The 144,179-nt window shown below is 44.3% G+C and overlaps 1 long non-coding RNA gene across 2 annotated transcripts; it reads right to left on the bottom strand.

Annotated features, from left to right (window-relative positions):
- Window positions 1-67,537: 67,537 nt before the first annotated feature.
- On the bottom strand, window positions 67,538-106,065 carry LOC142741697 (uncharacterized). Of its 2 annotated transcripts, none has more exons than XR_012881244.1 (3): window positions 105,974-106,065; window positions 91,112-91,228; window positions 67,538-67,643 (listed from the first exon to the last, which is right to left on the bottom strand). It is a non-coding gene; the product is annotated as an uncharacterized LOC142741697 (long non-coding RNA). The 2 variants fall into 2 exon arrangements; XR_012881245.1 differs by lacking the exon at window positions 67,538-67,643 and adding an exon at window positions 71,369-71,454.
- Between the last annotated feature and the right edge of the window lie 38,114 nt (window positions 106,066-144,179).

Here is a 144,179-nt window from a genome sequence, read left to right as displayed (position 1 = left end):
GGAAAAAATTTCGAGATTCATTTTTACGGACGAATTCCACTAAATTCAGCAAAAAAACCTGTGGGGTTAAAATGCTCATTATACCCCTTGATAAATACCTTGAGGGGGTGTAGTATGCCAAATGGTGTATTTTTGGGGGTGTTTCCACTATTTTGGCCCCACAAGACCTCATCAAATCTGACATGGTGGCTAAAATATATTCTAATAAAAAGGAGGCCCCAAAATCCTCTAGGTGCTCCTTTGCTTCTGAGGTCGGTGTTTTAGTCCATTAGCACACTAGAGCCACATGTGGGAAATTTCTAAAAACTGCAGAATCTGGGTAATAAATATTCAGTTGTGCTTCTCTGGTAAAACCTTTTGTGTTACAGAAAAAAATGGATTAAAATGGATTTTCTGACAAAAAAAAAAAGAAATTTGTAAATTTCCCCTCTACTTTGCTTTAATTCCTGTGTAACACCTAAAGGGTTAAGAAACTTTCTAAAAGCTGTCTTGAAAACTTTGAGGTGTGCAGTTTTTAAAATTGTGTGACTTAAGGGGGTTTCTAATATATAAGGACCTCAAAGCCACTTCAGAAGTGAACTGGTACCTATAAAAATAGGTTTTGGAAATTTTCTTGAAAATGTGCTAAATTGCTGCTAAGGCTGGGTTCACACGACCTATTTTCAGACGTAAACGAGGCGTATTATGCCTCGTTTTACGTCTGAAAATAAGGCTACAATACGTCGGCAAACACCTGCCCATTCATTTGAATGGGTTTGCCGACGTACTGTGCAGACAAACTGTCATTTACGCGTCGTCGTTTGACAGTGGTTAAACGACGACGCGTAAAAATACAGCCTCGTCAAAAGAAGTGCAGGACACTTCTTTCAGACGTAATTTGAGCCGTTCTTCATTGAACTCAATGAAGCACAGCTCAAAATTTACGGCTGTCAGAGAAGCCTCGCAAAATTCGAGGAGGAGCATTTACGTCTGAAACGAGGCAGCTGTTTTCTCCTGAAAACAGTCTGTCTTTTCAGATGTAAAAGCCTGCTACCGTGTGCACATACCCTTAAGATATAAGCCTTGTAACGTCCTAGAAAAAGGATGTTCAAAAAACAATGCCAACATAAAGTAGACATATGGGAAATGTTAATTAGTAACTATTTTGTGTGGTATTGCTATTTGTTTTACAAGCAGATAAATATAAATTTAGAAAATTGCTAATTTTTGCACATTTTCTCTAAAGTTTGGTGTTTTTTACAAACAAATACTGAATTTATTGATCACATTTTTTCACTAACATAAAGTACAATAGGTCACGAGAAAACAGCCTCAGAATCGCTGGGATAGGTAAAAGCATTCCCAAGTTATTACCATATAAAATGACATGTCAGATTTGAAAAAATAGGCTGCGTCCACAAGGCCAAAACAGGCTCAGTCCTGAAGGGGTTAAGGTAGGTTCTTAACTGGCAGCGGCCACATTCGAATGAAACCACAGCCACATGTGGTGGCCAATTTTGCAGGTAATACTACAGTTTTACTGGAAAAATCTTGCGGCCGTTGGCCAACACATGTAGGCGTGAATTTTGCCGCCGCTGCGTGAGACCGCATACTTAGCTCATGCACACTTACCCTATACAGTGGCACAGGGAGTGCCTATGTTGGCTCATTATATGTCTACTTAGACTCCTATATTTGAGCAATATAGATGTTGCCACGCGCTGCCCCCAGTAGATGTTGCCACGCACTGCCCCAGTAGATGTTGCCACGCACTGCCCCAGTAGATGTTGCCACACGCTGTCCCCAGTAGATGTTGCCACGCGCTGCCCCAGTAGATGTTGCCACGTGCTGCCCCCAGTAGATGTTGCCACGCGCTGCCCCCAGTAGATGTTGCCAAGCGCTCCCCCAGTAGATGTTGCCACACGCTTCCCCCCGTAGATGTTGCCACACACTGCCCCCCGTAGATGTTGCCACACGCTGCCCCCCGTAGATGTTGCCACACGCTGCCCCCCGTATCTGATGCCACACAGACCCCCCGTAGATGATGCCGCACAGACCCCCCCTGTAAATGATGCAACAGGCTTACATATACCCTGATGTACTCTGCCCAGCTTACATATACCCTGATGTTCCCTGCCCAGCTTACATATACCCTGATGTACTCTGCACAGCTTACATATACCCTGATGTACTCTGTCCAGCTTACATATACCCTGATGTACTCTGCACAGCTTACATATACCCTGATGTACTCTGCACAGTTTACATATACCCTAATGTATACCCAAATATTTGGATAAGCTTAAAGAGGCTCTGTCACCACATTATAAGTGCCCTATCTCCTACATAAGGAGATGGGCGCTATAATGTAGGTGACAGCAGTGCTTTTTATTTAGAAAAACTATCTATTTTTACTACGTTAGGAGCGATATTAGCTTTATGCTAATTAGTTTCTTAATGCCCAAGTGAGCGTGTTTTTACTTTAGAGCAAGTGGGCGTTGTACAGAGGAGTGTATGACGCTGACCAATCAGCGTCATGCACTTCTCTCCATTCATTTAGTCAGCGCATAGTGACACTGCGTTGTTCACTATGTGCTGTCTTAGGCCGGATTCACACGAGCGTGTGCGTTTTCAGCATGCAAAAAACGCACTTAACAGCTCCGTGTGTCAGCCCCGTATGATGCGCGCCATCATTATGACACTCCGTTTGGATGTTTGTAAACAGAAAAGCACGTGGTGCTTTTCTGTTTTCATTCATATTTTTACAGCTGTTGCGCGAATCACGCTCGTCCCACGGAAGTGCTTCCGTGTGGTGCACGTGATTTTCACGCACCCATTGACTTCATGGGGTGCATGATGCACGAAATACGCACAAAGAACGGACATGTCGGGAGTTTTTCTCAGTGGACTCACGCTGCGTAAAAATTACGCAACTGTCTGCACGGCCCCATAGACTAATATAGGTCCGTGCGACGCGCGTGAAAATCACGCCCGTTGCACAGACGTTTATCCCGTTTGTCTGAATAAGCCCTTATACTGACATATTAATGTTACTCGCTGTCATTTACAGCGAGATCTCGCGAGATTACGCTTGCTCTGCTGTAAGTACCAAACAAACGTTAACGAAGTGCAGGGATTGTGAATAGATATCCCGTCCTGGCTGGAAGGAATGACTATTCACTGTCTAAACAATTCAGTAACGTTAATATGTCAGTATAAGACAGAACATCGTGAACAACGCAGTGTCACTATTCGCTGACTAAATGAATGTAGAGAAGTGCATGACGCTGATTGGTCAGCGTCATACACTCCTCTGTACAACGCCCACTTGGTCTAAAGTAAAAACACGCCCGCTGATTAACCCCTTAAAAGCTGCGTTCAATAGCGATCACAGCTTTTTACGGGTTAAACCACTATCGACGGCCCGCTACACGATAGCGGTCGGCGAAGGTGGCTATGGCAACTGGACGCATAACAATGGCGTCCGGCTATGCCAGCGACGGAAGCCTAGTGGGTCCTGACAAAGTCAGGACCCACTATGCTTGCTGTCAGTGAGTAGCTGACAGCTCTAATACACTTCACTACGCATGTAGTGCAGTGTATTAAAATAGCGATCAGGGCCTCCTGCCCTCAAGTCCCCTAGTGGGACAAAGTAAAAAAGTAAAAAAAAAGTAAGAAAAAGTTGTGTAAAAATAAGAAAATAAAAGTTTTAAAAGTAATAAAAGTAAAAATCCCCCTATTTCCCTTATTATTCCTTTATTATTAATAACAATACATAAATAAACAAATAAACTATACATGATTGGTATCGCCACGTCCGTAACGGCCTGAACTACAAAATTATTTTATTATATATCCCGCGCAGTGAAGGCCATAAAAGAAAATAACAATAAACCATATTTACAATTTTTTTGGCACTTCACCTCCCAAAAAATAGAATAAAAAGAGATTAAAAAGTCGCATGTACCGAAAAATGGTACTGATCAAAACGAAAGTTCGTTATGCAAAAAACAAGACCTCGCACGGCTTTTTTGATGGAAAAATAAAAAAGTTCTGCCTCTTAGAATATGGCAATACAAAAAGAAAATGATTTTTTACAAAAAGTATTTTATTGTGCAAACGCCATAAGACATAAAAAAAAACTACAAACATATGGTATCGCCGTAATCGTATCTCCCCGCAGAATAAAGTGAATATGTCATTTATAGCGCACGGTGAACGCTGTAAAAAAAATACAATAAAAAACAATAGTAGAATTGCTGTTTTTTAGTCACCACGCCACTTAAAAATAGAATAAAAACTGATCAAAAGTTGCATGCAATCCGTGAAAACTGCAATGAATTCCTCAAGGGGTCTAGTTTCCAAAATAGGGTCCCTTTTGGGGGGTTTCCACTGTTTTGGCACCACAGGACCTCTTCAAACTGGACATGGTGCCTAATAAAAAGGAGGCCTTCAGTCCATTACCACACTAGGGCCACATGTGGGATATTTCTCAAAACTGAAGAAGCTGGGCAATAAATATTGAGTTGCGTTTCTCTGGTAAAACCTCCTGTTTTACAGGAAAAAATGGAATAAAAAGGATTTTCTGACAAAAAAAGAAATATGTCAATTTCACCTTTACTTTGCTCTAAATTCCTGTGAAACACCTAAAGGGTTAATAAACTTTCTAAATGCTGTTGTGAATACTTTGAGGGGTCTAGCTTATAAAATGGGGTGTTTGATGGGGGTGTCTAATATATAGGCCCCTCAAAGCAACTTCAGAACTGAAATGGAACCTAAAAAAAATAAATGAGGCAATACTTTGCTTCTTACATTATACTGATAATGAGCCGTGCCCACCCCGAGATTACCCCAGTTTTGACCGTTTGTATAAACGGAGACCCCTATTAGACCGTTTCAGTGCCCGGTTTTCACAAGCATACACCCCTGAGAAGTGTATTTCTATTGATAAGTCCATGGTAGATTTTAAAGGGAGGCTTCAATTCGACCAGTACCTGCTGAGTAAGAGGGCAAGGTATGGCGTGAAGATGTATAAGCTGTGCGAGAGTGCATCAGGGTATACCTACAAATTTAGGATATATGAAGGGAAGGACACCAGTTTTCAGCCCCCAGAATGCCCCCCATTACTGGGAGTTAATGCAAAAATTGTGTGGGATTTGGTGCACCCACTGCTGGACCAGGGTTACCAACTCTACCTGGATAATTTTTATACCAGCGTCTCTTCAAGTGCCTCGCTTCCAGAAGAAAATCGGCATGTGACACTGATAGAAGAAATCTGAGAGGCCTACCTAAGACACTACTTGGGCAAACACTCAGAAGGGGTGAGAGCAGGGCACATTCTAGCAGCAACATATTGTGTGTCACGTACAAGACAAGAGAGATGTCCTTGTATTGACAACAATACATGACCACACCAGTACACATGTACCTGTATGAGGTACCAGTACAGAGACACCCAAACCAGACTGCATCCTGGACTACAATAGGTACATGGGAGGGGTGGACTTGTCAGATCAAGTCCTGAAGCCCTACAGCGCCATGCGGTGTGGTATAAGAAGCTGGCCGTGCACATTGTTATTAAGAAACTAATCTTAGGGACCAAGAAGGGGGGCACCCAGTTCTTCTGGAAGCGAGGTCACCGCATCGTACCAGGGCAACACTTTCCAGAAAAAGTTGTCCAAACTGGCAAGAAGGGGAAAGTCAAAAGAGGTGCAAAGTCTGCTATAAGAGGGGGATAAGGGAGGACACAATATCAATATCAATGTGACACGTGTCCCGAAAAACCAGGGCTCTGTATGAAAGTGTTTTAAAATTTATCATACATCCCTTCGATTTTTAATCTACCCTGACGCACTCCGCACAGCTTATCCCCCTCATCTTTCCCTTCTGAGCCCTGCTGTGTGCCCAGGCAGCTGATAACAGCCACATGTAGGGTATTGACGTACCCAGAAGAACCCACATTACAGTTTATGGGGTGTATATCTCCGGTGGCGCATGCTGGGCACAATATATGGGACACTGAAATGGCATTAATATATAGAAAATTGCAAATCTCACACTGCACCATCTGCTGCGCATAACCGTTTACACAATACCTGTGGCGTCAAAATGCTCACTACACCTCTAGATGAATGTCTTAAGGGGTGTAGTTTTTAAAATGGGGTCACTTTTTGGGGGTTTCAACTGTACTGGTACCTCAGGGGCTTCTGCATACATGACTTAGCACCAGAAAAGCTCCAGTAGGCCAAATGGTGGTCCTTTCCTTCTGAGCCCTCCCATGGGCCCAAACGGCAGTTTATCACCACAAATGGGGTATTGCAGCACTCAGGACAAATTTGGCAACAAAATGGGGTATTTTATTTCTTGTGAGAATAAGAAATTTTGAGCCCAAACTACATATTATTGTAAAGAATTTAAAATGTTTTAATTCCCAGCCCAATTCAAATAAGTTCTGTGAAAAAACTGTGGCGTTTAAATGGTCACAACACCTATAAGTGAATTCCTTGAGGGGTGTCGTTTCCAAAATGGGGTCACTTCTTGTGGGTTTCCATTACTTTGATACCCCTGGGGCTTTGCAAATGCGACTGGGCACCCGAAAACTAATCCAGCAAAATCTGGACTTCAAAGAACACATATCGCTCCTTTCATTTGGAGCCCTCCCATGGGCCCAAACGGCAGTTTATAACCACAAATGGGGTATTGCCGCACTCAGGACAAATTTGGCAACAAAATGTGGTATTTTATTTCTTGTGAAAATAAGAAATGTTATCAAAAATGACATCTTATTGGAAAAAATTTCACAGCCCAATTCAAATACGTGCTGTGGAAAAACTGTGTGGTCAAAATGGTAACAACAACCATACATGAATTCCTTGAGGGGTGTAGTTTCCAAAATGGGGTCACTTTTTGGGGATCCCTACTGTTTTGGCACTTCAACACCTCTTCAAACCTGGCATGCTACCTAAAATATATTGTAATAAAAAAAGAGGCCCAAAAATGCACTAGGTGCTTCTTTGCGTCTGGGGCTTGTGTTTTAGTCCACGAGCACACTAGAGCCACATGTGGGACATTTCTAAAAATTGCAGAATCTGGACAATACATATTTAGTAGTGTTTCTCTGGTAAAACCTTCTGTGTTACAGAAAAAAATGGAATAAAATTGAAATTCAGCAAGAAAAATGAAATTTGCAAATTTCACCTCCACTTTGCTTTAATTCCTGTGAATTGACTAAAGGGTTAAAAAAACGTTCTAAATGCTGTTTTAAATTCTTTGAGGGGTCTAGTTTTTAAAATGGGGTGTTATATGGGGGTTTCTAATAAATAGGCCCCTCAAAGCCACTTCAGAACTGAGCAGGTACCTTAAAAAAAGGCTTTTGAAATTTTCTTAAAAATATGAGAAATTGCTGTTTATGTTCTAATTCTTGTAACGTCCAAGAAAAATAAAAAAATGTTCAAAAAACTATGCCAATCTAAAGTATACATATGGGAAATGTGATCTAGTAACTATTATGGGGGGTATAACCATCTGTTTTACAAGCAGATGCATTTAAATTCAGAAGAATACTATTTTTTCACATTTTCTCTACATTTTTAAATTTTCACAAATATACACTGAATATATCGAACAAATTTTACCACTAACATAAAGCCCAATGTGTCACGAGAAAACAATCTCAGAATCACTTGGATCAGTTTAAGCATTCCGAAGTTATTACCACATAAAGTGAAATATGTCAGATTTAAAAAATGGGCTCTGAGCCTTAAGGCCCAAACTAGGCTGCGTCCTTAAGGGGTTAAAGGCTCTGCAGAGGTTCTTGGGTATTGCAAATTATTACCGAAAATGTATTTATCATTTCTCCTCCATTGCCATACCTTTGACGGATCTTACAAAAGTGGGTTTTAATCTTGTAAATTGGAAACCTACTACGGTCTCCACCTTTGAAACCTTAAAACAATGTTTTATGAAAGCGCCTGTACTTGTTCAACCTGAACTTTCGATTCCCTTTATTGTTGAGGTTGAGAAATAGGTGTGGGGGCTGTGTTGTCTCAAGGGCCTTCTGTATTGACCAACTTACACCCCTGCGCTTTTTTTTCTCGTAAATTTTCTTCCACTGAAAAGAACTTTGATATAGATAATTGTGAGCTTCTTGCTATTAAGTGGGCATTTGAAGAGTGGCGCCACGTTCTAGATGGGGCCAGACATCAAATTACTGTACAGACTGGCCATAAAAACCTGACTTTTTTAGAATCAGCCAAAAGACTCAATCCCAGACAGGCTAGGTGAGCTTTGTTTTTATTTTACCAAATTTGACTTCATTGTAACCTACAGACCCTGGTCTAAAAATGTCAGGGCCGACGCATTATGCCATTGCCTTTGTTCCTCACAGGTCCCCGACTTTCATCCTGAACCTATTTTAGCTAAGGGGATAGTGGTTTCTGAAATATTATCCGCTGTTACAACTGGAATTAACTACTTCACAACTGCCATATGGCTATATACGTTCCAACTGCTGATGCCCCGTGCAGTTGCCACGAGTATAAACGTTGACAGCCTTGAACGGGGTTTAATGAGTGCAGTGCTGCTTCAGTGTGAGCAGCGCTGCACTCTCATGTCTTCCAGAGCTTTTACACCCCCCCCCACTGTAGATAGCGCCCCACACAACCCCCTATAGATAGCGCAAATCCCCTGCAGATAGCGCTACCTAAGCTCCCTCTAGGAGCGGAATTTCCGGCCAGCTCTCTGGTCGGGAATTCCCCTCCTAGAGGGAGCCCCCAACGTCTCTCCATCCCCACTGTAAATAGTGCCCCCCAGATAGATAGCAACTCCCCCCTGTAGATAGCGCCACCTAAACTTCCACTAGGAGTGGAATCCCCGGTGTCAGATAAGGGGTTAAGGACCAGGTCTATTTCGGCCTTAAGAACCAAGCACTCTTTTTCGTGTTTTCCTCCCCGCATTCCAAGAGTCATAACTTTTTTATTCTTATGTCAATATAGCCATATGAGGGCTTGTTTATTGCGGGACAAGTTGTATTTTTCAATTGCACAATTGTATATATTATATTGCTTGTCTTTTATTCGTTTTTTTAGGGGAGGAATTGAAAATAAAACAGCTATTACAGCATTGTTTTTCGCGTTTTAAATTTACACTGTTTACTATGCGGTGTAAATATCATCTTAACTTTATTCTATGGGTCAGTACAAGTACAAGTACAAGTACAATTACTGAGATACCAGTTTTTTTTATGTTTTACTACTTTTGCACAATTAAAACACATTTAACCCCTTAAGGACGCAGCCTAGTTTGCGCCTTAAAGGGAAGGTGTCATGATTTATTTATTTTTTATCGTATTGCTTTTAATATAATATTTTCAAAAATTGTATTTAATTGTGTTCTCATGTTTTACTTTTTAATGTATTCCTACTTTTACTTCTCTATGGGGGTTGCCATTTTTATTTCATCTCTGTATGTGTCGATTAACGACACATACAGAGATGCTATACGGCACATACAACCCCATAGAGAATGCGAACGGGAGCCGTTCCATTCTCAGTTGCGTGCGCCGTCTGTGTGGGAACGGCGCATGCGCCGCTCCCACACAGACCAAAACTAAGCTCGTTCGTAGAGCGAAATCCGGCGCCATTTTCATGTGGACCGGAAGCCGCTGCTGGACAGTAAGATGATGACTTCCGGCCGTGGCTTCCGGCCATATGTTCAACGAAGCGAAGGCGCAAGGAAGAGGAGCGTAGACCAGCGGAGGCGGCGGCAGGAGCAGGTAATTTATGTTCATGTATGATGTGTGTATTATGTTGGTGTATGTTCGTGTGATACTGTCTGCTGAGCCCTGTATCTAATCCTCCCATCACTGTGCAGTCGCTCAGAAAATGGCGGCACACAGCGTAGGAGGTTTGAAGACATTGAAACCCTTCCTTCTCCTGGCACTTGCCAGAAGAAGGGAGGGAGGATTGTGTGAGGACACTAGAGGAGAATGTGTCCACCCCAAATTTGCAGCATAAATCAATGAGGTTATCCAAAAATATACCTGATGTAAAAAATAACACCAAGTAGACAACAAAAATAAATAAAATATGTAAATCTTTATTATCCCATACGGGAAAAATTACCCACAAAAAACATACATTTAAAATACAAAAAACTAAAAACACTCCTGACGAAGGAAGCGAAACGCGCGTCGAGGTGGTCCTTGGATCGGAGTGTGTTCCTTTACCATGTCCACTTCAGGTAAATGACCATCTATTTAGACTTTGATAGACCTTGATGTACTTTTGCATAAATATTGAGTCATATCTTGCCTTTTTAAGTTGATCATTCTAGATATTGGATCTTCTGGCTATTCTACTAGTATGTCTTAGTATGTCTTATGCTGTCATCTTGTTATAACATATGGTAATTTCCACGGGACTTGGTGCACATTCCCATCCGGGGTGTTTTTAGTTTTTTGTATTTTAAATGTATGTGTTTTGTGGGTAATTTCTCCCATATGGGATAATAAAGATTTACATATTTTACTTATTTTTGTTGTCTACTTGGTGTTATTTTTTACATCAGGTATATTTTTGGATTTCTGATAATCATTGTCATACCTGATGGTTTGATATATGCTCTAAATACAATTTCTGTTGATAAATCAATGAGGTTGCTTTACCACAATGACCATGCTGCAATTTTGGGAACTGCTCCCTCTAGTGGCTAGCACATGGAAATGTTATAAATTAGAATCTAATTTATAATATTTCCTGGCTTGTGAAAAAAATTAAAAAAATTAAAACAATGTGTAATCACTTAACCCGTTAGTGACCGCCAATACGCCTTTTAACGGCGGCCACTAACGGGCTTTATTCTGATGGATATGCCTTTTTACGGCACTGCATCAGGATAAGTAAACAGAGCAGGGAGCTGTCAAATCCCCCTGCTCTCAGCTGCCAGAGGTAGCTGAGGGCTAGGGGCATCCCTGCTCTGCCGTGTGAGATCGATATTCGTATCGATCTCACCCGTTTAACCCCTCAGATGCGGTGCACAATAGCGTGCACCGCATCTGAGTGGTTTTGGAGAGAGGGAGGGAGCTCCCTCTCATCCCACTGACACCCGGCGATAAGATCGCCGAGTGTCTGTGTCTCCAATGCCAGCCGGGGGCCTAATAAAGGCCCCCAGGTCTGCCGGGAGCGAATGCCTGCTAGATCATGCCGGAGGCATGGCCTAGCAGATGCCTGTCCGTTTTAAACGGACAGGCAGTAATACACTGCAATAAAAAAGTATTGCAGTGTATTATAATAGCGATCGGAGACTAGTGGGACTAGTAAAAAAGTAAAAAAAAAGTTTAATAAAGTTAATTAAAAAAAACATTTGAAAAAAAAATGAAAAACCCACTTTTTCCCCTTACAAAATGCTTTACTATTAAAAAACCAAAATAAAGTAAAAAAGTTACGCATATTTGGTATCACCGCGTCCGTAACGACCCCGACTATAAATCTATTACATTATTTAACCCGCACGGTGAACGCCGTAAAAAATGTAATAAAGAACAATGGAAAAATTGCTGTTTTCTGTGAATCCTGACTTAAAAAAAATGTGATAAAAAGTGATCAAAAAGTCGCATCTACTACAAAATGGTACCAATAAAAAAGACAAGCCTTCCCGCAAAATAAAAAAGTTATGGCTCTTCAAATATGGAGACACAAAAACAAATAATTTTGAAAAAAAAGGGTTTTTACTGTGTAAAAGTAGTAAAACATACAAAAACTATACAAATTTGGTATCGTTGCAATCATAACAGCCCGCTGAATAAAGTTATTGTGTTATTTATATCACACAGTAAACGGCGTAGATTTAAGACGCGAAAAAGTGTGGTGAAATTTCAGGTTTTTGCTATTCCCCCCAAAAAAAAGTTACTAAAAGTTAATCAATAAATAATATGTACCTCAAAATGGTGCTATTAAAAAATACAACTTGTCCCGCAAAAAACAAGACCTTATACAGCTATGTCGACGCAAAAATAAAAAAGTTATAGCTCTTGGAATGCAAGGATGGAAAAACGTATAAAAGGGCTTGGTCATTAAGGTTTAACCCCTTAGTGTCTAAGCCTGTTTTGGCCTTCAGGACCATTGTTTTCTCGTGACATGTTGTACTTTATGATACTGAAAAAATTTTGTCATTAAATTCAATATTTATTTGTAAGAAACGCCAAGATTTAGAGAAAATTAGCAAAAATTAGCATTTTTCTAAATTTTAATGTATTTAAAACAGATAGTAATACCACACAAAATACATACTAGTTTATATTTCCCATATGTCTACTTTATGTTTGCGTCATTTTTTGAACATTCTTTTATTTTTCTAGGACGTTACAAGGCTTAGAACTTTAGCAGCAATTTCTCATATTTTCAAGAAAATTTCAAAAGGCTATTTTTTCAGGGACCAGTTCAGTTCTGAAATGGCTTTGAGGGCCTTATATATTAGAAAGTCACCATAAATCACCCCATTTTGAAAACTGCACCCATCAAAGTATTCAAAACAGCATTCACAAAGTATTTTAGCCCTTTAGGCGTTTCACGGGAATTAAAGCAAAGTAGAGGTGAAATTTACAAATTTCATTTTTTTTCTTCAAAAATTCATTTGTAATACATTTTTTCTGTACCACAGAAGGTTTTACCCAAGAAATGCAACTCAATATTTATTGCCCAGATTCTGCAGTTTTTAGAAATACCCCACATGTGGCCCTAGCGCGGTCATGGACTGAAACACAGGCCTCAGAAGCAAAGGAGCACCTAGTGGATTTTGGGCCTCTATTTTATTAGAATATATTTTAGGTACCATGTCAGGTGTGAGGAGGCCTTGTGCTGCCAAAACAGTGGAAACACCCCAAAAGTGACCCCATTTTGGAAACTATACCCCTCAAGGAATTTATCTATGGGTATAGTTAGCATTTTGAACCCACAGTTTTTTTGCTAAATTTATTTGAATTAGTATGTGAAGGTGAAAATCTACTTTTTTTGTGAAAAAATTAGGAAATTTTAAATTTTTACAAGGAATAAAGTAGAAAAAACACCCCAACATGTGTAAAGCAATGTCTTCCGATTATAGCAATACCCCATATGTGGTAATAAATTGCTGTTTGGACCCACAGCAGGCCTCAGAAGAGAAGGAGCACCATTTGGATTTTGGATTTCTGATTTTGCTGGAATAGTTTTCAGTGCCGTGTCGCGTTTGCATTGCACTGGAGGGAAGAAAACCGTGGAAACCCCCCAATAGTGACCCCATTTTGGAAACTATACCCCTCAAGGAATTTATCTATGGGTATAGTTAGCATTTTGAACCCACAGTTTTTTTGCTAAATTTATTTGAATTAGTATGTGAAGATGAAAATCTACTTTTTTTCTGAAAAAAGGTAGCCATTTTTAATTTTTACAAGGAATAAAGGAGAAAAAGCGCCCCAACATTTGTAAAACAATTTCTCCTGATTACGTAAATACCCCATATGTGGTAATAAACTACTGTTTGGACCCACACCGGGGCTTAGAAGGGAAGGAGCGCTATTTGGCTTTTGGAGCTCAAATTTAGCTGGAATGTTGGGAAACTACACCACTTAAGGAATCTATCTAGGGGTATAGTGAGCATTTAGGCCCCACACGTCTTTTGCAGAATTTATTAGAATTAGGCCGTGAAAATTAATATCACCATTATTTCCACTAAAATGTTGAATTTTTTCAATTTCACAAAGGATAAACGAGAAAATGCACCCCAACGTTTGTAAAGCAATTTCTCCCGAGTACGGCAATACCCCACATGTGGTCATAAATGTTTTTTTCATTAGAAAGTAATTAACCCTTTACGAACTGATTCATGTTTTGCTTTTTAGTTTTTCCTCCCCGCTTTCCAAGAGCCACTACTTTTTTATTTTTCTGTCAATAGAGCGGTGTGGGGGCTTATTTTTTGCGGGACGAGCTGTCGTTTTTATTGGTACCATTTTTTGGTACGATGCCATATCGGTGGACATAAACGGCTGTTTGGGCACGCTGTAGGGCTCAGAAGGGAGGGACGCCATTTGGCTTTTGGAGCGCATATTTTGCTTGGTAGTAGCTCTGGCGTTTTGCTGGTATTTCAGTTTATAATGTTGGGGCACATGTAGGCTGGGCAAGGTACATCAGGGGCATAATAAGAGGGTATAATAATGGTTGTAAATAAATAATAACCCACAGATATGTGGCCAGTGTCGCACTGATAAATGGTGCCCGATCTTATCCACTTTTGGAACGCTCTGCACATTTTGCATCGCCATATTCTGGGAGCCGGAACTTTTTTTATTTTTTCACCACCGGAGCCGTGTGAGGGCTTATTTGTTGCGGGACAATCTGTAATTTTCATTGGTACCATTTTGGGGTACATGCGATTTTGTTGATCACTTTTTATTCAATTTTTCGGCAAGCCAGGTGACCAAAAACCATCAATTCTGACAATGATTTTTATTTATTTTTGACGGCGTTTACCCTGGGCTATAAATGACTATTATACTTTATTCTGCGGGTCGGTACGATTACGGCGATACCATATGTATATAGGGTTTTTTATGTTTTGCAGCGTTTGAGCAATAAAATAACTTATTTAGAAAATAAATGTATTTTCTGTGTCACCATATTCTGAGAGCCATAACTTTTTTATTTTTCAGTCAAAAAAGCTGTGTAATAGCTTGTTTTTTGCGGGACGGGTTGTAGTTTGTATGGGTACTATTTTGGCGTACATGCGACTTTTTGATCACTTTTTATTACATATTTTGTGAGGGGTGGTGACCAAAAAATAGTGATTCTGGCATTGTTTTTCGTTTTTTTTTTTTGCGTGGTTCACTGTGCGGGAAAAATAATATTATAGTTTTATAGTTGGGGTCGTTACGAACGCGGTGATACCAGATATGTGTACTTTTTTTTTACGTGTTCATTTTTTTTCCTATAATGAAAGACTTATTATAGGAAAAAAAGCAGTTCTTGTTTATATCACTTATAACTTTTATTTTTACACTTTTTTTAAAACATTTTTATTCTTTTTTTTACTTTTTTCACTTGTCCCACTAGAGGACACTTAGACTTGCAGCTCTGATCGCTGCTGGAATACATTACACTACACACATAGTGTAATGCATTTCAACTGTCATTGTGACGTGACAGTCACACTGACAGGAAGCCTACGACGACCACCCTCGGGGTGGTCCTCATAGGCTTCTGTACATGGCAACCCGGAAGCCATTGTCTGGCGTCCGGTTGCCATGGGTACCATCGCCAGCCCCCGTGATTTCACATGGGGGCTGCCGATCGGCGCTAAAGACCTTAATTGTGGCGTTCAAAATCGAGCGCCGCAATTAAGGGGTTAACTGCCGATATCAGCGGCGACAGGCCACTGATCGGCAACGGGGAGAGCAGGGCTGACACCCTGCACAGTTAACCGCCGCTGCGGTGTAGCTCCGCGCGGCGGTTAACTGTCAAAGCACTGCCGTAACTGTACGTCAAGGTGCGCGAACTTACTGCTCACCATGACGTACAGTTACGTCATGGTGCGTTAAGGGGTTAAAATAGGCTGGTCATTAAGGCATTAAAGAGGCTCTGTCACCAGATTTTGCAACCCCTATCTGCTATTGCAGCAGATCGGCGCTGCAATGTAGATAAGAGTAACGTTTTTATTTTTAAAAAACGAGCATTTTTGGCCAAGTTAGGACCATTTTTGTATTTATGTAAATGAGGCTTGCTAAAGTCCAACTGGGCATGTTTAAAGTAAAAGTCAAACTGGGCGTGTATTATGTGTGTTACATCTGGGTGTGTTTACTTCTTTTACTAGCTGGGCGTTCTGACGAGAAGTATCATCCACTTCTCTTCAGAACGCCCAGCTTCTGGCAGTGCACAGACACAGCGTGTTCTCGAGAGATCACGCTGTGTCGTCACTCACTTCCTGCCCCAGGTCCTGCATCGTGTCGGACGAGCGAGGACACATCGGCACCAGAGGCTACAGTTGATTCTGCAGCAGCATCGGCGTTTGCAGGTAAGTCGATGTAGCTACTTACCTGCAAACGCTGATGCTGCTGCAGAATCAACTGTAGCCTCTGGTGCCGATGTGGCCGACACGATGCAGGACCTGGGGCAGGAAGTGAGTGACGTCACAGCGTGATCTCTCGAGAACACGCTGTGTGTCTGTGCACTGCCAGAAGCTGGGTGGTAACGAACAGAAGTGGATGATGCTGATTCGTCAGCATCATACACTCCCATTCCTAACGCCCAGCTAGTAAAAGAAGTAAAAACGCCCCGATGTACACACATAATACACGCCCAGTTGTACTTTTACTGTAAACACGCCCAGATGTACTTTTGCAAGCCTCATTTGCATAAATAAAAAAATTGTCATAACTTGGCCAAAAATGCTCGTTTTTTAAAAATAAAAACGTTACTCTAATCTACATTGCAGCGCCTATCTGCTGCAATAGCAGATAGGGGTTGCAAAATCTGGTGACAGAGCCTCTTTAAATACTAATTGTTTAACTGAAATTATTTTTTTATAATTTCTAGCGACACATTCCCTTTAAGGCTCAGAGCCCATTTTTCAAATCTGACATATTTCACTTTATGTGGTAATAATGTCAGAATGCTTAAAGATGCTCTGTCACCACATTATAAGTGCCCTATATTGTACATGATGTGACCGGCGCTGTAATGTAGATTACAGCAGTGTTTTTTATTTAGAAAAAAGATCATTTTTGACGGAGTTATGACCTATATTAGCTTTATGCTAGTTTATGCTAGTTTCTTAATGGACAACTGGGCGTACAATTGGGAAATGGCATATAAGGTGACACATAGGGCTTATGTTTCTCCACATAGGGGCTTTATAATTGGTAATACCACAAATCACTCATGTCCCAAATCAGTGGCGTAACTACCGCGGTAGCAGCCATAGCGGCCGCTACGGGGCCCGCGGCTTGAGGGGGCCTGTGCTGCCAGTTGACACGCCCCCACATATACTCGGTGGCGCTGCTAGCAGCCGTAATGGCTGCTACAGCAGTAGCGCCGCTACTATGGGGCCCGCGCTGCCGAGCATCCAACAAGTATGGGTCGGGCGACACAGGCCATCTCATGCCTGTAGGCGTCGCTAGCACCAGAGGGGGCCCCGGTGCTAGCGACAGCCAAATACATGCATTAGCGCTGAATGCCCAACCATTCAGCGCCTTACAGTGACGCTGATTGGCTAGCGGCACGATGACGTCATTGTGCCGCTTCCATGCTGGAAAGGCGCTGATTGATGGGGGCTCTATCTACAGGGGGGTCGTCTATATGTGGGACACTATATACAGGGGGTCTATATGTGGGGCACTAGCTACAGGGGGGGTCTATATGTGGGGATGTGGGGCACAAGCTACATGGGGGGTTTATATGTGGGGATGTGGGCCACTATATACAGGGGAGTCTATATGTGGGCCACTATCTACAGGGGGGTCTATATGTGGGGCACTATCTACAGGGTGGTCTATATGTGGGGCACTATCTATAGGGGAGCTATTTTTAGGGCACTTTCTATAGGGGTGGGCTATATGTGGGACACTATATACAGGGGTGGGTTACCTGTGGGGCACTAGCAACAGGGTGGCTATATGTAGGGCACTGTCTACAGAGGTGGGCTATACGTGGAGCACTACCTATAGGGGAAGCTATATGTAGGGCAGCACAGTGGCTATTGGGGCACTATCTACAGGGGGCACTGTGTGTGTGTGTGTGTGTGTGTGTGTGTGTGTGTGTGTGTGTGTGTGTGAGACAGTGTATGGTACTACTATAATCAGGGACACCGTGTATGGCGCTACTATAGTTAGAGGTGCAAGAGGTGTTGAGAATTTTAACTTTGTTTATAGGTGCAGAAATGTTTTAAAAGTGAGAAGCTGAAGACATCTGAGCGGAAAACTGCAGAAATGGGTCATGGGCGGTAGAAATCCATCATAGATGTCTGGACCGGAGGGAGAAGAATAGAACTAGAATCTGAGACGTCACCGGTGAGTCAGTTAATGTAAATGTTTATTCTGCCTCTAATCAGCACTGTAGTCACTGTATGATCTGCAGTGAGATGATTGTTCGGGCCATGCTGGGAGCTGTAGTTTTACGCCGTACAAACCTATACGGCAGGGGTTGCACTATATTGAGCTGTATTTGTTCTGGTGTGGTATATATGTATTGATCTTGGTTATGATGCTGTATGTAAGTACTGAGCTTGGTTCTGGTGCTGTATATACGTATGAGATTGGTTTTGGTGCTGTGTATATATGTAATGAGTTTTGTTCTGATGCTGTATATACAGTGAAGGAAATAAGTATTTGATCCCTTGCTGATTTTGTAAGTTTGCCCACTGTCAAAGAAATGAACAGTCTAGAATTTTTAGGCTAGGTTAATTTTACCAGTGAGAGATAGATTATATAAAAAAAAAAAAAAAAATCACATTGTCAAAATTATATATATTTATTTGCATTGTGCACAGAGAAATAAGTATTTGATCCCTTTGGCAAACAATACTTAATACTTGGTGGCAAAACCCTTGTTGGCAAGCACAGCAGTCAGACGTTTTTTTGTAGTTGATGATGAGGTTTGCACACATGTTAGATGGAATTTTGGCCCACTCCTCTTTGCAGATCATCTGTAAATCATTAAGATTTCGAGGCTGTCGCTTGGCAACTTGGATCTTCAGCTCCCTCCATAAGTTTTCGATGGGATTAAGGTCTGGAGACTGGCTAGGCCACTCCATGATCTTAATGTGCTTCTTTTTGAGCCACTCCTTTGTTGCCTTGGCTGTATGTTTCGGGTGATTGTCGTGCTGGAAGACCCAGCCACGAGCCATTTTTAATGTCCTGGTGGAGGGAAGGAGGTTGTCACTCAGGATTTGACGGTACATGGCTCCATCCATTCTCCCATTGATGCGGTGAAGTAGTCCTGTGCCCTTAGCAGAGAAACACCCCCAAAACATAATGTTTCCACCTCCATGCTTGACAGTGGGGACGGTGTTCTTTGGGTCATAGGCAGCATTTCTCTTCCTCCAAACACGGCGAGTATTTTGGTCTCATCTGACCACAGCACCTTCTCCCAATCACTCTCAGAATCATCCAGATGTTCATTTGCAAACTTCAGACGGGCCTGTACATGTGCCTTCTTGAGCAGGGGGACCTTGCGGGCACTGCAGGATTTTAATCCATTACGGCGTAATGTGTTACCAATGGTTTTCTTGGTGACTGTAGTCCCAGCTGCCTTGGGATCATTAACAAGTTCCCCCCGTGTAGTTTTCGGCTGAGCTCTCACCTTCCTCAAGGATACCCCACGAGGTGAGATTTTGCATGGAGCCACAGATCGATGTCGATTGAGAGTCATTTTGTATGTCTTCCATTTTCTTACTATTGCACCAACAGTTGTCTCCTTCTCACCCAGCTTCTTACTTATGGTTTTGTAGCCCATTCCAGCCTTGTGCAGGTCTATGATCTTGTCCCTGACATCCTTAGAAAGCTCTTTGGTCTTGCCCATGTTGTAGAGGTTAGAGTCAAACTGATTAATTGAGTCTGTGGACAGGAGTCTTTTATACAGGTGACCATTTAAGACAGCTGTCTTTAATGCAGGCACCAAGTTGATTTGGAGCGTGTAACTGGTCTGGAGGAGGCTGAACTCTTAATGGTTTGTAGGGGATCAAATACTTATTTCTCTGTGCACAATGCAAATAAATATATATAATTTTGACAATGTGATTTTCTTTTTTTTTTTTTATATAATCTATCTCTCACTGGTAAAATTAACCTAGCCTAAAAATTCTAGACTGTTCATGTCTTTGACAGTGGGCAAACTTACAAAATCAGCAAGGAATCAAATACTTATTTCCTTCACTGTATGTACTGAGCTTGGTTCTAGTGCTGTATTTATGTACTGAGGTTGGTTCTGGTGCTGTATTTATGTACTGAGGTTGGTTCTGGTGCTGTATATATGTATGGGCTTTGTTCTAGTGCTGTATTTATGTACTGAGCTTGGTTCTAGTGCTGTATATATGTACTGAGCTTTGTTCTGGTGCTGTATATTTGTCAGAGCTTGGTTCTAGTGCTGTATTTATGTACTGAGCTTGGTTATGGTGCTGTCTATATGTACTTAGCTTGGTTCTAGTGCTGTATTTATGTACTGATCTTGGTTGTGGTACTGTATTTATGTGCTGAGCTTGGTTGTGTTACTGTATATATGTCAGAGATTGGTTCTGGATCTGCAGTTATATAGGATATATTTATAATAATAAAATTGCAGGGCAGATGGAATTGTTCTCAATTCATTGTATATTTAATGGGAATCTGTCAGGTAGTTTTAACCCCTTGAACCGCCACCATGCGGTAATATATGACCTGACAATATTCCCCTGTATGTTTTTTTCAAATGCAGCTAAATTCTTAAAATCCACTTTTAAAACGACGCACACTATATGCTAATTACTCATTGTAGGGTCATGGGGCGGTGTCGCTATCCTGAAGAGTCACATAGTCCTGCCTCCAAACCCACCTTTCCATTTTTGAGTGACATCTCCCTGGCTGATACAACTTTCTTGGATGCGCCATTGCCTTGTGGTACTATACACAAGGGGGGGCTGTGTGGCACTATACACAAGGGGGAGGGCTGTGGCTCTATCTACAGGGGGCTGAGTGTGGCACTATCTACAGGGGCTGTGCTGCACTTTCTACTAAGGGGGGGCTGTGTGGCACTATATACAAGGGAGGGGGGCTGTGTGGCACTATATACAGTAGGAGATGTATAGCGCTATATACAGTGGGGGCTTTATGGCAATATCTACAGGGGGCTGTATGGCACTATCTACAAAGGGGAGGTGGGGGCACTATCTACAAATAGGGTGTGACACTGTCTAAAGGCGGGGCTATATAGAACTGTCTACAGGGGGGCTGTATGGCAGATTCTACAGGGGGCACTATTTATAATTTGGGCTGCTTGTGGCACCCGAGAGGGGGCCCCGGTCAAGAGTTTGCTATGGGGCCCAGACTTTCCTAGTTACGCCCCTGTCCCAAATGCTTCTCCCCTAATGCTGATTTACGCCACTGTCTCTGGTCGTGTCCCCGTATACAAACCTTTTGGCGCCAAGTACAATCTTTTGTAGTCACGAACTTTCTGGACACATGCCCTTACACAGATACATGGAGATTATTTGGAATACTACCGCCTGATAATAATGTAACACGCTGACATGAGAAAAAGCTCTTAATGTTCATTTCTGCGGCAGCATGTAAGATCATTTTACACTGTTGGATTTCATCATCCCCATCTACTGTTCGACTTTTCCTTGAGAAATTATCATGCCTATTCCGGATGGATTGGATAGAGGCATCTCTGTTAAAAGAGAAGAGAGTAAGGCAGTTCTTCCAAATCTGGAATAAATTCATAACTCTACTTCCTGACAGGATTAAACTTAAACTGAAGAGCTAATTTGGTCTAATGACCTGGTATCTAGAAAAATCTATCTCAGGACTCAGGATACACACCTATAATGATATAATGTTGGTGATGACCTAGTAGCTGGTGAATTGGTTCTCGCGTCCTCACGAGACCCGGATGTCCGAACTCATATTGTTCCCCTCCCTAAATCTTACCATGTACATGTAGACGTAAGAGACCTGTTGTTTGTTCTGCATCTCTACAGGTTAAATATATATATATATATATATATATATATATATATATATATATATATATATATATATATATATATATATATATATATCATTGATGATGTGATGCACAACATTAATCCCTTAGTGACCACCAATACGCCTTTTCACGGTGGTCACTAAGAGGCCTTAGGCTAGGCTGCCGCCTTTTCACGGTGGCCCAGTCTAAGTCCTGCACGGGTGTCCCATGTAGGCTGGAGCCGGGGCTCTGCTGTTTGATGACAGCAAGGCTCCTGCTCCAACACCCGCAATCAAAGTTTACTTCCATAGGACCCCTTCTTTGATATCACCTTCACAATTCCTGCATCCATTGAATTTGTGAGTATTTGGACAGTTTCTGCTTGAATATCTTTGCAGGATGTCAGAATAGCCTCCCAGAGCTTCTGTTTTGATGTGAACTGCCTCCCACCCTCATAGAGATTTTGCTTGAGGATGCTCCAAAGGTTCTCAATAGGGTTGAGGTCAGGGGAACATGGGGGCCACACCATGAGTTTCTCTCCTTTTATGCCCATAGCAGCCAATGACACAGAGGTATTCTTTGCAGCATGAGATGGTGCATTGTCATGCATGAAGATAATTTTGCTACGGAAGGCACGGTTCTTCTTTTTGTACCACGGAAGAACGTGGTCAGTCATAAACTCTACGTACTTTGCAGAGGTCATTTTCACACCGTCAGGGACCCTAAAGGGGCCTACCAGCTCTCTCCCCATGATTCCAGCCCAAAACATGACTCCGCCACCTCCTCGCAGCCTTGTTGGGACATGGTGGCCATCACCAACCATCCACTACTCCATCTATCTGGACCATCCAGGGTTGCACGGCACTCATCAGTAAACAACACAGTTTTAAAATTAGTCTTCATGTATTTCTGAGCCCACTGCAACCGTTTCTGCTTGTGAGCATTGTTTAGGGGTGGCCGAATAATAGCTTTATGCATACTTGCAAACCTCTGGAGGATCCTACACCTTGAGGTTCGCAGGACTCCAGAGGCACCAGCGGCTTTAAATACCTGTTTGCTGCTTTGCAATGGCATTTTAGCAGCTGCTCTCCTAATCCTATTAATTTGTCTGGCAGAAACCTTCCTCATTATGCTTTTATCTGAACGAACCCGTCTCTGCTCTGAATCAGCCACAAATCTTGTCCAAGGTATTGCACTATTTCACGCTTTTCGGCAGCAGAGGGATCCTTTTTCTTTCCCATATTGCTTGAAACCTGTGGCCTGCTTAATAATGTGGAATGTCCTTCTTAAGTAGTTTTCCTTTGATTGGGCACACCTGGCAAACTAATTATCAAAAGTGTCTGAGATTGATTACAATGATCCAAAGAGCCCTAAGACACAATACCATCCATGAGTTTAATTGAAAAACTAATAATTAAATGTTTATGACACTTAAATCCAATGTGCATAATAATTTGGAACACGGTGTACGTCCGTAATGGACGATGCGAAAAACGCGAGTACTTGCAAAAACTAAAATTCAGGCGCTGTTTTCGCCTTAAAGGAACAGTGTCACGGAATTTTATTTTTTACATCAGTTTGATTTTAGTGTTTTATTAAAAACTTTTAGATTTATTTGTGTGTTTGTGTTTTACTTTTTTTTATTTTTTCACTTTTTCTTCCCTATGGGGGCTGCCATTTTTTTTTCCATTTCTGTATGTGTCGATTAACGACACATACAGACATGGAATACGGCACATACAGTCCCATAGTGAATGCAAACGGAGCCCGTTCCATCCACTATGCTGTACGCCGTCTGTGTGGGAACGGCGCATGCGCCGCTCCCACACAGTCCAAGTTGAACTGTGTGCCGTCCGGCGCCATTTTCCTGTAGACCTGAAGTCGCGGCCGGACAGTAAGATTACTACTTCCGGTCGCGGCTTCCGGACTTGTGCACTTGGAGCGGCGGTAGCAGACGGAGCGGACGGACCGGAGGGAGCGGCGTCGGCTGGAGCAGGTAAGTTATTTCTGTGTATGTAAGTGTTTTACTGTGTGTTTACTAGTGTATGTAAACCTACTACACTGTGTGTTCGCTCAAAAAATGGCGACACACAGTGTAGGAGGTTTGACCGTTCAATCCCCTCGTTTCTCCCGGCACTAGCCAGGATAAAGGAGGGGGGATTCTGAGAGCTCACTAGAGCAAGTGAGTTTTCCCAAATTTTGCAGCATAAAGCAATGTGGTTGCTTTACCACATGCAATGCTGCAATTTTGGGAATTGCTCCATCTATTGACCAGCACTGGGAAATATTATAAATTAGAATCTAATTTATAATATTTACTGACTCGTGAAAAAAATAAAAAAAATTAGAACAATGTTTAATCACCTATACACTATTTGTTTAACTAAAAAAAATAAATAAATTTTTTTCTAGCGTCACATTCCCTTTAAAACAGCTCTGTAATTTCAAACGTATTTTGCATTTGCGTGTGAACATGTTTTCAAGGGAAAACAGCTCCTGATTTTCAGACGATTTTTGAGCAACTCGCGTTTTTCGCTGCGTTTTTCACTGCGTTTTTTTACGGACGTTTTTGGAGTTGTTTTCAATAGAGTCTATGAAAAATGCCTCCAAAAACGTCCCAAGAAGTGTCCTGCAGTTTTTTTGACGAGCCGTCATTTTACGCGTCGTCTTTTGACAGCGATGCATAAAATAAAGGCTCGTGGGAACAGAACATCGTAAAACCCATTGAAAGCAATGGCCAGATGTTTGTAGGCGTATTAGGGGCGTTTTTTCAGGCTTAATTCGAGGTGTAAAACGCCCGAATTATGTCTGAAAATAGTCCGTGTGAACATACTCTAAGGGTATGTTCACACGCCTTAACAAAATACGTCTGAAATTACGGAGCTGTTTTCAGGCGAAAACAGCTCCTGAATTTCAGACGTTTTTGCAAGTGCACGCGTTTTTCGCAGTGTCCATTACGGACGTAATTGGAGCTCTTTTTCAATGGAGTCAATGAAAAACGGCTCCAATTACGTTTCAAGAAGTGACATGCACTTCTTTGACGCGGGAGTCTTTTTTTACGCGCCGTCTTTTGAAAGCAACGCGTAAAATTACACCTCGTCTGAACAGAACATCGTAAGACCCATTGCAAGCAATGGGCAGATGTTTTCAGACGTATTGGAGCCGTCTTTTCAGGCATAATTCGAGGCGTAAAACACCCGAATTACATCTGAAAATAGGCTGTGTGAACATACCCTTACAGTTATTAGTAGTGAGAGAAAAAAGTTAAAAGTAAAAAAAAAACCTTTTCCAATTTCTCTTCTAAAGTAATGTAAAAAAATAAACAAAATTGGTATCGCTACGTCCATAAAAGTCCGAACTATTACAATATACCATTATTTAACTCGCACGGTGAACACCGTAAAAAATAATTTAAACCGCCAAAATCGCTGTTTCTTTTGTCACCTTAGCCCTAAAAAAAAAACTATAATACGACTTTTTAATCACTTTTTATGCAACATGGTTCCAATAAAAACTACAAGCTCGTCATGCAAAAGATAAGACCTCCCACCGCTCAATCAACCAAAAAATAAAAAAGTTACGGCTCTCAGAATGTGGTGAAACAAAACAATTTTTATTTTAACAAATAGATTTTTCTTTGTAAAAGTAGTAGAATATTAAAAAAAACTATATAAATTTGGTATCACCGTAATTGTATTGAGTCGCAGAATAAAGTGACGTTTTTGCTTTTACCGCATGGCGAAAGATGTAAAAACGAAACCCTCAAAAAATGGAATCAGATTTTTTTCCAAATTCAGCCCGCAAATAATTTTTTCTCAGTGTCCCAGAACAATGGTGTAAATAGAAAAAACAACTCCTCCCGCAAGAAATAAGCCCTCTCACCACTCTATTGACAGAAAAAGAAATGGCTCTTGGAAGGCGGGGAGTGAAAAACGAAAATAGGAAAGCAAAAATGGATCAGTCCTGAAAGGGTTAATTCATTTCTAATGAAAAATATGTATGTCCACATGTGGGGTATTTCCGTACACGCGAGAAATTGCTTTACAATTGTTGGGGTGTATTTTCTCCTTTATCCCTTGTGAAAATGAGGAAATTCAACAGTTTTAGTGGAAAAAAGTATGATATTTATTTTCGCGCCATAATTCTAATAAATTCTGCAAAAGACCCATGGGGTCTAAATGGTGACTATACCCCTAGAAAAATTCCTTGACAGGTGTTTCCAAAATGGGGTCACTTTTGGGGGGTTTCCACTGTTTTGGTCCCTCCAGGGCGTTGCAAGTGCGACATGGCACCGAAAACCAATCCAGCAAAATCTGTGCTCCAAAATCCAAATAGCGCTCCTTCCATTCTGAGCGCTGCTGTAATGGTGGGGGTAGGGAAACGGACAAGTGAGCCCTAATCTACCCGCCACTCTGTCCCTGCGTACTTGCAACGACCCGCCCTAGGCGACGGAGTACAACTGGGTGGCGGTCCCTACGCTCAGTAAGTGCACGAGACAAACAGACAAGGGTACACAAAGCTAAGGGAAATGGGGCAGTTGCCCACGGCAACACCGTGAGCAACAAGAGTGGTGAACGAGCCGAGTCAAATCAGGAGTGAACGAGGTACCAAACGCAGAGCAGGAGAGTAGTCAGTAAGCCAGGGTCAGTATGGAGCAGGATTAAATAGTTAGAAGCTGTAGCTGGGCCAGGAAACCACACGAGAAGAGTCACAAGCAAAGGAGGAACAGGAAAGGCAGGTATAAATAGACAGAGGGCGGGAGCTAGCTCCGTCTGGCCAGGCTGCGATAGGCTCTCCCACTCCTAAGCCTGCCATCCTGAGTGGTGAAAGATGGAGTCAGTCTCAGAGAAATAGACTCAGGTGCAGACTGATTACCTATGGGCGTATACACAGAAGTTGTGCCTGGCAGATCCTTTACAGTACCCCCCCTTTTATGAGGGGCCACCGGACCCTTTCTAAGTGGACCTGGTTTATTGGGGAAACGAAGGTGGAACTTCCTGACCAATACCCCAGCGTGAACATCCCGAGCTGGTACCCAAGTCCTCTCCTCAGGCCCGTATCCTCTCCAATGGACAAGGTACTGAAGGGAGCCACCTCGAATTCCACCTCGAATCTTGGCCACCTCGAATTCCACCCCCTCAGGGGTGAGAACTGGAACAGGAGGTTTCCTCGAGGGGGCCAAGGACGGGGAGCAGTGGCGTAACTACCGCGGTAGCAGCCGTAGCGGCCGCTACGGGGCCCGCGGCTTGAGGGGGCCTGTGCCGCCAGTTGACACGCCCCCACATATACTCGGTGGCGCTGCTAGCAGCCGTAATGGCTGCTACAGCAGTAGCGCCGCTACTATGGGGCCCGCGCTGCCGAGCATCCAACAAGTATGGGTCGGGCGACACAGGCCATCTCATGCCTGTAGGCGTCGCTAGCACCAGAGGGGGCCCCGGTGCTAGCGACAGCCAAATACATGCATTAGCGCTGAATGCCCAACCATTCAGCGCCTTACAGTGACGCTGATTGGCTAGCGGCACGATGACGTCATTGTGCCGCTTCCATGCTGGAAAGGCGCTGATTGATGGGGGCTCTATCTACAGGGGGGTCGTCTATATGTGGGACACTATATACAGGGGGTCTATATGTGGGGATGTGGGGCACTAGCTACAGGGGGGGTCTATATGTGGGGATGTGGGGCACAAGCTACAGGGGGGGTTTATATGTGGGGATGTGGGCCACTATATACAGGGGAGTCTATATGTGGGCCACTATCTACAGGGGGGTCTATATGTGGGGCACTATCTACAGGGTGGTCTATATGTGGGGCACTATCTATAGGGGAGCTATTTTTTAGGGCACTTTCTATAGGGGTGGGCTATATGTGGGACACTATATACAGGGGTGGGTTACCTGTGGGGCACTAGCAACAGGGTGGCTATATGTAGGGCACTGTCTACAGAGGTGGGCTATACGTGGAGCACTACCTATAGGGGAAGCTATATGTAGGGCAGCACAGTGGCTATTGGGGCACTATCTACAGGGGGCACTGTGTGTGTGTGTGTGTGTGTGTGTGTGTGTGTGTGTGTGTGTGTGAGACAGTGTATGGTACTATTATAATCAGGGACACCGTGTATGGCGCTACTATAGTTAAAGGTGCAAGAGGTGTTGAGAATTTTAACTTTGTTTATAGGTGCAGAAATGTTTTAAAAGTGAGAAGCTGAAGACATCTGAGCGGAAAACTGCAGAAATGGGTCATGGGCGGTAGAAATCCATCATAGATGTCTGGACCGGAGGGAGAAGAATAGAACTAGAATCTGAGGCGTCACCGGTGAGTCAGTTAATGTAAATGTTTATTCTGCCTCTAATCAGCACTGTAGTCACTGTATGATCTGCAGTGAGATGATTGTTCGGGCCATGCTGGGAGCTGTAGTTTTACGCCGTACAAACCTATACGGCAGGGGTTGCACTATATTGAGCTGTATTTGTTCTGGTGTGGTATATATGTATTGATCTTGGTTATGATGCTGTATGTAAGTACTGAGCTTGGTTCTGGTGCTGTATATATGTATGAGATTGGTTTTGGTGCTGTGTATATATGTAATGAGTTTTGTTCTGATGCTGTATATACAGTGAAGGAAATAAGTATTTGATCCCTTGCTGATTTTGTAAGTTTGCCCACTGTCAAAGAAATGAACAGTCTAGAATTTTTAGGCTAGGTTAATTTTACCAGTGAGAGATAGATTATATAAAAAAAAAAAAAAAAAATCACATTGTCAAAATTATATATATTTATTTGCATTGTGCACAGAGAAATAAGTATTTGATCCCTTTGGCAAACAATACTTAATACTTGGTGGCAAAACCCTTGTTGGCAAGCACAGCAGTCAGACGTTTTTTTGTAGTTGATGATGAGGTTTGCACACATGTTAGATGGAATTTTGGCCCACTCCTCTTTGCAGATCATCTGTAAATCATTAAGATTTCGAGGCTGTCGCTTGGCAACTTGGATCTTCAGCTCCCTCCATAAGTTTTCGATGGGATTAAGGTCTGGAGACTGGCTAGGCCACTCCATGATCTTAATGTGCTTCTTTTTGAGCCACTCCTTTGTTGCCTTGGCTGTATGTTTCGGGTGATTGTCGTGCTGGAAGACCCAGCCACGAGCCATTTTTAATGTCCTGGTGGAGGGAAGGAGGTTGTCACTCAGGATTTGACGGTACATGGCTCCATCCATTCTCCCATTGATGCGGTGAAGTAGTCCTGTGCCCTTAGCAGAGAAACACCCCCAAAACATAATGTTTCCACCTCCATGCTTGACAGTGGGGACGGTGTTCTTTGGGTCATAGGCAGCATTTCTCTTCCTCCAAACACGGCGAGTATTTTGGTCTCATCTGACCACAGCACCTTCTCCCAATCACTCTCAGAATCATCCAGATGTTCATTTGCAAACTTCAGACGGGCCTGTACATGTGCCTTCTTGAGCAGGGGGACCTTGCGGGCACTGCAGGATTTTAATCCATTACGGCGTAATGTGTTACCAATGGTTTTCTTGGTGACTGTAGTCCCAGCTGCCTTGGGATCATTAACAAGTTCCCCCCGTGTAGTTTTCGGCTGAGCTCTCACCTTCCTCAAGGATACCCCACGAGGTGAGATTTTGCATGGAGCCACAGATCGATGTCGATTGAGAGTCATTTTGTATGTCTTCCATTTTCTTACTATTGCACCAACAGTTGTCTCCTTCTCACCCAGCTTCTTACTTATGGTTTTGTAGCCCATTCCAGCCTTGTGCAGGTCTATGATCTTGTCCCTGACATCCTTAGAAAGCTCTTTGGTCTTGCCCATGTTGTAGAGGTTAGAGTCAAACTGATTAATTGAGTCTGTGGACAGGAGTCTTTTATACAGGTGACCATTTAAGACAGCTGTCTTTAATGCAGGCACCAAGTTGATTTGGAGCGTGTAACTGGTCTGGAGGAGGCTGAACTCTTAATGGTTTGTAGGGGATCAAATACTTATTTCTCTGTGCACAATGCAAATAAATATATATAATTTTGACAATGTGATTTTCTTTTTTTTTTTTATATAATCTATCTCTCACTGGTAAAATTAACCTAGCCTAAAAATTCTAGACTGTTCATGTCTTTGACAGTGGGCAAACTTACAAAATCAGCAAGGAATCAAATACTTATTTCCTTCACTGTATGTACTGAGCTTGGTTCTAGTGCTGTATTTATGTACTGAGGTTGGTTCTGGTGCTGTATTTATGTACTGAGGTTGGTTCTGGTGCTGTATATATGTATGGGCTTTGTTCTAGTGCTGTATTTATGTACTGAGCTTGGTTCTAGTGCTGTATATATGTACTGAGCTTTGTTCTGGTGCTGTATATTTGTCAGAGCTTGGTTCTAGTGCTGTATTTATGTACTGAGCTTGGTTATGGTGCTGTCTATATGTACTTAGCTTGGTTCTAGTGCTGTATTTATGTACTGATCTTGGTTGTGGTACTGTATTTATGTGCTGAGCTTGGTTGTGTTACTGTATATATGTCAGAGATTGGTTCTGGATCTGCAGTTATATAGGATATATTTATAATAATAAAATTGCAGGGCAGATGGAATTGTTCTCAATTCATTGTATATTTAATGGGAATCTGTCAGGTAGTTTTAACCCCTTGAACCGCCACCATGCGGTAATATATGACCTGACAATATTCCCCTGTATGTTTTTTTCAAATGCAGCTAAATTCTTAAAATCCACTTTTAAAACGACGCACACTATATGCTAATTACTCATTGTAGGGTCATGGGGCGGTGCCGCTATCCTGAAGAGTCACATAGTCCTGCCTCCAAACCCACCTTTCCATTTTTGAGTGACATCTCCCTGGCTGATACAACTTTCTTGGATGCGCCATTGCCTTGTGGTACTATACACAAGGGGGGGCTGTGTGGCACTATACACAAGGGGGAGGGCTGTGGCTCTATCTACAGGGGGCTGAGTGTGGCACTATCTACAGGGGCTGTGCTGCACTTTCTACTAAGGGGGGGCTGTGTGGCACTATATACAAGGGAGGGGGGCTGTGTGGCACTATATACAGTAGGAGATGTATAGCGCTATATACAGTGGGGGCTTTATGGCAATATCTACAGGGGGCTGTATGGCACTATCTACAAAGGGGAGGTGGGGGCACTATCTACAAATAGGGTGTGACACTGTCTAAAGGCGGGGCTATATAGAACTGTCTACAGGGGGGCTGTATGGCAGATTCTACAGGGGGCACTATTTATAATTTGGGCTGCTTGTGGCACCCGAGAGGGGGCCCCGGTCAAGAGTTTGCTATGGGGCCCAGACTTTCCTAGTTACGCCCCTGTCCCAAATGCTTCTCCCCTAATGCTGATTTACGCCACTGTCTCTGGTCGTGTCCCCGTATACAAACCTTTTGGCGCCAAGTACAATCTTTTGTAGTCACGAACTTTCTGGACACATGCCCTTACACAGATACATGGAGATTATTTGTAATACTACCGCCTGATAATAATGTAACACGCTGACATGAGAAAAAGCTCTTAATGTTCATTTCTGCGGCAGCATGTAAGATCATTTTACACTGTTGGATTTCATCATCCCCATCTACTGTTCGACTTTTCCTTGAGAAATTATCATGCCTATTCCGGATGGATTGGATAGAGGCATCTCTGTTAAAAGAGAAGAGAGTAAGGCAGTTCTTCCAAATCTGGAATAAATTCATAACTCTACTTCCTGACAGGATTAAACTTAAACTGAAGAGCTAATTTGGTCTAATGACCTGGTATCTAGAAAAATCTATCTCAGGACTCAGGATACACACCTATAATGATATAATGTTGGTGATGACCTAGTAGCTGGTGAATTGGTTCTCGCGTCCTCACGAGACCCGGATGTCCGAACTCATATTGTTCCCCTCCCTAAATCTTACCATGTACATGTAGACGTAAGAGACCTGTTGTTTGTTCTGCATCTCTACAGGTTAAATATATATATATATATATATATATATATATATATATATATATATATATATATATATATATATATATATATATCATTGATGATGTGATGCACAACATTAATCCCTTAGTGACCACCAATACGCCTTTTCACGGTGGTCACTAAGAGGCCTTAGGCTAGGCTGCCGCCTTTTCACGGTGGCCCAGTCTAAGTCCTGCACGGGTGTCCCATGTAGGCTGGAGCCGGGGCTCTGCTGTTTGATGACAGCAAGGCTCCTGCTCCAACACCCGCAATCAAAGTTTACTTCCATAGGACCCCTTCTTTGATATCACCTTCACAATTCCTGCATCCATTAAATTTGTGAGTATTTGGACAGTTTCTGCTTGAATATCTTTGCAGGATGTCAGAATAGCCTCCCAGAGCTTCTGTTTTGATGTGAACTGCCTCCCACCCTCATAGAGATTTTGCTTGAGGATGCTCCAAAGGTTCTCAATAGGGTTGAGGTCAGGGGAACATGGGGGCCACACCATGAGTTTCTCTCCTTTTATGCCCATAGCAGCCAATGACACAGAGGTATTCTTTGCAGCATGAGATGGTGCATTGTCATGCATGAAGATAATTTTGCTACGGAAGGCACGGTTCTTCTTTTTGTACCACGGAAGAACGTGGTCAGTCATAAACTCTACGTACTTTGCAGAGGTCATTTTCACACCGTCAGGGACCCTAAAGGGGCCTACCAGCTCTCTCCCCATGATTCCAGCCCAAAACATGACTCCGCCACCTCCTCGCAGCCTTGTTGGGACATGGTGGCCATTCACCAACCATCCACTACTCCATCTATCTGGACCATCCAGGGTTGCACGGCACTCATCAGTAAACAACACAGTTTTAAAATTAGTCTTCATGTATTTCTGAGCCCACTGCAACCGTTTCTGCTTGTGAGCATTGTTTAGGGGTGGCCGAATAATAGCTTTATGCATACTTGCAAACCTCTGGAGGATCCTACACCTTGAGGTTCGCAGGACTCCAGAGGCACCAGCGGCTTTAAATACCTGTTTGCTGCTTTGCAATGGCATTTTAGCAGCTGCTCTCCTAATCCTATTAATTTGTCTGGCAGAAACCTTCCTCATTATGCCTTTATCTGAACGAACCCGTCTCTGCTCTGAATCAGCCACAAATCTTGTCCAAGGTATTGCACTATTTCACGCTTTTCGGCAGCAGAGGGATCCTTTTTCTTTCCCATATTGCTTGAAACCTGTGGCCTGCTTAATAATGTGGAATGTCCTTCTTAAGTAGTTTTCCTTTGATTGGGCACACCTGGCAAACTAATTATCAAAAGTGTCTGAGATTGATTACAATGATCCAAAGAGCCCTAAGACACAATACCATCCATGAGTTTAATTGAAAAACTAATAATTAAATGTTTATGACACTTAAATCCAATGTGCATAATAATTTGGAACACGGTGTACGTCCGTAATGGACGACGCGAAAAACGCGAGTACTTGCAAAAACGTCTAAAATTCAGGCGCTGTTTTCGCCTTAAAGGAACAGTGTCACGGAATTTTTTTTTTTACATCAGTTTGATTTTAGTGTTTTATTAAAAACTTTTAGATTTATTTGTGTGTTTGTGTTTTACTTTTTTTTATTTTTTCACTTTTTTTTCCCTATGGGGGCTGCCATTTTTTTTTCCATTTCTGTATGTGTCGATTAACGACACATACAGACATGGAATACGGCACATACAGTCCCATAGTGAATGCAAACGGAGCCCGTTCCATCCACTATGCTGTACGCCGTCTGTGTGGGAACGGCGCATGCGCCGCTCCCACACAGTCCAAGTTGAACTGTGTGCCGTCCGGCGCCATTTTCCTGTAGACCTGAAGTCGCGGCCGGACAGTAAGATTACTACTTCCGGTCGCGGCTTCCGGACTTGTGCACTTGGAGCGGCGGTAGCAGACGGAGCGGACGGACCGGAGGGAGCGGCGTCGGCTGGAGCAGGTAAGTTATTTCTGTGTATGTAAGTGTTTTACTGTGTGTTTACTAGTGTATGTAAACCTACTACACTGTGTGTTCGCTCAAAAAATGGCGACACACAGTGTAGGAGGTTTGACCGTTCAATCCCCTTGTTTCTCCCGGCACTAGCCAGGATAAAGGAGGGGGGATTCTGAGAGCTCACTAGAGCGAGTGAGTTTTCCCAAATTTTGCAGCATAAAGCAATGTGGTTGCTTTACCACATGCAATGCTGCAATTTTGGGAATTGCTCCATCTATTGACCAGCACTGGGAAATATTATAAATTAGAATCTAATTTATAATATTTACTGACTCGTGAAAAAAATAAAAAAAATTAGAACAATGTTTAATCACCTATACACTATTTGTTTAACTAAAAAAAATAAATACATTTTTTTCTAGCGTCACATTCCCTTTAAAACAGCTCTGTAATTTCAGACGTATTTTGCATTTGCGTGTGAACATGTTTTCAAGGGAAAACAGCTCCTGATTTTCAGACGATTTTTGAGCAACTCGCGTTTTTCGCTGCGTTTTTCACTGCGTTTTTTTACGGGCGTTTTTGGAGTTGTTTTCAATAGAGTCTATGAAAAATGGCTCCAAAAACGTCCCAAGAAGTGTCCTGCAGTTTTTTTGACGAGCCGTCATTTTACGCGTCGTCTTTTGACAGCGATGCATAAAATAAAGGCTCGTGGGAACAGAACATCGTAAAACCCATTGAAAGCAATGGCCAGATGTTTGTAGGCGTATTAGGGGCGTTTTTTCAGGCTTAATTCGAGGTGTAAAACGCCCGAATTATGTCTGAAAATAGTCCGTGTGAACATACTCTAAGGGTATGTTCACACGCCTTAACAAAATACGTCTGAAATTACGGAGCTGTTTTCAGGCGAAAACAGCTCCTGAATTTCAGACGTTTTTGCAAGTGCACGCGTTTTTCGCAGTGTCCATTACGGACGTAATTGGAGCTCTTTTTCAATGGAGTCAATGAAAAACGGCTCCAATTACGTTTCAAGAAGTGACATGCACTTCTTTGACACGGGAGTCTTTTTTTACGCGCCGTCTTTTGAAAGCAACGCGTAAAATTACACCTCGTCTGAACAGAACATCGTAAGACCCATTGCAAGCAATGGGCAGATGTTTTCAGACGTATTGGAGCCGTCTTTTCAGGCATAATTCGAGGCGTAAAACACCCGAATTACATCTGAAAATAGGCTGTGTGAACATACCCTTACAGTTATTAGTAGTGAGAGAAAAAAGTTAAAAGTAAAAAAAAAACCTTTTCCAATTTCTCTTCTAAAGTAATGTAAAAAAATAAACAAAATTGGTATCGCTACGTCCATAAAAGTCCGAACTATTACAATATACCATTATTTAACTCGCACGGTGAACACCGTAAAAAATAATTTAAACCGCCAAAATCGCTGTTTCTTTTGTCACCTTAGCCCTAAAAAAAAAACTATAATACGACTTTTTAATCACTTTTTATGCAACATGGTTCCAATAAAAACTACAAGCTCGTCATGCAAAAGATAAGACCTCCCACCGCTCAATCAACCAAAAAATAAAAAAGTTACGGCTCTCAGAATGTGGTGAAACAAAACAATTTTTATTTTAACAAATAGATTTTTCTTTGTAAAAGTAGTAGAATATTAAAAAAAACTATATAAATTTGGTATCACCGTAATTGTATTGAGTCGCAGAATAAAGTGACGTTTTTGCTTTTACCGCATGGCGAAAGATGTAAAAACGAAACCCTCAAAAAATGGAATCAGATTTTTTTCCAAATTCAGCCCGCAAATAATTTTTTCTCAGTGTCCCAGAACAATGGTGTAAATAGAAAAAACAACTCCTCCCGCAAGAAATAAGCCCTCTCACCACTCTATTGACAGAAAAAGAAATGGCTCTTGGAAGGCGGGGAGTGAAAAACGAAAATAGGAAAGCAAAAATGGATCAGTCCTGAAAGGGTTAATTCATTTCTAATGAAAAATATGTATGTCCACATGTGGGGTATTTCCGTACACGCGAGAAATTGCTTTACAATTGTTGGGGTGTATTTTCTCCTTTATCCCTTGTGAAAATGAGGAAATTCAACAGTTTTAGTGGAAAAAAGTATGATATTTATTTTCGCGCCATAATTCTAATAAATTCTGCAAAAGACCCATGGGGTCTAAATGGTGACTATACCCCTAGAAAAATTCCTTGACAGGTGTTTCCAAAATGGGGTCACTTTTGGGGGGTTTCCACTGTTTTGGTCCCTCCAGGGCGTTGCAAGTGCGACATGGCACCGAAAACCAATCCAGCAAAATCTGTGCTCCAAAATCCAAATAGCGCTCCTTCCATTCTGAGCGCTGCTGTAATGGTGGGGGTAGGGAAACGGACAAGTGAGCCCTAATCTACCCGCCACTCTGTCCCTGCGTACTTGCAACGACCCGCCCTAGGCGACGGAGTACAACTGGGTGGCGGTCCCTACGCTCAGTAAGTGCACGAGACAAACAGACAAGGGTACACAAAGCTAAGGGAAATGGGGCAGTTGCCCACGGCAACACCGTGAGCAACAAGAGTGGTGAACGAGCCGAGTCAAATCAGGAGTGAACGAGGTACCAAACGCAGAGCAGGAGAGTAGTCAGTAAGCCAGGGTCAGTATGGAGCAGGATTAAATAGTTAGAAGCTGTAGCTGGGCCAGGAAACCACACGAGAAGAGTCACAAGCAAAGGAGGAACAGGAAAGGCAGGTATAAATAGACAGAGGGCGGGAGCTAGCTCCGTCTGGCCAGGCTGCGATAGGCTCTCCCACTCCTAAGCCTGCCATCCTGAGTGGTGAAAGATGGAGTCAGTCTCAGAGAAATAGACTCAGGTGCAGACTGATTACCTATGGGCGTATACACAGAAGTTGTGCCTGGCAGATCCTTTACAGTACCCCCCCTTTTATGAGGGGCCACCGGACCCTTTCTAAGTGGACCTGGTTTATTGGGGAAACGAAGGTGGAACTTCCTGACCAATACCCCAGCGTGAACATCCCGAGCTGGTACCCAAGTCCTCTCCTCAGGCCCGTATCCTCTCCAATGGACAAGGTACTGAAGGGAGCCTTGGACCATCTTGCTGTCCACAATCTTGGCCACCTCGAATTCCACCCCCTCAGGGGTGAGAACTGGAACAGGAGGTTTCCTCGAGGGGGCCAAGGACGGGGAGCAGCGTTTAAGGAGGGAGGCATGAAACACGTCGTGTATTTGAAAAGATGGGGGCAACTCCAGTCGGAAGGAGACAGGATTGAGGACTTCAATGACCTTATACGGCCCAATAAACCGGGGAGCAAACTTCTTGGACGGGACCTTAAGGCGCAAGTTCCTAGACGATAACCACACCAGATCCCCGACAATAAACAAGGGGTTAGCAGAACTTCTTCTATCAGCCTGAGTTTTTTGTACGCTCTGGGACGCCTCTAGGTTCTTCTGAACCTGGGCCCAGACTGTGCACAGTTTCCGATGAACGACCTCTACCTCGGGATTGTTGGAACTACCAGGTGAAACGGAGGAGAACCGTGGATTAAACCCAAAATTACAGAAAAAGGGGGAGACCCCTGACGAGTTACTGACCCGGTTATTAAGGGAAAATTCGGCGAGGGGAATGAATGAGACCCAATCATATTGACAGTCAGAGACAAAACACCTTAAATATTGTTCTAGAGATTGATTAGTCCTCTCCGTTTGGCCATTAGTTTCAGGATGGAAGGCAGAGGAGGAGGACAGATTAATCTCCAACTTTTTACAGAAGGCTCTCCAAAACAATGAAACAAATTGTACCCCTCTGTCCGAAACAATATTGACAGGGGCCCCATGGAGACGCAGGATGTGTTTGACAAACAAGGTATATAACGTCTTGGCATTGGGAAGTGGCACATCTTACTGAAGCGGTCTACTACAACCCACACCACCGACTTGCCTTGAGATGGAGGCAAATCGGTGATAAAATCCATGGAGATATGGGTCCAAGGTCTCTGGGGAATGGGCAAAGAACATAGTAAGCCCGCTGGTCGGGACCTGGGAGTCTTGGACCTAGCACAAACCTCACAAGCGGCGACGTAGGCCTTAACGTCTTTAGGCAACCCAGGCCACCAATAGTTTCTGGCAATGAGGTGTTTGGTACCCAGGACGCCTGGATGACCAGATAGTGCGGAGTCATGATTCTCCCTAAGTACCCTTAGCCGGAATTGCAGGGGAACAAACAGCTTGTCCTCAGGAAGGTTCCCGGGAGCTGAACCTTGATTGGCCGTAATTTCAGAGACTAAATCAGAATCAATAGAAGAAATGATTATACCAGGAGGCAAAATACAAGCAGGATCTTCCTCCGAAGGAGGGCTGGCCATGAAGCTACGCGACAGTGCATCGGCCTTAATATTTTTAGACCCAGCCCTATAGGTAACCAAAAAGTTGAATCTGGTAAAAAATAGCGCCCATCGAGCTTGTCTCGGGTTTAGCCTCCGGGCAGATTCTAGGAAAACCAGATTCTTGTGGTCGGTAAGGACCGTTACCTGGTGCCTAGCCACCTCCAGGAAGTGGCGCCACTCTTCAAATGCCCATTTAATGGCTAAGAGTTCGCGGTTGCCAATATCATAGTTACTCTCAGTGGGCGAAAACTTCCTGGAGAAGTAGGCACAGGGACGGAGATGAGTGAGGGACCTGGTACCCTGGGACAAGACAGCCCCCACTCCCACCTCGGATGCGTCAACTTCCACGATAAATGGCTCCATTTGGTTGGGCTGAACCAGCACCGGGGCCGAGATAAAGCACTTCTTAAGGACCTCAAAAGCCTGGACTGCCTCAGGAGGCCAGTGGAGGAGATCAGCACCTTTGTGAGTGAGGTCCGTAAGAGGCTTAGCGATGACCGAGAAGTTAGCAATAAATCTCCTGTAATAATTAGTGAACCCCAAGAAACACTGTAACGCCTTCAGGGAGGCAGATTGGACCCATTCCGCCACAGCCTGGACCATGGCGGGGTCCATGCGGAATTCATGAGGAGTGAGGATTTGACACAAAAATGATATCTCCTGTACCCCAAACACACACTTTTCGGTTTTCGCAAACAGTTTGTTTTCCCGAAGGACCTGGAGCACCTTCCTGACATTCTCAATGTGGGAGGACCAGTCCTTGGAAAACACCAGTATGTCACCAAGGTACACTACAAGAAATACCCCCAGGTAATCTCTTAAAATCTCATTTATGAAATTCTGGAAGACCGCAGTAGCATTACACAACCCAAAGGGCATGACGAGGTATTCGAAATGACCTTCGGGCTTGTTAAATGCAGTCTTCCACTCATCCCCCTCTTTGATGCGGATAAGGTTATACGCCCCCCGTAGTTCAAACTTAGAGAATCATTGGGCCCCCTGAACCTGATTAAAGAGATCAGGAATCAAAGGAAGGGGATACTGGTTCCTTACAGTGACCTTATTCAAGTTACGGTAGTCAATGCATGGCCTAAGACCACCATCCTTCTTCCCTACGAAGAAGAAGTCAGCACCTACCGGAGAAGTAGAGAGGCGAATGTAACCCTTGGCCAGGCATTCCTGGATATACTCTCTCATGGCTTCACGTTCGGGACAAGAAAGATTAAATATCCTACCCTTAGGGAGCTTAGCTCCTGGTACCAATTCGATAGCGAAATCGTATTCTCTATGAGGAGGTAACACTTCGGAGGCCTCCTTAGAGAAAACATCAGCGAAGTCCTGAACAAACTCAGGTAGCGTGTTCACCTCCTCAGGGGGAGAAATAGAATTAACAGAAAAACATGACGTCAAGCATTCATTACCCCATTTTGTAAGCTCCCCAGTATTTCAGTCAAAACGTGGGATTATGCAACTGCAACCAGGGAAGGCCTAAAACCAAATCGGACGATAATCCCTGCATCAACAGTACAGAGCACTGCTCCAAATGCATGGAGCCAACAAGGAGTTCAAAAACAGGGGTATGCTGTGTAAAATAACCATTAGCAAGAGGAGTGGAGTCGATACCCACTACAGGGACAGGTTTAGGGAAATCAATCAAAGGCATAGCTAGAGACATAGCAAATTCCACAGACATGATATTAGCAGAAGACCCGGAATCCACGAAGGCACTGCCGGTAGCAGACCTACCACCAAAAGAGACCTGAAAGGGAAGCAAGATTTTATTACGTTTCATATTTATGGGAAATACCTGTGCGCCCAAGTGACCTCCCCGATGATCACTTAGGCGCAGAAGTTTTCCGGCTGCTTATTTTTGCGCCTAGGACAGGTGTTGACTTGATGCTTGTCATCCCCACAATAGAAGCAGAGACCATTCTTCCTGCGGAACTCTCTACGTTGTCGGGGGGGACACGGAGGCCCCGAGTTGCATAGGTACCTCCGAGTCTTCCGCGGAAGAGCGAAGCAACGGGACCTCGGGAGGCATCATGCGGGAGTTAGAGGGGAAAACACAAAAATGTTCAAGTTGTCGTTCCCTGAGACGTCGGTCAAGTCGTACCGCTAAAGCCATAACCTGGTAAAGGGAGTCAGAAGAGGGATAGCTAACTAGCAGGTCTTTCAGGGCGTTCGACAGACCCAACCTAAACTGGCTCCTTAAGGCAGGGTCATTCCACCGGGAAGCTACGCACCACTTCCTAAAGTCAGCACAATACTCCTCAACAGGTCTCTTACCCTGACGTAAGGTCACCAGCTGACTCTCGGCAAAGGCAGTCCTGTCAGTCTCGTCATAAATGAGTCAGAGAGCAGAAAATAAACGATCAACGGAGGAAAGTTCAGGGGCGTCAGGAGCCAAGGAGAAGGCCCACTCTCTGGGCCCTTCCTGGAGCCGGGACATAATTATACCCACCCGCTGGCTCTCAGAACCTGAGGAGTGAGGCTTTAAGCGAAAGTAGAGCCTACAACTCTCCCGAAAGGAGAGAAAAGTCCTCCGGTCCCCTGAGAACCGGTCAGGCAACTTGAGGTGGGGTTCAAGAGATGAGGTGAGGGGCACTACCATGGTAGCATCAGGCTGGTTGACCCTCTGAGCCAGGGCCTTGACCTGTAGGGAGAGACCCTGCATTTGCTGGGCCAGGGTCTCAAGGGGGTCCATAGTAGTGTCAGGGACCAGGGTAGACTAGGTATTGGGCTTGTGACACCGTGAGCAACAAGAGTGGTGAACGAGTCGAGTCAAACCAGGAGTGAACGAGGTACCAAACGCAGAGCAGGAGAGTAGTCAGTAAGCCAGGGTCAGTATGGAGCAGGATCAAATAGTTAGAAGCTGTAGCTGGGCCAGGAAACCACACGAGAAGAGTCACAAGCAAAGGAGGAACAGGAAAGGCAGGTATAAATAGACAGAGGGCGGGAGCTAGCTCCGTCTGGCCAGGCTGCGATAGGCTCTCCCACTCCTAAGCCTGCCATCCTGAGTGGTGGAAGATGGAGTCAGTCTCAGAGAAATAGACTCAGGTGCAGACTGATTACCTATGGGCGTATACACAGAAGTTGTGCCTGGCAGATCCTTTACAGCTGCTATGGGTCCAATCTGTAGCGTCCATGGCCACGGACCGTCGGGTTTACTCACCTCCCGACGCCCGCAGCCATGGAGCCGTGAGCGCTGGTCTCCATCTCCTTCCTAGGAGATGTCAGCGCTCACTTCCACTCCATTCGGCTGTGTTCCATAGGGTGCGAGCGTACGCTCATGCCCGGCCTTAAAGGGCCAGCGCGCACACATCAGGAAATCTTCATCATCAACGGCCCATGATTTCCTCGTCTATAAGAAGGCCCCAGCCCTTCTGATCCTTGCTTGAGCGTTGTTAGTTTATCCCAGTCTGTCTTGCAAATGGTCCCTTAGTGTTTCCCGTTCCAGTTGTTACCGGTGCCCTGTTACCTGTTCCTTTATCCCGTACTGTTCTTGTTCCTGTGCCTACCAGTGTTGGAGTCGTGTCTACTGCACCTGCTGTCGTTTGCCACTTCCCGTGTCTTCTGCCACGTCCAGTGTCTTCTGCCACGTCCAGTGTCTTCTGCCACATCGGATACTGCCTGCCACGTCTGGCGCTGCCTCCTGCACCGGCCTCCATCCATGCTGAAGCCTCAGCCACTGTCTGTACTAGTTCAGGTACCCAAGCGTTACTATCTAATATTTACTTTCATATAGACTGTGACCTGGTCCGCTGCCTCTCCGCTACGGCGGAGCGGCCTAGTGGGTCCACATACCCTGTGACCATGACACAATCAGCATTGTATGACGATATATGGGGTATTGCCGTAATCAGGAGAAAATGCTTTACAAGTGCTGTGGTTCTTTTTTTCCTTTATTCCTTGTAAAAATTAAAAATTTCTATGTTTTTTCAGAAAAAAAGTAGGTTTTCATTTTCACGGCCTAATTCCACTAAATTCTGCAAAAACCCTGTGTGGTCAAAATGTTAACTAAACCCCTAGATAAATTCATTGAGAGGTGTAGTTTCCAAAATGGGGTCACTTTTGGTGTGTTTCCACTGATTTGGTCCCTCCAGGGCGTTGCAGACGCGACATGGCACCAAAAACCATTCCAGCAAAATTTGTGCTCCCAAATCCAAATGGCGCTCCTTCCGTCTTGAGCCCTGCTGTGAGTCCAATCAGCAGTTTATTACCACATATGGGGTATTGTCATAATCGAGAGACCTTGCTTTTCAAATGTTGGGGTGCATTTTCTTCGTTATTCCTTGTAAATATTAAAAATGTCTATGTTTTTTCAGAAAAAAAGTAGATTTTCATTTTTACAGACTAATTCCAATATATTTAGCGAAAAACCAGTGTGGTCAAAATGCTAACTATACCCGTGGAAAAATTCCTAGAGAGGTGTAGTTTCCAAAATGTGGTCACTTTTGGGGGGTTTGATTGTTTAGGCATCACAAGACCTCTTCAAACCTGACAAGGTGCCTAAAATATATTCTAAAAAAAAAGGAGGCCCAAAATCCACTAGGTGCTCCTTTGCTTTTGAGGACTGTGTTTCAGTCCATAAGCACACTAGGACCACATGTGGGATATTTCTAAAAACTGCAGAATCTGGGCAATAAAATATAGATTTGCATTTCTCTGGCAAAACATTATGTGTTACAATTTTTTTTTATTAGATATGAATTTCGGCAAAAAAAAAAAAAAAATGTTTACATTTCACCTCTACTTTTCTTTAATTCCTGTGAAACGCCTAAAGGGTTAAAACACTTTGTGAATGCTGATTCAAATACCTTGAGGGGTGCAGTTTTCAAAATGGGGGGACTTTTGGTGATTTTCTAATATATAAGTACCTCAAAGCAATTTCAGAACTTAACTGGTCCCTGAAAAAATGGTATTTTGAAATTTTCTGTAAAATATAAGAAATTGCTGCTGAAGTTCTAAGGCGGAATTCACACGACAGGGATTCCCGGCCGGGTGCCGGCCGTTCATAAATCGGCCGGCACCTGGCTGCATTAGGAATAATAGACCCCTAATGGGGCTATTCACACGACCGATTTTTTGACGGCCGGGAAAACCGCCCGTCAAAAAATAGGACATGCTCTATTTTCAGCCGGGTGCCCGGGTGCCCGGCCGCCCGGCTCCCATAGAAGTCTATGGGGCCGGGTAATACACGGCCATCACCGGAATGTGTCCCGAGTGATGGCCGAGTCTACCGTCGCTCGCGCACTCTCTCTCCTCCTCCTCACAGTGCAGAGTGCATGTGAGGAGGAGGATCTTTTATTGCTCGCTGTAGGAGTCGGAATCCCCAATCCCCGGCTGGGGATTGGGGATTCCGCTACAGGAGAAGTGCGTGACTGCACTGTCCATATATGGACACAGCGAAGTCACGCACTTCTGCAGCGGAATCCCCGACTCTATGGCCGGGGATGCCGCTACAGGAGAAGTGAGTGACTACACTGTCCATATATGGACACAGCGAAGTCACGCACTTCTGCAGCGGAATCCCCGACTCTATGGCCGGGGATGCCGCTACAGGAGAAGTGCGTGACTACACTGTCCATATATGGACACAGCGATGTCACTCACTTCTGCAGCGGAATCCCAGACTCTATGGCCGGGGATGCCGCTACAGGAGAAGTGAGTGACTACACTGTCCATATATAGACACAGTGACGTCACTCACTTCTGAAGTGGAATTCCCGACCTGTGACAGGGAATTCCTCTTCAGGAGAAGTCAGTGACTACACTGTCCATATATGGACATTGAAGTCAGTGACTTCTCCTGGAAGGGGGGGGGGAGATGGGTGCAACCTACAGGGGACTGTGTGGCATCACCTACAGGGGGCAGGGTGGCATCACCTACAGGGGGCAGGGTGGCATCACCTACAGGGGGCAGGGTGGCATCACCTACAGGGGGCAGGGTGGCATCACCTACAGGGGGCAGTGTGGGTGGCATCACCTACAGGGGGCTGGGTGGGTGGCATCGCCTACAGGGGGCAGGGTGGCATCGCCTACAGGGGGCAGGGTGGCATCGCCTACAGGGGGCTTGGTGGCATTACCTACAGGGGGCTTGGTGGCATTACCTACAGGGGACTTGGTGGCATTACCTACAGGGGACTTGGTGGCATTACCTACAGGGGACTTGATGGCATTACCTACAGGGGGCTGGGTGGCATTACCTGCAGGGGACAGGGTGGCATCGCCTGCAGGGGGCTGTGTGGCCTCATTCACACGACAGGGTCCGAGTGTCGGCCGGGAAAATCGGCCGTTTTTGGCCGATTTTTCCCGGCCGGTTTGCATCCGTTTTGCATCCGTTCCGATTCCGTTCCGGGCCGAGTTGCCGTTTTTACCGGCCGATTTGGACCCGATTTGCATCCGTTTTTTCCCTGTCCGTTTTAAAATCGGATGAATTTAGCCCTTTGTAGATAATGCCACAGCCCCCCTGGTAGGTAATGCCACCCAGCCCCCTGTAGGTGATGCCACACAGCCCCCTGCAGGCGATGCCACACAGCCCCCTGCAGGCGATGCCACACAGCCCCCTGCAGGTGATGCCACCCATCCCCCTGTAGGTAATGCCATCAAGTCCCCTGAAGGTAATGCCACCAAGTCCCCTGTAGGTAATGCCACCAAGTCCCCTGTAGGTAATGCCACCAAGCCTCCTGTAGGCGATGCCACACAGCCCCCTGTAGGCGATGCCACACAGCCCCCTGTAGGCGATGCCACACAGCCCCCTGTAGGCGATGCCACACAGCCCCCTGTAGGCGATGCCACACAGCCCCCTGTAGGCGATGCCACCCACCCAGCCTCCTGTAGGTGATGCCACCCACCCTGCCCCCTGTAGGTGATGCCACCCACCCTGCCACCTGTAGGTGATGCGACCCTGCCCCCTGTAGGTGATGCCACCCTGCCCCCTGTAGGTGATGCCACCCTGCCCCCTGTAGGTGATGCCACCCTGCCCCCTGTAGGTGATGCCACACAGTCCCCTGTAGGTTGCACCCATCCCCCCCCCTTCCAGGAGAAGTCACTGACTTCAATGTCCATATATGGACAGTGTAGTCACTGACTTCTCCTGAAGAGGAATTCCCTGCCACAGGTCGGGAATTCCGCTTCAGAAGTGAGTGACCTCACTGTGTCCATATATGGACAGTGTAGTCACTCACTTCTCCTGTAGCGGCATCCCCGGCCATAGAGTCGGGGATTCCGCTGCAGAAGTGCGTGACTTCGCTGTGTCCATATATGGACAGTGCAGTCACGCACTTCTCCTGTAGCGGCATCCCCGGCCATAGAGTCGGGGATTCCGCTGCAGAAGTGCGTGACTTCGCTGTGTCCATATATGGACAGTGTAGTCACTCACTTCTCCTGTAGCGGCATCCCCGGCCAGAGAGTCGGGGATTCCGCTGCAGAAGTGAGTGACTTCGCTGTGTCCATATATGGACAGTGTAGTCACTCACTTCTCCTGTAGTGGAATCCCCGGCCATAGAGTCGGGGATTCCGCTGCAGAAGTGAGTGACTTCGCTGTGTCCATATATGGACAGTGTAGTCACTCACTTCTCCTGTAGCGGCATCCCAGGCCATAGAGTCGGGGATTCCGCTGCAGAAGTGCGTGACTTCGCTGTGTCCATATATGGACAGTGTAGTCACTCACTTCTCCTGTAGCGGCATCCCCGGCCATAGAGTCGGGGATTCCGCTGCAGAAGTGCGTGACTTCGCTGTGTCCATATATGGACAGTGTAGTCACTCACTTCTCCTGTAGCGGCATCCCCGGCCATAGAGTCGGGGATTCCGCTGCAGAAGTGAGTGACTTCGCTGTGTCCATATATGGACAGTGTAGTCACTCACTTCTCCTGTAGTGGAATCCCCGGCCATAGAGTCGGGGATTCCGCTGCAGAAGTGAGTGACTTCGCTGTGTCCATATATGGACAGTGTAGTCACTCACTTCTCCTGTAGCGGCATCCCCGGCCATAGAGTCGGGGATTCCGCTGCAGAAGTGCGTGACTTCGCTGTGTCCATATATGGACAGTGTAGTCACTCACTTCTCCTGTAGCGGCATCCCCGGCCATAGAGTCGGGGATTCCGCTGCAGAAGTGAGTGACTTCGCTGTGTCCATATATGGACAGTGTAGTCACTCACTTCTCCTGTAGTGGAATCCCCGGCCATAGAGTCGGGGATTCCGCTGCAGAAGTGAGTGACTTCGCTGTGTCCATATATGGACAGTGTAGTCACTCACTTCTCCTGTAGCGGCATCCCAGGCCATAGAGTCGGGGATTCCGCTGCAGAAGTGCGTGACTTCGCTGTGTCCATATATGGACAGTGTAGTCACTCACTTCTCCTGTAGCGGCATCCCCGGCCATAGAGTCGGGGATTCCGCTGCAGAAGTGCGTGACTTCGCTGTGTCCATATATGGACAGTGTAGTCACTCACTTCTCCTGTAGCGGCATCCCCGGCCATAGAGTCGGGGATTCCGCTGCAGAAGTGAGTGACTTCGCTGTGTCCATATATGGACAGTGTAGTCACTCACTTCTCCTGTAGTGGAATCCCCGGCCATAGAGTCGGGGATTTCGCTGCAGAAGTGAGTGACTTCGCTGTGTCCATATATGGACAGTGTAGTCACTCACTTCTCCTGTAGCGGCATCCCCGGCCATAGAGTCGGGGATTCCGCTGCAGAAGTGCGTGACTTCGCTGTGTCCATATATGGACAGTGTAGTCACTCACTTCTCCTGTAGCGGCATCCCCGGCCATAGAGTCGGGGATTCCGCTGCAGAAGTGAGTGACTTCGCTGTGTCCATATATGGACAGTGTAGTCACTCACTTCTCCTGTAGCGGCATCCCCGGCCATAGAGTCAGGGATTCCGCTGCAGAAGTGCGTGACTTCGCTGTGTCCATATATGGACAGTGCAGTCACGCACTTCTCCTGTAGCGGAATCCCCAATCCCCAGCCGGGGATTGGGGATTCCGACTCCTACAGCGAGCAATAAAAGATCCTCCTCCTCACATGCACTCTGCACTGTGAGGAGGAGGAGAGAGAGTGCGCGAGCGACGGTAGACCCGGCCATCACTCGGGACACATTCCGGTGATGGCCGTGTATTACCCGGCCCCATAGACTTCTATGGGAGCCGGGGCGGCCGGGCACCCGGCTGAAAATAGAGCATGTCCTATTTTTTGACGGGCGGTTTTCCCGGCCGTCAAAAAATCGGTCGTGTGAATAGCCCCATTAGGGGTCTATTATTCCTAATGCAGCCGGGTGCCGGCCGATTTATGAACGGCCGGCACCCGGCCGGGAATCCCTGTCGTGTGAATTCCGCCTTAGCCTTCTAACGTCCTAGAAAAATAAAAGGACGTTCAGAAAAGGATTCAAATATAAAGTAGACATATGGGAAATGTTAACTAGTAACTATCTTGTGTGGTATTACTATCTGTTTTATAAGCAGATACGTTTAAATTTAGAAAAATGCTAATTTTTGCAAATGTTTTAAAAATTTTGGTGTTTTTCAGAAATAAATACCAAAATTATAGACCAAATTTTTTCACTAACATAAAGTACGACGTCACGAGAAAACAATCTCAGAATCGCTTGGATAGGTAAAAGCATTCCGATGTTATTACCACATAAAGTAACACATGTCCGATTTGAAAAAATCGTCTGTGCCCTGAAGGCCAAAACAGACTGGGTCCTGAAGGGGTTAACGGCCGCAGTGAAAAGGCGTATTGGCGGTCCTGAAGGGGTTAAAAGATGCTATAATCCATTTACTTCTGATTATTTTTGTCTTACCATCTTTATAGAAACAAGTTCAATGGGCCAGTGCAATTGTTTCTCCCTTGGAAATAACCATATCCATTCCCCTAGTCAGCTTATACCATTTTGAACATGTGCTTGATGACCCATATATCATACCTCAAATTCTTCTCCTAATGTGGGTGGAGGAACCTCGGGACGTCCACTACTCTGATCTGGTAAATGCCGTGACTGCTGCTCATAGCTATAACTGTGATTGGTGAGACTGTTACCCACAGCTCCAACTGTGGTGGAGGGTACTCGTAACCTTCTCACCCAGACTCTCACGGCAGTAATCTATGGCTCTTGGCTGTGAGGGAAGGTCCCACGCTAGGTTTCCCTTCTTTTGATCCTTCCAAATTTTCCAAAAAATCCAAATGATAGATAGCAAACAGAGAACGTCAAAATCATTTGCCTTCTTGTATTATTTGCTTGCAATGTGATTTTTCATATAGAGAGAGACGAGGCTGCTGCAGCTGCAGGACACGTTCTTCAGTGTACAGCGTGTAACACTGACCTTCAATTCTATCATTTCACCATTCAGGGTTTCATTAGTTAAGACAAGACAAACTAAAAAAATAGACACACTTGTGTCTGAGGCTAGGGTCCACTTACTTATCACTTTACTGCCCCTACCATGCACTCTCTATTGGAGGTGTGTCTTGAGGCAGTAAAATCACGTCATAGGGGACCTCTTTTACCCTGATGTGGTGCTTATCACACCAACATCCCCATTCACTCACAAATACATATGAAACGACATTAGTAACAGATAACAACTGTTTCAGCTTCATGGGAACCAAACTCCTGGGCTTAAAAATACGGTTTGGGGACAAGTGGAAGGAGAGTAAATGAGAGGACAATTTTTTTCACCTTATTAATGGGCCCTGTTCGGTCTCCTGTCCCCTGTGCTCATTTTGATTTGGTTCTAGACACTTTTGGTTCCAGGTTTCGGCACCAAATTGTTGTGTATAAGAGAAATGGTGAAACAGTTGTTCCAAAATGAATATTATTTGATTTATTGATCAGCCCATCTAGTAGTCGGCGGGATGGTAATGCAGGTAAAGCAAGACAATTAGTAGTTGTAGGTGATTCTATAATCAGGAATACGGACAGAATAATTTGTCACCAAGACCGCCTCAACCGAATGGTTTGCTGTCTCCCTGGTACCAGGGTTCGGCATGTGGTGGAACGTGTGGATAAATTACTGGGAAGGGTTGCTGATGAGCCAACTGTTGTGGTCCATGTGGGAACCAATGACAGAATACATGGTAGGTAGAGGAGCCTTAAGAATAATTTCAAAGAACTAGGCTACAAGCTGAAGGGAAGGACCTCCAAGGTTGTATTCTCATGAATACTGCCTGTGCCATGCGCATCACAGGAAAGACAGCGGGAGCACAGGGAGTTAAATGCATGGCTTAAGTCTTGGTGTAGAGGAGAATGCTTTGGGTTCCTAGAGCACTGGGCTGATTTTTCATTAGGGTACAAACTGTATTCTGCAGATGATTTGCACCTGAATGGAAGGGTGTCCGCTGTGCTGACGGAGAGAATTCTAGCTGAGGTGGCGGAGTATTTGAGGAGGGAGGTCAATGTATAAAAATAAAGCAGTAGTTTAGGTTAGAGAGGGGTCAGACTATATTGGTGGGGGGAGAAATAGACTGTGGGGAGAGAACTAGGCAACAGGATAAGGAGATCCTTTTGTTACAAAACAACATTGAAAATGAAAATGCCCAAACAATGTCAAATAATCACATTTCCGATACCGAACATGACAATTTGAAATGCAAGTTAAAGTGTATGTTTACAAATGGCAGAAGTCTAGCAAGCAAAATGGGAGAGCTTGAGGCCTTGGTACTGGAGGAACATATTGATATAGTTGGTGTAATGTCCGTGGCTGCGGGCTGTCAGCTCCAATCCCCTCTTGACAGCCGCAGCCACGAGTCGGCAAGCGCTGGCCCCAGCCTCCTCCTCAGGAGACGTCAGCGCTCGCGTTCACTCACCTCAGGCGGATCCCGTAGGGTGCGCGTGCACGCTCGTGCCCGCTCTTAAAGGAGCAGCGCGCGCACCGGACCTTTTGATTAACTTTGACCCATGAGTACCCTGGACTACAAGAGGGGTCCAGCCCCCTGCTTCTATGCCTGAGCGTTGTTGTTGTTTCCTAGTTTGTCTATGTGATGGCCTCCTAGTGTGTTTCCTGTTCCTGTACCTGTTCCAGTTCCTGTTCCTGTACCTGTTCCAGTTTGCATTCCATACCATCCTGGTCTAGCACTGTGCTGTGCCAAAGTCGTGTCGTGTCCGCGTCTGACCTGCTTCACCTCGCCTGACGTCTACCTGCTGCCGAGCCAGCCGAGCCTGCCCTGCTGCTGTCTGAGCTGCCACAGGTACCTATACGAACTATAGACCTTCACCTGCTCCCTGTTGGCCAGCTGCCTTACCGCCAAGGCGGTACGGCCCAGTGGGTCCACAGACCCTTCGTGACAGTTGGTGTTGCTGAAACATGGCTAGACTCTTCTCATAAGTGGGCTGTAAATATACAGGGTTTTACACTGTTTTAAAAAGACAGGGCAAATAGGAAAGGCGGTGGTGTATGTCTCTATGTGAGAAGTGAAATGAAGGCAAGTGTGAAAGAGGCAATAGTGGGTGAAGATTGGGAGGCAAACACTGAAAAAAAATTACTTTTGGTGTAATCTATAGACCCCCCAATATATCTGAGGAGATGGAAGGTCAGCTATATAAACAGATGGAGCGGGCTGCATTGGCGGGTACTGTAGTAATAATGGGAGATTTTAATTACCCAGATATTAATTGGCGTCATGATTCTGCTACAACTGCAAAGGGGAGACATTTCCTCAACCTGTTGCAGGAAAATTTTATGGGCCAGTTTGTGGAAGACCCAACTAGAGGTGACGCATAATTGGATCTGGTCATTTCAAACATTGCAGAGCTTGTTGGGAATATCAATGTTTGTGAAAACCTCGGTAACAGTAATCACAATATAGTTACATTTTACTTACACTGTAAAAAACAAACACAGGCTGGGAGGGCAAAAACACTTCATTTTAAGAAGGCCAATTTCCCCAGGATGAGGGCTGCAATTCAGGACATAGACTGGGAAGGACTAATGTCAAATAATGGTACAAATGATAAATGGGAGATCTTAAAATCCACTTTGTATAATCATACCCCACATGGCTTACACCTTCTGTAAAAAGGGCAATAAATGTAAAAAAAAAAAGGGCATTTGAAAAATACAAATCTGAGGGTACAGCTCTAGCCTTTCTAAATGATAAAGAACGTAATAAAATCTGTAAAAATGCAATAAAATCAGCAAAAATACAAAATGAAAGGCAGGTGGCCAAGGATAGCAAAACAAATCCTAAAAAATTCTTCAAATACAGTATATAAATGCAAAAAAGCCAAGGTCTGAAGATGTAGGACACCTAAATAGTGGTAATGGGGAGTTGGTCACAGGGGATCAAGAGAAGGCAGAGTTACTAAATGAGTTCTTTAGCTCTGTATATACAACAGAAGAAAGATCAGTTGATGTAGCCAGTGCTGTTAACCCCTTCCCGCACATTGGCGTAAATGCACGTTCAGGTGAACAGTAACTTCGCTCACCTGGGCATGCAGTTACGTCCGCGCTTTAACAGTTAACTGCCGTGTGGCACTACACCACAGCGGCGGTTAACTGTGCAGGGTGTCTGACCTGCCCTCCGTGTTGCCGATCAGCGGCCCATCGTCGCTGATTTTGGCAATTAACCCCTTTGATGCGGCGGTCAATGGCGATCGCCGGATTTAAGAGGTTTAGAGCAGATCAGCAGCCCCCACATGCATTTGCGGGGGGCTGGCGATTCGGAGGCCAGACAATGTACAATTGGTCCTCCTAGGCTTCCTGTCAGAGTGACTGTCACGTCACAATGACAGTTGGAACACATTACACTACGTAGATAGTGTAATGTGTTCTAACAGCGATTAGCGCTGCAAGTCTAAATGTCCCCTAGTGAAAATAAAAGTTATAAGTTACATAAATAAAAAATGTTTTTTTTCTTATAATAAGTCTTTTATTATAGGAAAAAAATTAACACGTTAAAAAAAAGTACACATATTTGGTATCACCACATTCGCAACGACACCAACTATAAAACTATAATATTATTTTTCCCACGCGGTGAACACCGCAAAAAAAATAAGTAAACAAACAATGTTATGATCACTATTTTTTGGTCACCACCCCTCCCAAAATAGAGAATAAAAAGTGATCAAAAAGTCGCATTTACCAGAAAATAGTACCGATAAAAACTACAACCAGTCCCGCAAAAAACAAACCCTTACACAGCTTTTTTGACTGAAAAATAAAAAAGTTATGGCTTTCAGAATATGGTGACACAAAAAATTACTTATTTCATAAATAAGTGATTTTATTGCGCAAACGCTGCAAAACATAATAAAACTATATACATATAATATCACCGTAATCGTACCGACCCGCAGAATAAAGTAAAATGATCATTTATAGCCCAGGGTGAATGCCATAAACAAAAAAGAATAAAAACCATTGTCAGAATTGATGGTTTTTGGTCACCTTGCTTGCCAAAAACTGGAACAAAAAGTGATCAAAAAAATCACATGTACCCCAAAATGGTATCAATGAAAACTACAAATTGTCCCACAATAAATAAGGGTATGTTCACACGGCGGGGGTCCGTAACGGCTGAAATTACGGGGATGTTTCAGCCTGAAAACATCCCCGTAATTTCAGCCGTACCGGCATGTGCAGGCGCTTGAACGCCGCGTCAATTACGGCCGTAATTAGCGCTGCTATTCATTGGAGTCAATGAATAGCGGCTCCAATTACGGCCAAAGAAGTGACAGGTCACTTCTTCTACGCGGGCGTCTATTTACGCGCCGTCATTTGACAGCGGCGCGTAAATATACGCCTCGTGTGAACAGACAAACGTCTGCCCATTGCTTTCAATGGGCAGATGTTTGTCAGCGCTATTGAGGCGCTATTTTCGGGCGTAATTCGGGGCAAAAACGCCCGATTTACGTCCGTAAATAGGCCGTGTGAACATACCCTAAGCCCTCACACAGCTCCGGTGAAGAAAAAAGAAAAAAGTTCTGGCTCTCAGAATATGGCGATGCAAAATGTGCAGTGTTCCAAAAGCAGATAAGATTGGGCACCATTTCAAACGGTCGCATGAAGTGAGAGCTCCTGCCTAACCTGTGCTTCAAGCGGCCTTTAGCGGCTCCCAGCGTTCATATCCCGTGATATTTTACCTACTTGGTAGCCCTGGACACAGCGGACACAGTGGATACAGCAGACGCGGTGGTGGTGGTGCACTTACTAGTTCCTGGACGACTCTGGCGGTGTACTCCTTGCATCGGTGAAGTTCCAAGGGGCTTCTGGTGCCTCCACGAGGTGAGGCTCCGATACATATCTGGCTCCTGTCGACTCTTTCCTGGGACTTCTGGTTTCTCTGCAAAAAAGGTTGGTGGCTATACTTAGCCCAGGCTTTTGGGAGAAGCCCTTTCTGTAAAAACCCGTTGATCGGACCACTGGATTAAATCACGTTGCGGTCGGCCTCACTGGCATTTCCGGCATTTGCGCATAATTAGCTGGCCTTGCTCTGCTACACAGGGAGTTCTGTTGGTTCCCCGCTATTATTCAAGCAGGGGCTATGGTGAAGCGGAGGGGAAAAACAGTTGGTCCACGGAAGCTGACAGCTTATTTTACTAATGTGGAGTCTAAAATTGAACCAGCCACAGATCCAATTGAAGGGGAGGCCATACTTGGTGCATCTCTGTCCCCCCCTGCTCTTTCACCTTCGGGGAGACCTTCTATTTCTCGGATGGAGCCTGAGACATGTTTGCCGGATATAGGTCCCTTATCACAGTAATCTCATACATCTGTTGGAGCAGCAGAGTCCCATGGAAGGGGACTGTGTGATACCGCGACTATGGGCTCCCAAACCTTGGAGGGGTTCCCGTCCTCCTCAGCTCCGCTGACTGAAGACTTCCTTAAATCTATGTTGATTATGTTGTAGAATAATATTTCACAGCGTATCTCTGCTCTAGCTACCAATCTCCAAACCAATATCGATGCTCTTGGTGTTAGAACTGACCAAGTTGAGAGAAAGATGGCAGAGTTTTCTGCGGCTCATAACGAGTTAGCGGATGCCCATACCGCATTGGAAGAAGAAGTTCACTAGCTTAAATCTAAGGTTGCAGATGCGGAGGATAGGTCCAGGCGTAATAATATAAAAGTGAGAGAGATTTCTGAAAGTGTACCGCCACCTGATATTCCGGGCTACCTTGCACAAGTGTTTAAAGCTTTGATCCCTACTCTTATGGACATAGATTTGATTCTTGATACAGACACGGCAGAGCGGCGGTGGGGAAGGCGGGCCCAAGTTTGTGAAACAGCCCAGGGCCTATGGTCTACTTAATCCGCCACTGAGCACATTAAATAGCTTTTGAGATAATTGTCCAATTACCTTTGGTCCCTTGAAAAAGAGGCAGCTACATATTAACCCCTTCAGGACCCAGCCTGTTTTGGCCTTCATGACACAGCCGATTTTTTCAAATCTGACATGTGTTACTTTATGTGGTAATAACATTGGAATGCTTTTACCTATCAAAGCCATTCTGAGATTGTTTTCTCGTGACATGTTGTACTTTATGTTAGTGAAAAAATTTTGTCGATAATTTTAGTATTTATTTCTGAAAAAGACCACAATTTAGAAAACATTTGCAAAAATTAGCATTTTTCTCAATTTAAACGTATCGGCTTGTAAAACAGATAGTAATACCACACAAAATAGTTACTAGTTAACATTCCCCATATATCTACTTTATTTGTGCATAATTTTTTGAACGTCCTTTTATTTTCTAGGACGTTACAAGGCTTAGAACTTTAGCAGCAATTTCTCACATTTTGAAGAAAATTTCAAAAGGCTATTTTTACAGGACCAGTTCAGTTCTGAGGAGGCTTTGAGGGCCTTATATATTAGAAAATCCCCAGAAGTCACCCCATTTTGAAAACTGCAACCCTAAAGGTATTCGAATCAGCATTCACAAAGTGTTTTAACCCTTTAGGCTTTTCACAGGAATTAAAGCAAAGTAGAAGGTGAAATTTACAAATATTATTTTTTTGCCAAAATTCATTTCTAATACATTTTTTTTTTGTAACATAGAAGGTTTTACCAGAGAAATGCAACTCAATATTTATTGCCAAGATTCTGCAGTTTTTAGAAATATCCCACATGTGGCTCTAGTGGGATAATGAACTGTAACACAGGCCTCAGAAGCAAAGCAGCACCCAGTGGATTTTGGGCCTCCTTTTTTTTAGAAAATATTTTAGGCACCTAGTCAGGTTTGAAGAGGTCTTGTGGTGCCAAAACAGTGGAAACACCCCAAAAGTTACCCCATTTGGAAATTACACCCCTCAAGGAATTTATCTAGGTGTATAGTTAGCATTTTGACCACACAGGTTTTTCGCTAAATTTATTAGAATTAGTCTGTAAAAATGAAAATCGACTTTTTTTTTCTGAAAAAACATAGACATTTTTAATATTTACAAGAAATAATAAAGAAAATGCACCCCAACATTTGTAAAGCAATGTCTCCTGATTACGGCAATATCCCATATGTGGTAATAAACTGCTGATTGGACCCACAGCAGAGCTCAGAAGGGAAGGAGCGCCATTTGGATTTTGGAGCACGGATTTTGCTGGATTGGTTTTCGGTTCCATGTCGCGTTTGCAACACCCTGGAGGGATCAAAAAAGGGGAAACCCTCCAAAAGTGACCCCATTTTAGAAACTACACCTATCAAGGAATTTATCTAGGGGTATAGTTAGCATTTTGACCACACAGGTTTTTCGCTAAATATATTGTAATTAGTCTGTAAAAATGAAAATCTACTTTTTTTCTGAAAAACATAGAAATTTTAAATTTTTACAAGGAATAAAGACTTAAAAAGAACCATGACATTTGTAAAGCATTTTCTCCTGATTACGGCAATACCCCATATGTGGTAATAAACGGCTAACTGGACCCATGGTAGCGCTCAGAAGGGAAGTAGCGCCATTTGGATTTTGGAGCACGGATTTTGCTGGATTGGTTTTCGGTGCCATGTCCCTCGAGGGACCAAAACAGTGGGAACCCCCCAAGTTACCCCATTTTGGAAACATTCCTCTAGAAATTTTTCTAGGAGTATAGTGAGCATTTAGACGCCTCTGGTCTTTTGAAGAATTTATTAGAATTAGGCCGAAAAAATTAATATCACAATTTTTTTCCACTAAAATGTTAATTTTCTCAATTTCACAAGGGATAAAGGAGAAATAAACAACCAATTTATGTAAAGCAAATTCTCCCGAGTACGGAAATACCCCACATGTGGTCATACATTTTTTTTTTTCATTAGAAATTAATTAACCCTTTCAGGACTGATCCATTTTTTGCTTTCTTATTTTCGTTTTTCACTACCCGCCTTCCAAGAGCCATAACTTTATTATTTTTCCGTCAGTAGAGTGATGTGAGGGCTTATTTCTTGTGGGAGGAATTGTAGTTTCTATTGACACCATTTAAAGTGCCATAAAAAGTATGGGAAAAGGTTGTTTTTTTTAACTTTAAACTTTTTTCTTTCTTACTACTAATAACTTTAATTCTTCTGCACATTTTATTAGTCCCCTTAGGGGACTTGTACTAGCGATCATTGGATCGCTGGTACAATATACTGCAATACTAATGTATTGCAGTGTATTGTTATTTTTACAGGCTTCTGTAACCACACGATCGCTGTTCCTGTCCGTTAGTCCTGGGTGTCAGCTGTAATGCACTGCCGATACCCGCAACGTATGGAGCGGGCTTAGCATGTGAGCCCGCTCCATACATCAACCCCCGCACCATGACGTGCTATTAAGTCATAATGCGCAAAGGGGTTAATGCACAGTGGATGGTGTGAATATTGCAATTTTCCACTGATATGCCATTTTAGTGCATAATATGTTGTGCCCAGTTTGTGCCACTGAAGACAAATACCTCATAAAACATTAAACGGGTTCTCCTCGGTATGGTGATGCCATATATGTGGACGCAAACTGCTGTTTGGGCACGCTGCAGGGCTCAGAAGGGAGGGACGCCATTTTGCTTTTGGAGCGCAGATTTTGCTTGGTAGTTTTTCTGTTTTGGGTTTCGCTGGTATTTCAGTTTATAATGTGGGGGCATATATAATCTGTGCGGAGAACATCAGGGCATAATAAGAGGGTATAATAATGTGGTAAATAAATAATAATTCATAGATGTGTGGCCGGTGTCGCACTGATAAATGGCGCCCGGTCTTATCCGCTTTTGGAACACACTGCACATTTTGCTTCGCCATATTCTGAGAGCCAGAACTTCTTTATTTTTTCACCACCGGAGCTGTGTGAGGGCTTATTTGTTGCGGGACAACCTGTAGTTTTCATTGGTACCATTTTGGGGTACATGCAGTTTTTTTGATCACTTTTTATTACATTTTTTTGCAAGCCGGGTGACCAAAAACAAGCAATTCTGACAATGTTTTTTAGTTTATATTTTGCGGCGTTCACCGTGCACTATAAATGACAATTTTACTTTATTCTGCGGGTCGGTACGATTACGGCGATACCATATGTATATAGGTTTTTTTATGTTTTGCAGCGTTTGCGCAATAAAATCACTTTTTTATAAAATAATTTATTTTCTGTGTCACCATATTCTGAGAGTTGTAACTTTTTTATTTTTCAGTCAAAAAATCTGTGTAAGGGCTTGTTTTTTGCGGGACTGGTTGTAGTTTTTATCGGTACTATTTTCGGGTAAATGCGACTTTTTGATCACTTTATATTCTCTATTTTGGGAGGGGTGGTGACCAAAATATAGCGATTCTGGTGTTGTTTTTTATTGATTTTTTTTGGGGTGTTCATCGAGCGGGAAAAAATAACATTATAGTTTTATAGTTGGGGTCGTTACGAACGCGGTGATACCAGATATGTGTACTTTTTTTAACGTACTAATTTTTTTCCTATAATGAAAGTCTTATTATAGGAAAAAAATGCAGTGTTTGTTTATATAACTTATAACTTTTATTTTTACACTTTTTTAAAACATTTTTATTACTTTTTTTTTAACTTTTTTCACTTGTCCCACTAGGGGACATCGCTGATCGCTGCCGGAATACATTACACTACCTACGTAGTGTAATGCATTCCAACTGTCATTGTGACGTGACAGTCACACTGACAGGAAGCCTCGGAGGATCGGCAGGAAGCTGCTCCTCCGAGGCTTCCGTACATGGCAACCCTGAGGTCATTGTCTGACCTCCGATTGCCACGACAAGCATAGGCAGCCCCCACAATCACTTCGTGGGGGCTGCCGATGTGCTTCAAACCCCTTAAATGTGGCGAACGCAATCTGTCGCCGCATTTATGGGGTTAATTGCCGAAATCAGCGGCGATGGTCCGCTGACCGGCAAGGCTGGAGTGTCAGCTGTCGGGGACAGCTGACCTCCCGGTCCCCGGACACTGTCCGTTAGGACAGTGTGCGCGGGAACTACTCCGCAACTGTACGTGCTGATGCGGGAAGCAACCCCTCTGCAGGACGTACTATTGCGGAGCAGCGCGGGAAGAGGTTAAAGAGCTGTAATTCCTGAACCCTTCCTTAAATTAGGATGTGAATACCCTCAAATTAAAGCTGAGAGTCTGCACTTTAAGCCCATATTGCTTATGTAACTGTATATTCAATATGTTTTGGTAAACCGCTAAAATACCAAAACTTGTCACTCTCCAAATAATTCTGGACCTAACTGTATATGGTATAGCTGCGACCGTAAAGAACCAAACAATAAAGTTAACATGTAATTTAAACCGCAAGGTGTGGAATTGCCACTTTTTCCATTGCCCCCTAAAAAAGTTATAAAAGTTAATCAATAAGTCCCATGTACCCCCAAAAAGTACCAATGAAAACTATGTCTCGTCCTGCAAAAAACAAGCCCACATATAACTAAATTATGTCAGAAAAATAATAAATTATGACAGAAAAATTATGGCTCTTGAAAAGTGACGATGCAAAAAATAAAAATAAAATAAAAATAGTTATAGATCTTTAAATGCGAAGATGGAAAAACGAAAAAAATTGCTTGGTCTTTAAGGTCTAAAATAGGCTGGTCACTAAGGGGTTAAACGAGAAGCGTTCTGTTTGGAGAAAGGAAAACACTGCATTCCAGCATAAAAAACCTCATACCATGTGTGAAACACAGTGGTGGTAGTTCATGGTTTTAGCCTGTTTTGCTGCATCTTGGCCAGGACCAGGGTTGCCAACCTCCACTACAGAAATTTCTGGACAACTAAGCTAAAAATCACGGACAGACCAAAAGTTTTACGGACACATTACAAAATCATTGCCTGTGCAGTGTGCTAGAAGTGACTCACCAATCACAGCCCCACTTGTAGCTTTCCCACGCTTACCTAGCGCTGGATAGCTGCAAGCAGAGCTGTGATTGGTGAGTTGGACTCACTCGCCACTCACTGTACCATCGCTACTGCCAGGGCCTGTTTTAGACAAAGTGTGGCCCTGGGCAAAGTTAATGTGGGGCCCCAAATGCCAAATTATTGTATGAATAATACAGACAATTCAGAAGGGGGTGTGCAGAGAATTGCAACGCTGATTTCTTGCGTGTTCAGGAGTGCTGCAAGTCCCAAAGCATATGCCCCCCTCACACAAAAAAAATTATCTATATACATATACAGTTATTAAATCATACCACTATGCCAGATTAAATATTAATGCATACTGTTACTGAAAACTGTTCCCTATTATAAGACCAATATTACCACAAAATAAGGTCCAAATAAAACCGCCACACCATAACCACATAGTGGCTGAATTATACCCCCATACTGTTACGGAATAATACCGCTACACCATAACCACATAGTGACTGAGTAATACCCCCAATACTGTCACTGAATAATACCGCCACACCATAACCACATACTGACTGAAAAATACCCCCATACTGTTAGTGAATAAAAATCACTATACAAAACCAAATATTACCAGCATATAGTGGTAGATGGCAGTTATACACAGGAGCTCTGCAGACCATATAAGTGATTACAGCACATTTATATCCAGTGACTCACAGGTGATATTTTCTCTGATTAGAGTCGTTTACTTTCCCTTTTTTTCTCCATCCGGCCCAGACCACTGTGACGACTTATTCCAGCCACGACTCGTCTCTGCAGAATTTGACACGCAGACGACATGTTGGTTTCTCACTTTTCCAGCACCCTCCCCACCCACAGTGCCCCATATGGTAAGAATGATCCCTTAGTGCTCTACACAGTAGAGTGCCACATCAGTACCTGTGCCCCCACACAGTAATAATGCCCCCTGTAGATAGTGCTACAGTGGAAATGTGGATAGTGCTACACACACAGCCCCCTTATACATAGAGCCACACAGCCCCCATATACATAGTGCCACACAGCCCCCCATTTTACATAGTGCCACGCAACCCCCTTGTACATAGTGCCACAGAGCCCCCCTCCTTGTACATAGTGCCACATAGCCCCCCCTTGCAGATAAGGCCACCCAGCCCCCGTTGCAAATAAGTCCACACAGCCCCACTTGCAGATAAGCCAAAACAGCCCCCTTGCAGATAAGGCCACACAGCCCCCTTGTAGATAGTGCCACACAGCCCTCCTGTAGATAGTACCACACAGCGCCCATGTGGATAGTACCACACAGCCCCCATGTAGATAGTACCACACAGCCCCCACTTGTACATAGTGCCACACATCCCCTGCTTGTACAGAGTGCCACACACTTCCTTGTAGATAGTGCCACACACACCCCGTTGTAGCTAGTGCCACATAGCCCCCCTTGAACATAGTGCCACACAGCCCCCCTTGTACATAGCACCACACAGCCGACCATTGTACATAGTGCCACACAGTCCCCAGAGCAGAGAGCATTTATGACCTGACCAGAAGAAGCAGGAGGGCGGGCGGAGCAAACTGATTGAAGCGGCGCTGTCTGAGTGAGGTCGGTGCCGGCCCAGGAGTGGACCAGTCCTGAGTCACCTGACCTCACATCCCTGACGTGAGGTCAGGTGACTGACCTGGTCCACTCCCGGCACCAACCTCACTCAGACTGTTATTCTGTTGGCCGCTGCCTTGCTTTCACTACGCATGTACATTTTGGCATATGCGCAGTGCAATATTTCGGGAGATAGAGAAAAAATACTGGACAGTGGTTTTTTTCTGCCGGACACTACGGACGGCAGAAAAAAAACACCTGTTTTTGCAGACAGTCTATAAATTTGCAGACTGTTGGCAGCCCTGGCCAGGATGGCCTGCCATCATTGATGGAAAAATTAATTCTGAATTATACCAGAAAATTCTAAAGTAAAATGATAGGACATCTGTCCGTCAGCAGAATCTCAAGAGAATGTGGGTCATGCAGCAAGACAATGACCCTAAGCAAACAAGTTGTTGAAGAATGGTTATAGAAGAATAAAGGTAAAGTTTTGGAATGGCCAATTCAAAGTCCTCACCTTAATCCAATAGAAATGTTGTGGAAGGACCTGAAGCGAGCAGTTCATGAGAGGAACCTCATCAACATAGCAGAGTTGAAGCTGTTTTGTAGGGGAATGCGCTAAATTTCCTCCAAGCCGATGTGCAGGACTAATCAACAATTACCGGAAACTGATATCGATACTGAAAGCAGATACTTAGAGCAAAGGTTCACGTGGTTTTTCCACATACACATACAATGCAATCGGAAAGTCTTCAGACCCTTTCAAGTTTTCCCCATCATTCTGCACTCAATACCCCAAAATGACAACGTGAAAACAGAATGTTAGTAATCTTTGCTAATTTATTGGAAATGAAAAACTAAAATATTGCATTTACATAAGTATTCAGACTCTTCATTCAGTAGTACTTAGTTGAAGTCCCTTTGGCAGCGATAACAGCCTCCAGTCATCTTGGGTATGATGCCACAAGGTTTTCACACCTAGATTTGGGGATTTTCTGCCATTGTTCTCTCCAGATCATCTCAACCTCTTTAAGGTTGGATGGGGACCGTCGGTGGATAGCCATTTTCAGGTCTCTCCAGAGATGTTCGAGTGGGGGGTTCAAGTCAGGGCTCTGGTTGGGCCACTCAAGGACATTCACAGTGTTGTCCTTAAGCCATTCCACTGTTGTCTTGGCTGTGTGCTTAGGGCCTGCGGGCTTTCATGTGTCTTTTACGGAGGAGAGGCGTTCTTTAAGCCCTACGCTCAATAAGTGCACGACAGACAAACAGACAAGGAAACACAGAAGCTAAGTGAAATGTGGCAGTTGCCCACGGCAACACAGTGAGCAACAAGAGTAGTGAACGAGCCGAGTCAAACCAGGAGTGCACGAGGTACAAATCGCAGAGCAGGAGCGTAGTCAGTAAAGCCAGGTTCAAAAATGAAGCAAGGTCAATAATCATAGCAGGAGCAGCAAAGCCAGGAAACAGAAAAGAATCACAGGCAAAGGAGGAGCAGGAAATGCAGGTATAAATAGAGAGAGGGCGGGAGCTAGCTCCGTCTGGCCAGGCTGTGATAGGCTCTCCCACTCCTCAGCCTCCCAGCCTGACTGGTAGAAGATCGTGTCACTCTCTCAGACTTAGGAGCAGGTGCAGACTGATTACCCACGTGTGTCGACACAGAAGCTGTGTCTGGCAGATCCTTTACAGTACCCCCCCTTTTAAGAGGGGCCACTGGACCCTTTCTAGGTGGACCTGGCTTATTGGGGAAGCGAAGATGGAACCTCCTGAGCAATAGCCCAGCGTGAACATCCCGGGCGGGTACCCAAGTCCTCTCCTCAGGCCCGTATCCTCTCCAATGGACCAGGTACTGGAGGGAGCCTTGGACCATCCTGCTGTCCACAATTTTGGCCACCTCGAATTCTACCCCTTCAGGGGTGAGAACAGGGACCGGAGGTTTCCTCGAGGGAGCCAAGGACGGGGAGCAGCGTTTAAGGAGGGAGGCATAAAAACACGTTGTGTACTCGAAAAGACGGGCGTAACTCCAGTCGGAAGGAGACAGGGTTAAGGACTTCAATGACCTCGTACGGCCCTATATATCAGGGAGCAAATTTTTTGAATGGGACTTTAAGGCGCAAATTTTTAGAAGATAGCCACACCAGATCCCCGACCACAAACAAGGGGTTAGCAGAACGTCTTCTATCTGCCTGAGTCTTTTGTATGCTCTGGGACGCCTCTAGGTTCTTCTGAACCTGGGCGCAGACTGTGCACAGTTCCTGATGAACGCCATCTACCTCGGGATTGTTGGAACTATCAGGTGAAACGGAGGAGAACCGTGGATTAAACCCAACATTACAGAAAAAGGGGGAGACCCCTGACGAGTTACTGACCCGGTTATTAAGGGAAAATTCGGCGAGGGGAATGAAGGAGACCCAATCATATTGACAATCGGAGATAAAACACCTTAAATATTGTTCTAGAGACTGATTAGTCCTCTCAGTTTGGCCATTAGTTTCAGGATGAAAGGCCGAGGAGGACAGATCAATCTCCAACTTTTTACAGAAGGCTCTCCAAAACAATGAAACTAATTGTACCCCTCTGTCAGAAACAATATTGACAGGAACCCCATGGAGACGCAGGATGTGTTTGACAAACAAGGTAGCTAACGTCTTAGCATTGGGTAGTTTCTTGAGGGGCACAAAGTGGCACATCTTACTGAAACAGTCTACTACAACCCACACCACCGACTTGCCTTGAGATGGAGGCAAATCGGTGATAAAATCCATGGAGATATGGGTCCAAGGTCTCTGGGGAATGGGCAAAGAACATAGTAAGCCCGCTGGTCGGGACCTGGGAGTCTTGGACCTAGCACAAATTTCACAAGCGGTGACGTAGGCCTTAACGTCTTTAAGCAACCCAGGCCACCAATAGTTTCTGGCAATGAGATGCTTGGTACCCAGGATGCCTGGATGGCCAGATAGTGCAGAGTCATGATTTTCCCTGAGTACCCTTAGCCGGAATTGCAGGGGAAGAAACAGCTTGTTCTCAGGAAGGTTCCCTGGAGCTGAACCTTGATCAGCCGCAATTTCGGAGACTAAGTCAGAATCAACAGTGGAAATGATTATACCTGGACGCAAAACACATGCAGGATCTTCCTCCGAAGGAGGACTGGCCATGAAGCTACGCGACAGTGTATCAGCCTTAATATTTTTAGACCCGGCCCTATAGGTGACCAAAAAGTTGAATCTAGTAAAAAATAACGCCCATCGAGCTTGTCTTGGGTTTAGCCTCCGGGCAGATTCTAAGAAAACCAGATTCTTTTGGTTGGTAAGGACCGTTACCTGGTGCCTAGCCCCCTCCAGGAAGTGGCGCCACTCTTCAAATGCCCATTTAATGGCTAAGAGTTTGCGGTTGCCAATATCATAGTTACTCTCAGTGGGCGAGAACTTCCTGGAGAAGTAGGCACAGGGACAGAGATGGGTGAGGGACCTGGTACCCTGGGACAAGACAGCACCCACTTCCACCTCGGAGGCGTCAACCTCCACGATGAATGGCTCCATTTGGTTGGGCTGAATCATCACAGGGGCCGAGATAAAGCACTTCTTAAGGACCTCAAAAGCCTGGACCGCCTCTGGAGACCTGTGGAGGAGGTCAGCACCTTTGCGAGTAAGATCCGTAAGAGGCTTAGCGATGACCGAGAAGTTAGCAATAAATCTCCTGTAATAATTAGCAAACCCCAGGAAGCACTGTAACGCCTTCAGGGAGGCAGGTTGGACCCATTCAGCCACAGCCTGAACCTTGGCAGGGTCCATGCGGAATTCATGAGGAGTGAGGATTTGACCCAAAAATGGTATCTCCTGCACCCCAAACACACATTCTTCGGTTTTAGCAAACAGTTTGTTTTCCCGAAGGGCCTGGAGCACCTTCCTGACATGCTCAATGTGCGAGGACCAGTCCTTGGAAAACACAAGTATGTCATCAAGGTACACTACAAGAAATACCCCCAGGTAGTCTCTTAAAATCTTATTTATGAAATTCTGGAAGACCGCGGGAGCATTACACAACCCAAAGGGCATGACGAGGTATTCGAAATGACCTTCGGGCGTGTTAAACGCAGTCTTCCACTCATCCCCCTCTTTGATGCGGATAAGGTTATAAGCCCCCCGTAGATCAAACTTAGAGAACCATTGGGCCCCCTGAACCTGATTGAAGAGATCAGGAATCAAAGGAAGGGGATACCGGTTCCTTACAGTGACCTTATTCAAGTTTCGGTAGTCAATGCACGACTTAAGACCACCATCCTTCTTCCCTACGAAGAAGAAGCCAGCACCTACCGGAAAAGTAGAGGGGCGAATGTAACCCTTGGCCAGGCATTCCTGGATATACTCTCTCATGGCTTCATGTTCGGGACAAGAGAGATTAAATATCCTACCCTTAGGGAGCTTAGCTCCTGGTACCAAATCGATTGCGCAATCGAATTCTCTATGAGGAGGTAACACTTCGGAGGCCTTTTTAGAAAAAACATCAGCGAAGTCCTGAATAAACTCCTCAGGGAGAGAGATAAAATTAACAGAAATACATGACATCATGCATTCATTACCCCATTTGGTAAGATCCCCAGTATTCCAGTTAAATGTGGGATTATGCATCTGCAACCAGGGAAGGCCTAAAACCAAATCGGACGATAATTCCTGCATCACCAGTACAGAGCACTGCTCCAAATGCATGGAGCCAACAAGGAGTTCAAAAACAGGGGTATGCTGTGTAGAATAACCATTAGCAAGAGGAGTGGAGTCGATACCCACTACCGGGACTGGTTTAGGCAAGTCAATCAATGGCATAGCTTCCACAGACATAATATTAGCAGAAGACCCTAAATCCACGAAGGCACTGCCGGTGGCAGACCTACCCTCAAAAGAGACCTGAAAGGGAAGCAAGATCTTATTAGGTTTCATATATACGGGAAATACCTGTGCGCCCAAATGACCTCCCCGATGGTCACTTAGGCGCGGAAGTTCTTCCGGCTGCTTATTCTTACGCCTAGGACAGTTGTTCACTTGATGTTTGTCATCCCCACAGTAGAAGCAGAGACCATTCTTCCTGCGGAACTCTCTACGTTGTTGGGGAGAGACGGAGGCCCCGAGTTGCATAGGTTCATCCGAGTTTTCCGTGGAAGAATGAAGCAACGGAACCTCGGGAGCCATCATGGGGGGGTCAGAGGGGAAGGCACAAAAACGTTCCAGTCGTCGTTCCCTTAGACGTCGGTCAAGACGTACCGCTAAAGCCATAAACTGATCTAGGGAGTCAGAAGAGGGATAGCTCACTAACAGGTCTTTCAGGGCGTTCGACAGACCCAATCTAAACTGGCACCTCAATGCAGGGTCATTCCACCGAGAAGCTACACACCACTTCCTAAAGTCAGAACAGTACTCCTCAACGGGTCTCTTACCCTGACGTAAGGTCACCAGCTGACTCTCGGCAAAGGCAGTCTTGTCAGTCTCGTCATATATGAGCCCGAGAGCGGAAAAAAAAGATCAACAGAGGAAAGTTCAGGGGCGTCAGGAGCCAAGGAGAAGGCCCATTCTTGGGGCCCGTCCTGGAGCCGGGACATAATTATACCCACTCGCTGGCTCTCAGAACCTGAGGAGTGGGGCTTTAAACGGAAATAGAGCCTACAACTCTCCCGAAAGGAGAAAAAAGTCTTCCGGTCCCCTGAGAACCGGTCAGGCAATTTGAAGTGGGGTTCAAGAGGTGAGGTGGGGGGCACTACCAGGGTAGCATCATGCTGGTTGCCCTTCTGAGCCAGGGCTTGGATCTGTAGGGAGAGGCCTTGCATTTGCTGAGCCAGGGTCTCAAAGGGGTCCATAGTTGTGTCAGGGACCAGGGTAGAAAAGGTATATGGGCCTGTGATTATGTAATGATGGGGTAGGGAGACAGACAGGTGAGCCCTAATCTACCCGCCACTCAGTCCCTGCCTACTTGCAACGGCCCGTCCTAGGCATCGGCGTACAACTGGGCGACGGTCCCTACGCTCAATAAGTGCACGACAGACAAACAGACAAGGGTACACAGAAGCTAAGGGAAATGGGGCAGTTGCCCACGGCAACACAGTGAGCAACAAGAGTAGTGAACGAGCCGAGTCAAACCAGGAGTGCACGAGGTACAAATCGCAGAGCAGGAGCGTAGTCAGTAAAGCCAGGTTCAAAAATGAAGCAAGGTCAATAATCATAGCAGTAGCAGCAAAGCCAGGAAACAGAAAAGAATCACAGGCAAAGGAGGAGCAGGAAATGCAGGTATAAATAGAGAGATGGCGGGAGCTAGCTCCGTCTGGCCAGGCTGTGATAGGCTCTCAAACTCCTCAGCCTCCCAGCCTGACTGGTAGAAGATCGTGTCACTCTCTCAGACTTAGGAGCAGGTGCAGACTGATTACCCACGGGCCTCGAAACAGAAGCTGTGTCTGGCAGATCCTTTACACCCAGATTGGTGAAGTGCTGCAGGGATGGTTGACCTTATGGAAGTTTTTCCCACCTGCACAAAGGATCTTTGGAGCTCAGTCAGAGTGACAATTTGTTTCTTAGAAAATGTGAATGGAAAAAAGGAAGAGAAGAGGACAAACGGCGCTCCTCTAAGGTAATACTGTTTTGAAGGTATATAGATAACTGGTTTACTGGTTTACTCACCTAGTTTTGTTGTGCAAGTATAGGCACAAGATTACTGCTTTGCATTGATATCAGTGATGATCTCTCTTTAGTTGCCGGCTGCCACCTGCTGCTATCCCTCGGGTGGAATCCACTGTGCCCGGGGAGAAGGAATCAAATAGATAGGAGAAAAAGTTCAGCATTCGGGACAAGGCACCTGGCAGGTAATTATTCCAAAAGAAGTATATTTTTCTTAGGTATACTTTTCATTGTCACACACTACGCGTTTCAGGACCGGACAGGTCCCTTCCGCAGGCTTATACAATGATACAGAGAATCGTACATCCTTTTATACATACAAAAAGACCGGGAAAATAAGGTTGCATTTTTCCTGGAAAGCAGTTACACTTCATTTTGAAAAAAGAGGGAGGAGTGAGAGAATTATCAATTAACTGACGTCAATTATCAGTGAAGAAACATTAACAATGTGTAGTGGTAGCCTTCTGCATGAATGAAGAAGTTGGATGCGTGTAATCTTGCGAGGCAGCCATTTACCGCTCCAATAAGTGTTCATCTCACTATTGTGCTGATATTATGTGTAGATTTTCATGTTCTTCCTTTATGTATTTCTTATTGGTAGGAATACATTTAGGAAGAACATGAAAATATACACATAATAACAGCCATCATCCCTGTATATACCAGCCATCATTCCTGTATTTAACCCTCATTATCCCTGTATATTTCCCCATCAACCCTGTATACAGGTATTATGGGGGTTATTTACAGGGATGATGGGGGAAATATACAGTAATGATGAAGGTAATATACAGGGATTAAGGGGGGTTATGTACAGGAATGAAGAAGGTAATAAAAAGGAATGATGATGGTAATATATAGGGATGATAGGGGTTATCTACAGGGATCCCCATCATCCCTGTATATACCAAACCTGCCATCATCGCTGTGTATAACCCCCATTATTTCTGTATATAACCCCCATCATCCATGTATATACCACTCAGCCATCATCCCTGTATATAACCCCCATCAATCCTTTATATACCATTGAGGCGGGCACAGTCCTCTCGCCGAGGCGCGTGGGCATTGAGGCTAAACTTGAAATAAATGGGGCAGGTATTGAGGACACCCTGGACTAATAGGATGCCTGAAACACTGGTAAATGGCAGAAGTCCAGCGGAATCTGAAAATATGCGCCAAGTCACACAGACCGGAGGAGCAGAGAAATCTCCTCTACTAGTTGTTGGCTTAGGTGAGTATGTATTTTATTATTTTTATTAGGCACTATTGGGACTGTATGGGGACATTATACTGCGTGGAGGGCAGCTATAGGTACATTATACTGTGTGGGGGCAGCTAGAGGACTATTATACTATATGAGGGGCAGTATTGAGGGTATATTATATAGTAGTATACAGCAGGCTCACGGGATCTATAATAATTCAATAGTGTGGCATGCAAAAAGGTGTGTGGCCTAAAAAACGATTATTAATCGTAATCGAGGTCACATGGTCAATTAATTGTGATTTTGATTTAGATCACAATCGCCCAGCCCTAATATATATATATTATATAATATATAGATGAAATTTGCTTACCGAAATGTTCATTTCCTGGAGTCCGGAGGCAGCACACAAATGAGATTTTATCTCCCTAGATGTAATTAGAAGAGAACAGGTTAACAAGCAATAACCAATTAACTAGTAATGCAAGGACCTCCTATATAAGGCCCAGAGAAACCCCACCTCCTTGTATGGTATGTAGCAGTTAAAATAATTAATCAGGGTGGGAAGCTGTGCTGCCTCGGGACTCCAGGAAATGAAAATTTCGGTAAGCAAATTTCATCTTTCCTGATCGTCCGTCGGCAGCACACAAATTAGATTTGTAAAGCAATGTTTATGGGGTGGGAGATCCAGTCGCTTTCAGGAGATTTCTCCTGATTTATCAGGAACCCATGATCTTTCAGAGCTCTCAGAGTCACTTGAAGATGGAGAATTAGATCTTCTTTGGAGGGGGAGACAATCAGCCAGTCGCCTAGATATGGAAACACTGTTACCCCTTGGAGACGAAGAGCTGCAGTGAGAACTACCACAATTTTGGTGAACACCCGAGGTGTTGAGGTGAAGCCGAACGGGCGACACTTGAATTGGTATTGAAGAGTTTGTGACTTGTTCTGGATGGCTATCCTGAGATATTTCCAGTGGCTTTGTAAGATGGGAACATGTAGATATGCATCTGTTAGATCTATGGATGCCATAAACTGTCTTTTTGAAGAATGGCAAGGACACATCGAATAGTTTCCATCTTGAATTTTTTTTTTTTCAAGAACTTGTTTAGATATGTAATGTGTATCTATAATTAGGCGCCATTTTTTTTTCTGGTTTTGGGACAAGAAAAAAATTCTAGAATATAGTCCTTTCCCTTTTTGTTTGGATGGGATAAATTCCAAGTCTTCTTTCTTTATAAATTCTTGAACCAGATCAATCAATACTGAAGTTGCTTGATTGATGAAAAATTTGTACGGGGGGGGGGGAAGCGTTTGAATTCTAGGGAGTACCCCCTTTGAATTGTGGAGGACACCCACTCGTCTGAGGACTGAGGAGGTCTTTGACCAAATGGACAAAAAAAGATGTAGTCTTCCTCCCACCTGCGCTTTTACAGTTCTGGCGTCATAAATCATTGGGATTTGGGTTCTGCTTCTTTTTGAAGTTACCCGGGTTGTCTTGGCGAGGTCTGGACCGCCACTGCTTATTCTGGAATTCTTTCTGAATTTTGGGGACCTCTTTCTTTTGAAAACGAAAAGGACCTAAAACTAGGATTATGTATTTTCGTTTGAGGAAAGGAGTGACCCTTCCCATTCGCAAGAGCTTTCAACTGTGGACCAAACAGATTACCTGACTGAAAAGGCAAATTACAACAATTTGTCTTGGCAGGAATATCCCCATTCCAGAATTTTAGCCATAGGGCTCTTCTGGCTGAATTAGCATCAGTCATTGCTTTAGATGAATTTTTAATAATATCAAGTGGAGCATCACAAAGAAAGTCAGACGCATTTTTAATGAGAGGTAATGACTCCAAAGTGTCATCTTTAGGCACCCCATCCTCTAAATCTTGGGTTAACTGACTTAACCACACATGTACGGCTCTAGCCACGGAACTGCAGAGAAAGCCACTTTACATGAAGCAGCTGCAGATGAATAGGATTTTTTTTTATTTTTTTTTAAATAACCCATCAGCCTTCCTGTCCATAGGGTCTGGAGCAGGGTAGAATCTGCTGATGGGAATATGGATTCTTTAGAGCGCTTGGCATCAATTTTTGGTACAGAGTCCCACTGATCCACATAATGAGAATACATTTTATAGGTGGATTTAAACCTTGCACTTTGCTCAAATCTCTTTCCAGGCTTGGCCCACCCTCTCTGCAAACACTCAGTGAGGACAGTGGCCAGGAAGACCTTTATCTTTAGTGATAGGAAAGTAAAAGAGCGGGTCTTTATTACACTTATACTTTGGGTCTTTATTACGCTTATCCTTTGGGTCTTTTTTAGACTCCATAGTGGCTTTTACCGCTTTAATGAGAGGGGGCAAAATTCTCTTTCTTGAGAAGAAAAAGGTCCTCAGGATCATCAGAGTCTTCATCAATAGAAATATATTCCCCTTCAGATGATGGGGATACACTAAAGGATGATGGTGAAGTTGCTCTGGCTGGGTTATGCTTACGCTTTTTATGAGAAGATTTAACCCCTTCAAAATGTAGAGGAAAATTGCTCTTTAAACCAAGACAAGAAGGATTGGGCTTCAGCCCTCTCAGGATTCTGTTCCTCTGTGTCACAACATATAGAACATATATTTAATGCTGCGTCTTCAGACAGGGGCTGGCTGCATTTCTCACACATTCTATGTCTAGATTTTCTCTTTCCACTGACATGTCTGGAGGAGGACATCTAACAGAAAACAGAGAGAAAGCCATTAAGATAATGAGGCAACACCTGCAATAAACATGCAACATAGAAGTGGAAATAGAGCCCAGGAAACCAAACTCAGCAAGTCTAGACTAAGAGTTTTGATAACAAAAGAGCAACAGCCACTGTTTATAATGTATAGTACACACAGTAAATACATAAAACTTTTTCCACAGATGACCATCAGACTCCCATAGGGACACTACTCACGTGGCAGGAATCGAGGATTGTGTTGCTTAGGCAATGGTGTAATCAAACACTTAGTGCCAAGGTTTAAATATCCTCCGAAATCCCATGTATGCGCGCGTCCAAGCCCAGACTGCGACTACATCCCGCACACGGAAACAAGCAAGGGATTTACCTTAGATGGCGTAATCTTACGGCAAGCGAGATCGTGCACACGCCATCTTTGCCCGGAGTCAGATGGTCAAACACCGGCACCTTCTTTGCACGATTCCCAGGAAGTGCATAAAGAAGGGAAAACAAAGTACGGCTGCCTAAGCAGGACACTGGTATATTTGTGTGTCCAATATGCCAGTTGGACACACACAGGTGCAGCAGATGCATGCACAGCCATAGACTTTTAAATTAAAACAAAGAAATAAAAAAAAACAAAGGGACATAATGGCTCTTCGGGCCGAGGGACCTGAAACTCTTCTGGTATACAGCCCGACATGATAGATAAAAAAGGAAGGAAGAAAAGAACTAAATAAGGACTCCAAAGAGTCCCACCTGTAATCTTCTAAACATGAAGAGAAATAAAAATACAAGGAGGTGGGGTTTCCCTGGGCCTTATATAGGAGGTCCTTGCATTACTAGTTAATTGGTTATTGCTTGTTAACCTGTTCTCTTCTAATTACATCTAGGGAGATAACATCTCATTTGTGTGCTGCCGACGGACGATCAGGAAATAATATATATACACATACTGTATGTGATAGAGATAGGAGACGAGGATTCTCCTCTTCTCTGTGTGATGTATATAGAAGACATGATAGCAGGTAGGGTTTGTTCACATGGCTTATTTTCAATGTTTTTTCGGGGCCGTAAACCCCCCCCCCCCCGAAAAATGGCTGAAAAAACGGAAGCTGAACGCCTCCAAACATCTGCACAATTGATTTCAACGTTCTGACGGGGCGTTTTTTTACGCGTCCATTTGAAAAAACACAGCGTAAAAAAACGCCCCATAAAAAGAAGTGTCTGTTACTTCTTGAGCCATTTTCGGAGCCGTTTTTCATTGTGTGAATAGAAAAACAGCTCCAAAAATGGGCGCAAAAAAACGCCTCTAAAAACGTTTGTGGTTTAAAAAAACGGCTGAAAATCAGAGGCTGTTTTCCCTTGAAAACAGCTCTGTATTTTACAGCCGTTTTGCGTGTGAACATAATATTAGGCTCCACCCACTAGAAAGCTCAGAATTAGAGAGAATGAGCCTGCAGATGGGAAACCAGCTAAAGAATGCAGTCATATTATGGCTAAAAATACTGCTATTCCTCATGTACACACATTTGAAAGCTTATTCTAAAATGATAGGTATGCCAAAATTCCTAATTGTAGCAGTCAGTGTCAGGCAGCTGCTGCCAAGGCAAATAAAATCATAGGGTGCATAAACAACGGCAAAGATGCACATGACGAGAACATCGTTCTACCAATTTATAAATCTCTAGTGAGACCACATATTGTGGACAGTTTTTGACACCAGTGCACAAGAAAGACATAGTAGAGCTTCAGCGGGTTCAAATGCAGACAATCAAAGTAATACATGGACAGAGATCTCTCTCATGATCTTTTTATACCCAGGACTGTAACTATAAGGGTATGTTCACATGCAAACTCAAAAACGTATGAAAATACGGAGCTGTTTTCAAGGGAAAAGAGTTTGTGATTTTCAGAAGTTTTTTAAGCCACTCGCGATTTTCGTGGCGTTTTTCGCTGCGTTTTTTACGGGCATTTTTGGAGGGTGTCCAAGCCGTAGAAGTGTACTGCAAAAGATAGGACATGTGCTATCTTTTGCTTTTTACAGTCCGTGCTCCAATACTTTGTATGGGAGAATGGGCCGAAAATGTGAGCGGCCGGCCGAGCCCGCAATTGCGGCCCCATGCACACGACCGTATTTTTCATCCATCCGCAAATACTGTCCGTAAATACGGATCCGTAGTCAATTATAGTCGTCCATGAATCATCCGGAAATATACGGGAGGGTGTCCGTAAATACCGTCCGTAGTGCATCTGTAATGCATCCGTATTTACGGATCCACAAATAAACAGGGAGAAATCTAGGGTAATCCCCTGGCATCAAATAGCAATGCTTCCGTAATTACGGACGGCTATGGGTGCACATCCGTAGTAGTCCGTAATTACGGAAGCGCCCATAGACTTCTATGGGTAGTCCATGCTGTAATTACGGAAAAAAAGGAAATTTTCTATTATTTCTACAACACGGACACCCATCCGTAAAAATACGTAAAGGTGTCCATAGCCATAGAAATTTATGGGTCCGTAATTACGGTCCATAATTGCGGTCTGTAATTACGGATGAAAAATATGGTCGTGTGCATGGGGCCTAACATAGAAAGGGGGTTCTTTACTATAAGAGAAGTGAGACTATCAAATGCCCTACCAGAGGAGGTTGTCATGGTGAATTCACTAAAAGAGTTCAAAAAGGGCCGGGATGCCTTGAGTGTAATGATATTACAAATTATGGGTACTAGATTACTGGGAATGAAGCATTGATCCAGAGATTTATACTGATTGACAGATTTTAATTTGGGAAGGAGTTTTTTCCCTAGGATAAGGAAAATTGGCTTTTGCCTCATGGGGGTTTTTGCCTTCCTCTGGATCAACATTCCAGGAGAATAGGCTGAATGTGTTTTTATTTCATCCTTACAAACTATGTTATAATTAAAGGGGTTATCCGGGGACCAAAAATTGTATTAATATTTTTATGTAAAAAGAAGTCACTTATTAATGTACTTTAATTTAAAATTCAGTACTAAATGGTGCAGTTCAAACCCGGTGAATTGTTCTCGGAAGTCCTGTAGCTTTTCTAATATTGATGACGCGCCGACACAGCCCACGTGACTGAGGGCTTGCTTCCTGTGCTGTTCATGTCAGTGTCAGGGAGTTATCAATCGCATTACTGCAAGGGGCTGTCACATTGCCTATTGCTGGAGTCTCCGAGCAGAGCATCAGCTAGGGATTCCAGCACTGCTCCCGACATTTGGTCAGTGTGAAAGTGATTAAAATAATGTTTAAATTAATTCATTTTGTGCAGCGGCCATCTTGCCTCGAGTTTCCATCTTGGTTCTTTTGTAATGAATAAGAAAGTCATTACTCCTGTGAAGGATGGTTTATTTGCTTATATTCTCTGTACGAAATTACATTATGAATTATCAAGCAGGATGCCGAATTACTAAAATATGTATTCTCCATTTTGTACTCAAAGAAATATCTTATCTTCATGTGTTCATCGTGTGGCCTTCATAGCCCATTGTAGCGGGTTGGCTGAACATCCAGACATAAAGTGCAACTATTTCTCATTATTGCAACAAATTCCCTCATGAGAACGAACCACTAACAACTGCCCATTATATGTTTGTCTCCAGGTGTTACCTGATGACAGCATTTTAATGAAGAATTAGAATTATGGATTTTAAATATTCTTATAGCCTGCTATTGGCTAAATAAGAGTTATTGTCACATTGCCTCTGATTGGTTAACCTCAAGTCTACACCCCATTTGAATGATATTATTATAATTGAGTTTGGTAATAAACCCCCAGAGGAGTATTTTGAGCATACCAGCAGCGTCTGTGTGTTATTTCTCCTCTCTCGATATATATCGGTATGAAATATACTGAAATATACTGATTAGGATGCTGGATAAAGTGCCTGGCATGAGTGTCTGTTGGAACACTCATCTAAATTTCAGTCAAATATAATTTGAGCCATTGACTTCCGCGACATTAATGGTGTCGTAAAAAGCCGGGAGATTGCACATCTGATAGCTGCATAAGCCTCGGAATTTACAAGAAAAAAGGAGAAATGATCCAGCACTGTGTCAGGATAAAAAGGATACTTGGATCCCACTTTTATTGGCAATAGAAGATATAAAATATAGAACGAGACGCAGTCCCAGGATGGTTGATGGTGCGGGCGTGTGCTCGGAATTTAGCTGTCATTACGTCACATCTTCTGGACGGGGAACTTTATCCAGCAGTGGTATGAAAGATGGATCCAAATAGGTATGTTGAAACCTTTTGTGTGAGGAAAGATTGCAGGTGCGTACGTGGTCTTGAACTGTTGATATGAAAGACATGAGAGAATTTTTGGCAGCAACTACATTGTTAACAGAAAAAAATTGTGAGAAGTGTAAAACCTCCCCCTTTTGGAATGACGTAGCGCATGGTGGAGAGAAGTTGTAACTCACATGTGAAGTTTTTGAAATGATTGTAGTTTTGAAGGGATTGTAGTTTGGACAGTGAGAAAAAAAAAATCTTGTGCTTGCTGCTTTGTTGTAGTGTGTCATTTGTTATATAGTTGTGTAAAATCGTTGAGGATTAATAGTTATTCTGTTACCCGTTTGCTCTGGGATTATAGTTGGGAGGTACTGAATGTTTGTAGGTGACAGAAAAGTTGGATATTTGTGAGTAATATCCTGTAGTACCACAAGGGCTTCAATGGTTAAGTCCAGATAATGGAGAATCCAGTGCAACAGGGAAAACTTTTAATGTTGTTTTGAATAATCATTGATACACTTTTAGCACACAATGCCATCTTGTAATACTGTGTGTAAGGGTCCTTCTGTATGAACCAAAAGCTATACCCCAGCAGTGAGGTCAGAGGCGTAGCTAGGTTCTCCTGCACCCGGGGCAAAGATTCAGATTGGCGCCCCACCCCCAACTTATTTCCCGACATCTCCTTCCCCCGCGCCATGTTTGCTTTCTCTACCAATCAATGAGGTGTAATAGTTTTTCACAATTTTTTTAATGTAATAAAAGCATTTCTACATTTTACAAGCGATGTAGTTCTATAATGTAATTAACATTAAAAAAAATAAAAATAAAATATTTAAAGAGACAACACAGCCCCCTGTAGATAGCACCACACACAGCCCCTCTCTTGTAGATAGTGCCACACACATCCCCCCTTGTAGATAGTGCCACACACAGCCCGCTGCCCCTTTGTAAATAGCGCCACACTCCCCCCCCCCTTGTACTTAGCGCCACACTGTGAACAGACCGGTGAGCGGTAGCCTACCGCTACCACTCTCCGCTCTGCCTGGTGTGACTTACCGGAGGAGCCGAGGAGGTCATGCGGCGCAGGCAGCGGCAGAGTTCCTTCTGACTAGGGTTGGTGACAGCCAGGGCCAGCCTTAGCTTGGATGGCGCCCTGTGCGAGACTCTCTATTGCCGCCCCCTACACAAACCAAAAATTAACCATATATATAGACACGCTGGAACATATATACTGTACATACATAAAGACACAGATATTAGACATACAGGCAAATATACATACACACATTCTGGAATATATACATACAGGTAAATATATAGACGTACAGACACATATACGCACACACACATGTGTCTTTTTTCAACCGTACAAACTATGTAACACCGGCAGATAAATACACAGACAGGGACATATACAAATACATAAAAGGCACAAAAGGCACAAATATACAAGCACAAAGACACATTCACAAACAGACCCATATATACCCACACAGGCACATATGTACACAGCACAGATAATGTAGTAGATGTTACCTGCAGTCCTATGTAACACCACAGATAACACAGTGATAACTCTCTGAATACAGATGGTAGTGCTACCTACAGTCCTATGTAACACCACAGATAACACAGTGATAACTCTCTGATTACAGATAATGTAGTAATGTTACCTGCAGTCCTATGTAACACCACAGATAACACTGTGATAACTCTCTGATTACAGATAATGTAGTAGATGTTACCTGCAGTCCTATGTAACACCACAGATAACACAGTGATAACTCTCTGAATACAGATATTGTAGTAGTGTTACCTGCAGTCCTATGTAACACCACAGGTAACACAATGATTACTATCTGAGTACAGATAATGTAGTAGTGTTACCTGCAGTCCTATGTAACACCACAGATAACATACTGATAACTCTCTGAGTACAGATAATGTAGTAGATGTAAGAGACAAACACATGCAGAGACACAGACAGATAGAGACACACACACACACACACACACACACACACACACTGTAACATATAAACATACTAAGACAGAGACACACACTGTATACACACTACACACACCTATACACACAGACACTCACCATGTCTCCTTGCTGACAGGTCAGGACGGGCTGTGGGCAGAGCTTCCTCTTCTGCTTGTCGGCTGTAACAGCAGAGCACAGAGTAGAGGCAGATGCTGGGAGGCTGAAGCACGGGAGTGGACCTGTCCCTTGATCTGAGTCATCTGACCTCATGTCACTGACGTGAGGTCAGGTGACAGGTCAGGTGACTGGACTGGACTGGTCCACTCCCTGGCCTTCACAGAACCCAGTCAGAACGCCGCTGTGTAAACATACGGGGCGCCTATCAGAAGCGATCAGCTACTCTTCGGCGCCCCCCCTTCCCTTGCACCCAGGGCACATGCCCCGCCTGCCCCCGCCTAGCTACGCCCCTGGTGAGGGGTTTGTAGATGTTTGAAATTAATGTGACCAACTCCTGTTTGATTCAACGGAGGTTCATGAATGTCGATTGTGTTGAAGAATTTGCTCTTGCAATTGTTGATTGGCAGCATTTTGTCTTGATGTTCAATACAGTGAGGGATCAGAGGAAAGGAGATCCTACTCCTAGAATGTCTGGAGGAACGACTTTTGATATCGCATTGGTAAGACAGTCTAGGAGATAGACTGGTCTAAGATATCTGTCGGCAATCGTGGCTAGTTTGCCTGGAGGTGGGGGATTTACCGGAGATCACCCTACTGCTCTCCGACCATGGGGTCAGGAGAAAGTGAGACAAAAAAATGCGGGACAGCCTTGGGGCACGCATCCTGGCCATCATTATAGTAGAATGAGCAAAAGGAGCTGGGGCTTTAATTGTAAAGAATGTTAAAGAGTGATGGGAGTTGGATCTTGTGATGTTGGAAAAATGTGAAGGCAAAATAACACACTGTAAAAAAATTGTTAAAGAGGCTGGCAGCCGTAAGATGGTTTGTTGCATGTGATAAATAGAATGGTTTGTGGAAAGTTGAGAAAGGGACGGTGGATGGTCAGGAGTAACAATGCATAAGTTAAAATGACGAAGTAAGTGATTACAGGTGGTTACAAGTAAGTTGATGTGAGAAAGAACAATTTGAAAACAGGTGTAAATTTTGATAGGAAGAGTCAAGAGTACGGAGCAGACAGGTACATTGCAGTGACTAATGTGGGTCAGAACGGGGGGAGTGTAATGTGAACGGGTGTGATGTGACATCTGTGTGATGTGTGAGACATGTGTGTAATGTAACATGTGTGAAGTTTGAAACTAGTGGCCACAATAAAGCAGATCTAAATTGTATGCTCTTATGTTTAACAGCAGTAATGTCTAAAAATGTTAGCGTCTTGTGTATGGGGTTAAAATCAGTTCCTCTCCTCTGTATAAAGGAATGTTTCTTATCTTTGCGCATGCGCTGTTGTCCGTAACTACACCAAGCGAGAAAAATATTACAGCCGGCTGGATTTGTCTGCAAAAAGATAAAAGTTATGTTTCATATTTATGTGTTATGATGTGATAAGATTTAATGTTGGAATGTTTTGATGTTAATTCAAATGTATTAAAATACAGATATTGTGAGACACGGGGTCTTGAAAATGTATGTACCCCCACTGTTCCCTATTCTTATATATAGTTTATTGGTTTGCAGTAATTAATATTACCAGATATATTATTTCCTGTTTTATTGAATAAATAATTACAATTGTTTTGTTTTTGTTTTCACACATGCAGGCACGTGGTATAGTGCTGCCTAAATGTTATTTTTGAAAATGTATGATGTTTTACAGGTAAATGGTTGTAAGTTGCTTTAAAGATAAAATGTATTTTCGTCAGGAGAAAGTCATTTTTGTTCCAGGCTATTGTGTATTACAGGGGGCCAAACTAATGCCCCCAAGATAGAGTGCCCGCCCTTATTATGTTGAGATATGTCGTTTTGAACCCTGCTACATTATTTTCGCAGAGTCCAAATAGGAGGGAGTTTTGTTTTGTTTTGTATTTTATTTTGAATTAATGAATTTGGTTCTAGGAGATCTACAAAATGTGTATGAGACCCCAATAAGTAATCCAGATTAAATGTGTATGACAGTAACCTAAATTTTGAGGTATTTCTGTATAGATGGTTCCAGATCCTTCCAGAACGGTAAATATGACACTGGGTATGCTGTGCTCTAGTCTCCACCCAATATGAGGTATTGTGTAAGAGACCATTCCCCATCAACAAATTTACCCAGGAGGCCGAGGTGACGTCACCCACAGATGAGTCTTTACAGATTTAGATCGGGAGAAGGCAAAACAAAAAAAAATTGTCTGAACATTGTTCATTTTATGCCAGATTTCAGTAAAATAATTTGTTAGTTTTTGTATTAATCAGTTGTTTACAGGACCTGGTGGGGGTGGGGTATACAAGTGTCCTGGATCATCAGATGAATGTGGAAAAATAAAACTCCACCCTTTTGAAATAGTCTATCTATATGTGACATGGGTTTCCAATGTAAATTTGTAATGTAGAGACACTTTATCATATACAGTATGTACAAGAGAGTATACGGTGCACCAGGTAAATCATCCAGGAACCAATCTCACCTTCTTGTTCATCCCAAGGAGCAGAGCTGGAGGTGCTTGCTGAGAATTGTAACCTGGCAAAAGGTAAGACGGCCGACATTTACACTGACTCTAGGTACGCTTTTGGCATCGCCCACAATTATGGGCCCATTGGTCGTAGGAACTTTATTGGATCATCGGGTAAGCCAATTGAGAGAGCGAGAGATGACAGAACTGACAACAAGAGAGTATGTGCAGCCAGGTATCAGAAAATTGGCTTGTCCCTGGATACAATAATGCCACCACTATGTTCGTAGCAGCCTGCATGATGTGCGCACGGCATGAAATAGGTATAACAGCAAAGCTACTTGTGAAACGTGCACCCCGGCCAGATTATGCAGGCTGCAGAACATACAACTACCCGAGGTAGGTGTGTATGGAAATGTGCTCGTATGTGTGGACCTGTAAATTTCTAGACCAGCGTGCCTTAGCATTGGACTATTGGAGGCATCAGATAAAAGGTATGGCAGTGGGATATTCCCATGTGAAAACTTTTTTTGTTGTGAAAGGAAAATTTTAGAGCAGAAAATTCTGTGCAGTCTGTATATAAAGAAGAAAAATCAGTTTGCACGTATCACTTCTAGTTACTGCTCAATGTGAACGTTTAATGTAAAGATGTTATTTGTTAATGTTTTTATTCAATTGAATTATCTGATTAAGATCAATTAATGATTATGCGATGTAAAAAATTGTTCTCCACAGGAAGTGTTCAACTGAGCGTGAAAACCAGATTCTAACAGAATGTGGACGGATAAAGGAAGGTAAACCGGTAGCACCCAAGGCACTCTTGATGGCACTTGCATTTATGGTGTGTGACCTCACATATGCCCCAAGACTGCAAGGATCGGTTTGGTAAGATCTAATTGGTAGGTCCCAGGTTTTTACAGCTGTTGCTGCTAAATTCTGTTAGAGCTGTTTGATTTGCCTACAGAACAGTCCTGGCAGACCGGTGCTAACCTTATCATACCCGCCTCCCACAAAGAGAAGGGATCTTGAGAGGCCTTCCCATGCAATACAAATTAGAGTAAGAAAAATTGGTTTGAGACACTTGTCAGATAAACATGTGGAATCTGTGTATATTTCTGTGAGTAGAAGCTGTTCCAGGTAATCAGCTCAAAACAAGTTACAAATCCTGCTGAAAAGAGTAACACCAAGTGCAAATACAATGTACCCAGTAACTACACATCTTCTAGGTGCCCTGTCCATTGGGACAGAGAAGTTTTTCTTATATAAAGGTGTGTGTTTGATTTAGTTTAAGGGCCTGACATTGTTATTGTATGTATTTAGATCAACTTTTATATTACGTAGATGATGTTATCACCAGATTAGTATTTATTTTAACACTTGACAAGGGTTGGGGGTCCCCAGCAAGTGCCAGCAAACATGAACTAAAAGACTTTAACATGATGAACTCCATCACTGAGATGCGGCAGGTGCAGCCTGAGCCAGTACAACGCGCTTGTCCTGAACTTACGGCAGTGTCACAATTCTAAGCAGCCGTGCAGACAAGCACTGGACACCACGATACAGTCTGACTCCACAATTGTGTGGGTTACCCTAAGGGTGACAGTCAGTGAAGAGCTGAAGATAGAAGAGGATGATGATGATGATGTACAGGACTTGTCAATGCACTGGTGCGAGCCTATACCCAAACCGGACATTGGTGATGGCATTATATTATTAGTTGTGGCCCTATTGATATATTTTTTGAGGTTTATAATCATAGTATATAATTTCTGTAATTTAATATGAGAAAAAGGGGGGTTTGTGAAGGATGGTTTGTTTGCTTATATTGTCTGTATGAAATTACATTATGAATTATCAAGCAGGATGCCGAATTACTAAAATATGTATTCTCCATTTTGTACTCAAAGAAATATCTTATCTTCATGTGTTCATCGTGTGGCCTTCATAGTCCATTGTAGCGGGTTGGCTGAACACCCAGACATAAAGTGCAACTATTTATCATTATTGCAACAAATTCCCTCATGAGAACGAACCACTAACAACTGCCCATTATATGTTTGTCTCCAGGTGTTACCTGATGTCAGCATTTTAATGAAGAATTAGAATTATGGATTTTAAATATTCTTATGGTCTGCTATTGGCTGGATAAGAGTTATTGTCACATTGCCTCTGATTGGTTAACCTCAAGTCTACACCCCATTTGAATGATATTATTATAATTGAGTTTGGTAATAAGCTCCCAGAGGAGTATTTTGAGCATACCAGCAGTGTCTGTGTGTTATTTCTCCTCTCTCGATATATATCGGTATGAAATATCCTGATTAGGATGCTGGATAAAGTGCCTAGCGTGAGTGTCAGTTGGAACACTCATCTAAATTTCAGTCTAATATATTTTGAGCCATTGACTTCCACGACACTCCTTTAAGACAGGTTTTCATGTTGAGCTATCTTTGACCTTGGTTCCCATACGAGGCTTGGAAGGAAGGAACAGGGAGTGAGATGGGAGGAGGGAGACACATTAAAATATGCATGTGGGTATGTCTCCTTCATCTTACAAGAATATTCTTGACAAGAAAGATAGGCCACCTGCAAACCTTGATGTGTGAAGAATTATAATAATGCATTGAAATGTTCTCATTGGCTGAATCAGAGTTATCATATTGTAAATGATTGGTTGAAATCAAGCCTACACCTTTTCTGAAATCATATTATTGTACTTGTTTTGATCAATAAAATTTAGAGAAGTATTTTGAGCATACCAGCAGCGTCAGAGGCGTAGCTAGGGGTTTAGCACAGGGGGGGCGAAAGATATCTGAGTGGGCCCCAACTCAGTAGACCCCCTCAATGCATTTTTACGACTACAGAGGCGAATCCTAATCATAGTGGTTATTATTCTGAATGAGCAAGAGTGCTGTGCTGTATACGCTGCTATATTATCCATGATAATTAAAAGTTTGAGAGTAGTATAAAAGGCTGTCTTAAATAAATTACACATGTATTGTAAAGGATCTGCCAGGCACAGCTTCGGGGGTTAACGCCCATAGATAATCAGTCTGCACCTGCTTCTATGTCTGTGAGACTGACTCCATCTTCCACCACTCAGGGTGGCAGGCTTAGGAGTGGGAGAACCTATCACAGCCTGGCCAGACGGAGCTAGCTCCCACCCTCTTTCTATTTATACCTGCCTTTCCTGTTCCTCCTTTGCTTGTGATTCTTTTCATGTGGTTTCCTGGCCCTGCTGCAGCTTCTTGTACTATTGTCCTTGCTTCATTTTGACCCCGGCTTGCTGACTACTCTCCTGCTCTGCGTTTGGTACCTCGTACTCTCCTGGTTTGACTCGGCTTGTTCACTACTCTCCTGCTCTGCGTTTGGCACCTCGTACTCTCCTGGTTTGACTCAGCTTGTTCACTTCTCTGTTGCTCACGGTGTTGCCGTGGGCAACTGCCCCTTTCTCCCCCTAGCTCTGTGTACACTTGTCTGTTTGTCTGTCGTGCACTTATTGAGCGTAGGGACCGTCGCCCAGTTGTACCCCGTCGCCTAGGGCGGGTCGTTGCAAGTAGGCAGGGACTGAGTGGCGGGTAGATTCGGGCTCACTTGTCTGTCTCCCCACCCCCGTCATTACATAATCACAAGCCCATACCTAGTCTACCCTGGTCCCGGACACCACTATGGACCCCCTTGAGACCCTGGCTCAGCAAATGCAGGGTCTCTCCCTACAGGTCCAGGCCATGGCTCAGAGGGTCAAGCAGCCTGATGCTACCATGGTAGTCCCCCTCACCTCACCTATTGAACCCAACCTCAAATTGCCCGACCGGTTCTCAGGGGACCGGAAGACTTTTCTCTCCTTTCGGGAGAGTTGTAGGCTCTATTTTCGTTTAAAGCCCCACTCCTCAGGTTCTGAGAGCCAGCGGGTGGGTATAATTATGTCCCGGCTCCAGGAAGGGCGCCAAGAATGGGCCTTCTCCTTGGCTCCTGACGCCCCTGAACTTTCCTCCGTTGATCTTTTCTTTTCTGCTCTCGGACTCATCTATGACGAGACTGACAAGATTGCTTTTGCCGAGAGTCAGCTGGTGGCCTTACGTCAGGGTAAGAGACCTGTTGAGGAGTATTGCTCTGACTTTAGGAAGTGGTGCGTAGCTTCTCGGTGGAATGACCCTGCCTTAAGGTGCCAGTTTAGGTTGGGTCTGTCGAACGCCCTGAAAGATCTGCTAGTTAGTTATCCCTCTTCTGACTCCCTAGGTTATGGCCTTAGCGGTACGACTTGACCGACGTCTCAGGGAACGACGACTTGAACGTCTTGATGTTTTCTCCTCTGACTCCCCATGATGCCTCCCGAGGTTCCGTTGCTACGTTCCTCCCCGGAAGACTCGGAGGTACCTATGCAACTCGGGGCCTCCGTGTCCCCCCAACAACGTAGAGATTTCTGCAGGAAGAATGGTCTCTGCTTCTACTGTGGGGATGACAAGCATCAAGTGAACAACTGTCCTAAGCGTAAGAATGCAGCCGGAGAACTTCCGTGCCTAAGTGATCATCGGGGAGGTCACTTGGGCGCACAGGTATTTCCCGGAAATATATAACGTAATAAAATCTTGCTTCCCTTTCAGGTCTCTTTTGGTGGTAGGTCTGCTACCGGCAGTGCCTTCGTGGATTCAGGGTCTTCTGCTAATATCATGTCTGTGGAATTTGCTATGTCTCTAGCTATGCCTTTGATTGATTTGCCTAAACCTGTCCCGGTAGTGGGTATCGACTCCACTCCTCTTGCTAATGATTATTTTACACAGCATACCCCTGTTTTTGAACTCCTTGTTGGCTCCATGCATTTGGAGCAGTGCTCTGTACTGTTAATGCAGGGATTATTGTCCGATTTGGTTTTAGGCCTTCCCTGGTTGCAGTTGCATAATCCCACGTTTGACTGGAATTCTGGGGACCTTACCAAGTGGGGTAATGAATGCTTGACGTCATGTTTTCCTGTTAATTCTATTTTTCCCCCTGAGGAGGTGAACACGCTACCTGAGTTTGTTCAGGACTTCGCCGATGTTTTCTCTAAGGAGGCCTCCGAAGTGTTACCTCCTCATAGAGAATGTGATTGCGCAATCAATTTGGTACCAGGAGCTAAGCTCCCTAAGGGTAGGATATTTAATCTCTCTTGTCCCGAACGTGAAGCCATGAGAGAGTATATCCAGGAATGCCTGGCCAAGGGTTACATTCGCCCCTCTACTTCTCCGGTAGGTAATGGCTTCTTCTTCGTAGGGAAGAAGGATGGTGGTCTTAGGCCATGCATTGACTACCGAAGCTTGAATAAGGTCACTATAAGGAACCAGTTTCCCCTTCCTCTGATTCCTGATCTCTTTAATCAGGTTCAGGGGGCCCAATGGTTCTCTAAGTTTGATCTACGCGGGGCGTATAACCTTATCCGCATCAAAGAGGGGGATGAGTGGAAGACTGCGTTTAACACGCCCGAAGGTCATTTTGAATACCTCGTCATGCCCTTTGGGTTGTGTAATGCTCCCGCAGTCTTCCAGAATTTCATAAATGAGATTTTAAGAGACTACCTGGGGGTATTTCTTGTAGTGTACCTTGATGACATACTTGTGTTTTCCAAGGACTGGTCCTCCCACATTGAGCATGTCAGGAAGGTGCTCCAGGTCCTTCGAGAAAACAAACTGTTTGCGAAGACTGAAAAATGTGTGTTTGGGGTGCAGGAGATACCATTTTTGGGCCAAATCCTCACTCCTCATGAATTCCGCATGGACCCTGCCAAGGTCCAGGCTGTGGCGGAATGGGTCCAACCTGCCTCCCTGAAGGCGTTACAGTGCTTCCTGGGGTTCGCTAATTATTACAGGAGGTTTATTGCTAACTTCTCGGTCATCGCTAAGCCTCTTACGGATCTCACTCCCTTAGGTGCTGATCTCCTCCACTGGCCTCCTGAGGCTGTCCAAGCTTTTGAGGTCCTTAAGAAGTGCTTTATCTCGGCCCCGGTGCTGGTTCAGCCCAACCAAATGGAGCCATTTATCGTGGAGGTTGACGCGTCCGAGGTGGGAGTGGGGGCTGTCTTGTCCCAGGGTACCAGGTCCCTCACCCATCTCCGTCCCTGTGCCTACTTCTCCAGGAAGTTTTCACCCACTGAGAATAACTATGATATTGGCAACCGCGAACTCTTAGCCATTAAATGGGCATTTGAAGAGTGGCGCCACTTCCTGGAGGGGGCTAGGCACCAGGTAATGGTCCTTACCGACCACAAGAATCTGGTTTTCCTATAATCTGCCCGGAGGCTAAACCCGAGACAAGCTCGTTGTGGTTACCTATAGGCCTGGGTCTAGAAAATGTTAAGGCTGATGCACTGTCACGTAGCTTCATGGCCAGCCCTCCTTCGGAGGAAGATCCTGCTTGTATTTTGCCTCCAGGTATAATCATTTCCGCTATTGATTCTGATTTAGTCTCTGAAATTGCGGCTGATCAAGGTTCAGCTCCCGGGAGCCTTCCTGAGAACAAGCTGTTTGTTCCCCTGCAATTCCGGCTAAGGGTACTTAGGGAAAATCATGACTTTGCACTATCTGGCCATCCAGGCATCCTGGGTACCAAGCACCTCATTGCCAGAAACTATTGGTGGCCTGGGTTGCCTAAAGACGTTAAGACCATGTCACCGCTTGTGAAGTTTGTGCTAGGTCCAAGACTCCCAGGTCCCGACCAGCGGGCTTACTATGTTCTTTGCCCATTCCCCAAAGACCTTGGACCCATATCTCCATGGATTTTATCACCGATTTGCCTCCATCTCAAGGCAAGTCGGTGGTGTGGGTTGTAGTAGACCGCTTCAGTAAGATGTGCCATTTTGTGCCCCTCAAGAACCTACCCAATGCTAAGACGTTAGCTACCTTGTTTGTCAAACACATCCTGCGTCTCCATGGGGTCCCTGTCAATATTGTTTCTGATAGATGGGTACAATTTGTTTCATTGTTTTGGAGAGCCTTCTGTAAAAAGTTGGAGATTGATCTGTCCTTCTCCTCTGCCTTCCATCCTGAAACTAATGGCCAAACTGAGAGGACTAATCAGTCTCTAGAACAATATTTAAGGTGTTTTATCTCTGACTGTCAATATGATTGGGTCTCATTCATTCCCCTCGCCGAATTTTCCCTCAATAACCGGGTCAGTAACTCGTCAGGGGTCTCCCCCTTTTTCTGTAATTTTGGGTTTAATCCACGGTTCTCTTTCGTTTCACCTGGTAGTTCCAACAATCCCGAGGTAGAGGTCGTTCATCGAGAACTGTGCACAGTCTGGGCTCAGGTTCAGAAGAACCTAGAGGCGTCCCAGAGCATACAAAAAACTCAGGCAGATAGAAAACGTTCTGCTAACCCCTTGTTTGTGGTCGGGGATCTGGTGTGGCTAAAAATTTGCGCCTTAAGGTCCCGTCCAAGAAGTTTGCTCCCCGGTTTATAGGGCCGTACAAGGTCATTGAAGTTCTCAATCCTGTCTCCTTCCGACTGGAGTTGCCCCCATCTTTTCGAGTACACGACGTGTTTCATGCCTCCCTCGTTAAACGCTGCTCCCCGTCCTTGGCTCCCTCGAGGAAACCTCCGGTCCCTGTTCTCACCCCTGAGGGGGCAGAATTCGAGGTGACCAAGATTGTGGACAGCAGGATAGTCCAAGGCTCCCTCCAGTACCTGGTCCATTGGAGAGGATACGGGCCTGAGGAGAGGACTTGGGTACCCGCTCGGGATGTTCACGCTGGGATATTGGTCAGGAGGTTTCACCTTCGTTTCCCCAGTAAACCAGGTCCACTTAGAAAGGGTCCGGTGGCCCCTCATAAAAGGGGGGGGGGTACTGTAAAGGATCTGCCAGGCACAGCTTCGGGGTTAACGCCCATAGATAATCAGTCTGCACCTGCTTCTATGTCTGTGAGACTGACTCCATCTTCCACCACTCAGGGTGGCAGGCTTAGGAGTGGGAGAACCTATCACAGCCTGGCCAGACAGAGCTAGCTCCCGCCCTCTGTCTATTTATACCTGCCTTTCCTGTTCCTCCTTTGCTTGTGATTCTTCTCGTGTGGTTTCCTGGCCCTGCTGCAGCTTCTTGTACTATTGTCCTTGCTTCATTTTGACCCCGGCTTGCTGACTACTCTCCTGCTCTGCGTTTGGTACCTCGTACACTCCTGGTTTGACTCGGCTTGTTCACTACTCTCCTGCTCTGCGTTTGGCACCTCGTACTCTCCTGGTTTGACTCAGCTTGTTCACTTCTCTGTTGCTCACGGTGTTGCCGTGGGCAACTGCCCCTTTCTCCCCCTAGCTCTGTGTACCCTTGTCTGTTTGTCTGTCGTGCACTTATTGAGCGTAGGGACCGTCGCCCAGTTGTACCCCGTCGCCTAGGGCGGGTCGTTGCAAGTAGGCAGGGACTGAGTGGCGAGTAGATTAGGGCTCACTTGTCTGTCTCCCCACCCCCGTCATTACATGTATAGCCTCGTTTAAGTGCTATCTACTACATTATGCAAAACAGTAGAAAAGAAGGGGACTATTACATTAAGAATGATTAACAGGAGAAGACCTGGCAGCCATCTCAATATCAGAGACACATCCTAATCTATAGAAGTTTAATAGCAGACTATAATACCAGGTCAGTGGTTTATCAAAAGGAGATAACACATACAAACCAACTTGATACTTGAAAGCAGTAGACTAGCCAATATAAGCAAGGTGAACATCGGCTCTAATCCATCACATAAACCTTATCATACACAAAGCAGAGGCTGCCAAATCCCAGAAGCAGGGCAGGTGAGCAGCTAGAAGTACATTCACAATTAGGCCTACAGCATGCAACTATTATAATTCAGATAGAAAAACACTTTAATACACTCATAGAAAATACATTTAAAAAAAACGTTACTCACCAAGTCGATGTTCACGTTGGCTCAAACTCAAAAATAATCATGTGATCCATTTTTTCAAACTGATACAGGGATGTGGGGGTTATATACAGTTATATACTAAGACGATGGCTGGTATATACAGGGATGATAGGGGGTTGGGAACAGAGATGATGGGGGTTATATACATGGATGATGGCTGCTCCAGCTATCATCCCCATATATAACAACCATCATCCCTGTATATATCAACCATCATCCCTGTATATACCAGCCATCATTCCTGTATATAACCTCCATCATCCCTGTATATAACAGCCAGGCTGGTATATACAGGTATGATGCGGGTTATATACAGTGATGATGGGGGTTATATATAGTTATATACAGGGATGATGGCTGGTATATACAGGGATAAGAGGGGGTTGTGTACAGTGATGATGGGGGTTATATACAGGGATGATAGGGGGTTGTGTACAGTGATGATGGGGGTTATATAGTTATATCCAAGGATGATGGATAGTATATACAGGGATGATAGGGGGCTGTGTACAGAGATGATGGGGTTATATACATGGATGATGGCTGCTCCAGCTATCATCCCCATATATAACCCAAATCATCCCTGTATATATCAACCATCATCCCTGTATATACCAGCCATCATTCCTGCCCCCCGCTAGCAGAGCAGCATCGGTGTGTTATTCCTCCTCTCCGATATATCAATAAAACCTGATTGGAAACTGGATAAATCACTGGAGGGCGGGTATCGGTTGACATACCCATTACAAGTTTCAGTCTAATATATTTTGGCCCATTATTTCGTCAACAGTCAGTGACTTCAGGGGTTTCCTATCGCTGGAGTTCTCAAGCAGGGCAACAGCTGATGCTCTGGCTGGGGACTCCAGCACTGCTGCCAACGTCACTGTCACTGTCCAGATATGGACAGTGATGTCGGCAGCAGTGCTGGAGTCCCCGGGCAGAGCATCAGCTGATGCTCTGCTCGGGAACTCCAGCGATAGGAAGCCGCTGAAGTTACTGACCAAATGTCGGGAGCAGTGCTTGTTTCCCGAGCAAAGTGCTAGCTGATGCTCTGCTCGGGTACTCCAGAAATAGGCAATGTAACAGCCCCTTGCGGTCATGCGATTGATAACACGCCGACACGAACAGCACAGAAAGCAAGCCCTCAGTCACGTGGGGCTGTGTCGGTGCGTCATCAATATTAGAAAAGCTACAGGATTTCCGGGTTCAATTCACCAGGTTTGAACTGGACGATTTAGTACCGAATTTTAAAGTAATGTACATTCGTGTCTTTTTTTGCAATTTTTGGTCCCCAGATAATGCCTTTAATGCATCTTATATATACTGTAGTTACAGGGGTCCGTGAATATGACATATTCCCTTTACTAAAGCTTAAAATTCAATACATGATAGAATCCCACGATGCTACAGTTTGGTAGGAAGCCGAACCATTACCACAACGCTAAATATGTGGCAAAATTGCAGCTGTCTCACTATACATAGAAACTGCACAACGTTGCTGTCAGCTGAGTCAGTCAGTGAGCTAGTCTGACGGCTTGGCTGACAGTAGCTTCTGTGTGCTCCGGAGACATCACTTCAGCCATACTGATTTATATTAGGCTTAGGTGGTGTCTCAAGGACACACAGGAGCCACTGTCAGCCAAACAGTCATACCAGTTTAATGACGGTTTCGGCTGACAACGTCATTCTGCAGCTTTTATGTACAGTGATACATGGAAGCTGCAGAAGTGAAATGAAACAAAATTTTAATAAAGTATATTAAAAAAGTTATTTTAATGCTAAAACACATACATTTTATTGAAGGGAAAAAAACGAAACACCAAAGGTTTCCGTAGCCTTTAACTACAATGTAATGTAACATCTAGTCACTGTGGTAAAATACAGCAGGAAAAACAGTGCATAAGAAAATACCTTTAGTAGCTGGACAGTTTTCTTATTTCCTTCTTCTAAAGACTAAATGCCTTTTGTTTTCATTCTATGGCCCACATTTATTATTTAGTTGAAAATTGCGACGTTTGCCTTCTTACACTAAAAAAGAAAACGGATGAGAGAAGTGGGCATAGTTAAGTTTATTTTACTAAAAGTTAATGTATTTTTAGACTCCTTTTTTAAAGTAAAAAAATTAACAAAGGCTCAAATTAGTGGCAAAAAATGGCTAATGATAGCAGCCATAAAAATAGATTCAGTCTGAGAATTACAAATGTGCCAGATTTTAACCCCTTAACGACATCCAACATCATAGTGAGGTTCCGATGGCTGTTCTGGCAGAACGGAAGCCTAACAATGGCCTCCTGTCTGCCAAGTACAGGAGCCTGCTAGGTGCTAGGCTTAGGCGGGGGCCTAAAAGGCGTCTGGCCGCAAAAGAAAGATGGCGCAAGTGTCAGCTGTATGTTACAGCTGACACCAGGCTGTAACGGCAGGGTATGGAGCTAGCTCCGATCCCTGCCATTAACCCCCTAGATGCAGCGATCAAAAGCAATCGTGGCATCTTAGTGGTTTGTAGCGATCAGCATCTACACGATGTAATCGTGAAGCTGCCGATCATTACTATGGCAACCGGAAGCCCAACAATGGCCTCCTGGTCTGCCATGGATGAGAGCCTTTTATCCCCCGCACAGAGACGGAACCCAATAGGCTTGCTGTCAGCGAATGACTGACAACTCTAATGCATTGCACTACGTGGGTAGTGCAATGCATTACAGTAAAGATCAGAGGTGCAGGCCCTCAAGTCACCTAGTGGGACAAAAAAAAATGTTGAAAAAAGTTAATAAAAAAGTTGAATAAAAGTGTACAAAAAAAAGTTTACATTTTATAAAAACGAACACTGCTTTTTTTCCTTAAATTAGGCTTTTATTATAGGAAAAAAATGAAAACCAAAAAATAAAAATAAAAAACAATGCTAGAATCCCTATTTTTTTTATCGCCACCCCTCCGAAAACATGGAATAAAAAGTGATCAAAAAGTTGCATGCACCCCAAAACAGTACCAATAAAAACTACAACCGGTCCCTCAAATAACAAGCCCTTACACAGCTTTTTTGACTGAAAAATAAAAGTTATGGCTCTCAGAATATGGTCACACAAAAAATAAAAAATAAAAAAAAAGTGATTTTATTGTGCAAATTCTCCAAAACGTAAAAAAACTATATACATTTGGTATCACCGTAATCGTATCGACCCGCAGAGTAAAGTAAAATAGTTATTTATAGCCCACGATGAATGGCGTAAAAAAAAAGAATAAAAGACATTGTCAGGATTGCTTGTTTTTGGTCACCTTGCTTGGCAAAATTTTTTATAAAAAGTGATCAAAAAAATCGCATCTACCCCAAAATGGTACTAATAAAAACTACAGATTGTCCCGCAACAAATAAGCCCTCACACAGCTCCGGTGGAGAAAAAAGAAAAAAAGTTCTGGCTCTCAGAATATGACATCACAAAATGTGCAGATCGTTCCAAAAGCGGATAAGATCGGGCACCATTTATCAGTGCGACACTGGCCGCACATCTATGAATTATTATTTATTTACCGAATTATTATACCCTCTTATTATACCCTTATGTACTCCGCACAGATTACATATGCTCCCCATATTATAAACTGAAATACCAATAAAACCCCAAACAGAACTATTACTAAGATAAATGTGTGCTCCAAATGCCGCTCCCTCCCTTCTGAACCCTACAGCGTGCCCAAACAGCAGTTTACATCCACATATATTGCATCGCCATACCCAGGAGAACCCACTTAAAATTGTATGGGGTATTTGTCTTTGGTGGCACAAACTGGGCAAAACATATTGTGCACTAAAATGGCTAATCAGCGGAAAATTGCAATTTCCACGGCACCATCTGCTGCGCATTAATTTCTAATGAAAAAACACCTGTGGGGTCAAAATACTCACTATACCCCTTAACCCCTTAGGGCTTATTCAGACGAACGTTGCGTTTTTGCGCGCGCAAAAAATGCGGCGCTTTGCACGCGCAAAAACCACTTGACAGCTCCGTGTGTCATCCGTGTATGATGCGCGGCTGCGTGATTTTCGCGCAGCCGCCATCATAGAGATGAGTCTAGTCTACGTCAGTCACTGTCCAGGGTGCTGAAAGAGTTAACTGATCGGCAGTTAACTCTTTCAGCACCCTCGACAGTGAATGCCGATCACAATATCGAGAAACCTGTTAAAAAAAAAGAAAAAGTTTGTACTTACCGAGAACTTCCCTCCCGGCCGTTGCCTTGGTGACGCGTCCTTGGTGACGCGCCTCTCTTGACATCGGGCCCCACCTCCCTGGATGACGCCGCAGTCCATGTGACCGCTGCAGCCTGTGCTTGGCCTGTGATTGGCTGGAGCTGTCACTTGGACTGAATTGTCATCCCAGGAGGTCAGACTGGAGGAAGAAGCCGGGAGTTATTGGTAAGTCAGAACTTCTTTTTTTTTTTTACACGTTCATGTATATTGGGATCGGAAGTCACTGTCCAGGGTGCTGAAACAGTTTAACTCTTTCAGCACCCTGGACAGTGACTATCTCCTGACGTCGCGTACCGGAAATTTTTTTGCCGGGTTCGGCCAAAACGAGTTCGGCCGAACCCGGTGAAGTTCGGTTCGGTTGTCCGGGTTCGCTCATCTCAAAGACACTCAGTTTGGATGTTTGTAAACAGAAAAGCACGTGGTGCTTTTTTGTTTACATTCATCCTTTTGACAGCTGGTGCGCGAAACAGGCAGTTCGCACGGAAGTGCTTCCGTGCGACCTGCGTGGTTTTCACGCACCCATTGACTTCAATGGGTGCGTGATGCACGAAATACGCAGAGATATTGACCATGTCGCGCTTTTTGCGCAGCAGACAAACGCTGCGCAAAAATCACGGACTGTCTGTACTGCCCCATAGACTTGTATTGGTCTGTGCGTGGCACGTGAAAACCACGCGGCCCGCACGGACCCAATACACGTTCGTGTGAATCCACCCTTAAGGACGCAGCCTAGTTTGGGCCTTAACCCCTTAAGGACACAGCCTGTTTTGGCCTTCAGGACACAGCCTCATTTTTCAAATCTGACATGTTTCACTTTATGTGGTAATAACTCCGGAATGCTTTTACCTATCCAAGCGATTCTGAGATTTTTTTCTCGTGACACATTGGACTTTATGTTACTGGCAAAATTTGCTCGATACATTAAGTATTTAATTGTGAAAAACACCAAAATGTAGCGAAAAATTGCAAAAATTTGCATTTTTCTAAATTTATATGTATCAGCTTGTAAGACAGATGGTAATACCACACAAAATTGTTGCTAATTAACATCACCCATATGTCTACTTTAGATTGGCATTGTTTTTTGAACATCCTTTTATTTTTCTATGACATCACAAGGCTTAGAACTTTAGCAGCAATTTCTCACATTTTCAAGAAAATTTCAAAAGGCTATTTTTACAGGGGCCAGTTCAGTTATGAAGTGGATTTTAGGGCCTTATACATTAGAAACCCTCGATAAGTCACCCCATTTTAAAAACTTCACCCCTCAAAGTATTCAAAACAGCATTTAGAAAGTTTCTTAACCCTTTAGATGTTTCACAGGAATTAAGGCAAACTAGATGTGAAATGTTCAAATTTCTTTTTTTTTTGCAGAAATTCATTTTTCATCTATTTTTTTTGTAACACAGAAAGTTTTACCAGAGAAACGCAACTCAATATCTATTGCCCAGATTCTGCAGTTTTTAGAAATACCCCACATGTGGCCCTAGTGCGGTAATGGACTGAAGCACCGGCCTCAGAAGCAAAGGAACACCTAGAGGATTTTGGGGCCTCCTTTTTATTAGAAAATATTTTAGGCTCCATGTCGGATCTGAAAGGCTCTTGCGGCACCAAAACAGTGGAAATCCCCCAAAAGTGACACCATTTTGGAAACTATACCCCTTGAGGAAATTATCTAGGGGTATAGTGAGCATTTTGACCCCGCAGGTTTTTTGCAGAAATTATTGGAAGTAGGCCGTGAAAATGAAAATCTACATTCTTTCAAAGAAAATGTAGGTTTAGCTAATTTTTTCTAATTTCCACAAGGACTAAAAGGAGAAAATGCACCACTACTTTTGTAAAGCAATTTCTCCCGAGTAAAACAATACCCCGCATGTGGTCATAAACGGCTTTTTGGACACACGGCGGAGCTTAGAAGGGAAAGAGCGCCATTTGGCTTTTGGAGCTCAAATTTAGCAGGAATGGTTTGCGGAGACCACGTCGCATTTGCAAAGCCCCTAAGGGACCAAAACAGTGAAAACACCAAAAAAGTGACTCCATTTAGGAAACTACACCCCTTGAAGAATTCATCTAGGGGTGTAGTGAGCATTTTGAACCCACAGGGGTTTCATAGATTTTATTAGAATTGGGCAGTGAAGATAAAAAAAATCCTTTTTTTCCAATAAGACGTAGCTTTAGCTCCACATTTTTCATTTTCTCAACAAATAAAGGAATAAAAGAACCCCAACATTTGTAAAGCAACTTCTCTGGAGTACGGCAATACCCCATTTGTGGTCATAAACTGCTGTTTGGGCACACGGCAAGGATCAGAAGAGAAGGAGTGCCATTTGGCTTTTGGAGCACAGATTTTGCTGGATTGGTTTCTTGACACCATGTCACTTTTGCAAAGCTCCTAAGGTGTCAGTACAGTGGAAACTCCCCAAAAGTGATTCCATTCACAAAACTACACCTCTTGAGGAGTTCATCTAGTGGTGTAGTGAGCATTTTGACCCCACAGGTGTTTCATAGATTTTATTAGAATTGGGCAGTGAAAATAAAAAAAATCCTTTTTCTTCAATAAGACGTAGTTTTAGCTGAAAATGTTTCATATTCTCAACAAATAAATGTAAAAGAGCACCACAACACTTGTAAAGCAACTTCTCCTGTGTATGACAATACCACATATGTGGTCATAAACTGCTGTTTAGGCACAGAGTAGGGCACAGAAGGGAAGGAGCGCCATTTGGCTTTTGGAGTACAGATTTTGCTGGATTGGTTTCTGGGCGCTATCTCGCATTTGCAAAGTCCCTGTGGGACCAAAACAGTGCATCCCCCCCAGAAGTGACCCCATTTTGGAAACTACACCCCTCAAGGTATTCACCTAGGGGTGTAGTGAGCATATTAACCCCACAGGTGATTGGCAGAAATTGGTGTGCACGTGATGTTGCAGAGTGAAAATGGTTTTTCAATAGATATGCCAATATCCAGCTTGTGCCACTGGAGACACACACCCCAAAAATTATTAAAAGGGTTCTCCCGGGTATGGCGATGCCATATATGTGGAAGTAAACTGCTGTTTGGGCACACTGTAGGGTTCAGAAGGGAGGTAGAGCCATTTGGCTTTTGGAGCGTGGATTTTGCTTGTAGTAGTTTTGTTTGGAGTCTTACTGGTGTTTCCGTTTATAATGTGGGGGTACATGTAAGGCGGGCGGAGTATATAAGGGGCATAGTCAGGTGGTATAGTGGGGTAAAAAAAAACAATAAAATAATCCATAGATGTGTGTTATGCTGTGACACAATCCTTTCTGCACAGGCCGGTGTCGCACTAATAAATGGTCTTTACTTATCCCCCTTTTGGTCCGCACTCGGCACCTTTGCAGTTTGGGGAATTTTTCTGGGAAGTGTTGTCCTGGTATAATACGGGCACCCTCGCTTCCAACAGATATGTTTGGGCCCTCCCCTTCCTGGATCCCTAATTTTAGGGGCCTTGATAATTCGTCACTTGAAACAGAAGAAATGTTCCCCCTCGGGCTGCACAACTGCATATTTTTATTTCCTGGCTTATTGGTGCCTTGACTAATTTTATTTTTTCATAGACGTAGTGGTATGAGGGCTGTTTTTTTTTGTGGGACGAGCTGTAGTTTTTATTGGTACCATTTTGGGGTACACGCGACTTTTTGATCACTTGTTATCCTTTTTTTTTTGGGAGGTAAGGTGACCAAAAAACAGCAATTCTGGCATATTTTTTTAGTTCTTTTTATACAGCGTTCGCCACGTGTTATAAATTACATGTTACCTTTATTCTGCGGGTCAGTCTGATTCCGGTGATACCTAATTTATAGCACTTTTTATGTTTTACAACTTTTTGCACAATAAAATAACTTTTGTAAAGAGAATGGATTTTTTCTGTCGCCAAGTTGTGAGAGCCATAACGGTTTTACATTTTTCGTCGGCGGAGATGTATGATGGCTTGTTTTTAGCGAGACGAGTTATAGTTTTTATAGGTACCATTTTTAGGTACATGCGACTTTTTGATCACTTTTTATTTCAATTTTTGGAAGACAAAGTGACCAAAAAATAGCAATTATGTCAGTATTTTTTTTTTTTTTTTTTTACGGCGTTCACTGTGCGGAATAAATAACATAATATTTTTATAGTTCAGGTCGTTACGGTCGCAGCAATACCAAATATGTATGGCTTTATTATTTTTTTCAATAATAAATGACTTGATAAGGGAAAAAGGGCGATTGTGTTTTGTGTTATTATTTGAAACTTTTATTGTATTTTTTACAACTTTTATTTTTACTTTTTTGACACTTTTTTTGACACTTTTCTTTAGTCCCACTAGGGGACTTGAAGGTCCAACAGTTTGTTTGATGTTCTAATACATTGCACTACCTATGTAGTGCAATGTATTAGAACTGTCAGTTGTTCACTGACAGCAAGCCGATCAGGCTCCGCCTCTGGGCGGGGCCTAATCAGCTTACGTAATGGCAGACAGGAGTCCATTGTTAGGGCTCCTGTTGCCATGGTAGCAGTCGCCAGCATTGCCATCGCGTGGCAAGGCTGCCGATTTGCTACAAACCTCTAGGATGCAGCGATCACAATGGATCGCTGCATCGAAGGGGTTAATGCCAGGAATCTGAGCTAGCTCCGGTTCCTGGCGATAGATCGGGGTGTCCGCTGTAACATACAGCGGACACCCACTGCTGATGACGCCGGCTCAGCTTCTGAGCCGGAAGCTGAGCCGGCGCCATCTTGCCGATGGTACCGGAAGCCTCCTGGGCCCCGCCGACGACGGGGCATAGGAGGATTCCGTTGCTGGCGGACCGGGAGGTAAGCATTAGCCCTCCGATCGCCTTTGCAGCCACCGGCAACCCAGCAATCATGTTGCTGGGGCGCCGGTGGCTATAAACTCCTCACATGCTGCGATCGCTATTCAACGCAGCATGTGAGGGGTTAATCGGTCGGATCGGAGGCTAGCTCCGGTCCTGGCCGATACCTCAGGGTGCCAGCTGTAACATACAGCTGTCACCCGGCGGTGATGTCGCTGGCTCGGCTCCTGAGCCAGCTTCATCTCCATGACGTACATTTACGTCAAGATGCGCGAACAGTCCATCTCCCATGACGTAACTGTACGTGATTTTGCGGGAAGGGGTTAAGGCTCAGAGCACATTTTTGAAATCTGACATATTTAACTTTATGTGGTAATAACGTCGGAATGCTTAAACCTATCCAAGCGATTCTGAGATTCTTTTCTCATGACACATTGGGCTATATGTTAGTGGTACAATTTGGACGATATATTTAGTGTTTATTGGTGAAAAATTGCAAAATTTAATGAAAATTTATAAAAAATAGCATTTTTCAGAATTTAAATGCACCTGCTTGTAAAACAGACGGTTATACCACCAAAAATAGTTAATAGTTCACATTTCCCATATGTCTACTTTAGATTGGCATCGTTTTTTGAACATTGTTTTATTTTTCATGGACGTTGCAAGGCTTAGAACATAAACAGCAATTTCTCATATTTTTAAGAAAATTTCAAAAGCCTTTTTTTTAAGGTACCTGTTCGGTTCTGAAGTGGCTTTGAGGGGCCTATGTATTAGAAACCCCATAAAACACCGCAGTTTGAGAACTAGACCCCTCAAAGTATTCAAAACAGCATTTAGAAAGTTTATTTAACCCTTTAGGCATTTCACAGGAATTAAAGCAAAGTAGAGGTGAAATTTGCAAATTTCATTTTTCTTGCTGAATTTCAATTGTATTAACATTTTTTCTGTAACACAGAAGGTTTTACCAGAGAAACACTACTAAATATGTATTGTCCAGATTCCGCAGTTTTTAGAAATGTCCCACATGTGGCTCTTGTGCGCTTGTGAACTAAAACACAAGCCCCAGAAGCAAAGAAGGACCTAGTACATTTTGAGGCCTCTTTTTTATTAGAATATATTTTAGGCAGCATGCCAGGTTTGAAGAGGTATTGAGGTGCCAAAACAGTAGGAATCCCCCAAAAGTCACCACATTTTGGAAACCACACCACTCAAGGAATTAATTTATGGTTGTTGTTACCATTTTGACCCCACAGTTTTTACACAGCACGTATTTTAATTGGGCTGTGAAATTAAAAAAATGCAATTTTTTCCAATAAGATGTCAATTTTCATCAAAATTTCTTTTTTCACAGGGAACAAAATACCCTATTTTGTTGCTTAATTTCTGCTGAGTGCAGCAATATCCCATTTGTGGCGATAAACCGCCGTTTGAGCCCATGGGAGGCCTCAGAAGGGAAGGAGCGCTATGTGTTCTTTGGAGCGCAGATTTTGCTGGATTGGTTTTCAGTGCCATGTCGCATTTGCAGAGCTCCAGAGGTATCAAAGCAATGGAAACCCACCAGAAGTGACCCCATTTTGGAAACTACACCCCTCAAGGAATTAATTTATGGGTGTTGTGACCATTTTGACCCCATAGGTTTTTCACAGAACTTATTTGAATTGGGCTGAGAATTAATTTTTTTTTAATTTTGTTTCCAATAATATGTCGTTTTAGCTCAAAATTTCTTATTTTCACAAGAAATAAAATACTCCATTTTTTTGCCCAATTTGTCCTGAGTGGAGCAATACCCCATTTGTGGTGATAAACTGCCGTTTGGGCCCATGGGAGGGCTCAGAAGGAAAGGAGCGCTATCTATTCTTTGGAGTCCAGATTTTGCTGGATTAGTTTTTGGGTGCCATGTCGCATTTGCAGAGCCCCAGAGGTATCAAAGCAATGGAAACCCGCCAGAAGTGACACCATTTTGGAAATTACACCCCTCAAGGAATTCATTTATGGGTGTTGTGACCATTTTGACCCCATAGTTTTTTCACAGAACTTATTTGAATTGGGCTGGGAATTAAAAAAAATAAAAAAAATTCCAATAATATGTTGTTTTGGCTGAAAATTTCTTATTGTCACAAGAAATAAAATACCCCATTTTATTGCCCAATTTGTCCTGAGTGCGGCAATACCCCATTTATGGTGATAAACTGCCGTTTGGGCCCATGGGAGGGCTCAGAAGGAAAGGATCACCATTTGGCCTACTGGGGATTTTCTGGTGCGAAGTCATGTATGCAGAAGCCCCTGAGGTACCAGTACAGTTGAAACCCCCAAGAAGTGACCCCGTTTTAAAAACTACACCCCTTAAGGCATTCATCTAGAGGTGTAGTGAGCATTTTGACCGGAGACATACACCCCATAAACGCTAATGTGGGTTCTCACGGGTATGGCAATACCCTCAATGTGGCTGTTATCAGCTGCCTGGGCACGCAGCAGGGCTCAGAAGGGAAAGACGAGGGAGATAAACTGTGCAGAGTGCATCAGGGTAAGTAAAACTGGGGTAGATTAAAAATCAAGGGATGTTTGATACATTTTAAAACACTCTTTCATACAGAGCCTTAGTTTTTCGGGACACGTGTCACATTGATATATTGTGTCCTTCCTTATCCCCCTCTTATAGCAGACTTTGCACCTCTTTTGACTTATGCCCTTCTTGCCAGTTTGGGGAACTTCTCCTGGAAAGTGTTGCACTGGTATGATGCATGTGGCCTCGCTTCCAGAAGTACTGGGTGCCCCCTTCTTGGTCCCTAAAAATTAGTTTCTTGATAACCACCTCTTGAAATTCCAGGAAAGTTCCCATCTGGCCTGTACATCGACGTAGCATGTACGCATTGTACAATGCCATCGGTATGATGTGCACGGCAAACTTCTTATACCACACCGCATGGCGCTGTAGGGCTTCAGGACTTGATCTGACAAGTCCACCCCTCCCATGTACCTATTGTAGTCCAGGATACAATCTGGTTTGGGGGTCTCTGTACTGGTACATTGTACAGGTACATGGGCACTGGTGTGGGCATGTATTGTTGTCAATACAAGGACATCTCCCTTGTCCTTGTACTTGACACACAATATGTTGCTGCTAGAATGTGCCCTGCTCTCACCCCTTCTTGTTTGCCCAAGCAGAGTCTTAGGGAGGCCTCTCAGATTTCTTCTAGCTGTGCCGCATGCTGCAGTACTTCTAGAAGCGAGGCACTTGAAGAGTGGGACGCTGGTATAAAAATTATCCACTTAGGGGTGGTAACCCTGGTCCAGTAGTGGGTTCACCAAATCCCACACAATTTTTGCATTAACTCCCAGTAAGGGGGGGCATTGTGGGGCTGAATACTGGTGTCCTTTTCTTCATATATCCTAAATTTGTAGGCATACCCTGATGCACTCTCGCGCAGCTTATACATCTTCACGCCATACCTTGCCCTCTTACTCGGCAGGTACTGGCGGAATTGAAGCCTCCCTTTAAAATGTACCAAGGACTCCTCAATAGAAATACAATTCTCTGGGGTGTATGCTTGGGAAAACCGGGCACTGAAATGGTCTAATAGGGGTTTCCGTTACAAACGGTCAAAACTGGGGTAATCTCGGGGTGGGCACTGCTCATTATTAGTATAATGTAAGAAGCGAAGTATTGCCTAATTTTTTTTTTTTTTAGGTTCCAGTTCAGTTCTGAAGTTGCTATGAGGGGCCTATATATTAGAAACCCCTATGAAACACCCCATTTTATAAACTAGGCCCCTCAAAGTATTCACAACAACATTTAGAAAGTTTATGACCCCTTTCGGTGTTTCACAGGAATTTAGAGCAAAGTAGAGGTGAAATTGACATATTTTTATTTTTTTTGTCAGAAAATCCTTTTTATACCATTTTTTTTTTATAACACAAAAGGTTTTACCAGAGAAACACAACTTAATACTTATTGCCCAGATTCTGCAGTTTTGAGAAATATCCCACATGTGGCCCTAGTGTGGTAATGGACTGAAGCAGCGGCCTCCGAAACAAAGGTGTACCTAGTGGATTTTGAGGCCTCCTTTTTATTAGGCACCATGTCCGGTTGCAGAGGTCTTGTGGTGCCAAAACAGTGGAAATCCCCAAAAGTGACCCCATTTTGGAAACTAGACACCTTGAGGAATTCATTGGAGTTTTCATGGGGTGCCTTCGACTTTTTGATCAGTTTTTATTCTATCTTTAAGTGGCGTGGTGACTAAAAAACAGCAATTCTACTATTGTTTTTTTATTCAATTTTTTTTTTTTACAGCATTCACCATGCGCTATAAATGACATATTTACTTTATTCTGCGGGGTGATACGATTACGGCGATACCATATGTTTATAGTTTTTTTTATGTCTTATGGCGTTTGCACAATAAAATACTTTTTGTAAAAAATCATTTGCTTTTTGTGTTACCTTATTCTAAGAGCCATAACTTTTTCCATCAAGAAAGCCGTGCGAGGACTTGTTTTTTGGGTAACGAACTGTAGTTTCGATCAGTACCATTTTTAGGACTTTTTGATCTCTTTTTATTCCATTTTTTGGGCGGTGAAGTAACCAAACAATTGTGATTCTGGTGCTGATAAGGGAAAAAGGGGTATTTTTACTTTTATTACTTTTAAAACTTTTATTTTCTTATTTTTACACATCTTTTTTTAATTTTTTTTAAACTTTATTACTTTGTCCCACTAGTGTACTTGAGGGCAGGAGGTCCTGATCGCTATTCTAATACACTGCACTACATGTGTAGTACAGTGTATTAGAGCTGCAAGCTACTTACTGACAGCAAGCATAGTGGGTCCTGACTTTGTCAGGACCAACAAGGCTTCCGTCGATGGCATAGCCGGACGCCATTGTTTGGTGTCCGGATGCCATAGTCACCATCGCCGGCTGCTATCGTGTAGCAGGCCGGCGATGGCAGCTTAACCCCTAAAAAGCTATTGAACGCGGCTTTTAAGGGGTTAATCAGCGGGGACACAGCGATCGGTCCCTGCTGTAGGAGCTGCGGCAACTGCTGTACGAGACAGCAGCTGTCACAGCTCCTGCATGTGTCGGGAAGACAGCCGAAATGGCCGTTACTCCCGTGACGTACTATTAGGTCATGGAGCGCAAACGATACAGCTACCATGACCTAATAGTACGTCCAGGAGCGGGAAGGGGTTAAAATGCCTTAAAGGGGTGTGGTTTCAAAAATAGGGGTCACTACTTGGGGGCTTGTTTTACTATTTGACCTCAGAGCCCTGCAATTGTGGACCAATGGTGTGAAAATCACAAAAATAGACCTCAAATGCGCATGGTGCTCTTCACTTCAGAGCCCTGTCATATGTCCAGGCAAATGATACATGCCTTGAGGGGTGTAGTTTCTAAAATGGGGTCACCTCTTGGGTGCTTCAACTGTACTCTGGTACCTTAGGGTTTTGCAAATGCAACATGGCGCCCTAAAACCAAGCCAGCAAAATCTGCATGACAAATAACACTCTTGCCTTTGAGCTCTGCCGTGTGTCCAAACAGCAGTTTATGACCCAATATGGGGTATTGACGTAATCGCGAGAAATTGCGTTTCAAATGTTGGGGTGTTTTTTCTCCTTTATTCTTTGTAAAAATTGAAAATTTCCACGTTGTGACAGAAAAAAAGGTAATTTTCAATTTCACAGCATAATTCCACTAAATTCACCAAAAAGCCTGTGGGGTCAAAATGCTCACTATACCCCTTGATAAATTTCTTCAGGGGTGTAGTTTTCTAACTGGGATCACTTTTGTGGGGTTTCTACTGATTTAGTCCAGCAGAGGTTTTGCAAATTCGACATGGCACCCAAAAACCATTCCAGCAAAATCTGCATGCCAGGTACCGCTCCAGCCTTTCTGAGCCCTGCAGTTAGTGGCGGATTAAGAAGACCATGGGCCCTGGGCTGTTACCAAAACTTGGGCCCCCCTTCTCCACCGCCACCCTGCCGCGCCGTAAGGGCGGATTTACACGAGCGTTTGCGTTTTGCGCACGCAAAAAACGTGGCATTTTGCGTGCGCAAAAGGCACTTGACAGCTCCGTGTGTCATGTTCATATGGTGCGCGGCTGTGTGCATTTCGCGCAGCCGCCATCATTATGACACTTCGTTTGGATGTATGTAAACAGAAAAGCACGTGGTGCTTTTCTGTTTACATTCATTCTTTTACTGCTGTTGCGCGAATAACGCGCGTCCCGTGGAAGTGCTTCCTTGTGGCGAGCGTGATTTTCACGCACCCATTGACTTCAATGGGTGCGTGATGCGCGAAAAACGCCGAAATATATAACCTGTCGTGAGTTTTACGCAGCGGACTCACGCTGCGCAAAAATCACGGACAGTCTGCACTGCCCCATAGACTTGCATAGGTCCGTGCGACCCGTGTGAAAATCACGCGGGTTGCACGCACATAAATCACGTTCGTGTAAATCCGCCCTAACTATTGCTAACACTACCTTTTTGCACAAGCATTAACAAATGGGTGTTATGATTCCCCTTTCACAGGGCTGTGTCCCTACATACTGACAGTATCACACTGTGCAGGGACACAGCGCCAACCCCCCATGTAGACAGCGCCACACACACCCCCCTATAGATAGCGCCACACAGCCCCCTATAGATAGCATCACAGAGCACTCCCCCTTATATATAGTGCCACACAGTGCTCCCCACCCCTTATATATAGCGCTCCCCCCCCTTGTATATAGTGCTACACAGCGTCGCTACACTGCAGCCCTGGGATGACATTTTATCCCATATGACTGCTGCAGCCTGTGATTGGCTTGTGTTTGGCTGCAGCGGTCATATGGGGTGAAACGTCATCCCAGGAGGCCGGCCCGGACGAAGAAACAGAATTCTGGGCAAGTAAAAGATTTTTATTTTTTCTAAATTGCGTTTTTACGTAACATCTGCTATCTGTTGAATTAAATGGGGAAAACCTGAAACAAATGAGCAGCGTTTACGCAAATACAATTGACATGCTGTGGAATAAAAAAAACGCACCGCAGGTCAATTTCTGAGCTTTTTTTCCCCACTTATCATTTACGCAGCGTGTGATGAGAATTGTTCACATCTAATCTACTCTGCTGCTACTGTATTAGGGCTTGTCCACACTTAACGGAATTGCTGCGTATTTTCCGCCCGGAAAATACGCAGAATACGGTAGCAGCAAAGTGAGTGAGATTTACCAAATCTCATCCAGACGCTGCGTAAAATTTCCGACCAGACATTTTGTTCTGCGGTGCGTATTTCTCGTACTGCAGCATGTCAATTCCTGCTGCGGAAAGTGGACAGAATTGATGCGTTTTTTCAGAGGAGACGTCACCATCTCCCAACACTGAGAAAAACGCAGCAAAATACGCACCATTTTCTGCAGCAAAATTTCTGCTAGTTTCTGCGGAATTGCTGCAGAAATATATATATATATACGCACACACGAGTATGCCCATTATACACATCACAGACACACACGAGTATGCACATTATACACATCACAGACACACACGAGTATGCACATTATACACATATAAAGTACACACACGAGTATGCACATTATACACATCACAGACACACACGAGTATGCACATTATACACATATAAATTACACACACGAGTATGCACATAATACACATCACAGACACACACGAGTATGCACATTATACACATATAAAGTACACATTATAAACACACATGCACTTATCTTTTATGTAGGATATTTGTGAGTCTTCACTGCAGATCTTCTCCTGCTCACAACCCGACACAGAGCCTGCCGACAGTCTCCTCTCCCCCATGTACTGACAGCTAGCATCAGGAGGAGAGATGTTTAGAGCAGGGAAGGGGGGGCTGGAGGGGGAGCTTCTAAAGCAGCAGAGACCACGGCTGCTAAGTAGGAGGGAAGCTTCGTTCGTCTCATGACAGGTGCGGTCCTGGCACCGGGGCTCCCTCCGGTGCTAGCGACGCCACTGGGCATGAGGGGGTTTGGGTGGCTATGGGCCCCCTGGGAGGCTCAGGCCCCGGGCAGCCGCCCGAACCGCCCTAATGATAATCCGCCACTACCTGCCGTGTATCCAAACACCAGTTTAAGATCACATGTGGGATATTTCCGTACTCGGGAGAAATTGCTGTACAAATGTTGGGCAGCTTTTTCTCCTTTAACCCCTTCCCTCTTTGGCCACTTTTGACCTTCCTGACAGAGCCTCATTTTTCAAATCTGACATGTTTCACTTTATGTGGTAATAACTCCGGAATGCTTTTACCTATCCAAGCGATTCTGAGATTGTTTTCTCGTGACACATTGGACTTTATGTTACTGGCAAAATTTGCCCGATACATTCAGTATTTAATTGTGAAAAACACCAAAATTTAGCGAAAAATTGCAAACATTAGCATTTTTCTCAATTTAAATGTATCTGCTTCTAAGACAGGCAGTAATACCACACAAAAATTTTGCTAACTAACATCCCCCATATGTCTACTTTAGATTGGCATCGTTTTTTGAACATCATTTTATTTTTCTAGGACGTTACAAGGCTTAGAACTTTAGCAGCAATTTCTCACATTTTCAAGAAAATTTCAAAATGCTATTTTTACAGGGGCCAGTTCAGTTGTGAAGTGGCTTTGAGGTCCTTAGATATTAGAAACCCCCAATAAGTCACCCCATTTTAAAAACTGCACCCCTCAAAGTATTCAAAACAGCATTTAGAACATTTCTTAACCCTTTAGACATTGCGCAGGAATTAAGGCAAAGTAGAGGTGAAATTTACAAAGTTCATTATTTTTTTCCAGAAATTCATTTTGAATCCATTTTTTTTTTTTACCACAGAAGGTTTTACCAGAGAAATGCAACTCAATATTTATTGCCCAGGTTCTGCAGTTTTAGGAAATATCCCACATGTGGCTTTAGTGTGCTACTGGACTGAAGCACCGGCCTCAGAAGCAAAGGAGCACCTGGTGGAGTTTGGGCCTCCTTTTTATTAGAATATATTTTAGGCACCATGTCAGCTTTGAACAGGTCTTGTGGAACTAAAACAGTGGAAACCCCCCAAAAGTGACCCCATTTGGGAAACTACACCCCTCGAGGAATTTATTTAGGGGTGTAGCAAGCATTTTGATCGGCCAGTTTTTTTGCAAAAATGTTTGGAACTAGGCCATGAAAATGAAAATCTACATTTTTTCAAATTACATGTAGGTTTAGCTAAATTTTTTTCATTTCCAAAAGAACTAAAGTAGAAAAAGCACCACAACATTTGTAGAGCAATTTCTCCCGAGTAAAACAATACCCCACATGTGGTAATAAACGGTTGTTTGGACACACGGCAGGGCTTAGAAGGGAAAGAGCGCCATTTGGCTCTTGGAGCTCAAATTTAGCAGGAATGGTTTGCGGAGGCCATGTTGCATTTGCAAAGCCCCTGAGGGGACAAAACAGTGGAATCCCCCAACAAGTGACCCCATTTTGGAAACTACACCCCATGAGGAAATTATCTAGGGGTACAGTGAGCAGTTTGACTCCACAGGTGTTTTACAGAACTTATTGGAAGTAGGCCGTAAAAATGAAAATTTACATTTTTCCAAAGAAAATGTAGGTTTAGGTATTTTTTTTTCGTTTCCACAAGGACTGAAGGAGAAAAAGCACCATAAAATTTGTAAAGCAACTTCTCCCGAGTAAAACAATACCACACATGTGGTCACAAACATCTGTTTGGACACACGGTAGGGCTCAGAATGGAACTAGCACCATTTGGATTTTGGAATGGTTTCTGGGCGCCATGTCACATTTGCTGAGTCCCTGTAGTACTAATACAGTGGAAACACCCCAAAAGTGACTCCATTTGGGAAACTGCACCCCCTGAGGAATCATCTAGGGGCATAGTGAAAATTTTGATCCCAAAGGTTTTTTGCTGAATTAATTAGAATTAAGCCATGAAAATGAAAAATATTTTTTTTTTCCCAACAAGATGTAGTTTTAGATCAACATTTTTAATTTTTACAAGGAATAGAGAAGAAAAAGCACCCCAACATTTGTAAAGTAATTTTTCCCGAGTATGGTAACACCCCATATGTGGTTATAATCAGCTGTTTATGTATATGGGAGCATTCAGAAGAAAAGGAGCGGAATTTATCTTTTGGAGCGTAGATTTTGCTGGAATGGGTTGCGGATGCCATGTTGCATTTGCAAAACCACGGATGTACCAAACAAAAGTGACCCCGTTTTAGAAACTACACCCCTAAAGGCATTTATCAAGGGGTGTAGTGAGAATTTAGACTCCACAGGTGTTTTGCAGAAATTAATACGCAGTGGATGGTGCAAAGTGAAAATTGCAATTTCTCCACTGATCTGCCTATTCACCGCACAATATGTTGTGCCCCTAGAGAATAAGAAGAGAAAGACCGCCATTTTGAGCATGGATTTTGCTTGGTAGTAGTTCTGTTTGAGGTATTGCTGGTATTTCAGTTTATAATGTGGTGGCATATGTAATCTGTGCGGAGAACATCAGGGCATAATAAGAGGGTATAATAATGGGGTAAATAATACAATTATCCATAGATGTGTGTTACGATGTGAAGCGATCTGTTATGCGCAGGCCGGTGTCACACTGATAAACGGTTTTCTTTCTTATCCCCCTTTTGTAACACTCTGCACCTTATGTGGACTTTTTCTCCTTCATGGTTTGGGAAATTTTGCTGGGAAAGTTTTGCGCTGGTATAATACGGGCGCCCTCGCTTCCAGCGGATGTGCTATGTCCCTTACCTTCCTAGTTCCTAAATACTAGGGCCCTGAAACTGAAGGAATGTTCCCCTCCGGCCTGCGCATTGAGATGTTTTTCATCACCGCATTACTAGTGCCATAACTTTTTTATTTTTCAGTTGATTGAGCGGTGTGCGGGCTTGTTTTTTGCGAGACGGGCTGTAGATTTTATTGGTACCATTTTAGAACACATACGACTTTTTGATCACTTTTTATTTCATTTTTTGGTAAAGGAAATTACCAAAAACAAGCAATTCTGGAATAGTTTTTTATTGGTTTTTTTTTCGGCATCCACAGTGCGCCCTAAATTACATGTTAGCTTTATTCTGCGGGTCGATACGATTACGGCGATACCAAATTTTTATAGTTTTTTTTATGTATTGCAGCTTTTGCACAATAAAATCACTTTTATTATAAAATCATTTGTTTTCTGTGTCGCCATATTCTAAGACCCATAACTTTTTTATTTTTGCGTGCACAAATTGGTGTCAGGGATTATTTTTTGCGGGACGGATTGTCGTTTTTATTAGTACTATTTTGGAGTAAATGTGACTTTTTGATCACTTTTTATAGCATTTTTTGGAAGGAGATGTGACCTAAAAACAAAGATTCTGGCGTTGTTTTTCATTTATTTTTTTACGGCGTTCACCGTGCGGGATAAATTACATAATTGTTATGTAGTTTGGGTCGTTACGTATGTGGCGATACCAATTATGTATAGTTTTTTTTATGTATTGCGGCTTTTGCACAATAAAATCACTTTTTTTATAAAATCATTTGTTGTCTGTGTCGCCATATTCTAAGACCCATAACTTTTTTATTTTTGCGTGCACAAAGCGGTGTCAGGGATTATTTTTTGCGGGACGGATTGTCGTTTTTATTAGTACTATTTTGGAGGAAATGTGACTTTTTGATCACTTTTTATAGCATTTTTTTGAAAGGAGATGTGACCTAAAAACAAAGATTCTGGCGTTGTTTTTCATGTTTGTTTTTTACAGCGTTCACCGTGCGGGATAATTTACATAATAATTTTGTAGTTTGGGTCGTTATGGACGCGGCGATACCAATTATGTATAGTTTTTTTAATTTTTACGGTTTTTCCCATCATAAAAGACTTACTATGGGAAAAAAGTCAGTTTCGCTTTATTTTTATTTGAAACGTGTGTGTTTTTATTGTTTTACCACATTTTTATTATCTTTTTTTAACTTTTTTGACTTGTCCCACTAGGGGACATGAGGACCTGATGCCCCGATCGCTACTCTAATACACTGCACTACATACGTAGTGCAGTGTATTAGCGCTGTCAGTTATTAACTGACAGCAAGCCTATGAGGACACGCCGCAGGCGGGTCCTCATCGGCTCCCGTACAAGGCAGACTCGGACGCAATTTTCTGGCATCCGATTGCCACAGCAACTCAGTGATTGCGTCACTGGGTTGCCGGTCGGGTGAAAACCTATCAGATGCTGCGCTCTATTGAGCGCAGCATCTGAGGGGTTAATCTGCCGGATCGGAGAATAGCTCCGGTACTGGCAGTTACAGGAGGGTGCCAGCTATATAATACAGCTGTCACCCCGCGGTGATGGTGCCGGCTCTGCTTCTGAGCCCGCACCATCACTGCGCAGTACCTATACGGCGCTTTGCGGGAACACCTTCCCGGCAGCGCCGTATATATACGGCGGATGTTGGGAAGGGGTTAACCATTGTAGAAATGAAAAATGTCAACATTTTAATGGAAAAAATGTTGATATTAATTTTCATGGCCTAATTCTACTAGATTCCACAATAAACCTGTTGGGTCTGAATGCTCACTATACCCCTCGAAAAATTCCTTGAGGTCTTTAGTTTCTCAAATGAAGTCACTTTTGGGGGGCTTCCATTGTTTTGGTCCCACAGAGGCTTTGCAAATGCGACATGACACCGAAAACCATTCCAGCGAAACTTGAGCCCTGAAAGCCAAATGGTGCTTCTTCTCTTCTGAGCCCTGCCATGTGTCCAAACAGTTTATTACCACATGTGGGGTATTGCTATAATCGGGAGAAATTGCTTTTCAAATGTTGGGGTCCTTTTTCTTCTTTTTCCCTTTTAAACATTGAAAATTTCCACGTTTTATCAGAAATTTTTTTTATATTTCACAGCATAATTCCACTAAATTCAGCAAAACAACTGTGGGGGTCAAAATGCTCACTATACAACCTGAGTAAATTCCTTCAGGGGTGTAGTTTCCCAAATGGAGTCACTTTTGGGTGGTTTCCACTGATTTGGTCCCACAGGGGCTTTGCAAGTGTGACATGGCACCGCAAACCATTCCAGCTAAATTTGAGCTCCAAAAGCCAAATGGTTCTCCTTCCTTTGTAAGCCCTCCCTGCTGTGGGACCAAATAGCAGTTTATCACCACATATGGGGTATTTCCATGCTCAGAAGAGTTCACATGTGGGGCTGTTTTTTTCTCCTTTATCTATTGTGAAAATGAAAAATCTGACCTAAAACTAAGTTTTATTAGAAAAAAAAAAGTACAGTTTCCCAAATGGGGTCACTTTTGGGTGGTTTCCACTGATTTGGTCCTGCAGGGGTAGGGCTGGGCAATTTTGACAAAAAAAATAAAATCTAGATTATTTTCAACACTAGGGGTGATTTTCGATTTGAATCTCGATTTTCTTATTTTTTTCTTTTTAAATACCAAGAGACAATTTAATTAATTATTTTATTTATATAAATAACTTTTTAACATATATTGCTATAATAATTGTACGTAACTTCACAATTTTTACAAATTGCAAAGACTTTATCAGAAATACAATTGGAAAAATGTCTATCTAATTGATTATAACTTCTGTGTTCCCGGCAGGGAACAGGTTAACAATCTATAATCAATGATGCGCTGTGTGCACTAACATTCCTCACTGCCCGTCATCACCTCAACCAGTCTCCAACACTGCAGGTGAGGGCAGTCTAAATTGCAGCAGGGCCAGGCAGATAGCGCCGAGCGGGCACTCTGGGGCGATATTACATTATAGTGTTTAAAGTCTGAGCAGGACCCTGTGCAGTACTGGCCACACCATGGGTTTTAATAAATGACATTAAGGTTGGATTCACACGACCCTGTTTGGACCGTAAAAAAACAGGCCGTGTGTCAGACGGATTTTCCGGCCCTACCACGGTACATGTGAACAGGACTCCTGGCATCATAGTCATTTAGGCTACAGTCACATGACAGTGAAAAAAAATGGCCATGAAAAACTGATCAATTGTCTGTTTTTCATGTCCATTTTGCATCAGTATCTCCAAATGGATCTCCTTTGTCAGGTTTTTTTTTTGCCCCAATCCCCTGAAAACACCACAGTGCCCATGTAGATAGTGCCGCAATGTCCCTGTAGATAGTGCCACAGTGCCCACATAGTGACAGTGCCTACACATAGTGACATAGTGGCTACATATAGTGACACAGTGCCCACATATAGTAACATAGTGGTGCCACACACCCTTGCAGTTCGCACCCTTACCCCCACTTGTAGATCGCAGCACTGGGAGCGGAATTCCCGGCCTGAGGTTGCTGACGCTCTTACCGGGGATTCAGCTCCTAGTGGGAGCTACAGAGGTGCTGTCTACAAGAAGGATGGGGGGGTGCTATCTACAGCGGGGTGGTGGCGCTATCCACAAGGGAGCTAGTATCTACAGGGCGGTGTGTCTATATACTAGGAGTCTCTGCTTCCCCACGAAATTGCTGTTCCGTACTGTATCATTTTGTTCAGTACAGAACAGCAGTTCCATGGAGAAGCGGGGACAGAACGGGGCGCAGCTTGTCAGACGGGGCAGACCAGGCAGTGATAAGGCGAAGCGGGGCAGAGCTTCCTCCAGCAGCACAGCACGACGGCGCCACTAAAGAATCGATTCAACGATTCTGTTAAAAAAAAGAATCGTTGGAGGTCTTAAGGGCGAATTATTTTGATTAATCACCCAGCCCTACGCAGGGGCTTTGCTAATGTGACATGGCACCCGAAAACCATTCCAGCTAAACTTGAGCTCCAAAAGCCAAATGGTGCTTCTTCCCTTCTGAGCCCTGCCGTGGGTCCAAACACCAGTTTATTAGCACATATGGGGCATTACCGTAATCGGGAGAAATTGTTTTTCAAATGTTGGGGTGCTTTTTCTCCTTTATGCCTTGTAAATATTGAAGATTTCTACATTTTATTGGAAAAAAAAATGTGATTTTCATTTTTACATCCTAATTCCACTAAATTCAGCAAAAAACCTGTTGGGTTAAAATGCTCACTATACCCCTTGATAAATTTCTTGAGGGGCGTAGTTTGCTAAATGGTGTATTTTCTGGGGTGGGTTTCACTGATTTGGCACCACAAAACCTCTTCAAACCTGACATGGTGCCTAAAATATATTCTAATAAAATGGAGGCCCCAAAATCCACTAGGTGCTCCTTGGCTTCTGAGGCCGGTGCTTCAGTCCAGTAGCACACTAGGGCCACATGTGGGATATTTCTAAAAAGTGCAGAATCTGGGCAATAAATATTGAGTTGCGTTTCTCTGGTAAAACCTTCTGTGTTACAGAAAACAATGAATTAAAACAGATTTTCTGCAAAAAAAATTACATTTGTGAATTTCACTTCACTTTGCTTTAATTCCTGTGAAACACCAAAAAGGTTAAGAAACTTTCTAAATGCTGTTCAGAATATTTTGAGGGGTGCAGTTTTTAAAGAGGCTCTGTCACCAGATTTTGCAACCCCTATCTACTATTGCAGCAGATCGGCGCTGCAATGTAGATTACAGTAACGGTTTTATTTTTTAAAAACGAGCATTTTTGGCCAAGTTATGACCATTTTTGTATTTATGCAAATGAGGCTTGCAAAAGTCCAAGTGGGCGTGTTTAAAGTAAAAGTCCAAGTGGGCGTGTATTATGTGCGTACATCGGGGCGTTTTTACTAGCTGGGCGTTCTGACGAGAAGTATCATCCACTTCTCTTCAGAACGCCCAGCTTCTGGCAGTGCACAGACACACAGCGTGTTCTCGAGAGATCACGCTGTGACGTCACTCACTTCCTGCCCCAGGTCCTGCATCGTGTCGGCCACATCGGCACCAGAGGCTATACAGTTGATTCTGCAGCAGCATCAGCGTTTGCAGGTAAGTAGCTACATCGACTTACCTGCAAACGCCGATGCTGCTGCAGAATCAACTGTAGCCTCTGGTGCCGATGTGTCCTCGCTCGTCCGACACAATGCAGGACCTGTGAGTGACGACACAGCGTGATCTCTCGAGAACACGGCTGTGTCTGCACTGCCAGAAGCTGGGCGTTCTGAAGAGAAGTGGATGATACTTCTTGTCAGAACGCCCAGCTAGTAAAAGTAGTAAAAATGCCCCGATGTACGCACATAATACACACCCACTTGGACTTTTACTTTAAACACGCCCACTTGGACTTTTGCAAGCCTCATTTGCATAAATACAAAAATGGTCATAACTTGGCCAAAAATGCTCGTTTTTTAAAAATAAAAACGTTACTGTAATCTACATTGCAGCGCCGATCTGCTGCAATAGGAGATAGGGGTTGCAAAATCTGGTGACAGAGCCTCTTTAAGATGGAGTGTTTTCTAGGGTGTTTCTAATTTATAAGGCTCTCAAAGCCACTTCAGACCTGAACTGATACCTAAAAAAATAGCCTTTTGCAATTTTCTTGAAAATTTGAGAAATTGCTGCTACAGTTCTAAGCCTTATAACTTTGTGGAAAAATAGACATATGGGAAATGTTAACTAGTAACTATTTTATGTACTATCTGTTTTACAAGTAGATACATATAAATTTAGAAAAATGCTAATATTTGCAAATCTTCTCTAAATTTTGGTATTTTACACAAATAAACACTAAATATATCGAGCAAATGTTACCATTAAGTTAAAGAACAATATGTCATGAGAAAATAATCTCAGAATCGCTTGAAAAAATAAAAGCAATCGAAAGTTATTATCACATAAAGTGACACGTCAGATTTGAACATTAAGATTAAGACATGTGTGCCTTTTAATAAATTAGGAGCAATTCTATCCTCCAATTTCACTGGTGCAATATGTGGGCGTATTTGTTTAGCTTCCAGTTCAGAATGTTTTTCTCTCAAGAAGTGATCTTCTGCCACCTAGTGGTTGAATTTGTGATTGCAATGACAAAGGAATGGGAGAGATTGTGACACCCCTTAATTATGTTTTAATATTAATCAGAGCAGCAACTACTATTTGCATATTTACTTTCTGTTTGCCTGCAACAACTGTAAATTAAGTCATTAGTTCCTTGCTCTGATCTTTCTGTAACCTATCCCTTGAAGTCTGTGTGGAGTGCAGCTAACCTGAATTGGCAAATTTTGTGGATAACAACAACAGTGAAACCATACTTCCCAACCGTCCTGGATTCCGGGCGGTGTCCTGCTGTTCCGGATTCCGGGCGGTGTCCCGCTGTCCCGGTTGGCCCGTGGTATGTCCTGGTTTCAACTGTATCTGCGTGCTCAGGACGCAGATACAGTTGAATCCAATGCAGAAGCAGGGAACCATCTGCTCCCTGCTCCATCATTCAACTATGGAGTACCATGCCAGAGCAGCGCAAGAGTCCTGTCTTGAGAAAGCCCTTGATGTCACCGTCCGTATATGGACAGTGACGTCAGTGGCTCCTCCAGCAGCGGAATCCCCGGCCAGAGCGTTGCCAACGCCCCGGCCGGGGATTATGACATCTTAAAGTCCCTAACATCACTTTCCATATATGGACAGTGACGTCAAGGGCACTTCTTGGAGCGGAATCCCCGGCCAGAGCGTTGCCGATGCTCTGGCTGGGGATTCTGCTAATAGAGGGATCCCCAATGCAGCTATCTTCGGGGATGTGGGGTGGGGGGGTTAGCGCTATCTACAGGCAGGGTGGAGCTATCTACAGGTAGGGAGTTAGCTCTTTCTAGAGGCAGAATGGCGCTATCTTCAAGGGGGGGTCTGGCACTATCTACATGGGCACTGTGGCACTATGTGGGCACTGGCAGTTTATATGTGGGCTCTGTGGTGGTATCTGGGCACTGGCACCACCTATGTGGGCACTATCTACAGTGGGCACTGTCTACAGGGGCATTGTGGCACTAAGGGGCATTATACTGTATGGGGGCATCTGTGTGGACATTATACTGTATGGAGGCAGCTATGAGCGCATTATACTTTATAGAGCCGCTATGGGGGCATTATGCTGTATGGGGACAGCTATGGGGCATTATACTCTATGGGGGAATATGTGTGGGCATTATACTGTATGGTGGCATTATACTGTGCGGGGGCAGCTATTTGGCATTATACTGTGTGGGTGGAAGGTATTTGGCATCATACTGTGTAGGGGAAAGCTAATTGGCATCATACTGTGTGGGGGAAAGCTAATTGACATCATACTGTGTGTGGGGGTAGCTATAGCGGCATTATACTGTGTGTGAGTTCTATGGGAACATGATACTGTGTGGGCTGAACCGGGTGTGTATGGACGGGGATTGAGCGTCCATTTAATTTTCAATGAAATGAACATTCATGTTTAGTATCTATCTGATCGTCAGGAGGTAATATTATTTCTGAAAGTTGATATTGTAACTTTTTCTGTATGGCATTGGTATAATGTTATTAATTATTATATAACAGCAAGTTGAGTGGGGTAGGCGGCTTTGTGCATAGGTAATGATGAAGCCATATCCTCCCTGTGTCCATCCCACTTCAATGCTAGAGTGTATAAAAATAACTTTACATCCACACTGGGATGACACAATTTGGCCACCCAATCCAATTGGATACATTTTCTGCCCATGTCCCTGGGAGCAGATAGACTTTGTTTTTCCTCTGTTTTATTTTTGTAACTGTAATTGTATTTAATGTATTTATTTTATTCTAGTTTGGTAGCTCTTGAAGGTTTATTCCAATCTTAGACATTCATGGCATATCCACAGGATAAATGTCTGATATACGCGGGTCCCTATCTCCTGAATGAGGGTTTCCTGACCTTGTCTATCCTGGCCTCCACATCCGCGCGGAGAATCAATGAAGAGGTGGCCGGCAATTACGGAAAGAGCCAAGCTCGCTGTTTCCATAATTCCATAGAAGGCGAGACGAGACAGGGTCACAGGGACCCGTGTTTTGGAGATACAGTAGGTGTGGGTCCCAGTGGTGGGACCTGCATCTATCAGACACAGGATATGCCATAAATATCTAATATGGGAATACCCCTTTAAAGAGGCTCAGTCACCACATTATAAGTGCCCTCTCTCCTACACAAGGAGATCGGCGCTATAATGTAGGTGACAGTAATGCTTTTTATTTAAAAAAACGATCTGTTTTCACCACTTTATTAGCAATTTTAGATTTATGCTAATGAGTTGCTTAATGCCCAAGTGGGCATGTTTTTACTTTAGACCAAGTGGGTGTTGTACAGAGGAGTGTATGACGCTGACCAATCAGCGTCATGCACTCCTCTCCATTCATTTAGTCAGCGCATAAAGATCCTTTTAGATCGCTATGTGCTGTCTTATACTAACACATTAACGATACTGAAGTGTTTAGACAGTGAATAGACATTCCACTGGATGTCTATTCACAATCTCTGCACTTCGTTACTGTTTCTATGGTAGTTACAGCAGAGGAAGCGTAATCTCGCGAGATTACGCTGTAGATGACAGGTTACAACGAGATTACGCTTCCTCTGCTGTAACTACCATAGAAACAGTAACGAAGTGCAGAGATTGTGTATACATCTGTAATGTTTTCTATTTTTCTATTAAAAGAGTACCAGAGAAACACCACACCAGCATTGACTAGCAAGGAGTGAGGTTGTGTGCAAGTGCTGCTGCTGTGTCTGTGTGTTGTGTGGACCACACCCAGGATCCAGGGAGTTTCCTTTTTTCACCAGTCCAGGTTCATATCACCTGCCTGGGCTAAGGAAACTTCCCTGAAGGAGGCTCCATTCATACATGGAGCCTCAGACCTCTACCCCCTGGAGCATGCAGGCGGGGGGTAGAGGGTCTTCCCATCCTGCTGGGAAGGTGCAGCCAGCATCAGGGGTGAGAAGATCATCCCGTGGAAAGATCTGTGCGGCCCCCCCTGATGCTGGGGCTCTGGAAGGAGCCAAGAGGAGAGATATGGAGGTCCACCCAGGTGGAGGACCAGAAGGCCCAGCAAGGCAAGACACCCGACCCGAGGACCGGCAGCAGGAGTCCCCAGTGTCTATCCCAAATTTTTGTTTTGGAGCACAGTTGCTGCCAGAGGAGGAAAAAAGGAGGAAGAAAAAATTATGGAAGATGAGGAAGAAGGAAAAGGCGAAGACAGGTGGAGTAACCTATAAGTTTTCCTACCTGTCTTCCTTGCGTTCCGGACCGGGTGAGAGCTCGGTTTGGGATTCAAACCCCACAAATCCCCCAGCTCCGGCCTCTGCAATCGGGTCGGAGTGGGAAAGCGGGCAGAAATATATGGTGCCGGTTCTAATCAATGTGGCCAAGATGGCGCCGGACGCCGTCTCCTGTAAAGGAGGTGGTGCAAGCGGCCACGAGGCGTTAGGGGGCATGTCCCTGTGTCCGGCAGATGGGGAACCTCAGAAGCTGGCCTCTGGAGCAAGCCGGAGGCCGGGGGACGGGGGGAACCGGAAACCGGATGAGGCGCCGGAAAACCGGAAGTCCGCTGGTCATGTGACTCGGCCAGCGGACGCACCAGAAAGTGTTGCGGCAGCGAGTGGTGGCGGTAGGAGAGGCTCTGGCACTGCTGGGGGGGGGTGGTTTGGTGTCGGGAGCGGCTCTAGCTGTGCCTGCGGCCCCCCCATCTGCATCGCCGCAAGCGGGCATGGGGGGTGGCGGTACCCCTCCTCCCAAACATCAGATCAGTGATGCAGCACATATGGAGGTCGGTGAAGCGGAGTGTGCTGAGGGAACGCTGCCTGTGACATCTGGCGGTGCCCTAGAACTAGCAGCACCTGATGATGCGGAGACCCCAAAAACAACAAAAAGACCGTATATCAAACCTACAGACAAGAGAAAGAACTCTGTAACCAGCCTGGCTGGAATGAAAGCTGTGGGGAGTAGTGTGAGTAAAAATGTAAATACAAATATCTGTGGTGATGGTAATATTAATAATGATGGTAATGTTGGTGGTGATGGTAATATTAATAATGATGGTAATGTTGATGGTGGCGGTAGTATTGTTGGTGATGTTAATGTGGGTCGTAAAAATGTGGGGGGAGTGTCAACCAGTGGTGGGCATGTTGCTCCTTCCGCCAGAGCGCCCGGCAGGTCGTATGCGGGCGTTCTGGTGGGGGGACCGCCGGCCCACCCATCCTCATCTTCTGGGCCCGGGGAAGGCAGTTTGCAACAGCGCCTCCTAGAAGCCTTAAGGGAGGGGAAGCAAACGCTAACAGTAGGGGGAGTGCAGAAGGACCTATCATTTTGGATAAATAGGTATGGTTTGGATGCCTTCCGAGAGAGACGGGGAGATCAGTGGTCGCTCCCAACAACATGGCCGGCCGTGGCCAGGAGGAATGTGGTCCGTCTCCAGTGGTGTGGCAATGATGCGTGCCCTCCTCGTAAGAGGGTGGTGGAGCTGCTGCTGGAGATGGGCTTCAAGGCAAGTGACATCAGCTTTGTTCAGCCGGGGGGCCTTGAGGTCTTCTGGGGGAACTATGAGCTGGTGAAGAACGAGCCAGGCTGGCGAGGGTTTGCTGCACAAGCAATCACTCGCCAGAATGGTCTCAGGAAAGTGACCGTTCTTACCCGAAACGAGTCGCTTTCCTGTGTGGACATCATGACCTGGTTGGGAAGATATGGTGAGGTAGCAGAGATGCCATGGAAGAACTGCGATGAGTTTGGCGTCTGGTCGGGAGCCTGGACGTTTATGGTAAAACTTAAGCGTCTGGGGCAGACGGTGTCCCACATACCATCATCTGCTTTCTTGGGAAGAGATCGAATCCTTGTCTTCTACCAGGGGCAGCCGAAGCTGTGTCACCGGTGTGGCGACCCCTCACACTTGAGCGCAAGCTGCACTGTGCAGAAGTGCGCTCATTGTGGGGGGGTAGACCATCTGGCCGCATCGTGTGGCCAGATTAGGTGTAACCTGTGTGGTGACCTAGGTCACCCTTTCAGTCGGTGTTCGCGCTCAGTCGTCAATGTCTGCTCCAACCCTACGGAGAATGTAAGGAGGGAGGTCTCCGTGGGCGAGGGGGTGGACAGAGACGATAGAGCCCAAGAGCAAAGGACGAACGCCAGGAGGGGACCCCCTTCTCGTCAGAGAAGGGCAGAAAAACGCAGAAGGGAACGAGAGCTGAGGAGGAACCAGGAAACTGGGGACTCCTCTGGCTCAGACCTGGATGCCCCCCAGGATACTGATGCTCTTGGAGAGGCCGTACTGGACGGGGAGATAAGGAGGATAGAGAGAGAGAGCAGAGGGCTGAGGACTCCCAGTCCTCCCACTATGAAAGTGTAGAAGAGGAAGGGAGGTCACAGCCTAAAACAAAACAGGGGACACCGGGTAACCTCAAAACAGGGCTAAAAACATCTGGCCCTGCCCCGGCCACGGAAGGCAAAACCTGCACTCCCCTGGTATGCTCCCCCAACCGATACCGTGTTCTCATGGATATTCCAGCCCCCCAGGCCGGGGGGAGAGCACGGTAGGGAGTCTAGGAGTCATTGAGCCTCCTCTTCTGTGGGGTCCACTGTCCCCGGGGGAGGGGTCAGCCCGGACCCAGGAGATGAGAATGGGAGGCGGGCGGGGGAGGTTATAGACTCCTCAACATCAAAAAAAAGAGGTAAAGAGGGAGAGGGGTCCTCCTCAGAGGAAAAAGCAAGGGGTGGGAAGAAGGAAACCATCTAACTCAATCATTTATGATGGCGGCACCCACTCTGTTGACGCTGGCATCGATTAACGTTGCCAGCATTAAGTCGGATATGGCTAGATTTGCAGCCTTTGATTGTCTCGGCGGGTTGAAGCTGACATTTTGTTTTTGCAGGAGACCAGACTGTCACTTTTGGCAGAGGTCGTGAAAGCTAGGAGGGAGTGTCGACGTGGGCCCTCCTACTGGTCTCTTGCGGCTGAGCCCTATAGCGGGGTGGCGGTACTTTTTACCGCACCGGTCACATGCCGGCGGATGATCGAGTTAGAAATGGGGCGGTGCTTGAACTTAGATGTCCTCATGAGAGGACAAGAATTAAGACTTATCAACATCTACGATCCCCAGACGAAGTGGGACCAGAAAAGTCTCTTCATGAGGATTAAGCCCTTCCTTTTTACAGGCCGACAAGTCATTTTTGGAGGGGACTTTAACACTGTCGTAAGGCCTCAAGACAGAGGAGGTTCCAGAAATGTACTGGCCTATGATAGTGTCGAGTTGAATAGAATAGTTAGTGATGCTCGCCTGGAGGACATCCACATTCGGTATGCCCCAGGCCACTCGGGATTCACCTATAACAGTGGTAGTCGTAGGTCCAGAATAGACAGATTTGTATTAAAGGAGGACGCCATCTCTTCGGCAGTGTCAGTCGTTGAGGTGGAGTTCTCCGATCACTGTATGATTATGTTTTCTTTGAATGTTGCAGAGTACCTCCAGATGGGAAGAGGTATATGGAGGCTGAATTCTACTCTCCTGGAAGAAACAGAGATAAGACAGGCCTTCGAGGATTTTCTTCAGAGCCAGGTACCTTTATTGGATCTAGGTGGTACTAAGTCTGAGTGGTGGGAGGTGTTCAAGGAACGGGTGGCTGAGTTTTTCCGCCAGATCTCGTGCCTCAGGTCCATGAGCAGGTATCGCCTGTATCAAGACATGAGGAGGAAACTCAAACATCTAGTCTCAACCGGAGGTAGCCGTGAGGAAATCTCCGGGGTGAAAGCTCTGCTCAAATGATGCCAATATGATAGGCACACGTCTTTGGTTCTTGAACGGGATTTCGGGAGGTACCGCTCGCCCGACCCTTACAGGAACTGCAAGATGTCAGTGAGTCGTAAGGTGGTGACAGGACTGGTAGATAGTACAGGCTCCCTGATGAGATCCAAATCAGGGATCCTGGAGGTCATCAGATCCTTTTATTCACAGCTTTTGGGTGAGCAGGATCTAAACCAAGACGAAATGTCGGCTTTCCTGGCTGAAACCATCCCTGAGCCAGGAGCAGACCCCTCAGTTGGTGTTTTGACAGAGTCGATCAAGGAAGAGGAAGTGATGCTGGCGATTGATGGGTTGGCCATCAAAAAGTCGCCAGGCCCAGATGGCTTAACATCTGAGTTTTATAAGGCTTTTAAGGGAACCTTAGTTCCCCTCTTGACTGCGGTTTTTAATGAGTGTCTCTCCTCGGGCACTCTGCCAAAGTCAATGGGCAAGTCGGCCTTGATCATTCTGTCAAAGGGTAAGGATTCGACCCGCATTGAGAACTGGCGTCCCATAGCGCTTCTCAATACGGACAGAAAGGTTCTCGCAAAAGTACTGTTTAATCGGCTGGTGAAGTTTGCACCCCGGCTTCTTTCGTCGGCCCAGCATTGCTCTGTTCCAGGCCGCAGCACCTTTAGTGCTGTCCTCAGTGTCAGAGAGGCAGTGGAGCAAGGACATTCTGGTCGATGAGAGGGGTACATGCTGTCCTTGGATCAGGCCAAAGCTTTTGACCGGGTGAATCACAAGTACCTTTGGTCAGTCCTTCTGAGGATTGGCCTACCGGGTGAGTTTGTTAATTGGCTCCAGACCCAGAGTCTTTTGCACTGGTGAACGGTTGGACTGGAACCCCCTTTGGGGTTGGGTCTGGTGTCTGCCAGGGTTGTCCCTGAATCCCCTTGCTGTATGTTTTCGCGATCGACCCCTTTCTTAGGCGGCTCGATCATGGGCCATTGGCGGGGGTGGGGATGGACTTGGAGGGGCCAGAAAGCCACTCAGAGGGCAGTTGCGTACGCGGATGACGTCACTATCTTTGTCTGCTCGAGAGGGGAGGCAGAGTGGGTGATGTCAGAAGTTGAGCGCTACTCACGGGCATCTGGGTCCAGGATCAACCGGGACAAGTGTGAAAGTCTCTGGCTGGGGGGGGGATCCCAGTTTTGATCTCCCTGACACCCTCCCAGAGCCCAAAGGGTCTGCTAAAATCATAGGCATTGAATTTGGCCCGGGTGATTACCCCAAGAAAAACTGGGAAGGCAGGCTATCAATAGCTGCCCAGAAGGTTGGCCAATGGAAGGGATGGTCTTTGTCCCTTAGGGAAAGGGTTCACCTGGCCAAGGCTTACCTGATGCTCATGTTGCTCTACCTTGGCAGCGTGTACATGTTGCCAGAACCTCTCTGGACTCGGGTCTATAGCCTGTTCTTCCAATTGTTATGGAGAAACAGGCTTAACCTAATGAAGAGGGAGGTTACTTACCTACCGAGGAAACTAGGTGGGTTAGGTACGGTTAACCCAGTGGTGTTTCTAGTAAACACCTTCATTAAAATTAATTTGGCGAACCTCTTTGAAAGAGAAAGTGCTCCTCTGTGGATATCCTCCTGCAGGGGATGGTTTCGGCCTTTCTTCCAGGAATGGGAGACAGGAGGCCAAGTGAAAGACCTGCGTGCACCGCATGGGCACCTCCCGGCTTATGCCGCCCCGGTTCTGAAGGTTGTTCATCGTGGGGTCTGGAGGCGAGGGAGATCAAGACCATGTCGAGAACATTTCTTGACAGAAAGGTCTTGTTGACCTGCTTCCAGAAGCCCCTGGCGCTCAGGGACTGCCCAAGTAGAGACCTCGGGTGGGATTAAAACTTTCAAACTCTGTGAGGATTCCCCAGAAGTTTTGGGATCTGGCTTGGCGCTGCTTCCATGGGAGGCTGTATGTAAGGGGCAATCTGAAGTGCAGAAACTCCAATGAAAGAGGTTGTCCTCGGGAGGAGTGCGGTGACACGCTGGAAAGCATGGACCATTTCTTGCTTCAGTGTCCCTTCAATGCAGAGGTTTACAAGCGGGTGGGTGCCTCCATCGGTTGGCCCGGTCTGACCAACCTCTCCTACGCTGGTTGGGCCTATGGGGCATTCGGAGACCTGGGTGGAAGGGATCATTGCACTTCTTTTTTAGTTCGTTTAGTGATCAGGTATTTCACGGGGAACGCACGGTGCTTAGTATCAACTCAGTTTAAAATCCTCCTGGAGGACGAGGTGTGTAGGAATATCATAGGTGACCTGGTGAAGGTCCGATCTCTGGAGGTTGACAGACTGGGTGCATACAAAGCCTCTCGACTTTGGAGGGGCTTTAATTTTAGGGTGCCCTAAGTCAAACCAACCTTCAGGGGGAGGGGAGGGTGTTCCCCTTGGTATTAGACTGGAGGTAGGGGTCTACAATAAAAAAAAAAAAATCAAAAAAAAAAAGTAACAAAATTATAATAAAAAAAGTATATATATTGAATTTTTTCTGGGTTTGTTTTTTGTTTTTTTTGTTGTGTTTGTGTTTTGTTCTTTTCTTTTCATTTACATGGTGCACTGAAATAAGTGCACCATGGGATGGTAACTTTTTATTTTTAGCGTTTATTATTATTATTGTTAGTTTGATGTTTCTATTATTATTGTGATTATTATTTATTTTGTTTTATATACACTACCGTTCAAAAGTTTAGGGTCACTTAGAAATTTCCTTATTTTTGAAAGAAAAGCACAGTTTTTTTCAATGAAGATAACATTAAATTAATCAGAAATACACTCTGTACATTGTTAATGTGCTAAATGACTATTCTAGCTGCAAACGTCTGGTTTTTAATGCAATATCTACATAGGTGTATAGAGGCCCATTTCCAGCAACCATCACTCCAGTGTTCTAATGGTACATTGTGTTTGCTAACTGTGTTAGAAGGCTAATAGATGATTAGAAAACACTTGAAAACCCTTGTGCAATTATGTTAGCACCGCTGTAAACAGTTTTGCTGTTTAGAGGAGCTATAAAACTGACCTTCCTTTGAGCTAGTTAAGAATCTGGAGCATTACATTTGTGGGTTCGATTAAACTCTCAAAATGGCTAGAAAAAGAGAGCTTTCATGTGAAACTCGACAGTCTATTCTTGTTCTTAGAAATGAAGGCTATTCCATGCGAGAAATTGCCAAGAAACTGAAGATTTCCTACAACGGTGTGTACTACTCCCTTCATAGGACAACACAAACAGGCTCTAACCAGAGTAGAAAGAGAAGTGGGAGGCTCCGCTGCACAACTGAGCAACAAGACAAGTACATTAGAGTCTCTAGTTTGAGAAATAGACGCCTCACAGGTCCTCAACTGGCAGCTTCATTAAATAGTACCCGCAAAATGCCAGTGTCAACGTCTACAGTGAAGAGTCGACTCCGGGATGCTGGCCTTCAGGGCAAAGTGGCAAAGAAAAATCTATATCTGAGACTGGCTAATGAAAGGAAAAGATTAATATGGGCAAAAGCACACAGACATTGGACAGAGGAAGATTGGAAAAAAGTGTTATGGACAGACGAATCGAAGTTTGAGGTGTTTGGATCACACAGAAGAACATTTGTGAGACGCAGAACAACTAAAAAGATGCTGGAAGAGTGCCTGACGCCACCTGTCAAGCATGGTGGAGGTAATGTGATGGTCTGGGGTTGCTTTGTTGCTGGTAAAGTGGGAGATTTGTACAAGGTAAAAGGGATTTTGAATAAGGAAGGCTATCACTCCATTTTGCAACGCCATGCCATACCCTGTGGACAGCGCTTGATTGGAGTCAACTTGATCCTACAACAGGACAATGACCCAAAGCACACCTCCAAATTATGCAAGAACTATTTAGGGAAGAAGCAGGCAGCTGGTATTCTATCTGTAATGGAGTGGCCAGCGCAGTCACCGATTACCTCAGCAAATTAACAGCTAGAATGCCAAAGGTCTGCAATGCTGTAATTGCTGCAAATGGAATATTCTTTGACGAAAACAAAGTTTGAAGGAGAAAATTATTATTTCAAATAAAAATCATTATTTCTAACCTTGTCAATGTCTTGACTATATTTTCTAGTCATTTTTTCAACTAATTTGATAAATATAAGTGTGAGTTTTCATGGAAAACACAAAATTGTCTGGGTGACCCCAAACTTTTGAACGGTAGTGTAGGTGGACATGGACATAGTCTCTGGCAAGGAGGGAGGATATACCCTACCATGGGGAAGGGATGCACCAGGAATCAGTTCGATAGGGCTGTCATATGCCCGATGTGGAGGCAATGTCTCCGCCTCCCTCTTGCTGAAGACGTCCGAAAATGCAGCATAATGACTCGGCAATCCTGCCAATGACCGAGGCAGTGAAGGCTGAACCGAACGAATCTGCACCAGGCAACGACCTTGACACTCAGGGCCCCATTGGAGATCCTCTCCAGAATTCCAGTCCAGGACTGGGGCATGCAGTCGGAGCCAAGGCAGGCCCAGCAACACAGGGTTAATAGCACATAGAAAGGCAGAAGCTCGGAGTGAAGGGCTCCCACTTGGAGCCTCAGCGGCTTGGTCACAGCTATAACTGGGCCTGGCAGAGGTAGTCCATTAACTGAAGCAACTGTCAACAGGTTCTACAGAGGGGTAGTGGGTAATTGCAGAAGGTCCACCAGGTCTCTATGGATGAAATTAGCAGCGGATCCAGAGTCCAGATGCGCAGAGACCTGATGCATTCTCTCACCGGACACTATGGTCACAGGTATGGACAATCTAGACGGAAATCCATTCTTACCCACGGTTGTCACTCTTAGCAACCCTAGGTTTTAGGATATTTGGGGACACAAACGCACGAGATTGCCACGGAGGCCGCAATAAAGACAGAGTCCAGAAGTGCGTCTGCGTTGTCTCTCCTGGGTGGATAGCTTACATTGGTCCATCATCACAGACTCCTTAGGAGGATCGACATCTGAGGACAGCAGGGGTTGCTGCAAAGTAGGAGCCAGACTGAGAAAGACTCCCTCCCGTCGAACCTCTTGGAGGCGTTCTCGGATCCGCATATCAATCCGGGCAGACAAAAGGATGAGGTCATCCAGGGTAGACGGCAGATCCCAAGCGGCAAGTTCGTCCTTAATTCTAGAAGCCAGTCCATGCCAGAATTAAGCCACCAGAGCCTCATTGTTCCATAACAGCTCTCCCGCCAGGGTGCGGAAGTGGATGGTGTACTCACTCACGGAGGTGTCTCCTTGGCGCAGGTTAATCAAAGAGGCCGCTGCAGATGAGACCCGTCCAGGCTCCTCAAACACTATGCGAAAAGTCCGGAGGAAGGCTGGGAAGTCACGGGTTTCTGGTCCTTGTCTCTCCCAGATAGGATTCACCCATGCAAGAGCCTTGCCAGTGAGGAGACAGATGATAAAAGCGACCCTGGCGCCATCAGACGAAAATGTCCTAGCATACAGGCTGAAGTGGAACTGGCACTGATTCAGTAATCCACGACAGGTACTTGCTTCTCCATCATAGTGGTCAGGAAGTGGCAAAAAAACACGCGGGTCAACACTGGCAAGAGGTATAGTCTGAGGATCAAAATTGGTCCTGTCGAGATCGGAGGTCTAGCATATCTGCTTGCATCTCTTGAGACGTTGTCATAGTCTTGAATCGGCCAGCGGGGTCCATGGCCTGAGCATACTGTCACGAAGGGTCTGTGGACCTACTGCGCCGTACCGCCATGGCGGTAAGGCAGCTGGCCAACAGGGCGCAGATGAATGTCTATAGTTTGTATAGGTACCTGTGGCAGCTCAAACAGCAGCAGGGCAGGCTCGGCTAGGACTGGGCAGCAGGTAAACGTCAGGCGAGGTGAAGCAGGTCAGATGTGGAATACAGCACGACATGACTTTGGCACAGCACAGTGCTCGACCAGGATGGTATAGAATGCAAGGAACAGGAACAGGTCCGGTACAGGAAACAGGAAACAGACTATGAGGCCATCACATAGACAAACTAGGAAACATCAACAACGCTCAGGCATAGAAGCAGGGGGCTTGACCCCTCTTATAGTCCAGGGTACACACGGGTCAAAGTTCATCAAAAGTCCGGTACGCGCGCTGTCCCTTTTAAGAGCGGGCATGAGCGTGCGGGCGCACCCTACGGGATCCGACTGAGGTGAGTGAAAGCGAGCACTGGCGTCTCCTGAGGAGGAGGCTGGGGCCAGCGCTTGCCAACTCGTGGCTGCGGCTGTCAGGAGGGGATTGAAGCTGACAGCCCACAGCCTCGGACATTACAACGGTATTACAATCCTAATTTATACCGCCACCCACTTACCTAAACATACATAGAAGTTACGTTACAATACACATAAGTTGCTTGTAATTCTCACACGCTCACTATCTCTGTCCCACTCCCTCCTAATATAACTGTCCCTGTACGCTAAGGGTTAATCAGGTGAAGGATTAACAATGGGAAAGGGTTAAATGTTTCAAGGGTTAACCAGGGACACAGGGGTACCAAGGGTTACTCAAGGCAGCAAGGGTTAACTTAGGGACTCAAGGGAAACAAGGGTTACTCAGGAAACTCAGGGCAGCAAGGGTTAACTTAGGGACTCAGGGGGAAGCAAGGGTTACTCAGGGACTCAGGGCAGCAAGGGTTAACTTAGGGATTTAGGGCAGCAAGGGTTACTCAGGGAACTCAGGGCAGCAAGGGTTAACTTAGGGACTCAGGGGGAAGCAAGGGTTACTCAGGGACTCAGGGCAGCAAGGGTTAACTTAGGGACAGCAAGGGTTACTCAGGGACAACAAGGGTTACAGCAAGGGTTACTCAGGGACAGCAAGGGTTACAGCAAGGGTTACTCAGGGACGAACAGGGAGAGAGGTACAGGTAAAGTGTAGCCGTGGCTACACTGATACTTAGCGTTTTCGTTGGTGGAGCAGGGGAGCAGAGGCCGGAGCCGGAGCAAGGCAGGAGCAGGTCGTTGGTGGTGTGATGAGGTCCCAGCTGGAGAGGTGAGTTTCATTGGTGGGGTGGTGGCAGAGGCCAGCTAGCTACAGCTAGCTTCCGCTACTGAGCGTACCGACGCAGGGCTATTTAACCCTGCCGGTACGCTCGCAGCAAGCGACAAGTGTTGCTCGCCCCTGAATAACATGAGTTGGCATGGTGATAACATATCACCAGCTGACTCATGAGCGCCCGCGCGTAATACCGCGAGATCGCGCACGCGCGCAAGACCGCCCGCACACGGGAAGTTTGAAATGGAGACAGGTGATCAAACAGTATCTCCTGTCTCCATGGTTTCCAAACAAAGCAGGGCAATACACATACACACAAAAATAGGGGACACTTCCCTTTACAATGTAATCTTAATTTTTCACCCCAGACCCGACGACTCATCAGAGACATGTCCGTCAAGTTCTGCTGTGATTGAGGGAGAATAGCCTGTATGCCAAGCTGGAGAAGTGCATGTTTGAGAGGAATTCTCTACCCTTCCTGGGCTACATCATCTTGGACCAAGGTCTCAAGATGGATCCGGAGAAAGTAAAGGCCATCCTGGAATTGCCACATCCTCAAGGCTTAAGGTCCATACAGCGTTTCTTGGGATTCACCAATTTCTACCGGTAGTTCATCCCAAGCTTCTCCTCACTGACAGCTCCCATCTCTGCCCTCACCAAAAAAGGCATGAACGCCAAGGTGTGGACTCCAGAAGCTGAAACCACATTTAATAGCCTGAAGAGTGCCTTCACGTCAGCATCTACCCTCCATCATCCTACCCTCCAGTTTTCATTGGAGGTGGACGCCTCCTCGGTTGCTGCTGGCGCACTTCTGTTCCAGAGAGGTGCCAAAGGCAAGGCAGTGGTATGTGGCTATTACTCTAAACTTTTCTCTTCCGCAGAGCGCAACTACTGAATTGGGGATCGGGAGTTACTGGCCATCAAATTGGCCCTGGAGGACTGGAGACATCTACTAGAGGGCGCAGCTCATCCCATCCGGATATTTACTGACCACAAAAACCTCACCTATCTCCAGGCAGCCCAACGGCTGAACCCCTGTCAAGCCAGGTGTTCGCTGTTCTTTGCCCGATTTCAGTTTGAGCTCTACTACTGCCTGGCCGATAAGAATGTGAGGGCTGATGCCTTGTCCAGGTCGTTCGAGACAGAGGACACCATGGAGTCGCCACAAAATATTATTGATCCGTCCTGCATTATCCCTGTCAACCCTCTACAGGTTAGAGACATTCCTCAATGGAGGACTTTTGTGCGCCTGGCAGACAGAGGGAGAATCCTCCGCTGGGGACACAGCTCCAAACTGGCAGATCACGCGGGTGCCCATAAGACCCGAGACCTGATTGATCATCATTTCTGGTGGCCCACACTGCCCAAAGACATCATGGACTTTGTTTCGTCCTGCACGGTGTGCACGGCTAACAAGGTTGCTCACGCTAAACCTGCTGGCCTGCTCCAGCCGCTGCCTGTGCCCAATGCTCCCTGGCAGCATATAGCAATGGACTTTGTCACGGACCTGCCTCTCTCTGCTGGATGCAGTACAGTCTGGGTGGTGGTGGACCTATTCTCGAAGATGGCTCATTTTGTTCCGCTGGCCTTCTGCTTCTCGACTGGCCAACCTCTTCATCCAACAGATCTTCCGCCTGCACGGCTTACCTCGGCATATCGTGTATAATCGAGGGGTTCAGTTCACCTCAATGTTCTGGAGAGCCCTCTGTAAACACCTCGATGTATAGTTGGACTTTTCCTCAGCCTACCATCCCCAGTCCAATGGTCAAGTCGAGAGGATCAATCAGATCATGGAGAACTATCGACGACACTTCATCTCCGGGCAGCATGATGACTGCGTGCAGCTTCTTCCTTGGGCCGAGTTCTTGTAGAATAACCATACAAGCGAATCCACAAGAACCACACCATTCTTCATCGTCTAATGCCAACACCCACGAATTCGTCCATAACATCCGAGGTGCCTGCAGCTGATTCTGCTTTCAGGGACTTCCTGCAGATCTGGCAGCAAACCCGATCCCCTACTCTGTTGGTGGTCGACCACATGAAACGAAAGGCAGACACAAGGAGAAGAGAGCATCCCCAGTTTCTTCCAGGTACCAAGGTTTGGCTGTCCTCTAGAAATATCCGGCTGGGGGGTGTAGCTATATGAGCGGATGGGCGTAGGTCTGCTCTGCTCTAGCTCCACGCAGCCTGGAATACAGCGCACCATGTGACAGCGATCACGTGATACTCCACGGGACACTCTCTGTTAGCATTACCAGCCTTGCTACCAGCGCTGCTACTGCTACTGCAAGATTCTGGTTCTCCCAGTCTTGCCTCTGATTCTACACTGCTTATCCCTCTGCTTCTCCCTTGGACTCGATTTTGGGCTGCTTCTCTGGGAAAGAAGATTTTAGTGCTTGAGCTGATGGCACTATTGAGCATTACTGCTGGAGCTGCGGGTTCAAGTGAGCATTATGTATTGAGTACCATTTATTGAGTGCTATCTTTGTTTATTGTCGGTTGCTGGATGCCCCTTAGATGACCGTCTGTTGTCGATTTTGACTACTATTGATTACCAGGAGGTTACAGGAGGAGGCGGGATGGGACGCTGTGACTGTAACTGCTGCTATATTGCCATTACTTTTGCCACATGTTTTGTAGCTTCTTGCTACATAAGGATTTTTGGATTTAGTCTGAGAATTCTTTGGAATTGCTAAAACAAGGGGAAAAAAAATCAAAAACAAAATAGTGGCGGTTGATGTTTTCACAGCTAAAGCTAAGCACTAGATTATAGAGGCTCTGTCACCACATTATAAGTGCCCTATCTCCTACATAAGGAGATCGGCGCTATAATGTAGGTGACAGCAGTGCTTTTTATTTAAAAAAACAATCTATTTTCACCACTTTATTAGCTATTTTAGATTTATGCTAATGAGTTGCTTAATGCCCAAGTGGGCGTATTTTTACTTTAGACCAAGTGGGCGTAGTACAGAGGAGTGTATGACGCTGACCAATGAGCGTCATACACTTCTCTCCATTCATTTACTCAGCGCATAGGGATCCTGCTAGATCCTTATGTGCTGTCTTATACTAACACATTAACAATACTGAAGTGTTTAGACAGTGAATAGACATTCCACGGGATGTCTATTCACAATCTCTGCACTTCGTTACTCTGTCTGTAGTAGTTATAGCAGAGGACGCGTAATCTCGCGAGATTACGCGGTAAATGACAGGTTACAACGAGATCACACTTCCTCTGCTGTAACTACCATAGAAACAGTAACGAAGTGCAGAGATTGTGAATAGACATCCCGTGGAATGTCTATTCACTTTCTAAACACTTCAGTATTGTTAATGTGTTAGTATAAGACAGCACATAAGGATCTAGCAGGATCCCTATGCGCTGAGTAAATGAATGGAGAGGAGTGCATGATGCTGATTGGTCATCATACACTCCCCTGTACAACGCCTACTTGGTTTAAAGTAAAAATACGCCCACTCGGGCATTAAGCAACTCATTAGCAACTGACAGTACTTACCTTCCTGGTTCCGGATCGCAGCTGTGCACAGCGCATGACGTCACAACGCTATGCGCCGCGCACAACATCGTGATCCCGGATAGAGTCAGGATAGAACTTCCGCCGCTGCTGAAGAGGAGGGTAAGATTAAAATCCCTGTCTGCTAAAGCTGATTGGCGGGGTCCGACTCCCTGGAGCCGGCCAATCAGCTGTTTTGAAGGGGCCGCAGCACTCGTACGAGAGCTGCTTCCCCTTCATTCCAGTCACTTCATTCCAGTCATTTGCTCACACTATGAATCCGTGTCGGCGATTCACAGTGTGAGCGAGTAAGGGAAATGAAGGGGAAGCAGCTCTCGTACGAGCGCTGCGGCCCCTTCAAAACAGCTGATTCGCCTGCTCCCAGGAGACGGACCCTGACACATCAGCTATTGATGGCCTATCCTGAGGATAGGCCATCAATGTTTAGGGACTGGACAACCCCTTTAAGCCTACGATGTAGCAGGCTTAGAGGGCCCATGAGACAGGATCACAGATTGTGTGATGCTGTCTGCTGGGCCCTGTATCTAAGCCAATCACATGGTAGGCTTAGATACATGGCCCATGTGTGATCCTGTCTGATGGGCCCGGTATATAAGCCTACCACACGGTAGGTTTAGATACAGGGCCCCAGTACACAGTAATCTTATACTGTATAAGATTACTGTCTGCTGGACCCTGTATCTAAGCCTACCTTGTGGTAGGCTTAGCTACAGGGTCCCACAGATAGTATCACACATTGGCCCTGTATCTAAGCCTAACACATGTGTTACTAATCGTTTTCTGTGTGTTTTCTTACAGGTTCGGTCGTTGGACTACGTCGGATTCGAGGACTACCTTGATGACGGCTTTTTTTATTATCAATAAAATGGTTAATGAGGGTTGTGTGGGGTCTTTTTTGTATTTCAATAAAATATTTTTATCTATGTCTTTGTGTTTTTTTTTAAATTATATTACTACCTCCTTAGTAATGGCCGCCGGCTGATTGACAGCATCCATTGCTGAGGCGGGGCTTGGTGTTAGCTGGTGCAGAGGCTAACACTAACCCCCATTATTACCCTGGTACCCACCGCCACCAGGGGTGCTGGGAAGAGCCGGGTACGATCCAGTACCTGACCATCTGTAGTGATGGTCGGCCACCGGGGCGGCCGCAGGCTGGTATTAGGCAGGGACAGGCCAGAAACAGTGACCCTTCCCATCCTGGTGATGCTAGGCTGCTGCTGCTTTATTGTATCTGGCTGGTTATGAAAAATGGGGGGGACCCCACGTCATTTTGAAAAAATTTAATAAAAAATTATTGGAAAGAACGATGTGGGGCCCCCCCCCAATTTTCATAACCAGCCAGATACAACACAGCAGCAGCAGCCTAGCATTACCAGGGTGGGAAGGGCCACTGTTTTTGGCCTTCCCCAGCCTAATACTACCAGCCTGTGGCCGCCTCAGTATCTGTCAGTCACTACAGAGGGTCGGGTAATGGTTCGTACCCAGCTCTTCCCAGTACCCCTGGTTGGGGTGGGTACCGGGGCAATAATGGGGGTTAGTGTTAGCCTCTGCACCTGCTAACATTAAGCCCTGCCTTAGTAATGGAGGTTGTCAATCAGCCAGCGGCCATTACTAAGGCGGTAATAATAAAGTTTAAAAAAATACAAGCACATAGAAAAAATATTTTATTGAAATAAAAAACACAACCCCCATTAACCATTTTATTGAGAATAAAAAAACGCTGTCATTGAAGTAGTCCAACAACCGAACTTGAAAAAAAACACAAACACACAAAAATAATTAGTAACACATAAAGAAGCAAAATTATTATTCTTACCTTTCCTGGGTCCAGCGCTGGAGCCACAATGTCAGCGAGCTGGGCCCTATATCTAATCCGATCATTTTTTATACTGTCTGCTGGGCCCTATATCTAATCCAATCATGTGTGATACTGTCTGCTGAGCCAATGTATCAAATCCGATCATGTGTGATACTGTCTGCTGGGCCCTATATCTAATCCAATCATGTGTGATACTGTCTGCTGAGCTACTGAATCTAATCCCATCATGTGTGATACTGTCTGCTGGGCCCTATCTCTAATCCTATCATGTGTAATACTGACTGCTGAGCCACTGTATCTAATCCTATCATGTGTGATACTGTCTGCTGAGCCGCTGTATCTAATCCTATCATGTGTGATACTGTCTGCTGGGCCTTATATCTAATCCTATCATGTGTGATACTGTCTGCTGAGCCACTGTATCTAATCCTATCATGTGTGATACTGTCTGCTGAGCCGCTGTATCTAATCCAATCATGTGTGATACTGTCTGCTGAGCCACTGTATCTAATCATATCATGTGTGATACTGTCTGCCGAGCCAATGTATCTAATCTGATCATGTGTGATACTGTCTGCTGGGCCCTATATCTAATCCAATCATGTGTGATACTGTCTGCTGAGCTACTGTATCTAATCCCATCATGTGTGATACTATCTGCTGGGCCCTATCTCTAATCCTATCATGTGTAATACTGACTGCTGAGCCACTGTATCTAATCCTATCATGTGTGTTACTGTCTGCTGAGCCGCTGTATCTAATCCTATCATGTGTGATACTGTCTGCTGAGCCGCTGTATCTAATCCTATCATGTGTGATACTGTCTGCTGGGCCTTATATCTAATCCTATCATGTGTGATACTGTCTGCTGAGCCACTGTATCTAATCCTATCATGTGTGATACTGTCTGCTGAGCCGCTGTATCTAATCCAATCATGTGTGATACTGTCTGCTGAGCCACTGTATCTAATCATATCATGTGTGATACTGTCTGCCGAGCCAATGTATCTAATCTGATCATGTGTGATACTGTCTGCTGGGCCCTATATCTAATCCAATCATGTGTGATACTGTCTGCTGAGCTACTGTATCTAATCCCATCATGTGTGATACTATCTGCTGGGCCCTATCTCTAATCCTATCATGTGTAATACTGACTGCTGAGCCACTGTATCTAATCCTATCATGTGTGTTACTGTCTGCTGAGCCGCTGTATCTAATCCTATCATGTGTGATACTGTCTGCTGAGCCGCTGTATCTAATCCTATCATGTGTGATACTGTCTGCTGGGCCTTATATCTGATCCTATCATGTGTGATACTGTCTGCTGAGCCACTGTATCTAATCCTATCATGTGTGATACTGTTTGCTGAGCTGTGTATCTAATCCCATCATGTGTGATGCTGTCTGCTGAGCCACTGTATCTAATCTTATCCATAGTTGATAGGGTCGTAGTGCTATAGATATGCTGTCTCATATACACACACACACATCTTTTTTTGGGCGGACACATATGTATTGGGTCTATTTCCCCTGACATTTTAAATCCTTAGTGACGCCCCTGGCTGCTAGTGCTGCATTGTTGTGTCACTTAGTAGACCCAGCGATGCAGCTGAAAGCTGCGGACCATCGGCCATGAGAAGTTTGCGTGGGGGGGCCCAATAAGAACTTTTGCTTTGGGGCCCATGAACCTTTAGCTACGCCCCTGGCTAGAAGAGTGGATAAAGTTAAAGAGGCGGCTGCCGCAAAACTAGGTAGATTAGCATTGGTATCCCCAGCTGCAGTTTTAAAAAAAGGGGCTTTGAGGAGGCAGAAGGGAGAGCTCAGGATAAGACTTTGGGAGAGTCAAGCAGTAGTAAAAAAGAAATGGCTTGTGTAATGGCAGATAGAATTGCTGAATTGGAAGATAGGAACAGTGATGGAGTGATATTTCTGGGGGTTACTGAGAATGGACCCCCTAGTTTGACAGATATTTTAACGGCTGTCAACCAATTGTAACGCGTCAAAAAGTTTGGTCGTTGCCCGGGTGGGTACACTGAGGGAGCAGGTGAACTTTTTAAGGAACAGTATGTTCAAGTATAGAGAGCATATGGAAAATGTGGAAGCTAGAACTTCTCAGCTGAAGATACAGTAGATGTGTTACAAAAAGAAATGAAATCGCTAAAAGAAAGTAATAAAGACATGAAGCTGAAAATTATAGACCTGGAGAATAGGTCTAGAAGAGCTAATTTGAGGTTTCTAGGTTTTTCAGAGGGGGCGGAAGGCTCTGACATTTTTTCCTTTTTGAAAAGCTGGATTACAGACAGAATGGTAGAAGGGGAATTTTCTATTTCCAATTTTATAGAGAGAGCACATAGAGTTCCTGTCGGACGGATCATTCCTGGAAACGGACCGAGACAGATATTAATAAAAATTGTGTCATCTAAAGATAGAGACCTTGTCATAAGATCGTTACGAAATGTGATGGATATGGAATTTGAAGGGCAGAAAATTATGTTTTTTCCGGATTACGCTTTGTAGACACAAAAAGATCGTGCAAAGTTAATTTTCTTCAAAAAGTGCTGCGAGAACATGGGGTTAAATACTCAATGATGTTTCCCGCTAAACTGAAAATAATATGGAAGGATTCATTTCTGTTTTTTTCTGATCCAGAGGAGGCTAAGGAATGGGTGGCTGTGAATTTAAAATCAAATTAGTAGGGGGAGGCAGTTCTTATATGAGGCAGGGGTATAATGGTTGGTGCGTAGTTTTAAAAAATATAATCAAATAAATTTACTAAAAGTAAAAAATAAAAAAAAAGTTGCATGGAGTTAGAGTTAGATAGTGAAAAGATGTCTGTATAGTGATACTTGGTATTGTACTAGATGGGCTATGTAGGGGTTATGGTAAGGGTCGGGTGGGAGGGTTTTTTTTTTAATTTAGTTTTTTTGGTCTCCACTTATTTCTCCCTCCCCTCCTCTGCTTGTCGTGTCCGTAATAGTTAGCATCTATTCTTAAATGGTGCAGGCAAATGGGATAGGAATTTTCTCTTGGAATATTAGTGGTATGTGCTCTAGATTAAAAAGGGTTGCTATATTTTATCTTATTAGAAATGTTCTCCCTGCCATAGTTTGTCTTCAGGAGACCCATCTTGATAATAACTCACTTCATGTAATAGATAAAAAATGGACACATAAATCTTTCCACTCAGTTAAGAAAGACTCAGAGAGTAGATTTGTGATTTTGCATTGTTCTTTGCATGACGAACCTTGGGTGTTGGTTAATATTTATAACCCACCACCATTCACGATGTCAGTTTTGATAAAAAATCAATGAATTTATGATAGATAAGATGCACTATGCACTTTTGATTGTAGGAGATTTCAACGGGGTTATTGATGCATCCCTGGATAGAACTCACTTATTAAATAGACACAATAAACAGGATAGAAAGGGTTTGGGAAATGTACTAGAGGAATTTGGGTGGATCGATGTTTGGTGTAGTAGAAACCTGGTGAGTAGGGTATATTCCTGTTACACAAAATCGCACAATACATTATCACGAATTGATATGGCTATATGTAATAAAAAAGCACTTCAAGATATTGTTAAAGTTAAATATGAAGCATGTGGAATTTCGTACCATTCACCTCTGACAGTGGTATTAAGAAAAGGATATAATTATTGGGGTAGGAGATTTAGAGTAAACAATAGTTAGTTACATAGTAGTTAGTACGGCTGAAAAAAGACACATGTCCATCAAGTTCAACCAAGGGACGGGAAAAGGGAAGTAAAACATTTCTACACATAGGAGCTAATATTTTTTTGTTCTAGGAAATTATCTAACCCTTTTTTAAAGCCATCTACTGTCCCTGCTGTGACCAGCTCCTGCGGTAGGCTATTCCATAGATTCACAGTTCTCACAGTAAATAAGGCTTGTCGCCTCTGCAGGTTGAACCTTTTTTTCTCCAGACGGAGGGAGTGCCCCCTTGTTTTTTGAGGGGGTTTTACATGGAACAGGATTTCACCATATTTTTTGTATGTGCCATTAATATATTTATATAAGTTAATCATGTCCCCCCTTAGTCGTCTTTTTTCAAGGCTAAATAGGTTTAATTCTTTTAATCTTTCCTCATAACTTAAATTCTCCATGCCCCTAATTAGCTTCGTTGCTCTTCTTTGTATTTTTTCCAACTCCAGGGCATCCTTTCTATGAACTGGAGCCCAGAACTGAACTGCATATTCTAGATGAGGCCTCACTAATGCTTTGTAAAGTGGCAATATTACATCCCTGTCCCGCGAGTCCATGCCTCTTTTAATACACGACAATATCCTGCTGGCCTTTGAAGCAGCTGATTGACATTGCATGCTGTTATTTAGTTTATGATTTACAAGTACACCCAGATCCTTCTCAACAAGTGACTCCCCCAGTGTAGCTCCCCCTAGGAAATATGATGCATGCAAGTTGTTCGTACCCAGATGCATAACTTTACATTTATCTACATTAAACTTCATCTGCCAAGTGGACGCCCAAACACTTAGTTTGTTTAAATCCGTTTGCAATTCATGAACATCTTCCATAGACTGAACTATATTACATAGCTTGGTGTCATCTGCAAAAATAGAAATAGTGCTATTAATCCCAACCTCTATATCATTAATAAATAAGTTGAATAATAGTGGTCCCAGCACTGAACCCTGGGGTACACCACTTATAACCGGGGACCATTCAGAGTAGGAATCATTGACCACAACTCTCTGGATTCGGTCCTTGAGCCAATTCTCAATCCAATTACAATATTATATTTTCTAAACCTATAGTCCTTAATTTACCCATTAGACATCTATGAGGGACAGTGTCAAATGCCTTTGCAAAGTACTAAAACACTAAATCCACAGCGGCCCCTCTGTCTAGGCTTCTGCTCACCTCTTCATAAAAACAGATTAGGTTAGTTTGACAACTTCTGTCCTTAGTAAAACCGTGCTGGCTGTCACCCATAATGCTATTTATTGTCACATAATCCTGTATATAGTCCCTCAATAGCCCCTCAAACATTTTCCCCACGATGGATGTTAAGCTTACTGGTCTATAATTACCCGGGAAAGACCCAGAGCCCTTTTTGAAAATAGGCACCACATTTGCCCTGCGCCAGTCCCTTGGCACTATACCAGTCACTAGAGATTCTCTGAATATTATGAAAAGGGGGACAGAAATAACTGAACTAAGCTCCTTAAGAACTCTAGGGTGTATCCCATCTGGTCCCGGGGCCTTGTGCACATTTATTTTATTTAATTTAGCTTGGACCATATCTACATTCATCCAATTCATTATATCAACTGATGTATTAACAGCGCTGGCACCGGCTACATCGGCTGCTCTTTCTTCTGTTGTATATACAGAGCTAAAGAACCCATTTAGTAACTCTGCCTTCTCTTGATCCCCTGTGACCAACTCCCCATTACCACTATCTAGGGGTCCTACATGTTCAGATCTTGGCTTTTTAGCATTTATATACTTGAAGAATTTTTGGGGATTTGTTTTACTATCCTTGGCCACCTGCCTTTCATTTTTTATTTTTGCTAATTATATTACATTTTTACAGATTTTATTAAGCTCTTTATATTTTACAAAGGCTGCAGATGTACCCTCAGATTTGTATTTTTTAAATGCCCTTTTTTTATCATGTATTGCCCCTTCCACAGAAGGTGTAAGCCATGTGGGATTTAATTTTAGTCGTTTATACTTGTTACCTATAGGAATACATTTTGCACTATAATAACCCAAAGTATATTTGAAAATCTCCCATTTATCATTTGTCCCATTATTTGACATTAGTTCTTCCCAGTCTATATCCTGAATTGCAGCCTTCATCCTGGGGAAATTGGCTTTCTTAAAATTAAATGTTTTTGCCCTCCCAGCCTGCGTTTGTTTTTTACAGTATAGGTAAAATGTAACTATATTGTGATCACTGTTACCGAGGTTTTCACGAACATTGACGTTCACAACAAGCTCTGCATTATTAGAAATGACCAGATCCAACAGAGCTTCACCTCTAGTTGGGTCTTCCACAAACTGGCCCATAAAATTTTCCTGCAACAGATTGAGGAAATGTCTCCCCTTTGCAGTTGAAGCCGAACCATGACACCAATTAATATCCCGGAAATTAAAATCTCCCATTATCACTACAGTACCCGCCTGTGCAGCCCGCTCCATCTGTTTATATAGCTGACCCTCCATCTCCTCAGTTATATTGGGGGATTTATAGATTACACCAAAAGTAATTTTTTAAGTGTTTACCTCCCTTTGTAATTCCACCCACAAGGTTTCAACCTCCTCACAATCTTCAAAGTTGGTTTGTTATGGTGGATCATTGTAAAATTAAAGATGAACTTATTTTGTTCTTTAAGGAAAATGAAGGTTCGGCATCTCCTGGGATTGTTTGGGATACTGCAAAGGCAGTGATGCGAGGATTAATTTTGAAAGGGATTTCTGAGATTAAGATAAAATTAGTAAAGGTGGAGAGGGATGCTGCAGAGAGGGTAATAGTGGAAGAAAGAGCTTTTCTGCTGTATCGGACTGAGGTAAAGAGTGAAAGTTGGGGAAAAGCCCAGACTTTGTATAAAGATATCTAGATATCTTGAATGCCAAGGCAAATAGATATATGTTGCAACAAGATCAAAAAGTAGGAATTAGACCTACCGGTAATTGTATTTCCAGGAGTCCATAATGACAGCACCACAGGAAGTTGCCCTATTGACATCTATAGGGACAGGAAGATAGAGAGGTTAAAAGGCCCCTCCCACCACCCCCTTGCCTGTGTTTTTCAATTACTACACCAGGATGGATGCAACCCTATTTTATTTCTAGGGATAATAACTGACATGTTACTTGCACAAATCAGAATTTCAACAAGGGGTGGGTATGTAAGGGTGCTGTCATGATGGATTCCTGGAAATACAATTACCGGTAGGTCTAATTCCTACTTACCAGTACATCCCTCATGACAGCACCACAGGAGCAATACCAAATTATAATGCTCAGGGCGGGACTACGGATTGGAGGACTTTCCGTCCAAAGCTTAAATCCGTATCTGACAGAACATCTAGCCTATAATGTTTGCAAAACGTATGATGGCTTGACCAAGTGGCAGCTCTGCAGATTTGGTCCATAGAGGCTTCTCTTCTTTCTGCCCAGGATGCCGAAACTGCCATCGTTGAATGGGTTATAATGCCTTGTGGGGCACATAGTCCTTGGGACTTGTAGGCTTCTTGTATGGTAGTTTTTACCCATCTCGCTAGAGAGCCTTTTGAGGCTTTCTTTCCTCTATTCTTTCCTCCATACAGGACAAATAGATTTTTATCTTGTCTCCAGGAGGAGGTTCTATCCAGATACTGAAGAAATGTTCGCCTGACATCCAGGCAATGGATTTTTTCTTCTTGTTGGTCTTTAGGATCTGGACAAAAGGAAGGTAGAATTATTTCTTGCTCCCTATGGAATGCAGTAGATACCTTCGGAATAAGGGAAGGATCTAGCTTTAGAATGATCTTGTTTTCTTGTACTTTTAGGTAGGGTTCTATGATCGACAGGGATTGGATTTCTCCAATCCTTCTTGCTGAAGTAATAGCGACTAAGAATGCAGCTTTAAGAGTTAAAAAATGCATACTAATCGTGTCGAGAGGCTCAAAGGGGGGATCGCAAAGAGCCGTTAACACTACATTCAAATCCCAGGTAGAAACGTATTTCCTTAGGGATGGTTTCAGTTTAGAGACGGCTTGAGTGAATCTTCTGATCCACCGATGTTCAGCTAAAGGAGTATTAAAAAAATTACTTAAGGCTCAAATTTGCACTTTTAAACTCTTCCCGCGCTGCTCCGCAATAGTACATCCTGCAGAGGGGTTAGTTCCCGCATCAGGACGTACAGTTGCGGAGTAGTTCCCGGCGAACACTGTCCTAATGGACAGTGTCCGGGAACCGGGAGGTCATCTGTCCCTGACAGCTGACATTCCAGCCTTGCCGGTCAGTGGACCATCGCCGCTGATTTAGGCAATTAACCCCATAAATGCGGCGACAGATTGCCGTCGTCGCATTTAAGTGGTTTGAAGCACATCGGCAGCCCCCACGAAGTGATCGTGGGGGCTACCGATGCTTGTCGTGGCAATCGGAGGTCAGACAATGACCTCCGGATTGCCATGTACGGAAGCCTCGGAGGAGCAGCCTCCGGCCGGTCCTCCGAGGCTTCCTGTCAGTGTGACTGTCACGTCACAATGACAGTTGGAATGCATTACACTACGTAGGTAGTGTAATGTATTCCACCAGTGATCAGCGCTGCAAGTCTAAGTGTCCCCTAGTGGGACAAGTGAAAAAAGTAAAAAAAAAGTACTAAAAATGTTTTAAAAAAGTGTAAAAATAAAAGTTATGTTATATAAACAAACACTGCATTTTTTTCCTATAACAGGACTTTCATTATAGGAAAAAAATTAACACGTTAAAAAAAGTACACATATGTGGTATCACTGCGTTCGTAACGACCCCAACTATAATGTTATTTTTCCCGCACGATGAACACCCCAAAAAAAATCAATGAAAGACGACACCAGAATCGCTATTTTTTGGTCACCACCCCTCGCAAAATAGAGAATAAAAAGTGATCAAAAAGTCGCATGTACCCGAAGATAGTACCGATAAAAACTACAACCCGTCCCGCAAAAAACAAGCTCTTACACAGCTTTTTTGACTGAAAAATAAAAAAGTTACGGTTCTCAGAATATGGTGACACAGAAAATAAATTATTTTATAAAAAAGTGATTTTATTGTGCAAACACTGCAAAACATAAAAAAACCTATATACATCTGGTATCGCCGTAATCGTATCGACCCGCAGAATAAAGTAAAATTGTCATTTATAGTGCACGGTGAACACCGCAAAAAATAAACTAAAAAACATTGTCAGACTTGCTTGTTTTTTGTCACCTGGCTTGCAAAAATTTTTAATAAAAAGTGATCAAAAAAATCGCATGTACCCCAAAATGGTACCAATGAAAAGTACAGATTGTCCCGCAACAAATAAGCCCTCATGCAGCTCCGGTGGTGATAAAGTAACGAAGTTTTGGCTCTCAGAATATGGCGATACAAAATGTGCAGTGTTTTCTAAAAGCGGGTAACATCCAACACCATTTATTAGTGCGACACCGGCCACACATCTATGAATTATTATTTATTTACCGCATTATTATACCCTCTTATTATGCCCTGATGTTCTCCGCACAGATTACACATGCCCCCACATTATAAACTGAAGTACCAGCGAAACCCAAAACAGAAAAACTACCAAGCAAAATCTGCGCTCCCTCCCTTCTGAGCCCTGCAGCGTGCCCAAACAGCAGTTTGCGTCCACATATATGGCATTGCCATACCCGGGAGAACACGCTTAACGTTTTATGAGGTATTTGTCTTCAGTGGCACAAACTGGGCACAACATATAATGCACTAAAATGGAATATCACTGGAAAATTGCAATATTCACACCATCGGTTGTGAATTAACCCATTTGCGTACTATGACTTAATAGCACGTCATGGTGCGGGGGTTGATGTATGGAGCGGGCTCACATGCTGAGCCCGCTCCATACACTGCGGGTGTCGGCAGTGTATTACTGCTGACACCCGGTACTAACGGACAGGAACAGCGATCCTAAGGGGACTAATAAAATGTGTAGAAGAATTAAAGTTATTAGTAGTGAGAAAGAAAAAAGTTTAAAGTTAAAAAAAACAACCTTTTCCCATTTTTCTTCTAAAGTAATGTAAAAAAATAAACAGAATTGATATCGCTACATCCGTAAAAGGCCGAACTATTACAATATACCATTATTTAACTTAGACGGTGAACACCATAAAAAACTTAAATAATTTAAACCACCAAAATCGCTGTAG

The sequence above is a fragment of the Rhinoderma darwinii genome, chromosome 1, assembly GCF_050947455.1.
Source record: "Rhinoderma darwinii isolate aRhiDar2 chromosome 1, aRhiDar2.hap1, whole genome shotgun sequence".
Classification (NCBI taxonomy): domain Eukaryota; kingdom Metazoa; phylum Chordata; class Amphibia; order Anura; family Rhinodermatidae; genus Rhinoderma; species Rhinoderma darwinii.
This window is presented reverse-complemented; position numbering and strand designations above follow the sequence as displayed.